Below are 144179 nucleotides of genomic sequence, written 5' to 3'. Positions count from 1 at the left end.
TGAACTTTATTGCTCGACAATCGTACATGGTACAATGTATCATTGTATGGCAGTAAAACAAATATACTATATGGTCATGATTGTACACACGCACATGTATGTACATGTAACAACATATATGTGTATGTACTAGTAAGGGTAGGGAGCAACAATTTGAGCTATGCAAGGATGGTACTGTTAATGTGATTCCATACGACTTTCCTGAGAAATCTGAAACCCTTATTAGAAATTGCTTCATGACCAAGAGATGAAACACTACCCCAGTCCCTGTCAGATATCAAAGAACATGGTCGCTTGATCTAACTTTACTTCTAGTCCATTACACCTGGTGCAGTCGGAATCAACAATCAGGAAGTGGCTTTTGAATCGTGACTTGGATAAATACCTGTACTTTGTATAAGTACCAATTACATTAATTATTCACAGACCACTATCAAAATACATGTAACTTAACACTCACTTAACATACAATGGAAGCAGACTTTCCAGTGATAAATTGAATTATCACACACCTCGGTTATACTCACTGACGGTTGTCACACCCATAACATTCAAAAATATGCAAATGAGTATCTCTAAGTCAAGTATGTTGAAAGACCAGTTCAAGCTTTAAGGCAAAACATTGCTACCACTTAACATTTGCAACATGAAGCACTTGCATTATGTAATCAGAAACTATTGTTACATAACTGCAAATATTACTCCAAATTCAAAAAAGGGCCAATGCCAGTAAAAACCTAAGCTGATTTCACCTCTTTAGAAAAATTGATCAACATTAGATTGCGGTACAGGTGTACCTCTTGCATTTAGTGTTCATATTTGCATAACCTGGTTACACCTGTTTACATGATAATCTCAGAGAGACCGATCACAGTCCAATATGTCACCCTGTCCAATATGTCATCCTGTGCTATTGTGTTCAACTGGTTCTGTTAAACCTACTCACGCTCACTTTGTTTAAGTCAACATATTTGAATCAAACATGCTGGCAGACGCTTGATGATAGCATCAAAATTTGACTGAAGAACAAAACATAGCTCAGGACTATGTTTTTAACTGTACACGTATCTCATTGAGACAAAGTACAGTGTACATTGTACCTTTAATGATTTCCAATGGTTTTATCAGATGTAAACAATGACTACATAGTCTGAAGTTCTGTAGCTCTGATACGTTGATACTGTGATGGACACACTACATTGTACGTACCAGGTGTACATTGTTTCCATTATCACATACCGGTATGTGGCCCTTAGGGAAAGGAGTTTTTACCTGCAAAGGATGATTGGTTTCTTGCCATTTTAACTCATTTCTGCCTATTATCCATCTCTATCTTTATTAGATTAGTGAAGATCTCTTGATCAGATTAGCCTCAGCTGCCTCACCACTTTGCCCAAACTGATCCGCAAATTGCTTTCGTGTTTTTTCTCCACACTTGGACAGTTTGAGGTGTACATGAATTTGGAGAAGAGCCTAGGAGTAAAACACTCAAATATTGAACTTGTTCATCCAAGTACAGTAGAGGCATTGTGTGGCGTAATGATAGAGCATTTGGCCCGGAACCCATGGGTCCTAGCCTCCTGGGTTCAATCCCACCTACATGCCCCTACGCTGAGCCCTTAGGAAAGGCACTTAACACAATGTTCTGCCAGCATGCCAGCTATTGCTGACTTCTCGACAAATGGCATTATCAGTAGAAGAAGAAGAAGAAGAGGCATCATCACCAGATAGCTGTATAAAACAACGCTTTAAGTTAGATGTGCAAAGGTGTAACAAGTCGTTTAGTGAATCGATGAAACATAAGTCAGCTGTTGTTGCGCCACATGCCTGCAAAGCGGGACTGTAACAATTACAACGAAGGGTTGTTACACTGGTTATAAAGATACTCAGACTCAGATATTTTCTAACTTATCAAGAAGCATATGGATTATGTATTGAATACGATTGACACGACAATACTTCAAGAAAGAGAAATCAGAACAGTTACATAGAGTAGACTCTAATACAACCTGTGGTTTACGGCTTATTTAACCCAGCACTGAGAGTACCGGTGTAAACATTTAGGTTTGCCCCCCTCCCACTATTGTTGGCAAACACACAGAACGTTGCTAGTGCTTAGCTAGCGTACTCACCTGCTTTCAACCGCCCGAAACCCTTCAAAACTCCGAAAACCTCCGATACAAAAAGCACCAGGTTTCCTGAAGGCATGTAGCAGAAGAAGGAACGACGCTGTCGCGGCCAAAGTTCCTCTTTTCGTAGTAAAACGCGTACAATTAGCGGAAATAGTGATGTTTCACCTGTCAAACCGCGAAATACGGCGAGGTCAAAGGTTGCAGGGCGTAACTTCTTGACGTCATCAGGCTGAAAGTGGCGGGAAATGCAAACTTCTGACGCAATCGGGCAAGGGGAGAGGTTTTGGACTTTGGAATTTGTTTCTTGAACGTAACATGTGACGTGAAAATTAATTGGACTTGTCTGATATTTTGTGATAAGTTTGAAACACATTTTCTTCCATTTCTTTCTTGTCTTCACCTTTATTATAATTTATAACGTTATTTACTGGCACATTATTGCTACATTTGTAACGAGCTGGATAGAAGTGAATGATGATTTTGCCCCGTATTAACAGTTCTTTTTCTAAGTAGGTAATAAAAAAAAAGGAATGGCAATACTATAAAGTGAAGAGTGAGAGTTTTCCGAGATTTCAGGTAGCTAAGACTAGGTTAGCCTCCTTCGCAGTCTTGTTGGGCGTCGGCGTTATTTATTCTCTGAGCGACGCAAGTAATGTGCCCCCGCGGAGGACGATTTGCTGCCGAGGGAGTTTTTGCCACGGAGAGAAGGTTTCGCGCTCAGAGAAAAAATACGCCGACGCCCAACAAGACTGCGAAGGAGGCTAAGACTAAGTAGCAACAATACAATACACTGGCTTAGTAATAGTAATACCCATGCAGCAATAGCTGATATACTGCCATTACTGGGCACCACGTTGAACAAAATATACTACACTAGTCAGACACAACCTTAACGTTACACATATAATATTTTACATGAAATCCCTGAAAGGAGTGTCCCGGGAAGGTCACAGGATTCCATCACCATCACGAGGTTTTGTTTGCACAACAGGTGACGGCCATTGTATTTTCCGGAGGCTGAAGAAGGAGGTTTTCAATATTCTGTCTGAGCTAAGATTGTTGCCATTATTGGCAAAATACATTTATCCCCATATAGAGCTGCTTTCTGAAAAATATATCCATCCGTATCTTTGCATTGAATGATTATGTAACGGGTAAAAGGTGTAATATTTTTCGAGGAAAAGGTAAGAAACGTTGTACTGTAAAACCCCTGGGTGACACGGCTTACTTCCGGGTTTAGAACCCCAGAAGAAAGAGAGTGCCAACATGGCGGACGGCCGAGTATTTGCCAGCAGATCGTACAGGTGGTGTTTGAGTACGACACGCCGAGAATCGTGCACATCAAGAACAAGAAAGTCGGACTCATCAACAGGGTCATACAGCTGGGCATCATCGGGTACATTATCGGGTGAGAAGGACTCGGTTTTTACTCCAGGAAATGGGCCATACTTTCAACTTGTGCGTTGCGGAATTCGTGGAAAAGGGGGGAGGGGCGCGAAAGAATGAGCAAACATATTTATTAAACCAAAGAATAAGTTATGCAGCAAGTTATGATATCTGCAGTGGCTTATATGTTGTCTTCGGTTGCAACATCTAGATGATACACGTAAGTTATGTGATTGAGAAATACATGCATAATCATAATATCATAATCATGCATAATACATATAACGTTACGTCTATCAATTTAGTAAAAATAGTTTTCAAGTATGCTCTCCCAAACTATAAAGCACAGACAATTGTTATATAATTGTACATGGTCAGGGACATATGAACTTGTTCTCAACCTGTAATGATACAGCTAAATGTTATAGAACAGAATGTACATGACTGCATCTTTCACTATATTTGAAATCCAAGTTGTTGAACTTTGACATATATTAACGTCACTAGTCATGGCTGTGGCATATGAAATGATACATGTCCCTTCATAAATAATTTACTAAAGAACTGCAAATGAGCAAAATATGAGCAAGAGTACACTATTCTTTATCATAAATGTGATAAAGTAAATATGTAAAATCTTATGTTTTTTCTTGTTTCAGATGGGTGTTTGTATACAAGAAAGGTTACCAGGACTTTGGGGACATCGTCAGTTCTGTGTCCACCAAACTGAAGGGTGTGGCCTACCCTAACAGGTCTGACATTGGCGACCTCAATCGCGTCTGGGACATCGCTGGACTGGTGGTCCCACCTCAGGTGAGGAAAGCTATACTTGATACATTAATTAACATACTGTATGACATTCTATAGTCTGTGAATAGAGGTAATAGTAAATGTGTACATAAAAGTCTTGGTGAGTAATGAAATGTTTACCCTATCAATCCTCTAGTGAACTGGCATGCTGTGCATGTGAACCATTAATCTGTTGACAGAGTTTGTTGACAAATAGAAATTTCTGTTAAATAAAGTTACTGTTGGAAAATAAGATACTGAGGACTTGGTGTGAATGAGCAACTAACTTTGGAATGAAATTGGATTGTAAGAAAAATGTGACTTGATGCTGAAGACCCTAATGTTCCCCCTTTTTTGTCTTTTTAGCAACGAGATGGTTTCTTCGTAATGACCAACATGATCATCACACCAGACCAGCACACAACAACATGTGCAGAGGTAAAGTTTATATTATGAGCTTGATATGTCACTTTCCAATGTTATACCTTTAATCTTCTTCCTGCTTTAGCATGAATTTTTGACTGCAGTTCTATAGGCCAGGTGATGGTCAAAATTTGTTAACTGTTGTAAAATGCTTGACAATGTGTGTTTCTATGTTAGGCACCGTGGATAGGACACAATGTGTCCTGTACAGATACAGACACAAGAAACTGCCCTGCAGGCCAAGTGGAACTCACTGGAAATGGTATGGTTTGAAGACCACACCTCTAACAAAAATACATTACCCATTTTCCGTTCTAAGGTTTATTACAATGTAAAATTTGACAAATCAGCAAAGTTAACTAGTCATACAGTAGAAAACTAGAAAAATAGTTACTCTTGATTGGGGAAGAGATGCCATCTAGCAGGATAGAGCAGAACTGCATCAATGGATGCTAATGCTTAGTTATAAAAACCAAAAACAGTACATGTCTTGATGACACTACAGAAGTAGTGATTGTCTTTTCTTTGTGTCCCTCCAGGCATGTTTACTGGGAATTGTGCAAACTTCAGCAGTACAGTACAGACCTGTGAGATCCAGGGCTGGTGTCCTGTCGAACAGCAAGACAATCCACCCAGGTGACTTCAAACTTTTACAGTGTGGTCAAGTTTGGCATTAATTTTCCACCATACATATTTAGCATTAATGCCAAGGATATCAGCCATGTATCACATTATAACAAGATGATAAAACAGTATTGTCATAACAAATAAATTGAATTTTCTAGTTAAGAAATATAAGAAAAGAGACTACTGGTATAATACATTTAAGCCAATGGAATGATAATATTGAACAGACTTAAAGCACTTTTATGTTTCCCTTTCAGTCCGGCTGTATTAGAAGATGCCAAAGAGTTCACAGTTCTGCTGAAGAACACCATATCCTTTCCACTGTTTAACTTCACCAAGTGAGTCACCTTAGTTTTCTTCTGTTCATTCTTTACATTAAAAATCTTCAACTAGAATCACAATACATGTACTTACATCTGGTCAGTAAGGAAATGACATAATTGAGAGTGTCTTGATATTCTGTCCTTGAATTGCAGGAGAAACATCTTAGATGACTATGATCCTGACTACCTGAAAAACTGTCGCTTCAACAACAATGATCCAGTGGACAAGTACTGTCCTATCATCAAACTGGACACAATGGTAAAGGAGGCCAACCAGAACTTCACCGCACTGGCTGAACAGGTACTCAAACCATTGTATGGTTGTTCTATGTAAAGTTTAGAAGGATTATAGTCCACAGGGAGTTTTATTTCAAGCAAGCTTACCAACTGATTTACAACTGGTCAATCAAAAAGTACAGTGCCTGAAGAGACCAATCAGCACCAAGGACAGGTCTATAGTAGCCAACCACAGCAAGCTGACTGCCCAATCAGCACCAAGGACAGAGTGTATAGTAGCTAACCACAAGAAGTTGACCATCCAATCCGCACCAAGAACAGGGTCTATAGTGGCCAAATTCAACAGACTGAGCATTCAGCACCAAGGACAGTGGCTGCAGTACCCTAACAGGATAATTAAAAACCTTTGCTGTGAAAACATAATCATTAAACCAAGGCCTCCCCCCCCCCTAAAGTGCCCCATCAGGGGCTATATGGGGGTGTAGCCGGGGCTCATATAACATCTTTGAGCCCCGGCAAAGATGAAGATGAAGATGAAGATTACAGTAGTCAGGTGCATAGAAGTTATACTATACTATAGCACTAAGGATTTTGTGTATTTGGTCACCATCTGTTTTCCCAGGGAGGTATTGTTGGTATCTCCATCACGTGGGACTGTAACCTGGACTACTCTGGTTCACATTGCCTCCCAAAGTATTCCTTCTCACGGTTAGACAAGGCCGACTCTAAAGTGTCGCCGGGATACAACTTCAGGTGGGCTTTGTGGAACGGCTAGCTGAGCATGGCCACTGGGTGGATTTGGTAGCAATTCTGTCTAGCCAAAGTTTCAGTGATCTTGTAGAATGTTGCATGATATTCTGGACAATGATTTAAACCAAACAGGACAGGCAAAGCATTTCAGGTAGCCTGTCTACCTATCTGAAGAATCTATAGAAAAGTGATGTTGAATTGATAAGACCACAAAAAAGTTTAAAATTTTGAACCTGTAAGATTACATTTCTTACAAGCAAGCCTTCCTCATATTTCTTGCCTAAGATTTGGTTAGAGACAAAAGCTACCATTTCCACCAGATGGCACACATTGCTTAGCAATAAGACAAAGTCCAGTTTCACTTGCATCTAGTTTTGTTGAAAATTTGCATTCATTTTGTTGAAAACATCAGAAAAATAACCACAAAACTATAGATTGTTGACTGCCCAACGTTTCATAAAGCAAAATGGAAAGATAAAACAACTTGGTGGTATAGAAGAAATGAGATGCAAGGAAACTGGATTTTGTCATACATTTGTGTCCGAGTGTAACAGTCTGCATCCTTCCACTATCGCTCTTCTATTCTCACCTATTCTGCAGGGTGGAATAATTGGGATCTTCATAGTGTGGGACTGTAACCTGGACCTGCACTCCAACCACTGTCTCCCTCACTACAGCTTCAACAGAATAGACAGAACAGACTCACACTTTTCAGTAGGATACAATTTCAGGTTGTTACAAACTATCATTCACAAAGTCTGATAGCATGAAATGCATGCATAAATCCAAGGGTGTTCCTTTTTGACAATTCTGGCTCTGCGTGAACTAGCTTTTTGTTTTGAAAACAAAATATACATGTGGTTGTTCTGTCTTGGTTGCATTGCAAACTTTCCTTCTGTTTCTGTAGTTTTCTTCAAGATTTTTTTTCTTTCCTTTGCTCAACTCTCTGACTAGATAGACATGGCAATTGTTACATTTCCTTTACATGTAGGAATAAGACATTAGATCATTTCAAACTATCATATAAAGGAGAACTTAATTCACTTTGCTGTTTGCTTTTCTTTTCGTTTTTTTTTTTGCGATTGGCAGTTATGTCCTGAAAAGTAGTTTCATTGTCTTATCTTTTAAAATTAATCTGTTAATATCTAGTTTTGCAGTGTTATTCATTCTCTGTTATTTTCCAGATATGCACGGTACTACCGGGAGAATGGCACAGACTACAGGACACTCATCAAGGCCTATGGCATCAGATTTGATGTTGTTGTTTCAGGGAGGGTATGTTGTCTTTTTCACAAGCTGTAGCTTAAGTAAGTCATCAATGGAAACGATGGACAACCGGAGAGAGAGCTCATCTTAACCCTAGGTCACCTAGTAGCACGTTTTTTCCCTTTTGGTTTATCCTAGTATAATGACTGCAAATTAGGGTTGGGAAGTCCATTAATTTGAGCATTAGGAAGAGGAGACGAATTCATTATTGTTAATTTCTTGCGGAGAACTTTCTTAACCCATGTGTGACTGGCTCATAATGGTCATTTATTGATTAAACCATTATCATTATTTCTCTATCATTGCAACTTAAGTCAATTAGTAACTAATCTATTTTTCTTCACTTAATGAGCTCTAAAAAGGAGACACAGATATCCAATTCCTTGGGACATCAGGGGTCATCTAGGTCTTTCAACCTTATACCAATGGTTACTGGATAAATAAGCAGAAAGAAGCCTAATCCTCCACTTAAGCATTCTGAGATGACTCTGAAACCAGGCCCAATCTCAGCCCATGTTTGTGTCTAGACTCTAGAGTGAACATAGACATCAGGATGACTGTTTGATACCTCATCACTGTGTCTGTCACAGGCGGGTAAGTTTAACATCATCCCCACCACCATGAACATTGGGTCAGGCCTGGCACTGCTGGGAGTGGTAAGCATGCTTCTTATGGTCTCATTCACTCTAAAAAGTATTAGCAAATACTGTAAATCACGACTTTTTCAGCACCAAGGACAGGGTCTATAGTAGCATAGCAGGATAATTCAAAACCTTTGCTGTAAAAGTATAACAGTAGTCAGGCACATAGAAGACATGTATTCTAAATCTAATGATTTTCTACATTAAGACTATACTGCATCTGTCACTTCTGTATTGCAAAAACTTATTATTAAATGAATAATTTACTGAGTTCGTTTTTGCTGCACCTGCCACCACGGTAATGATAGTCACTTGACAAATCATCTTTGGCTTTATGAGCTTAAAGATAATTTTTTCAGAATATCCTTTAAGACTTGAGCCAGAGTACATGTAGTTCTAAGACTAAGTTACGCCAAAAAGCAGTTACTCAAGCAACTAGATATGATTTTGAAAATGTCTAACCTTCATCGACCTAAGACTAAGTTATTGCCTGCTATTTCTTCCCCACAGGCCACCATCCTGTGTGACATTGTTGTTCTGTATCTGCTGAAGAAGAGGTACTTCTACCAGGAGAAAAAGTACATGATGGTGGATGATGATGATGATCTAAGGGTAAGTTCCTTTCTTCTATTTCCTCTGAAACTTAAAGTACAAGCAACAAAAAAAGGTAGTGTCGGATATAATACACTTAAATCTTTTTTTTTTATTAAGAAAGTTTGTGTCAGGCTGTGGTGTGTAATATATTAGTCGGGATATACCATTGAATACTAATTGTTATGGAATGTATGTCTCTTTACTGATGCATTGGTTATTCCATAAAGCACATAAAGATTATGATAGTAGTAGTGGGTGGTTTGTTGAGACTAGATGAGCCTTTGTGGCATTTTAGAGCGTTATATGTGCCATTTTAGCTTTTCATTTCCATCTCTTTGCCATTTAGTTTAAAAGCCCTGATAAAGCTTAATATTAGATTTTCTGTGATTTGAAGCTCCATCTGTTCTGTACAGTAACACTTATAGTATGTTTAACCAGTGAGATGCCAGTTCATAGCTCACACATTCAATTTGATTTATTTTCTGGAAATGTTGAAGTTGTCTTGTATTTTTCCTCAAGCTTCACAGCAAGACTTAAAAATCTAAACATTCATAAAAGTACTACAATTAAGATACATCTGTTCATGATATGTAAAAGCATCATAAATATACATATAGTCAAAGATAATAAGCACAGATGGCCAGACTTTAATTAATTACTACCAACCTGTTCAGATGTTATTCGATTGATATTAAGTACTGAAGAATCATCGCACAAGTGAAATGTCGAACAACAAACACTTTTTTAAAGACCTTAAAGTGGAATTACAGTGTCAAAACAGTGAAAAACTCCAGAGCAGTGTGGTAAGCCCTTCTCAGTGCAGAGATGCAAATCATATCAGGGCTCAAAATACTGGCAGCATATGAATCAATGATATCATAGTGCAGGTATGATTGGAGCTGTGTAGGTATTTCCGATGTCTACCTGCACTTAACCTGCACTGGTCTGTGTACTGAGTGTATGCAGGTTAGTGCAGGTAAAATTGGAGCTGTGTAGGTATTTCTGATGTCTACCTGCCCCTAACCTGCACTGGTCCATGTACTGAGTTTATGTATCATAGGTGTATTCTGACTCTGAGTTTTATTTGATGCATTGATTGTTACCACCTATGAAGTATAGAGAAATAATGGCGAAGGTTTTTGAATGTTTTTTAGTATGATCCATACTTCTCAAAGAGTGGTGAACGTAAAATTTGTCAGGTGCAAGTAATCTTTAGCCTGAGCGTCAGCCTTTTTAGCTTTTGTCAGCTCTCCACGGTTTCCTACCGGACACTCAGGCTAGGTAATTTTCAGATTATGCATCGCCAGTGCAGGTATGCCAAAAAAAGTATTTTGAGCCCTGTATATTGATTTTGTATGAGACGCGGCCTTTCCTCCATCCCTCATGTATCATCCATGACCTGAGTGAGGAGAACATGGGAGGAAGTTCCCCCGAGATTCACACAAAGATGCAGAGATCTGGCTCTAATGAACAGCAGCTGCCCAGGATTACTGCTCAGTCCCCGAGAGTGTTAGTCTGTGTGTTGTGGTGCTTAGCAGCATTTCATGGGGATATCTTAGCGATGGGGATTGTTGGAGAGAATCATAATGTCAGCTTGGAGAAAAGTTTGGAAGTGATCTACTGTTTTAGACAGCCCAGAGACGAGTAAAGTGGAGAACTATGATTTGTGGCCTATGCTCCAGAAGGTGCGAAGGGCCTTAGTAAAGATGAAAGAAAAGATCTACTCTTTTGGGATCCCTATTTTGGAAACATGTTTGTCCAAGATTTAATGAGAATCTCATTCAGTTTCAGTTTATTTATTTCACCAGCAGCTACGCTCAGGTACATAAAAACCTGCAGTCTGTAAAAAAAATTCAGGACTTGAACAGAGTTCAAGACTTGAACTCAGCCCAAGAAAAAATACATAAGAAACCCTGCTGGCAAAGGAAGAGAAAAAAGTTCTCAGAAAATGATGTAATCACTAAAGATTACTGTTACAGTAGAAGGTTGCTACTTAATACATTGAAGACTACATCAATGAATAACATGCTAAACCAACACCCTTACCTTCTGTACCTTTTCTATTTTCCCTGCATACCTGACCTCCCACAGGGATTTGGACTATTAGATTCCTAGCTCAGCAAAATAAGAGGTGCGTAATGCCCCCATGTGTAAGATCATTCCATGTTCAGTAGCATAGATGTTAGAGTGATGTGTCATGTGTAAAGAAAGAGTTGACAACTCTATCGCTTTAACATCAAGGAGATTTTTCTTTTGTCTGCATGTCCTTTTGGTTTGATGTGTTGAGTAGGAGAAAAATGAAGTGTAGAGAAGTTCCAGTCAGATAAGACCTATTCTTAGGAGAACACGATGGAATGCTTTGCAAAGTTCAAGGTCACGGATTGATCCACCTTCTGGTGTTGGAGATATCTGACTGCAGAAAATCTGCTTGACTTGCTCTCTGTGATCTTTTGTGGCTGTGTTCTGTATGTGTGCTCTATCATGGGTAACTTCTGGTAGTACATGTACATGTATATGGTAACAATGGAGCTGGATGTTGTATGTTGTAGAATCATCAGCTTTTTTCTTTTAATGCTATACTTGCTAACAAACAAAAATTAGCATACTGCACTGCGTTTTTTTCTTGGGGAAAATGCAACAACCAAACAACACTATCTATGAAGTCTCCATAAGTGACACTTCAATGAAGTATAAGAAGAAGTTCCCTTGATAAGTATTTAAAATGTTAATGCTGCCTTTGTTGGTCTTTCAGCTCTTTGCCAAGCCCCAAAGCCCACCTGGAAAGTTGTCTGGGAAATATGAGCAGTTGGAGGAAGATAAAACCGTCAACCTGCACAGGAATGAGCAAAACTACGGCTCGTAAAGTCAAACCTTTCAACATCTGGCTGTGTCAGAAAGTTCTCATAATTTTTTCCAAGTTGTAATCTAAGTTTTTGTTCTTTTCTACATCTTATAGATGTGTTTTTTTTAAGATCTATTGATTTGTATGGAAGATACATAAACAGAATTAGCTCTCTGAATGAGACCAAATATAAACTCTATGCAGCGCAGAATCTGTTATATTATTATGAAGAAAAGGAACACAAGTTTGTCTCAAGATGGGTGAGTGCAATGTATGTATCAGAATATAGATTTAGACATATTGCTAGGATGGACAAAGTTTGTACAAAGCTATTACTATTTGCTTGGAGAATTATTATGAAAATACTCCGTTTTCAATTTCACCAGTGGTGTATATGCATGTGAGATTGCTCTACCTTGTCTACAAAAGGTACTTATGGTTCCCAGACTCGTTTTTGCAGATTGTCATCCTAAGCTCAATTGCTTATAAGCAATTCTGGCTTCAATAATCAAAGGTAATGATGAAAACTATTTTTGTATGAAGTCCTGCAGGACTCATTATGACAAATAAAATGTGGAACGTCACAGCCTTTTGTTGTTTTGTGAGAACATTTTTCAAGTACCCATAGATTGACATCCTCTTTAAGAGCAGTTTAGATACTTTAACACATTGCTGTCTGTTTATCCAAATAGGCAATATATATAAGATAAGGATATTATTCAGTTCTTTTTTCCATGACAATGATTCCAGCTTCTATAATGAGAATTTAAGTCCAGCTCTTTTTTCGATGACAATGATTCCAACTTCTATAATGAGAATTTAAGTCCAGCTCTAAATCTACCGGAATCGACCTGAATCACTCGGCCTTCATGAGTTCATCAGCTTTCTGACCCAAGTGCTTGAGACACTTGATATTCCCCGATGGGAAAATTTCTTTGAGTGGGGGAACAGCTTAATTCTCTATCATAAGAGTTAATCTGTGTTAGTAGTTACATGAACCGCGACGGGGGCTGACATCGTCTACCAGATACCTTTGACCCAATGTTGACGTCACACTTCAAAGAAGCCACATGACAAGCTTCACTGGGTCAGTCTACTGAGGAAGACTAGAGTGACTGGTCGAAAGCTCTAGGTGGAGAATTTTTGTGTTGGATCTAAAGTTTTAACTCAACACAGCTTAATTCTCATAATTTTAATTTATCAACTCAGATGAACTTTTATGCTAGTATGATTCCAACTTGAATCGTCCTCCAGCCGTCAGAAAAGACTGACAGGCGGGGACCTTCGCTAATCAGTCCCACGGCCTCATGCATGTAATCTTCCGCTCAGTGTCCCAATATCCGCCCTTAATTGCTCACCAAATAACCCGGACACCTGTGATTACCCCTGCCCGATCTAATAGCCGCGGAAGGTGCCGTGTTCCCGTCCATTGCTGTCGGTAATCAGTCCCTCGTTAAGCTTCGGTCTGTCCGGGTCCGGCCCTCCTACTCCTCCGGCTCATCAATTCACTAGGAAGGCCGGCTGGCGCATGCGAGTCAACCTCGGATCCATCTCACTTGAATTGCGATTTCCTGTGCCGTGAATCACGTGTGGGCGTGCATACCCGACCGACCGTCTGCACGTATCACAATCGCTGCTGCCGCATCGGGGGAGGTGCATGGACAACATCACAGTCGGTACTCTCCAAGCAGACGTTTAGACTTGGCTCATTTTTACGCGTTTTTAGGCGTTTTTTTTTTATTTGTACTGGTATCTTTTTGTTTTTTGGTACTGCCCTGTCAATGATACTATCTTGCCAGTTTGATACCATTTGGTAACTGCAGCTACCAATTGCAAAAGATCTGCTTGGAGATGTACATTGCCGGCACAACTCTTCCATCTTGGCTGTGTTCTGACTGATGAGTTGTGGCGGGGTCTCCGTCGACAGTTTTATTCCGAGATTTCCGTTGACAGTTTTAGTCCGTGTTCCGCGACAGCACGGGTGATCGATGGTTCTCACATGAGCGTCTAGAGTGTCTGTGTCGTCTTCAAACTCGCAAGAGGCGGTGAAAGAAGTCCGCTAAAAGTCGGTGAGTGACCGTCTTCTTTCTCTTGTCTTCGCATATGGATCCACTTTGCGTGTTCGGAAAAACAACAACAGAAAAGCAGGGAAAGTTACATTTTGTACAAAACTCCTAGCATGGAATCCAGCAGTTCTGAAGGTTTAAATAGTAAGTAATGTTTTAAACTGTCATATTCTAACCTTGACTTTCCAGATTACTCTTGCGTGTAATCGCAATTACATGCTATGTTGAATCAGACCTAGGGTTACATATAAACCAAATACGCAATTGTACGTGACGCAGCAATGTTGTAACTTGTCTGTAAACGGAGTGTATTCAGTCACACAAAAGAATTCATGTTGAAATCACGATGCTGCAAGTGTTTCAATGTCACAAGCGAAGATCGAAACGTCCATCTTTGTGCAACTATACTTCGATCCACCCCATAATTAGGTTAGCGAGTGAACTGTGCTAAGCGAGTTTTCGACGAAAACGCCGGCGTTGATTGTCCTCTTGTTGCACCACGGCTGTCGTTGAATCCATTACCATGTTAAAGTACAGTTTCGTACACCGTATTTTGTTTGTGTAAAGTGTAGTGGATGGTTGATGAGTGACGCCGAGTGGCAGACGTCTACACTCATGAATCTGTAACATGTGGTTTGTTGAACAGACAAAACCATGCCGCAGGTTAAAAGTTAAAAAGGTACAAAACAAGCAGGATTCACACTATTATCTTATAGATTAAGACTATCCCCATCTTCCCCACAACAACTGCTTAGACTAAGAAAATACATGAACATTAGGAAGACACCCGCACATCGCAGTGGTTTTGTTACAGCTTATATAGTGTGGCCGCTTCGGTAATACTATAATTCTTCTTAGGCCTTGGTTCTGAACGTTTGATGGCATCTAGAGAATTATAGCTTTCGCTTTGATTCTTCAGATTTCTGTTGCAGGAATCCCCAGTGGCATGTTTTACGTATACTCCACAATGAAACCCGAGGTTGAAAAGCATTACGACGTTCTAAACCAATTACACGTATCCAAGCAAGGAGCTTCTATTTGAAGCTCCCTGGTGTATCTATCGGTAATTCAAAGTCATCAGGTTGTTAGGTGCTAAGCGTGCACGTGAGACACTGTTGCCAAAATAATTACCGACAAGATTATGTCGTTAATGATTTCACAGTCAACATGCCAAAGTTGGTCCCCTCCGTCGGGGCTATCAGATTCCTACATTATCACTTCCCTGCAGAAGCCGCCTTACCTGACACCCGGGCCGCCTAATTACCCCCATCAGGGCTTACGTGGATGAAGGATACTCCAGAGGCATCAGGGGTGGATGGCCTGTGTATGGGAGACATGACTAGGGTCTGCAGGCAAGATAAACATGTCGTACTGTGGACGACGTGCATTATATACGGTATCTGTGATGTTGAACCTTGCATCCGTGTGTACAGGATAGCAACAACAGATTGTAACAGACCAGGACGGCGAAGGAGATGGATGATAACACTGATGTGTCGGTGTGATATTGATGGGAAGTATGTAACCATCTGCTATGATAGAGTTTGTTTACTAGTATCAAAAGTTTTGGGGTCGCGTGGCCCAGAACCCAGACGTCCTCGGTTCGAATCCTGTCATGCCATCGATCTTGTGCCCTTGGGAAACACACTTTGCACGACTCAGGTGTAAAACTACTCTCCAAGCAGAGGTTGTGGGGAAATGATCGTTACCTTTTTATATATGGCCGGGTTTTTTTGTCTTGATCCCCACCGGTGGCCGCGGCGCTTCTCTGGCTAATGGATACTGCCTGGCCAATTTGATACTGTCTTTTTGCCACCGAGAGGGATCTGCTTGGAGATTAGTGTAAAACGGGTACCTGACTTCGGTTGGCGGTGGAAGGAGGGGGTTGGACTCCGCCCTCCAATACCGTGCCCTTGACACAGTGGATAACAATACACTGCCCCTATGGCCTTAAAAAGGCTATGGGACTATACCTTTACCTGCCTTTGACACAAAGCAACAGTTTCTCCAGCGTACACTCTCCGGTCATTATTTAATTCTGACAGAAATGTCAGCCAGGACCGTGCGGTACATAAGGGCAGGTCTATGGGGAGTAATTTATTGCCTCTGTGATCCCGCGCGATAATTTCCAATTAACTTTCCCCCCGACCGTCCCCAGGGCTCCGGCTGACTCACACGCCCTGGGAGGGATCAGGCGGGGAGATAAGATATGTTCGAAATGATGAATAAGATCATTTGTTAGAGATTGATAGTGTCATTGGGTGGCAGTAATAGAAACTGTAACATCAGACAACAGTGTTTTTATGTAGTTGTAACGATGTTCTGAGCCAGAGACATGGCATTTTCATATCCAGAAGACACCATGGATTTAGCAAAATTGACAGAATGTAAAACGCAAACTTTGAGAGTGTGGGAGCAAAATTATCGAAATTCACAGTGCGTAACGAAAGAGCTGTTACACTAACCGTTAGATAACGACGCCTTGAATAGAAATAGAGGTTCCTCGTCGTAGTGTAAACTAGAAATTTGTTTATGCAACTTTCGCGTAGCGTTGCTATGTACATGTTCTTCTTTGACTTTCGCCCTGAACTTTTAAGTCCAACCATGAATATTGGTTCTCTTACAGGCAAATAAATCATAAGCAATGGAGTATATGCTTATTTTCTGACACGTTGGGTGGAGAGCTTCATTCGCCTTTATGGACTTATTTGTTTTGACTTGTAGCTTCTCTGTGTGGATCAAAGAGACTTGTCCTGCTGAGTAGGTCGTAAGGTCGGGCTAATGTGAAAAAATGGCTCTGAAAGACATCAAGGAAGGAGCAGCGAGTTGTGCTTAATGCATCTTAATATGATGTACGGTCAGTCTTCAAAGTACGGCCTGCGTTTTCTTGGAAAATGGACGACACGGTGGTGTAATGTGTGAATCTGTAGCTCAAGGCTGATGCTCTTTCTTATAAGATGGCTTCTATTTCCAGTATGTATGGATTGTTGAGGTACTTGTATCCGATTCTTCGGAAGGCCGGATGTGCGGGATTTGGGTGTAATACGTGTTTTGCCGCAGTAGGACAACATCTGACGTGAAGCTTGCTGATCCAGTCTACGATGATATCAGGTATTTGCTTTCGTTTCATCTCAGTGGACAATGGCATTGTAAAACGACTACAATGATACGTATTACACCTGTCAATTTGCCGATTTGCAAACACCATTAGATGCCTTGTGGTTTTCCGCAGATTTCCGCATACCCAACCAACGTTAGGGGTTGCACCGTTTGCCTGACTGACTGATGATGCATTCTTTTATGAACTCCAACGTTATCAGAAAACCGGCTTAGCTAGCATGTCCGTAGATAGCTCAGTGCCTTTATTTCTTACGCACTGAATCAGTCCAAAGCTCTCTGAATGCTTCCAAGATTCCCTCTTGAACCTCCCTGACCAATATGTAAGTGCATCTGCAATGTGCAAAACGCCTGGCAATCAGCAAAAAAACAACAATGATCACTCTTAGTCTCAACTTAACTCCAACAAATCCAAAGAACTTCAATATCAAATATTCATTACTTATACAAAGAAGGCCCGTAGTATATGATGTGACATGTCAGTATGAAAGTTTGAGAGTTTATACTTGTCTAATCAACTGTAAAAAGGCTATGTGATGCACGGTTGCTTCTACCCCGTCCGTAAAAAATGAACACTTCTCATGCAATCCTGAATGTGCCGGTAGTAATGACAGGCGAGGAGACCGTACAGATGATTCATCTTTGGAGTTGTAATTATGAGAAGGGGATGGAATCACCCGGTGTACACAGTGACAAAGTTCACATCTACATACCCAACATGAAATATTAAAATTGCACACATGGTAATCAAGGACGGCCGCTTGTAAATGCATCGTTCAACATGTTTGTCATCTGTTGACACATCAAATTAGTTGGTCTGTGATTAATGATTTGATTTTATCATAACTTTGATGAGTGGGGAAACACGGCTGAGGAGGGAATCGCTTTTTGGATGGGGTCTTTTTAAGGGCACTCTGGTTGGTCTACGTGCGATGTAGAACGTCTAGGGTTGGTTGGCTGGTTGGTTGGTTGGTTGGTTGGTTGGTTGGTTGGTTGGTTGGTTGGTTGGTTGGTTGGTTGGTTGGTTGGCCGGCCGGCCGGCTGGCTGGCTGGCTGATGAGCTATGAGCCTATGTTGAATCGAGAAGTTCACCGTAACTAACTTTAACATCCAAACTATCCTGAATATACATGGAACATTGGGCTGCAATGACACATATGCTGTATGCTTTATCACGATGAAGGTTAGTTTGTTAGCATTGTAGCTGGTATCCCAAAGCTCTTTTCCCGGATTCAATTACCACCATTCTTCTTGGTCCGGACACACACAAACACACACCCACGGCAAAACCAACTCCAGACCTAATGGCCGCATATATGAGTTCCCACAGTGGAGTGTTGTTACAGCTGTTGAGTCTAATGTCAAAGCCACTCGTGGCGCTTCCAAACAGACATCTGCAAGGGGCAACACACAAGAGCCTGCATGGAAAACAGTTTAGACACAACTGCCTGCACACCGGAGCAGACAGTGAAGAGTAAACGGTGATTAGTGGTCCATGGACCGTGTGATGCGAGCTCGCTACGCTACGTCAATATTGAACCATTAAAAACGTGGCATCGACATTTGCCGTGCATGCATGGGGCGGATAAGTGAAGGGAATATTTGCAGATGAATTAAGATGGAAATGTCACTCACAGTCGGTGGTCTGGGGGAGTGGACGTCTGTAAATGGGAAAAAGAGAGTTTGGTAAGCAGATGTAATTACACGTATCTGTGTCTGTATAACCGCCCTTCAGCGTTACACACCACGTAATATCGTCTCTCTGACTTTTTCTGTACCATTTAGCGGGCCTAGGAGTTAGACAATGTTATGTCCTTTGGGAAAGGTATTCCATACCTATTGCCTCACTTGACTCATGTGAAAATGAGTACCCAGCTTCGGTTAGGGACGTAAAGTCGGAGGTCGTCACGTCTTTGATGAGATCTAGAGCCTCACATACAACACATTAAAGAACCCAACACACACTCTTAGAAAAGAGCAGAGATCCGTACGTTCCAGTGTGAGTGGTTCAAACCTGATTCAGCCTGTACATGCGCGGATGTACAAAAATGGACAGGTTTGTTCCGCCTAGAACCGGTTTAGTGGTTGTATGAAACAATTAAAGCTAAATGAATAGTAATGCCAACCATATCCTTCATAGATCCACCTACTAGTCCATTGATGCATCAAAGCAGAAACTGATTTTACGGAACAGTGATGATTATCAGTCCTTAACAAAGTAATCAAATCATCTACAGGTAATTACCTGGGAATGGCATTTCATTACAGTGTAATAGATAAAATGATCCCTTAAAACACTTTTGGGTTACACACGTTTGGTTACTGTTTGTTTACAATTATCTTTGAAGTGTTCCAATGACCCGAATACTGTTGTGTTTGCGATTCTTTCACACTCACCGACCTCTAGTACGTTAACGTTGTCCCGGTGAGTCATAAAGGAAATGGCCACAATGTTTCGATGTTGCCTTTACTCCACGTACTCACATAAATGAAAAAAGAGTGTACTGTGGGAAATACCACATCTTCTGTTACTACCACATATTCCACGGCCATAAACCTCGAAATACTCTCATTTCCTATTCGTTTCTTTAACGTAATTAAGAAAAATGTTTAAAATACATGCAGTAAATTGAGATCCTAAAGCAACGACAGCCTTTCTGTCAGCATCTTTGCCATAGCAACGGCAAAACAGTCGGTCCCAGCAACCATCGGTAATTACTCTGTAATTAAAGTGGTTGATACGTTTCTCCAACAAATAATCTACTTTCCAGGCAAATATTTGCCAAGGAACGCAATCCAGTGCTCAATTTGTCTCAACAAAAGATAACCGAAACAAAGTGGACGGGTACGGTGGTGGGTTTAGTATTATTAATGTAAACCTCCGACTCTATAAAACCAGTGAACTTCAAAGCCAGGCCTGAGAAGCGGACACATGCGTGTGGCGGGCCGTCGTTTACAACAGCCTGTGTAAGTACGACGTCCGGGCGTGTTTGCAGTGCGTAGACAGGGTCTGTAGAGCGTGTGTACGGCAGGTATGTTCATTGTACGGACCGCTTTGTGTGGAGTGTGGCAGTATTTGAGGACGGTCAAAGCGGGGAGTGTGTTTCAGTCATCTCAGTTACTCACCAGTTGTAGCAGGCACGCAGGCGGTTACGTACATGTACGTACTCTGGGTGAGTGAATCGCAGTGAGCCACGTACCAGATTCCACAGACAGAGGACACAGATCCAGTGCTCATCGTGGAAACGGTAAGAACCTGGAATGGTACACTAGATATGCTGAATGATAATGCGATCAACTCTAATACGTGTGTGCACATTTGGAGTATGGATAATTGACTAAATAGTATGAGTATCTTTTTTTAGTTTCTCTGCGATGTCGTCAAGCTACAAATTGGAGGTAGATGCAATTGGTGTATGACGACTTTTCTTATTAGAATTCTGGATCCATACTAAAAACGATTACATTATATATATATAATACTTAAGCATTCGCTTCGCTTTAATTAATTAATGATATCTTATACGTGTCTGAGTGTCTTGAAAATCTAATATCCTTCTCTTTCGTACTTATTCGGTGCCTCCAATACTGCCCTAACTCTATACCATACACGTATGTAAAAACGGCTTACCAAATTCCATAAAACATTATGGTTATACAAAGAATGGCAATGTCAACCACATCCTTCCATCATTATGTACCAATTTCTCGTTCCCAAAATGTTTCCCTATCACGCAATTGTTGTATAAATGGCCGAAGGGACCATCCACAATGCCATAGCTGGTCTGTATCTAATGGAGATGTGTTTCCTTGTTACCGTGATTTGGTGGAGAACGGCGACGGGCGACAATATGGGACGGATGATAACACTCCTCCTGCTGCCAATAATATGAGTATTCGTCAATTTTGGCGATAAAATACGACTGTGAAATATACGGGCATTAAAAGCTAGCAGTTTGGCGCAAGATATCAAAATACTTTACAGCAAATTACCTGTGACCTAAGGTTATTATGTAATGGAAACGACCGACCAAGGACATTGGACCGACAGAGATACGTTTATGGGGGGGGGTTGAAGAGTAGAACTCGAGTTGCGGATGGATCTTCACGATACTTGGTAGGGTGGTAGCTATATATAGGTGACAGCAAAACTTAAGAACAACTTCAAGGATAGGTCAACGAGTGGCTTTTATGATACTGCAGCAGAACATTTCCATTCTTAGACATTTTCCAACCATATGGATGCGTTTGACAAGTTTTCAAGCGCTGGTATCTTGCACGGAAGAGATTGTTTTTTTTTTTGCTACACGCCTCCTGAAGTCTGCCCATCATCAGTCATGGCGATTTTGTACATTCCAAAGATACGAACCCTCCAAGTCCGGTTGATAGCTACATATTCCTCACACATTGCGCACCCTGTGATGTCAAGCCCCCAGGTCATCATGTGTAGTTACCCAGAAATCACAGAACACACGTGCACAGATAAGGGAACGTTTTGTGGCAATTTCATTGATTCTTTCAGGCACTCCTGCAGGTAGTAGTGCTCTTTGAACCATCTCGAACTGAACATTAAGCTTATACTGGTATGGGCTTTGTAGGTACTGGATCTTTGAAGACCATGAAGGGCTATACATGGGGATACAATACAAAGTATCATATCAACGCCTAAATGTCTTTGGGCAGAAATATTTTTTCAACAATTTGTAGTTAACTATACCGGCGACCTAGCGAAGTCCATATGGCATATTATTCGCAAAAGACAAATCGCTTAAAGTTCCATTATGATCCCAACTTGTAGAATTTAAATGTCACCATAATACAGGCCGGCCATTTAGTATTCCAGTCATCCAAACCCAATGAATTGTAACGTAGAAATCAAATGGACGGACTCTAACAACTGAGTCAACGGTCTCGCCATCCGCAACCACTTGAACGTAACCGTTCTGCCTGTCATATTGAATTGTCATTGAAAGACGGTCGCACGTGGCTTGTGTTATATATACGACATTCATGCTATCAAGTCTGCAACTGGAACTGCACTGCAGTTCATCATTGGACAAACTGTTTATGTTATCATGCAAAACGGTGACTGGATTTGTATCTATATCTGTATAGCCGGTATAACCGCCTTTCGGCGTAACACACCAGCTTCTGTATCTGTATAGCCGGTATAACCGCCCTTCGGCGTAACACACCAGCTTGATTTGTATCACGTATCGTGGTTTCACCATCTTCATGTCTCACTTGGTAGAAGGACGTTACTGAAGTTCACATTTGCTGCAAAATGTGCTTACGGTGCCTTTCTGCACCCGGAAGAACGATAGGTAGAAATAGAGGCAACTTGCGGAATTATTGGAGTGAATGCCAAAGGGGTAAACTTACAATTCTAGCCTCTTTAACTTGCAAGGAGTGAATTGGTGTTTTTTCGTTATAAATCTTTGTCAGCTGTCTACTCCAAGGGTGAGGTCCCGCCCAGCAGCGCAGATTCTTCATGTAAGCTTGTTAGCTTTAGAGGGGGCTCTGTAAGATCAAAGATTGCGACTGTGCTAGGGCGACCTTGATACTAATAGTCCACACTTTCTGGCTCATTGGGCTTTTTATGGAGGTCGCCTTAAGAGGGTATGATGACAGACTTCGTTAGATTGTGTCAAGGCAATGCAATCGGCGAACCGCAAATTGAATAAAACCCATCGTCTTGTACCTTGGACTTGTGACTCCCTTGCCCTCGGTTTATCTGATTCTTGGTGGGTTTTTGAAATACAGATACAGGTTTACCGTACCAACAGTGCTCCAGGTTTACTATGCCAACGGGGTTGTGTGGCCTAACGGCAGATCGTTTGGCTCGGAGCCAAGAGGTCCCGGGTTCTAACCCTGCCATGTCGCCGATCTTGTGCCCTTGGAAAAGGCACTTTACACGACTTTCCTGGATAGAGTCCTGGCGAACCCCATCTCGTATTAGCCACAAAACGGCAGCAGAATCTTCAGCTAGTTGAAGTCGGCTGCCTCAAAATGAAAGAAGAAAAGAAGAAGAACGGTTGTGAGTGCTCCAGGTATGACCCTTTCACGTTTCTCTGGTCATGACGAAGTCTCGGTCAGACTGTTTCAGAGAGTCCATCTAGACGTGATCGATGACGCGACTTCTGCTGACTTATCAGTAAAGTGGGATGTCACAAGGGCTGTACAAACATTAGACGGGTTAAAAACAAGCTACTCAACGTGACTCTTGTCTGTAACCTAGATTCTGTATTTGATACACACACAATACAGAGGGGTGAAAGCTGGTGACTCGACATCCAGATATGAGAGAAGGTAACGTTTTAAACCTTCTGTTATTTTTCTCCTGGTTATTTGTTTGTTTGTTTGTTTCGCATAACCGGTAAACCGCCTTTAGACGTAACATATCAGTTTTGTACATGTAAGTACAAGCTGCGTAAGACCGGACTGTAAGGTTTGAACAACTCAACCCGGGAAGGACCCCTACTGTTTTCGATAAGTGCGGTGAGTTCTTTGTGGTGGGGTGTGGCCCTCCCAAACACGGGGAGTGTTGTTATATCTGTTACGTGTGCCTTTGAAAATAGGTGTGTCAGGATATCCCAACTCTTAACCCTAACCTCAAAACTGCTGAAAGCAACATAATAGTTCAGCGTACTTAGATTTGTATGCCTGGTATATATCTCTGCACTTTACTACTTTGTGAGCTTTTAAACTATATTTAAAGGCACGAACTTGCCTTTTACGTAGGAGGTATTTCCGTGTAACGCCTCTGCTGTGAACTTTGTGCAAGACTTAGCATCATGTAGCGCTGCCCGAGTGCCTTCTGTCAGCTTTTCTTTCTCTCAAACTTTGTTCACCAGTCAGACATCGTTACTGGTCGATAATCATGCTCACGGTCTGTGACCTTTGGTAGTCAGTCCGGTCTTCAAGGATCCCAGAAGGTCAGTTTGCATATTGTCAGATAATGATAACAAAGCACAGGTAGAGGGAGGGTTAACTGTTCATGGCCTTCGACAGATAGTGAATGTCATGCATCCGTGAATATCACAATATACTAGTAGTTTCATAGTATATTTTACGAATTATTTAATGCCTGTTTAACTACGGATTTCGTACGTCAGTGACGAAAAGTAGTGGATGCTACTTGAAACGTCTGACAGTTTTCAAATCTATCTAATTGCCAGGTTAATAGTTTTCTTCTGCAATATCGTAATGTTTGCCTTTGTCTTCAGTCTTAATTATGAGAGTGGCGGCTTTGATAGATCTTTTCTTCAGCTTATATTAGTCTGTGTCCACACAACCACAACCCACCCCCATTAAAACTGATGACTACTCCATAATTTAAAAGGCAGAAAACGCATCAGAAGTAAACCATTTCGGCTCTTCTGTAAAGTTAGAATCCACCGTATGCGCTTTTCCTGCTCTATTTCTATCTATGTTATGGATGTGCCGACTGCAGTATTTAGACATTTGCAGCAAACCTATGATAAACCGTTCCGCAGCACAAGCTAGTGACGCATCATACAGAATGTGGTTAAGACTTTCGGTGCTCTTAAACGACTAAACAGGACAAAATTCTGACATGGAACTTTTCAAAAAGTTCGCCAAATCAAACTCCGATTAAACAGGCTACTAAAACACCCGTCCGGTTGAATGTTTTTTTATAGTTTTATCCCTTATAGTTTTGAATACAATACACTGTTTCTATAACCTACATAACATGTATGCTTAGCGATAAAGAAATGGGGGCATCTATATGGAACGATCATTTGTCAGAGAAACCGTATAAAATCAACACGAAGGGACGAGGATTGGCACTTTTAGAGGAAAAGAAACAACTTTCTTAACCTCGGTATCTTTTGAAGCCAGCTGTGCTTTCTATAAATGTCCTTTGTGTAAAACAGGGCTAGACCGAATTTTTTTCATTCACAATGCATTGAATAACATACCAGTTGTCATTGGACATAAAGATATGTCTCACGTGTCTTTCATGTGCAAACCGACAACCAATGACAGCGCGGCTTACACCTGCTGGATTCCCATATGACGTCAGACACAAAAGGTCAATGACCTCTAGGACAGGTTCAGCGGGTTGTCAAAAAATGTTGTTCTTACTATCACTGCGCAAGTCCTATCATGTAACACAAATGAAATAGTTATATTTAGTTAAACTCTATAACAGGATCGTCGGCTGGTGTTTTGATATTGCTATTGTTTTACTGACTTCGTACTGATTTCAATTTTTGATAGCCTGGATGCCAGACGGCTTCAAGGCTAACATGCTCCAAGGGAAATTTTACCACACCCCCTCCCCGTAGTCTGGCATCCAGGCTATGTTCTGATGACTCCCATTTACAGTGACATCGGCCGTCAGGACGCTACATTGTACGGCATTAAGTGAAGCTTTTGCCAGCAGTGTGGCCTTATACATGTGTGTGTTTAACCTTCATCTAATATCAATTTTCTCAGATCCCGCCTCCCCCTCATACCGACCTTACTGGTCCAACCTTTAACATATGGCTTTACTGAAATGTCATTTGTATCTTACTCAAGGCTGTGCGCAGAATTCTGTCACCCGACCTGTCACTGTTTGATCTTCATGATCCATCGCAAAGCCCTGCACTTTGTAGTCCACAGACCTGAATAATTCCTTGTAATCTCCTGTAATCTCCTACTCCCGTAAGGCCACACGATAAATGTTGCTTTAGGAACCATCTTACAATGTAGAACTGGCCAAATGTCAATGCTTTGTGGCGCTTTATGTCTGGTATAGGTGACCCAATTAATGACAGGTGTTTTATAAATTTGTGAGATGTCCTGTGCGGAGGCGGTCGCCTTTCTTGGAACCTTTTGCCGATTCCCGATCTGCACCACACGCAGCTGTCCTTTCACCTTCCCTTCAATAAGCGCATTATGTACAGTGTAGGGAGGCTGTGGGCGGATCCGCCCACTTACATGACTCGTGCAGCCTCCGGACATCTAAAAGGGGGTATCCTGTGATCTAAAGAGGCCCGTGTTTTCAAGTAACGTTTCATGAACCGGCTACACAATGCAATCACAGAGGTGGGTTATCAAATATTTCTTTAGTACGACACTAGAACGTCTTAGGAACTGTGATGTTAAAATTTTTGTTACTGTCTTTAAGGATTGCTGGTACCGAACAGGTGAGTGAGCTTTTTTCCTGGATACGTACTATGTTTGCTTTTTCCGTGCTATAGCGTGAATGGTGTGAATGTCACATTCGTAGATGTTCTTAGATTCGGTAGGCACTCCCTACATATATGCGGTAGACACTCCCTACATATACATGTATGCGGTAGGCACTCCCTACATATATGCGGTAGGCAGTCCCTACATATATGCGGTAGGCACTCCCTACATATATGCGGTAGGCACTCCTTACGTACATACGTGCTAGCATCGTGTTAGTCAGTTTTCGTTTTGTCGTTTATAATGAGTTTTGGTATCGATGGAAGCGTCAAGTTCTTTGCTAAGTTCATTAGTGGGTACAAAATTATCGGCTGCACTGCATAGCCTATGACAACGGCAAACAGACAGTCCATCGACGTTGCCAATGCTCTTTGCTTGAAAACAAAATGACTAAAAGATGAATTTGAACGGAATCTAGCACCATATGCGTATACTGTTGTGAAATACTGAATCCCCGTTGATGAAACAGTGCTATCATCGGCATAGAAAAGTTCCTAGTATGCAGATGATGCTCATTTTCTGGCTGAACGAACATGCGAATTACTTGTGACTCCTCTATGAATACATGCCACTTGGCATCTTTCTTAACCACGAAATATAAACTTAGAAGACTTTCCAATGTCTAATATATATATCCTCAAGGACGACCAAAAGAAAAATTTATTTATTCGGTCGCGTGTACAACATCTTGTGCGTCAGTTAAACCACTTAAACAGGTGGGTGGCTACACTACATGTAAATTTGTTAATTTTGAAATACGTCATCAGTACATCAGACTTTGTCACAGGTACGAAGGTCAGAAACAAATTTAGAAGCCATCAGTACGCGAACGGCTAAATTTAGAATCTAATCTGCACTAAAAGAAAATCCGTGGCATGTGCTTAACCCCGTATACACTTATGTGGCCACTCTCACGCCTATAAAATAAACAAGACACTCAAAATGACCTCGGAGAAATCCTGAGGCTCATTTGCAAGTGTAAAGTTCGGTACGTGAGAGAGCTCCCAGGGACGAAGTAGCGGAACATCTAAAAGGTGTGTTGTCTGATAGCAGTAACTGTTACAGTTGTAGCCATCTACATATATGTAGCCACTGTTACGGTTGTAGGTAATGTTTGTAGCAAATCGGAGTTGGAATGTTACACTGTCGGTGTATGTGTGCAAATATTGGTAATTGGATGAAATCACGCCTTTTTGACTCTGTTTATATCATATGTTTACCAATATCTACGAACGTTCAAACTGGATGCTTATAATTGGCAGTTCAGGAGTTCAAAATATGTAAAATGGCTTTGAAACTGTGATCCCGCGAATGTTTGGTAGCGAGTTTATAGATTTACACTTACCAAATCCTAAGATTAAGCACTGTGGACTTGTTGCCAGGTGCTGTATATAACTCTTTCCTATCTGCGCGATTTGTACATGTTTGCTCACTTCTGATACAGTTGGGTAACATTATGTACACTGCCGCATATCAACGTGCAAATATGTCATAATAGCCAACGTGAACTTAGCCTGGTTACCAGTCCCCACAGGCTGAGTAAGAGGTGCTTTATCGGCCCTAGTCCTACCAAGCACAGGCCTTTCCTGACATGCTAGTGTTAGATCTTTTCAACTGGTCTTTCTAATTACTAATTATTGCCGTCCCAAAGGTGAAACCCGTTAAAAACGTCGTGCGCTAATGAATCTGGGCGGGCGGGCAGCACTCTGAGGACCGTAGAGCTAACGGCGCCCCTACGACGGTCTGGGTACGAGGCTAAAATGAGTCATGGCGGCCGTATCAATGTTGAACATTCCGAGCGTCTTGGTGCATATCTGAGCGACGCAGATATTTTGTGGTGATTGTTATTACCAAGGAGTAAAAACACGCTGACCTCATCTTTCAAACATTTATTCAGCACTGCCTTGGAGTATTTGCGTCGACAGCCATTACCATAATTTACCTGCCACGCCAAATGGCGTTTGTTTTCATAGTAGCTGCTCAACTAAGCACGGTTCATAACGTCAAGGGAACAGATAACAGCATGTTTCTAAACATCCTATGGCAATTCTCTACATACAAACATGCCATTCAGGTTGTTTGGCTTTTTCCCAATTATCTGCTCGTTGAGGGTGTAGAACCTACTTAGTTACCTTGCTTGCTAGTTTGAGTTCTGGACAGTCCTTACAGGTGCATGGACCGGAACCTGGGCTGGTGTGGAGATTAATATTTGCTCTTGGCTGGGTTGAGTTGAGTTGGGTTGGGTTGGGTCGGCCACAATAGCAAAGGTCATTCAAGTAGCGGCCCTTATGACAATCCACACAATCAAGCGCCATTCGTATAATATGTGCCATATGTAGAGTCATATAGAAGGACTATTCAAGACACCGTCTAATGAGGCTTTCGGCCTGTTGGTGTCTGTTAGCCATCTTTGGCATGTTGATCAGTCTTTAAACTTTTTATGTATTTCAAAAATACAGTACAAGGGTCACGTCTAGGTAAAGACCACATTGCCAATGTGAATACATTCTAGTAATAACATATCTTTTTACATTTACAAAATAAGCCCAAACCAAAACCTCTGCTTGGAGTTGGAGAGTACAGAACACGTTCGTATCCGAGCATATTCATCTGTAATCCATTTATAATCCTCATGTTTACCTTCAACATTCCCCTGCCCCACTTTCTCTGACGCCGACGTCATCAGGGTAAAAATAAACTCTGCGGCGTCCGGCTGCGTCACAGGCTGTCGTCAGGAAATACGTCAGAACTAACGACCCTCAATGAAAAAAGGCGCCAAACCCAGTCTCTATGTAGCGGTTATCGTTTGATACTTTATGCTGGGGTCACATTTCCTAGCCGAGACCCGGCCGGGCAGTTTGCGAAAAGTATTGTATAATAGACAACGACATTCACATTTAAAATCATAAGCATACGAGTACATATTCTTGATATGGGCAGCCCAGCTTAGAATTGTGAGTCGAGCATTAGATATCAGGATACCTGCACTCAGGTTTCGCCTAAAAACTTTGACAGTTGACACAGATGTCAGCTCTGCACACAGGGCCACTTACATCCTGGGGCCCGGGCCTCAGTCAACATCATAATTAGGAAATTATCCTTTCATCCTACAAGACATCTGCCTGCAGACCTTTACAGCGTTTTATTTCCTCCCCATTTCCCATCCCGCTCTGCCGGCGGTCGTCATGTTTATAGCAGCCATTCCGGGCGGGGGAATCGGCTCTTCTTGATCTCCTGGACCTTACGACAAACGGTGAGGATAACGGTAAATCTGCCACAGGAAATATCCACTGAATCCGGTGGATTTAAGGCCACGGGTAGATCTTTATGAAATTACACCAAGCGGAATTTGAAGGGATACGATCAATTGTACGCTCGTAAGGAGCTATGATCATGATTGGCGCATTGTATTAGACATGTCGTTTGGGGCTGTAGAAATTTGGAACACTAGATCCGTCTGCCTTAAATATTTTATTCATAATCCAACATGTAGCTTATCCTGGTCACTAAATCTATCTTTCTTCCCTCTTTCTTCATCTCCGCAAATAGTACTATATAGTAATATTAATAGTAATAGTCTCTTTAGTTTCCGCTATTTGGGGAGAAGGTGAGAGAGACTCGCTTAAGTAGGTTTGGTAACTAGGCTACGTGTAGCTTTCCCCACATTGTAACTGATCTGTCTGTATTTTCTACTGCCTACCCCTACGGCCTGAAAAAAGGCTACAGGACTATCTTTACCTACCGACCTTTACGTATGTACTGGAAGCGGGTAGAACCTTCCCAACGTCATTCGCATTTTTGCATTCTGCCAGTCACATCTACGGCTCTTCATAGAACAGTTGATGGTCTTTCGGTGCCTGTAAACCGTTTTATCACATATTGGAATGTATAATCGTGATTGGCGAGGATTACCGTCAGATATGGGCCCCGCTACTCATTGATTGCTTCATTAATTATCCGATGTTACAGTCCGAGTGACAAGCATGACCAAAGTACCAAGGCAGCGAACGTTAATGCCACTCAAAGTTTAAAAAGCAGAGCGACCTCTGTACAGGATTTAACTTGGCCACTAAAATGTGTACAATTTACGCCAGTGGTAGCTCGTGTAGACTTAGAGCTGCACCAGAGTAATGTAACAGTAAGCCTACAAGAAAAATGCAAAGGTTTGAATTTATTACATCAAAGAAACTTTGCTGACATGTGCTGGAATGAGCCAGGCTAGCTATATATAGGCAGAGCCAGGAAACGTAACTCAGGCCTGTTTAACACCCATTCTACGCGTCCGGTGGCAACGTCCATAAACTAGCAGTCACAAGAGCCAAAAGTCAATGAACTTTGAAAGACGGGGATTTGTCCTGGTACATGGTTTAAGTTCACAGTGCGTGACAGACATGCCACTCTGCACGTCTGAAATCTGCGCCAGGAAATGTCTGAGCCAGGAAACGTAATTCACGTCTGTTTAACACCTATACTCGACGCTTCTAGTGGCAACGTCCATATCCGATAAACTAGTGGCCACAAGAGCCAGAAGTCAGTAAACTCTGAAGGGTAGTGACTTTTCTAGCCTCCATAGCAGGCTTATAAAACTGGGGGTTTGGTGGTCTTCGGCTGTTTTCTAATTAGCGAAGTTTTAAAAAACGGGGGTAATTCATATGTTGTCTACATGAAATCAGAAAATAGCACATAAAAGCTCCCTCAAGACCCCCAAATCTCCCAGTTTTTGGCATGCTATGGAGGCTATGACTCTTCCTAGTACATGGTTTACGTTTCACATTGCATGACAGACATGCCATTCTGCACGTCTGGAATCCGAGCCCGGAAACGTCTGAGCCAGGACTCGGAATTCACGTCTGTTTAACACCTATACTCGATGCGTCCGGTGGCAACGTCCATATGCTAGCAGCCACAAGAGCAGAGTCAGTAAACTTTGAAGAGTAGGGACTTTTCCTGGTGTGAGTAGTTTCACGTTGCACGACAAAACATGCCATTCTACACGTAGCGGATGTCATTTATTTCCTGTTTTATTACTGATATGAGCATCGAGGCAGAACTAGGTTATTATAGATTAATAATCCTGACAAAATACAAAATTTCTCATATACTAGACATGTGCATGCGTATGATACAATCGAAATACTGTATTCAACAGGTTCAATTTCTCATCTAAACTTTGGATACCCATAAAAGTGCCTTCGTTTTTACATCAAAATGTTAATTCCATTTTCATAATCGCCAGAGGTCATCAGAAACAAACGCGTTCGGTTAAAAGATTCGCCGCTGTTCGGCTGGGAGCGACAGAGATGGTTTCGATTCAATTATATTTTCCGGAGATATCGGAGCAATTTCTCTGTCAAGGTGACATCCTCAACGTCCTCTTGCCACAAAATAAAGTTATGTCCATGTAGTCAGATCTGTATGTGTTGGTAAAATGTTCTTAGTTCGGAGTTTTCTAGTCTTTTCCAGCGATTTGTTCTTCCTATGAATATTGGCGTAAAGGCTAAGGTCTATATGTATATATTCTCCGAAGGCGAAAATCAGAACGACTGTATCAGACAATATTTCCAATGGCGATATCATCATAACATCATTCATGGTTTGTCTGGGTTGCTGAATAAGATAAGACAAATTCCTATCGCAAGAAGGAGTCATTTTGAGACCACTGTAAAGATTGGACAGACCTTCGGCGATCAGCAGAATCTCTAACAGCGCCCTCTACCATGTTTTATTGGTACTGCAACGCCCTCGGCTTGGCCCATGGGACCCCTTATTCCGCGCAAACTGCTAGTAAGTATTGCCACACTTGAAGAAACTTTCTCTTCGCCAGTCACGGCAGCCGCACTTCACTCCTCGTCCTCACAAGGGCGAATTTCTGACGGGTTTTCCAAGTTCAAAGGCAATATCGCACATTCCTCCGCCTTTTTTCGAAACTTCCCACGCTATCCTAATTAAATCTTCTCTGTGTCTGCCGAGCCTGAGTGATGTTCACTCCCTGTGTACCACAAGGGCTATTGAACACGCTGTGGAGATGAATAAACGCCCTTCACGAGCGCGATGTGGGATCATACCTACATCTATCGCTCTCTAATCTAACACAATCTAACAATCACGAGCGCGACTTTGTGCTCTATACACTAATAACCTTGTACGGAGTTACTAGGTCATGCTAACTGTAGCTTCTCCCAATGAAGTTATTCTCTTCAGGTTCCTGTGTAGCTTTGTCTCGTAAATTCTGTATGGGAAGGTGGGATGCTTTGAGAATGCAACAACTCAAAGGCCTAACGTTAGATTCAATCAGCTGGCATTGTGCGCACTTCTATGGCTAGGTTATCATGGCTTTAGCTCTTCCGTAGAAGCTTCCTGTGGTGGATGCAGTACTTGGTAAATAAAAAGCTGGTGGAGGTTATAAGGATAACAACAGACCAAAGACACAGCCTCAAGTATGATCGTATGACACATACACCCGTAATGAGAGGAACGTTTTCCTGAACTATTAACCCCACAAAGCCGTTAAAATGTTTCTACCAAAAACATTCACACGGTTATCACATGGGGACAATCCTTCAAACCCTGTAAAGCGTCATCCCGCGAGATATCATGATCAGGACTAGGAAGAGCACATTACCAGCGGGCTTCCCTAGCCTGAGCTTTAATTGGCATCAGTTGAAAAATGACGGACGGTCCCCGGAGGTTACCGATATGTCATAAAAGCTCCGGCCTCCCGGCACGCGAGAAAGCAGAGGTCCGACATGTCTCTGGACCCGGGTAAACAGAACGGCGTCATACGTGCGTACTTCCCTCGGTTAGTGTGAGCGGTAATTACACGGTTTGTCGGCTGCATGGTCGCGGGGAGTTACCTCTGCGCAAAGGGCACCCCGGGTACACATCTCACATGGACTTACCGGGCGTGACGGTCCATGATGCGGACACATTCCCGTGAGTAGTTGTGGTTTTCCCTGTCTGTAGACGTTTCAATCTAGACTACAATTGGCATGAATGTCTACTTCTGCTGTTCAAAGGTTGGTTTTCTGGTTTTGAACTGAGGTGAGTTGTTATGGGACCTTCCCCGATATACAGTGGTGCCCCGGTCCATTTACTGAATTAGCTTATAGCTCCGTGACGCTGTGGGTTGGAACAGTCTATGGAGAGGACAGCAGTTCCCGTTAAACATCATGCTCTTTATCAAAACCACAGCCACGTTACCACTGGTGTCGAGGAGAAACAAATTATACAACTGTCACAGTTATAACCATTGCTTATTCCTAGACAGTAAAATGGATTTGAAATGGTTGGTACGAATATGTGGCAATGTTTTCATACTGCCATTGGGGATCAATCTTCATTTTATCAGCCTGGGCTGCGACACGTTTACTCAATCAAGGTAATTGGCTTTCCATTGTTTTCATTTGGGAGGGTTTATGATATGATATATGTTATAGTATTGTATTAAACGCACACAAGGGTCTGTCTTGTACCTGGGCATGGTTAACGCTTTGACGTTGTTTAATTGGACGATACGTTACCAGGAAAACAAATGAAGTAGACATAGATCAATGGATTGCATCATATATTGGCATCAATGTTAATACTCCTTTCTGTGATACATGGTATTACATGTGGGACAGTAAGCTTTTGTTTCTACTGGTCTAAAGGAAGGTCAAGGTTTCTTAAGCCTTATGACGTCGTGGGTCAAAATTGAATTGCCCCGTGTACAATGTAATCTATGGGGGATCTACCAGACGCACTGGTCCATCCATCTGTGAAAATATATGTACTGTACAGTGTGAGTTATCTCACTGGGTGTATCAGTCTAGCACTCTTACAACGACTGTTACTTTTCAATTTGATGGTGTCATTCCTTTTATGCGTTTATATCATAATGTATACAAACCTCCCCACATGGGGAGGTACCATTTAAGTGGTTAATATCACCAATAGAGCGTACAGGGTTTTAGGTGGTTGTTATGTCCTTGAATGTAGTCAAGTCTTCCAATTGGCCAAGCAAACTGAGGAAAAGTACTGAAACTTTCGGCAACGATAGTGGAGTGTGTCGAGAGAAAAGGTAGTTAGGTAGACGCAAAGTTGCTTCATCTCTGTTCATTGTAGGGGCGAATAAGTCATTTACGCAGTTGTCTGATAAGATCCGCTCCTGTTATCGAACGGTAGTAGAATTGTGCATTTCGTTATAAATAATGTCTGACGCAATATTTGGTCCAAGTACACGTACATGGGTAAGTTTATTGGGGAAGCAAATTCTGATTTCATGGTTTTTATTGCAAATTAGTTTCTCGCTCTTTGCACATCTATCTAATAGATAAGAACATCCACTTTGTTTTCCTGCCCCATTGCAATGCATTGTTATCTTGTATGTGAATAATAAAATTAATGAATCGACACGGGTGCTAAAAATAGCGAATCCGCTACTGTTTTCCGTAGATATGGATTATTTCCCCTCGCCAACAGGGCTGGGGTCTGATATGGCATGCCCCATCGAACACAATTTATGGCTCTCATTCTGGAGCGGCGTATTTATTTCTAACCCCAACACATAACAATAGAGATAGCGCGAGGAGAAGTATACATAATTGATTGCACAAGGCAGGCGTTTGTCATGACAGGACATGACGGGATCAATGAAACCATCATACCCTACATCGCCTGGCATTGATCCAGCCGGGGAGTCAATGCCGGGGCTTTTCCGGTCGGCGAGGAATTTATTTCCCGGGGGTGTTTCTTTACTAGCCCCGCGGAAACACCCGCGATAACCGGCGCGGTGGAAAAAGACTGATGGTGGAAAGGGCGAGGGGGAGAGTATATCTGCTTTAAAGGGGTAGAATTTACGGGAAATAAGCCGATTTCCCTACAGGATTTCTGACACCATTTGAAATTCACTGAACAGTCTGTTAGACTCTATCTTGTTGTCACGGCGACACGTCTGTCCTTGAGTATCGGACAGAAATACATTAGTCATTTCTTACATTTCTGCATCTTAGTAGCAACAATGGCACTAAAATACACTTACCAATGCACATGCACATGTACCAATGTACATGTAATGTTTATACATGTACCATTAGTAGCAATGCATATGTAATGTTTTTGTATAGATTGGATACATGTATGAATGCACTTGTAATGTTTTGTATAAATTGGAGGCTTAAAGTACAATCACTACCTTTTCAGAGAAGGCCATTCTTCCGGGAAGCTAAAAGACCATGAACATGATGGCTCAATCTGTAATTCTGCAAACACAGATATCCACACTTCCGTAATCTATGTAGTATTATGTATACATTATATCTAAGATAGGATGATTTATGGGTAATGGGTACCTTAATTGAATGCGTGCTAAGTAGGATTTGATGCCAGGAAATTAAATGCAGGATAAGGCGATGACAAGTTCATTCATTACCGCTGAACGTAACTCGTCGCAAATTTCCCGTGAAATTATGATTGTCGTCATGTCTTGTCGGCATGGTACGTTGTCCTCCTTGGGGTCGTTTTTGTGCTTTCATAAATTAGACTAAAATAGTCTTCAATTCTATTTCAGGTCTTTCCCTCCTTAACAAGATTCATACACTTGTGTGTGGATGTCAGTCGCTGAGCTCCCCTCAGAGCATCAACGAACGCAGTATGAGTACTTAATTATCTGGCAGGTTACTTGCGGAGACATTTTATGAACTAGCTTTACGACTACTTGCTCCTTGTCGCCTGTTCTGATTCACGCTGGCTTAAGGGATGCATACATTGATCATGACAACTTGTATAAAGATGCCATGAAGTGACTTTGTTTATGTTTCCACACGACAAGTGTCGGAATAATCTTACATACCTGCAGTCGTGTTTGGTTACAGATAAGGCTAAGACGATGAAAAAGGCATCAATGTCTTAAAGAAATGTCGTTGGCTGTATTTTCTTAAACCGTAGTTTATGACATGTCCTACAGTGACTCGACTCAGGTTATTCATGCATTTTATGACAAAAAGCTTCACAAAGACTCTGGTTCACAAAGTCACAGGTTCCCAATAACTAAAGGTGAATCAGTTCAGTTTCCAAACCGTTTGTTAATGCAAAGAACGTGAGTTCTTTGCTCTAGATCTCTGTTATAAGATCATTTATGCCCATATATATTAGACCGCTTTTCTTCGTGAAAGCCTACAAGATAGCGATCTTTGACACTCATTTCTTCTCCCCTTCTGCTTGGTTTGACAGCGACTCTTTGAGCTGCCAATCAGTCATCCCCTTGGGTTATTTATAAGCGTTTCCTCCCGGACCTTTCGGCATTTACCGGTTTTTCTAACACAGAGAAGCGTCGCCAGATCCCCCCAATTATCTCTGTCTTTTTACTCCATGATAGACGATTCCATCTAAAATTCATATCTCAGGGAGTAGGAATATGGTTAGATTTTTTTATACTTTGTTCTTTTATTCATTTCATTCTTTTATTCTATTATTACCTTCGCCAAGAAGGTTATGTTTTCGTAGGCGTTCGTGTGTGTGTCTGTCTGTGTGTCTGAAAACACGATAACTTGAGAAGGCTTAAATAGATTGATTTGATATTTGGTAGGTGGGTAGGTCTTGATACGACCTAGAAATGGTTAGATTTTGACCCCCCTGGCGGCTTGTTATGGTACTGCAGCTGAACTTCCAGTTTTGATGTCTCATGACCTAGACATGCTAGACATATTTCATTCATTCATTATTTCAAATATTTCAATATTTGCAAGATCCAGTTCTTTTCTTTACATAGTTGTTTATTAATACCTGAATACAGGAAAATTTGCACCTTGCGACACGGTGATGTTTGTTCAAAGCCACTCCCATGTCAGAGGTGACATTTTGACATTTGCATGTCGGAACCTCATGTTGCTACATGTGTAGCTAGCGATCTCTAAGGTTGCTGACCAGCCTGTGCCTCACAGGTGGGTATATAATCATTGTACAAACTCTAAATCTCTGGAAGGTTTGCCAGACTACGTAGCCACACGTTATTTTTCATTAACTATCATAGGTGCTAACTGTTTGAAAAGACTGGAACGATTTTAGCGACAGAAGCCCCCCCCCCCTAGCTGAATACACTTCTAATGACTAATTTTGTTCAGAAATTGGTTTATTTTTAGCTGGGAAAATGCACATAACGTTACGTGTCAAAGTGTGGGTAATTGACTGTGCCTGAGCGAACACAATTAGCTCCGACCTTTAATGATTCGCACCCGTCAAAATCAAGACCTCCGCCACCAGAATTGTCGGTTTTTCCACTGGCCCGACGTTAGGGTGTCGTTACTGGCAATGTAGAATTCTCGTAGCAGACAAAAGAAAGGTTATGCTATATTTGTTGAAGGATACATTCACAGAGTAAGTCTAAAATCAGTCTTAAATCAGTTTATCAGTCTAAAATATGGCCCCTCCCATGTCAGATAAAGTTCAATCGTGCCTCGCCATAGAAAACAGGTTAGACAAGATTACTCTCGCCAAGAAGGTTGTGTTTTCAAAGGCGTTCATGTGTGTGCCTGTCTGTCTGTCTGTCTGCATGTGTGTCTGTAAACATGATAAATGGATTTTCTTGGTACTTGGTAAGTGGGTAGGTCTTGATAAGACCTAGAAATGATTAGATTTTGGACCCCCTAGCGGCTTGTTATGGTACTGCAGCTGAACTTCCGGTTTTGATATCTCATGATCTAGACATGCTAGGGTGATGAAATTTGGATTTATTCATTGAAAAGTCACAGTGTTCATTTTATTCTTTATTTCATTCTTTTCTATTTTATTCTTTTCTTTTATTTCAGCTGATCCTCAGTAGTCTTGAAGTTTGCATGACATACCTGAAATGGCTGCGTACTAATTATGTCTCAGCTCAAGAATCTTGAACATCTTGTCTGATACATGAGAAACGTTTTTACTTTTGACGGTCTAAAATATGGTTTGACACATTCACTGCATTCTATACCATCACAAGGTGATTGGTAGGTACATGTAGGATGTCATTACCGAAATGTCAGGTGTAAGGTAGACTTCTGTTCCAGCTTTTACAGCTCATCTCTTTCACAGTGGCAGTGACATTCCATAGCGGGTTCCGCTGTTTTGTTGCTAATGATGTCAAACGTCACCAGGAGATATCTACTGGCATGGTTTCAGTTTGTTCACTTGTGACGCGCGGATTCGATTTGCTTCGTCTTTTTGCAGTGTCTTTATGTTATCGTCAAATGACAAAGTCACACTACTGTAACTATGAGTGGAGTTGGTGTGTGGAATTGAATCCCATCATTACTTGTATGAGTTATGACACTCCAGGTGTGAATATGGGTATCGATCGCCCACAGAATGGTCATGGAGCACGGAACAGCACACTTTCCTGTGCTACAGCACGCCTATTTGACACGTCGAGTGGCCCATGTTAGAAAACACCGCTTTGATTTTGGTGAAAATCACATATTGCCCCCACAAGTCCACACTAGAAGAGAACATAGTAATAGTACCAGTAATAACGTTATTTATGTGAAAAACTAAGACTAGTTGCAATTGAACACGCAGATACGGTGTTAAGAGATATAAGAAAAGTCTAGTCTGTAGATCTGATGTCTTTAAGTACCTGTACAGTACTGAGAGGGGGCTGACTTATTTTCTTGGAGGCAGTCCAATAAGAATGTATTAAATGCCGACCAATGTTCCAGAGGTATACAGCTGTTGAGTCAGCAGACTGAATCTGCCGCCGTACGCAGATTATAGCGCTGGCGCTGATGAAGAGTTTATACACTCTGGCAGAGTTAGAGGAATGTTTCGTTCTAAAACCGAAAAGCCGCAGTCATTACAGGCCCAGATGCGGCCAAGACTTTAAAGCCTGGAAATCTCATTAAATGTACGACTCACCATCAGTATTTAATAATCACGGCGTAACGAAGGACCGCTAAAGCCGTGCACCATCTGGCCTGAACCTGAACTTCACCGTAAAAGGCAATAAGGATCTCCTTTCCGTCTGCTTTAAATGGGGTTTCTTAAAGACTGATCATATAAACTGCCTTATAATTGTAATATAACTTAACTTTACGTCTTGTAGGCGTAGAAGAAGTCTACGTGACGAGACGCATGTAGGCAGGATGATTAAGAGACTTTACTTTCTCAAAGCCTTTTTCTTAAAGACTGATCATATAACTGCCTTATAATTGTAATATAACTTAACTTTACGTCTTGTAGGCGTAGAAGAAGGCTACGTGAGGAGACGCATGTACACAGAATGATTAAGCGACTTTACTTTCTCAAAGAATTATTAGCAAAGTTGAGTCTGAACTGGATTATCTTCAGATCTATTACACCGAAAGCCCCCAACCTCGATTCAAGTGGTGGAGTCAAGTGCACTTTTTATCTTGTCCTCTTTAGCCATTGATTTTAACAAACGACTGATCTAAAGATATCTTCTATAATGGGTTTATCATGTCTGTCATATATTGATAAGAGAGACCAACTGTGACGAGACACATGTAGCAGGGCGATTAAGCGACTTTCTCAAAGCCTTATCAGCAAAGTTAAATTTGAAGTGGATAATCTCCGGATCTATCACACAGAAAGCCCCCAACCTCGATTCAAGTTGTGGACTCAAATGTACTTTTTATCTTATCTTCTTTTGTCATTGATCATTTTAAGTGTGAGGATTCCTCGATAGATTGTTCTCTTCAATAGTGGGTTTACAATGTCTTCCATGTATTGATAAACAATAGCTGATTGATACTAGATCAACTGTCCTGTGGTATAAGGTATCCAAATCCGCGGTGGCAAGTACACAACTTCACATCGGCTTTCCCCACCCCCAATTATTTCCACGGATAGCTGTAGAGCTCACGCGACAACTGTTGTGATGTCTTTATCTTTCTCTGAGAACTATTGTAGGATTTCTGAGAAAGAAATCCTGCACTAAAATCTATTTCAATTCCCTCCCCACATCCGCGCAATGCCATGTCAGCAGCGGTGATGTGTCGTAATGTAATAGAGAACGACGCTAGAGAAGATTATCGGTCAGACTGTAACAGACGAGGGATTTTAGAGATATGACTTAACTACATTATGGGCGTAGTTTATATTATTTGATAACTAATGTCCTTTCACTACGTATGAACATCATTCCTTATCTTATCACTGTATCTTTAATCCTGTTACCGGGATTTCATTTTCATTAGTAGTCCTTACATCTTTATCTTATTCATATGTTCATGAATCTTGCTTAATACTTCAAAAGCTATTTCATTTAGTTTTTCATAATTAAAACGTTGAGTAGTGAATAATGTATTGCATGCTATGTATTATTACCCTCATATGACTTTGTCTTATGTTTTTTCTTTGTATTTCATAGATTATGTTTGAGATTGTCTCCTCGTGATCTCCCAGCCATGTCGTATGCACATCAGAGTACTTTGAAGGTTTATGTTGTACATATTCATCAGTGATCAGTGTCATCAGGACTGCTGTCGCCCTAAGCTGGTCCGGGGATGTGCCCCCACGCTCCGGTCAGGCTGTGCATAATGTCCTCACATTGCCGTCTCTCTCTCTCTCCACCTTCCCTCACAGGTTCAGATGCGGGCATCAGCAGACATCGCAGTAACTTCAGCTTCACTGCACCTCACCAACGTAGACCCTGCTGCTTCCTCTGGTAATTAATCGTCTGAAGGCGTTGGACCATGGAGATTCGGCCTAACGTGATTGCCGTGAAGTTGATGAAGAGGGAGGGGGATGGGCTGGGCTTCCTGGTGAAGCAGCGCTCCTGCAACCCTCCAGTCATCGTGTCTGACGTGGTGCGGGGAGGGGCCGCGGACCAGAGCGGCCTCATCCAAGTCGGAGACCTCATCCTCTCCGTCAACGGCACGAGTCTGGAGACCCTGCCGTACAGCGACGCTCTGCAGGTCCTCAGGGCGGTGGAGGTGGGCAAACCGACGGAGATCATCCTCCGCGGGCCCGAGGGATTCGCCACGAAGCTCGAGACCACCTTTACGGGGACCGGCATCCCGAAGACGGTCCGCATCACCACGGCGGAGAGCCCGCTGCGCTCGCTCGCCCTCTCCCCGGCACGCAGACTCATCAAGAGGATAACCGGCAACTCTCACGTCAAGTCCATCGACCACATCAATGCAGAAGCCCTGAAAGAGAAAGAAACTGTTTCGAACGGACCGCTATGCACTGAAAACAACGACCGGACGATGGAGACACCGAAGTCGTGCTCTTCTGTCGCTGTTCAGACCTCTCCGAAGGAAACAACCGCCAAAGCAGAAGTGAACGGACAGTGCAACGGCAATGCCACGATGGCGGCAAAGTTAGACAAGACGAAACTGACGCTAGACACGATTTCTGCCGCCGTGAAGAGGGAGAGCGTCAACGGCGGGAACGAGCTGGGAAGGCCCACCGAGGAGGGGCCGTCGTCCCGGCGGAACTCCACCACGATGAGCCCGTCCGCAAAGCCCAGGTTCGCCCGCATGAAGAACTGGCTGAACGACAAGCAGATGACAGACACTCTCCACAACAAGGGCACACCGGTAGGTACTTCCCTTCTATCTATTCAACTTTTATCTATCTTACTCTGAAGATGGCACTACGGTAGGTCCGCCTTTTACTGCCCTTTTACTTATCTTATATTTACAATTTTTGTTTATCTTATTTTTAAGATGCACTCAATGCTACCCAACTAGCACAGGGCTAGTATTAAAGATGGACCTTCAGGCACTTTACAGCCAACAATCTTTACAACAAAGACACAGGTCCTTATCTTCTATCTACAGCTTTTATCTACTAGTAGTTTATTCTGATGATACAGCCAATGCTGCCCAGCTAGCCCAGGGCTATTGTCAAGGGTGAAACTTAGGGCACTTATTTTTGTCTACATTGTATAAACTTTGAAGACATACAACAATCTTTATTGGCACAACAAAAGTACACGGACTTTTATAAGGTCTTCTACAACTATATATACAAACAAGTGAATATATAAATGAAAAATGTATGAATAAATCAACAGATTGAGTTGAGTTTGACGTATCACTTATACTACTAGATGATCTAGATCTAAGGTCTGAACATTAAGTATTCTTTTATACATGTGTATACGACCTTTTTATTGTTTTGTAGCTGAATGAAAACATGTCGTGTGAATGTCCGGTCATTTGCCTACGTGAAGTCTTCCTCTTTTTTGCACAAAAAGTGATCAATCGATGGAAAAATGGATCAATAATTGTCCCACATTACCTTGAAAACCTGTCAAAAAACACTTATAGTCAATTATGCACCCAGGCTACTTAATAATTCATACCAACATATATTGCGCCTACAATTAGTTATTACCAAGCACTGTTTTAATCGAATGATGGTAAATTGGTTTTTATCCATCAGCTTACATTTTAAACTTAATGCACATAGTGTGGACTGTTATTGTTTTCTTTCTTTGCTTTCTGATAATGGGCATCGCAAACCACTCTGGCTATAACGAGTAAAACAACAAGATGTAACAACCAGTGTACTCACACACCAACTCCGTAGGATTCTGTAACATACCCTGAAGCTAGCCTGCCACTTTTGGCTAGATTTAAAGTGTTGGCGGCAGGCACAAGATCAATAATGGTATCAAATAAACATGTTAGCAGAGAACGCTCCTCTCTCTATCCCTTCTCACCTCCAGTTAAGTCCTTTATCCGCTTTGAAACCGACTTAATGACATTTTGGTCTCCCTAACTGAAACCAAGGAAACCTCCTTTGACAAGAAGAAGTTGAATTACCAAATGAAAACCCTTTCCTTCCTGTGGCGCAAAGGCGTTACTAGACGATAAGAATTTCTGCTCTCTACCTCCGCGCCTTATTGAGACGGTGTGTAAGTAAGTGGTGGGTTCACACGAGACAGCGCTCGCACGGAACCTAATTGCACGTCGATGCGGGGTATCAGTTTGGAGCAGCGCAATATGAAATAATGTGATTACTGTCGGCTCGCTTTTGATGGGGGTTTTCTCAGAAAGAGATACGTCGGAGAACCATATTTGAGCATCTATTGAAAATAACACTTTGAAGTATTTCAAATCAAATCAAATCAAAGCAATCAACAGCTCACGTTGTGGTCAGTTTATATGGACATCCCATGCAGATTCAATGATTTTTATATGGACTTCTGGGCTAAACGAGCAACTTTTATCATTTTATAAATGGAAAAAGAGTTTAAGAGTCAATCGTCGTCGCTTGGAAGACTTCCGAATTGATATCTCTGCCGAGTGTTTAAGATATGACCATACCTGTATGTATGTTTTTATGGTCTTCTTGGGTTCTAAATTTTGTTTCAAAGTGTTGGAAGAAAAATAAATTTTCTATGATTCCACTCCAAGGTATCGTACGACGCAGACGAATCAACTTGACTACATATGTGATTTATTTTGCCAATAATACTGACAAATATTTCCATGTGCGTGTAGCGAGGTGCTGCTTGTTAAATGTGCAAGAAAAAAATCCTTTGTAAAACTGACAGTTGCAGTCGAGCGGAAACACTTCTTTCTCCCTAACACAATCGGACGGCCCCTGGGGCTTGTACCATTATGACGTTGTTTGATCATTATCAGCATTAAAACCACACTTATCTTATTAAGGGCTTGACATTTACACGCACACGAATCATTAATGACGAAAATTCACATCCGAGCGTGCATATCTTTTTTTTTATTTATTGAAACAACAAAGTACAAGACGAGACATGGTACAAGACACAGAGGTGGAAACTCTAGCCGAAGCTAATATTAATCACACCCCTGACATAGATTACAAATTACAAGTATGAAGATGACAAAACAACAAATGAGCGTTCGTATATACAAGACTAACGGCAATATAAATCATTAGGCAACTGTAAATCGTTGGGTGTTAAGTATAAAGGTTTGAGTAAGAATAAGAATTGACAAGAAGTATGATTGTGCGTGCATATCTGCAGAAGCTACACAATGTACCAAAAAGGCAACGTTACTTAGCTTCTTGAGTTATCAGGGTACCACGTCTGTTGCATCAAAGAAACGAATTTCGATTGAAATGTCAAAAGGACGCTGACTGCAAAAGAGATGAAACGTGCCATATGATCAAAGGAATGCTAATTCACAATCTAATTACAGCGGAATCAAGCATCAGACTGCACGTCTACCGATTTGAGTATTAGCATAGCAAATCAAGTGTACTTGGATTTCTCACAGGTCTGTCATTGCTTCATAGGCACAATCTGTGGAGGCCTTTCGGGCCTCCCTGCCGTGAGGTCCGCGCACCCCCCCCCCCTCAGCGATACCCCTTACGGGGTTGTTAGAGGAACTAAGAAGAAGAAGAAGATCCCTGTGGCTCAACAAAGACATCACACGAACATAAAAGCACTTTTCATGTCAAGTGTACTTGGATTTCTTTTAGGCTTGTCATTGCTTCCCTAGTTGAGAGGAAAGTAACAAATGCAAACGCGCGCAGAAGATCCCTGTGGCTCAACAAAGACATCATACGAACATCAAAGCACCTTTTCATGTTTTCATGTTACCGAGAAATCAAATTCTAGCTCTAGAACGACGCCGTTTTTTATATCAACTTATCCTTCTTAATGCTACCAGTTCAAAACATTCAAAACCATTCAGAAGTGCCCAGGGCTAAGGTCTCTGTAGCCGAACGCTCGGCCTTGACAGCCTCGTGTCACGAAAGACTTACTCGGCAGCAGTGTGGTACATTATTACTACCGTCCGTACAAACTGATAACCTGTGTTCACACTGGGCTGGCGGAGGCAAGTGGAAATAGAAACGGAAAGCGTGGGTTTGTAATCTCCTGTGATCAACTAGTATTATCCAAACCCCAGCTTGTAATGTGTATGATTATGACCGGATAACCATGAAATAAGAGTTATTATAGACCTAAACCTTGTAGTTATCAACGTTGCCGAAAAGAAGAACCAAAGCCGTTCGTCTTATGGCAACGATACTCCCAAAGCTGCATGCAACAAAATGATTTTCAATCACCACAAAGTGGCGTGCGTTCATAGCTGCCTGGTACACCAAGGTTGCTATTGAACACATGTGAAGTGTTCCATCCCCGAGATTTCTTGTTTTATTTATTCACACAAAATATATGCAGATAAGTAAAGAAATGTATTATAGGAAAACACATTGTGCAGGAGGAGGGAGGAAACCCAAGGGGATTATGCAAAGCGTCTCTCAAACTTCACGAATATTAATCATGAAACTAATATAATGGTTAAAACATACCAATGATTAAGCAAAAGCAATATACGAAAACCAATATACTACAAAATTAATACAACTGAAATATTACACAGATGAAAAGAACATATAAGTAAAACCAAGAGATACGTGGTTACTGAAGGCACCTGTAGGCACAACTGACAGCGCCATACATCTACTTGCTTTATCCCTGTCCCCTTTGGACCCAGTTTACTCTAATGGCCCCCGTGCGCCCGGATGTGCTGGCCCGAAACGACACCGACATTTATCGCTAAACGTTCGGCGTTATCTGATGATGACACACTGCCGACATCTAACCGCCGGTGATTGCCGGGTGATCGCACCCTTGATAGAACGCAGGGGAAGTGATGATATTGTTTAGCGGATGTATTTATTCCGCAGCGCGTGATCTATACGAGAGAGCAAGGACGTCGCTAGAGGGTGAAGAATCCGATTTGGACACGGTTAGAAGAACTTTCAAGGAAAATGAGCTGTTGAATCAAACTTTAGGGACTAGTTTGTGTCTCCAAGAAATTCGATTTATTTCAATACACGTCGGCTTTGCTTATCAGAAACGACACATGGGTTCAGGAACAGGCCCCTGATGTCTGCTATGTGTTAAGACACGATGTGGCAGCAGCAGCAGTAGTAGTAGTATAGTCAGCTGCAATATTTTCTTTGTAAATTATGTATGATGGCTATGTGGAGCTCCAAAACCACTGGTCCATGAGTGGTACGTCCTATTATATATAGCCAGTGGCTCCAAAGAGAACAGCCCACGAAGAAGATTGCATTTTATACTTGATTGTGCAACGGCCTTGAGTCCAATGTAATATCCTTGAAGCTACCATTCCCCGCTCGGGATACATGCTAACATCACTCTATTCAAGTCTAACAGTAGACATACAGAGACCAGAGGTTACTAAGGTTCTGTTCACATCCGTCGTATGATGTGTCGTGCGAGTTTCATCTGTTCTGTTAGGAAAAATGCCGTCTTAGATCATTGTTGACCGTTGGTTCTGCCACAGCCTTGTTGGCAATCCCACGACATCAAAATCTTGGGGCGACCACAGTCTCAACCAGACTTACAAAACGTCTTCAAAAACGTTGAAAGTTGGCCGAATAGGTGGAATAATTGGCCGGTGAAGTTTGGTCACACCGTCGAGTGCATTTTCCCGCGCAGTTACGAGGGGGAAATAATAATAAAAAAAAATTTAAAATGGACCATGTCCTATGATCAGTCATCAGACCCTATTTTTGTCAAATTCTACTATCCTATCCTACATATGAAGGCATGGTGGAGGCTAGGATGACCTACGACAAATGTCGCCGCGTCCTATAAACCGGCCACGCCCTACAGTTCACCCCCCGCGTGTCTCCATAAGGCAGTGGCCGGCACGACTCACCATGAGAGATAGCGGAAACATGCGTTATTGATGGCCGGTTCAACACGTACGCCCTCGCACACGGGCGTGCTTCCCCGCCGCCTGCACCCATATCCTTCATCGGGAGGCACGCCGCTTCTTTAATCCCTAAATGAGCACGATTACATGCCGTCCGTCAGTAGCAATCAGGCGGTAATCCTTCCCATGATAAGGCAGCTTCTGCCAATTGATGCGTTGCCATTTCAGCGGCGACATCCGAGCCCCTTGGCACGTAGATGTACGATGTCCCCATCACGCTCCATCCCTCTAAACGGCAAACAATTGTCGCTAACGTTCCGGGGGAATACTCATAACTAGAGTGAGATATGGCGGAGCACAAGGTCGGAATCAGATTATCCGACCGGAAGACACTTATCATCAACGTGCTAGTAGCCGTGGTAGTGAACTTGCTCTGAACGCTCCGACGACCAAGTACAACGAACTCAGTCAGTCCACCGAGTAATCCGAACGTCAATCAGCGTGCTAAGTCACGGATTCGAGCACTGAATTCATTTTTGAAGACTGGATTATCTGGTCATCATAGGTTCTTGTATTTGAGCTGCTTCTCGATGTAAAATAGATGCATGTGACGGTATTTAACGAAATGGGGTGTCTAGTGGTGACAGGTGGTACTGATGAATAGCTCCAAAGTTCGACCGTGCATTGATCAGGATTGCCCAGAGGAATCAGTAACCTATTCGTTAGCGACAGTGAGTGGCAGGTTTGTTATGTGTGCGGTACAGACGGCGACACCGTCTGCAATGATCTGACATAAAGACGTCAAACTGTTGTGTGTTGAAGTAGCTTGAAGTCAATAGACGTAGTCCCGGCATGGCAGCTTGTACTCGTATAATGATAACCGCTAAAGAGAATATCGGCGCTGTCTCTATGAGATTAGAAAGTTCTCAAGGCGCAATCAAGTGTACGTATAGCTGTAAGTCTGCAGGAGTGGATAACCAACGCAAAATGTCTTGAGCGTAACTAATCTAATTCTATAGACAATCTTTATCAATCCATAAAAGATATCTTTATCGTGAATATGAATAAAGAAGAAAGGACGTGAGGTTATGCGAGATTTTCAAGGGAAAGTACGCTATGTAAAAATAGCCAGCAGACAGCGCAGTCGAAAGAACCGAAACATCGAGTCGTATCGCCCCAGTCAGCGGTAAAATCAGGGTCAATGCCGGAGTCAGAACGGTCAACCTTGACGACAAGTGAGTGAGAGGAAATAGACTGAAGCGCTCCAAAACGTGCGGGGGAGCCTACCTGTGAGCTTCTGCCGGTTTCAATCGATACGGGAAGAATAGTGCTTAATCCGTTCAAGAGACCCTCCAGAGATGGTATCCATTCCTCATTCCAGTGGAAATTCTCGACGGTATCATGGCAGAGAACTTGACCCTTATCTTAAGTCATCAGCCGGGCCTTGAATGCCACTCAGAAAGCCCAACATGAATCATTCGGGACGCCTTGATCTACTTGAAAGATCAAGACGGATCGTATAGTACCATTCTGACATTCAGACGGAGCCCCTCCCTTTGATACCATCTGTTCGTGATCCTACCCTGTGGGAAGTTGCCAACTGTCTTCCCTTGAATTCGAAATATAACAAAACCTACTGACGAAAGTTCAGAGATAAAGAAGACGAGCCTTGAACTGAAATCAATATTTGCACATCAGAACTAAAGCGGTAAGAGGCCGATAGATAATACATTCATGAGTTGAATCCAAGTCATGAGTTGAGGCCAAGTGAATCATGATTAACAGAATGCAGTAACCCATGAAATGACCCGAATACTTCCTTTCATGGCTCCAAAACAGCAACTTCTGGAAACCATAATGTTAATCACCTCCTCACTATAGTATAACGTAGCACGCAAGCATTGAAATTGTAAAGGAAAGAGATGGCCAGATACTACACATCACAGACACTAAACACATGTACCAGAGGCGGCATCGTCCAGATGCATCATACTGTTAATCATTGATGCGACATTAACGCAGAGATCTAAGTATGTCACGAACTGCATTCAAGCCCCCAGAGTCTAGTTAAAGTTTTGAAGTCTTTAGATATAAGAATTATCTTCTGTACAGGAAGTGTTAATGACCTTGACGCCTTGCCAATCGGTGAGAAAACGACGGGTAATGTCGTTGTGAGCACGGTGAAGCGCGCTTCGCTGAACCCTGTAATTACTTCATGCCCATCTCCCAGCTGCCCGGCACTGATGATTGTATAAGATGCTGCTTGATTAACCATAAACCTGCGGTTGGAGAAAAACACTTACTGTAGAATGGTCCAGCAGGTTTTCATAAAACGGTAGTTGCATAAGTCTATTTTCATATATTTTGTACCTTTCATTATTTGAATATCTTATTTTTACCATACTATCAATAGCCATTTGGTGATCAGTGATCAGTGAAGACATCAGGAATCAAGTACATAATACATTGATAGATTCTATGTACGATCTATATGATTACCTCATGATGTGCATCACAAGATTGAACAGACATTTTATAAGTTTTTGTTTCCATGTTTTACTTCCAGATGAACCCCTGCTCGGGTACAAAGTGTCTGGGGTCCCTCATGCGCCCAAACGCTGCTGTGCAGGCCAAGAGCACGAGACCAGCTGGCGAGGTCAGACCCAAGGAAGAAGTCTTAGAACACGCCAAGGAGTTCCTGGACGAGTTCTTCGCATCAATCAAACGGTAAAGAAGTCTATTCTTTTGCTCGTTGTTCCAGGAAGGTTGCCAAAATCATAATGTAAGCAAAACGTCGTCATTGGCTTTTTTTTACTTAAAAGTAATTGCGAACCACTAGAAATATATCGATTGTCATCATCAAATATAGAAAGGACGAGATTTCATACTCATACTCTTATATAATCCCATCAGACAACATTGAGTTTCCTCAAAACCCAACACAAATCTAATCAGCGGTGATAATGTCTCAGATTACACCGGACGTTCCTGAATGGAAAAGAGAGGTATCGATGAAGGTTAGACATACAGCCAGCAAGAAAACTGATACTCAAGCAACCGGATATATTTTGAAAATCGTTCTCAAAACCTGTCTAGTTGCTTGAAGAACACTTTTTTTGTTGAAAAGAGAGACATGTTTGTCTTCTTCGCCCTCCCTCCCATGCAGCGCCAACACACAGGCTCACAAGCAGAGATGGGCCGAGGCGAAGTCACAGATCGAGGAGAAGGGTTGGTACGAGTTGACTCAAATGGAGCTGACGTACGGAGCCAAGCTGGGCTGGAGGAACGCGCCCAGATGTGTGGGCAGAATACAGTGGTCCAAACTACAGGTAAACAATCAAAACAGAACAGAATATGGTAAGATAATTGTGATGCCCCCAGCGATTCGTTGTCAGATTGCTAATCATCATTCCTTTACGGTCCTGTATGGTAGTAGTAGTAGTAGAAGAAGCAGTAGCAGTAGTAGTAGTAGTAGTAGTAGTAGTAGTAGTAGTAGTAGTAGTAGTAGTAGTGGTAGTAGTAGCAGTAGCAGTAGCAGTAGTAGTGACAGCAAATTAGTAGTACTAGTAGAAGTAGTAGCCCGGGAATAAAATCATGTTTGCAGCCCATGCTACCATACTGGTTCATTAAACATATACATTGCTTTACCCCTGGTTACATTGGCTTGAGTTACAACTTCGAAACTTCACGTTGTGTGAAAATCTTGACGTCTCCATGTTGCAGGTGTTTGACGCACGATACGTGACCACGGCACGGGGCATGTATGAAGCCATCTGCAATCATATCAAGTATGCAACCAACAAGGGGAACCTCAGGTACACAACTACGTGCACGCACTTACGAATGTGTTTCTCTGCCATACTTATGTCATATATACAAAACGCTCCTGGCCTGTATGAGAATTTTTCGATGTTATTTTCTGGTTGAATTTTGGGAATATCAACCACGAAGAAACAAATCAAGGATACAGATCACTTCTTTTATTCAACTCTTTGAAACTTTTTGTTTCTTAAGACATACATATAAAAGTGATGTACTGATACATTGTTTTGTAATTGGCAGGTCGGCTATCACTATCTTCCCTGCCCGCACGGACGGGAAGCACGACTTTAAGGTGTGGAACGCGCAGTTTATCCGGTACGCCGGGTACAAGCAGCCGGACGGGTCAGTCATAGGCGACCCGGCTAGCGTGGAGTTCACTGAGGTACAGTCTTAAAAGCACTTAGCGTCTACTTTGAATGAAAGATATACTACATCATATAATACATCACCAAGCATGAACTCAGCTTATTGAGAAGTGAGAAGGTGCTAAGATGTATATTGTAATAATATTTTCATTAATTTGTGCAATTATTAAAAAGAATGCCACAGCGTAAGTTAATTTTCGCATTGTACGTGCGGTGTCGAAACCTCCGCTAAAGATATGAAGCAAGCAATCCTTCAAAATCTTACACTATTTTCATCAAATCTTCACAAGGCCTCCCAAGCCCCTGAACAGGAATTCACTTTGTTACTCAATGTTGGCCACACCACAAGGCCCGAAGGCCACTACAACTGTAGACCTCTTATTTGTAGATCTGTCAGAGCCTGGGCTGGAAAGGGAAGAACGGTCCGTTTGACGTGCTGCCCCTGGTGCTGTCTGCTAACGGTCAGGACCCGGAAATCTTCGAGCTGTCAAAGGACCTGGTGTTGGAGGTGGAGTTCAAACATCCCAAGTAAGTACAACTTGTCATACAGGCAGCTCTGAGATTGCCAAGCCTCTATTTTCTATGCTTAACATAACTGCTTCAAGATTCTTTGGGTTACAAATTGTCCCCAGTTTTTGCAGGTAGAGCTAGATCAAGCATCCCAAGTTAGCACAGCTCATCGCACACGAAGCTTAACGATAGCCGGCACTCTTCAACATAGAATAACGTAATATTTATCTGGTTTAAGATTCTTTGAGTTCTTGTCTACCAATTGTCCCAGAAAAGGTTATCAGCTACTGGATTTGTCACAAACCATGATGCGTTCTACAGCTGCTGCAGTAGAATATAGATAAATTGGATGTTGATGATGGCCACCATGATGATGATGATGATGATGGCCACCATGATGATGATGATGATGATAACGATTATGATGAGTAGAAGAAGAATACGTTTCTCTCTGATTTTACTCAAGATATGACTGGTTCAAAGAGCTGGGAATCAAGTGGTACGCCCTGCCGGCTGTAGCTAACATGTTGTTTGACGTGGGAGGAGTGGAGTTCCCGGCAGCTCCGTTCAGCGGCTGGTACATGTGCACGGAGATCGGCAGAGACCTGTGTGACGTCAACAGATACAACTTCACCGAGGTAAGTCTCTTCAGGGAGTTTTGACGTTGTACAGACCCCACTTCAGGCTGTCTCTAGGATGTCAGGCAGGTCATATTTCTTGGACCTATAATGGTCAATGCTGCCGAATCACGTCAGCCTTACCGAAATGTGGAAGAATTAGTGATAATAATCATGAAAAATGCCACACACATCACTATCGATACCGTATACCATTATCTACTTAACTGACCGGATACTACAGTACATCATTATATCACTATACCGCTTATGATTAGGCTAAGACGAGCTGCCATTGATTTGAAATAATGTCTGTCCTAAACTTTTAGGTCCATTTACTCTTTATGAAATGAGATCAACCCCCAATTCTCTTTCCTGTACTGCAGCAAATCGCCAAAAGGATGGGACTTGACACAGGCCGAGCGTCGTCACTCTGGAGAGACCTGGCTCTGATCGAGGCAAATGTCGCCATTCTTCACAGCTTTCAGGTACGGCAGGTGCTACCATAGCGTATGTCACGCTCTTATACATACATCATCAACCTTAAATTTTTGGGAAACTCCAAGGGCAAAATTCTGATGCGTAGATCAATACGACGGTTCTGACGACGTATTCATCTGACCATGTGTTATAAGTCGGTAGCGTGCTCGGCTCGGAACCAAGAGGTCCCGAGTTCGAATCCTGCCATTCCACCGATCTTGTTTCCTTGGGAAAGGCACTTTCCACCACTTTCCTGACTTTTAGACAGGTGAAATGTAGCAGTATTGTCCTCTGCTTTGAAGGTGGCATAAACATTTTTTTAAACGTGAATATGCCTGACTGTGCCATCACCAAGTCTTGTGTTAAACGTTGGAATAAAAAAATAATAATTAATCTAACCCGAGGATGTACTTCCGTTCCCAGACCGGAAACGTGACCATCACTGACCACCACACCGCCTGCGAGTCGTTCATGAAGCACCTTGAGAACGAACAGCGCCTGCGTGGAGGCTGTCCGGCGGACTGGGTGTGGATCGTCCCGCCCGTGTCCGCGTCTCTCACTCCCGTCTTCCACCAGGAGATGATCAGCTACTACCTGAGACCGTCCTACGAGTATCAGGTCAGGGATTTACGATTTTAGCTACTAGGTGTACCTGAGATAGTCGTAAAAGTATCAGGTCCAGTCTTTACGACTTGCGATGCATTACGAAACTAGCCCAAGAGCTACCTGCCATTCAAAATTCGTGACCCTAGCAAGTCCAGATCATGATGTATCAAAACCAGAAGTCAAGCTGCTATACCATAATTAGCTGCCAGGGGCCACAAAATCTAATCATTTCCGAAGGTCTCGTGAAGACCTACCCACCTACCAAATATCAAGACAATCCACAGTCTTAACCTTCTTGAGTTATCGTGTCATCGTGTTGTCAAATACACACACAAAGACACACGAACGCCAGCCAGAAAACGTAACCTTCTTGCGTTTGGCGAAGGTAATGAAACGACTAGTAATCATCGCGGTCCTCGACTTTCGAAACTAGTCTTTGAAGCTGACCGTTATTTGATGCCGCTATGTAGGAGGATGCTTGGAAGACCCACGTGTGGAAAAAGAAGGAAGACACCAAGAGGATCATGCCTGGGAAGACGAAAAGAAAGTTTGGCTTCAAGGAAGTGGCCAAGTAAGTTCTGAAACATGGTCGTGAATCTAGGATATTGGGGTTTTCTGTCACCTTGCTTACGTTTCGATGTCTATCAGACCAAGAATCAGACACCTTCCTCAGAGCTGGAGTACTGCTTCTCGCCGCTATATGTATCGGATACATCCTTTTGCGTGGAGAAACGTAAGCAAGGTGAGAACTGTTTGTGTCTAAGAAAACCCCAATATATTATGTTCTACCAACCTGGTGAAATTGAAATTATTCTCGGATAGTCGCGAATCTCTAGGGTACCAGAGAAAGGAACCTTTTAGTCTCTATAGTAATTTCCTACATAGGTTTAGTACATGATGCATCTTATTCTAAATGCATTTAAATTTCATATATTTCATTCAATTATATATTGATCGTTACAAAGACGACTACTGTTTTGAGTCTTGAATGAGGCGTACAAATTTTACAATTTAAAAAATGATACTCTCTGATCGAGAACAGGTGAATCTTGTATTTACGACGACTTCTTATTCCCTCCCGCTTCTGTCCCTCCCTCCTTATCCAACTCAAATCCACCGAGCCGCACGTCCCTCTAATGCCTACTAATTCCACTGAGAACTGAGATACATCCAATTCCCCGCGGCAAAACTCATTAAAACACGCTAATCGTTGAATTAATGAAATAACCTGACATGCATCCGCTTTTGGAGATTTTGGAGGGACAAGGGAGATCCCAAAGCGTAAGTAGACGTCGGCGGAATTGCAAATCGCTATTTGGTTTCATCGTTGGCCTGAATTAATAGCAAACAAAAAAGAGATAGGTTGTTAAATGTAATACTGAAATAGCTTATAGGTCAGGGACGCGCTGAATGAAGTAGCGGTTGAATTTGCACGGCAACTGGTGATTTCCAGAATTCAAGTCAATACATATTGTATGAGCGAGATTGCCTTATGGACTCATAACATCAACACTACGCAAGAACTAGCTATTGGGTTGTGAAATATTCCACAACTCTATCCCATCATAGTATTTACATAGACTTTGAGTAGTCTTAAGAAAAGAGAGCAAGAAACATTAAGCCTAAACGAGAGACCAAACAGTCCAATATAGGATAGGATTATTTATCAAAACAAGCTTGAAGTGAACATATATAAGATTGTCGCAAAGGCCTAAATAATTCCTCGCTGCAACAAAGGATCCCTTGATGAGGCTTTAAATAATTTCTTCCCGAAGAATCCTATGCCTCACACTACAGCCAGATGATAATACTATATCGCAGTCAGTTATATTCATGAGCTAGGATGAGTTTTTGTGTTTGAGGCCCTGGGGGAAGGGCTACGTTCAGAAAGGGGTATGTGCAATAGAAATAAGATTTGCTTCTGATGCCTAGGATTGTGTTAATTGGACTGTACTTATTCACGACCAGAGCGGTGAAGTTCTCTGCCAAACTGATGGGGAAGGCGCTGGCGAAGCGGGTGAAGGCGACCATCCTGTACGCCACGGAGACCGGCAAGTCCGAGCGGTACGCCAAGACAGTCTGCGAGATCTTCAAACACGCGTTCGACGCCAAGGTGAGAAGTTCGTAAACATTCTTCACCATAAAACATTGAAATGATCATTTTTACACTTCTGTCTACCGAACTTAAGATTTCTTGTATTCGACGATGTTACTGTATACTAACAATGCGTCCCAAACGTAAAGTGATTGTCACATTGTTAGCAGTAACACCTAGCGTCGGTGCACAGTGAACCTGCCATAATTGCTCTCATGAAGATGACAGACGGTCATCGAAACGTTGGCTCTTGTTAAACAAGTGGTTGTGTATGAATAACTTTGCTATTGAATCACTCACCAGCCTGATCACAGAAAACATTAACGATTCTTCAGAAGATTTAAGAAGCAGAAGGTCCGTATAAGCTCTGTACTATGGTTTATTGTATGTCTTGTCGCAGGTGATGTGTATGGACGACTATGACATCATGCACCTGGAGCACGAGACGCTGGTCATCGTGGTGACCAGCACGTTCGGCAACGGAGACCCTCCGGACAACGGGGAGGTACGTGGGGGTGGATGAATCAGTGAATGAGTGAATGAATGAATGAATGAATGAATGAATGAATGAATGAACACTAGTTCTAGAGTTCCATGACCCCATAGCTCTGTCAACAGTTGCTTTTCCGTAAACTATGCAGACGATGCCGTAATCCACTTGGTATGATATGTACTGGAACCATCACAATATAGATCATATAACCATATACACATCCAGAGCAAGTCGAAGTTTCAGTGTCTGTATTGAAGATCTACGTACACACATACACACACGCACGCACATGCACGCACAACAGACGCCTCCTCTAAACATCTAATGCCCATTCTACATTTGCAGTCGTTTGGCCAGGCCCTTCTGGAGATGCGACATCCGCCCATGGACAACAACGACAACAGGCCGCCGTAAGTTTTCCTGTAGAGAAAAGCAGTTTAAAGGCTTTAAAGGTTCCAGATACAAACTGATCTCTGTAGTTTTGAGTAAAAGGAATGCGTCAAGAACAAGCAAAAGTATCGTTGTTTTCTTTGTCTTGTCTCTAACGTCTGTAATATATTTCATCCGTGGTAGCTACGTTGTGAATTACCATTAGTTAATTAAGCTCGCTCTTTTTTCCTCAAAGGGTGAAAGAGTTTCTTATTTTTCTTTTCTCTTACTTTGTCGGACGATGTTCTGTTCATTTATTTCTTTTTTGTTGTTGTTTGTTCGATAAGGCGTATAAGGCGAGTTTCTGAATCGAGCAGTGACGGGTTGGTACTTCAATGTTTATTTATTCTTTTTTGTTTTGTTTTGTTTTGTTTATTTGATTATCTTTTCGTTTGTTGCTTTTTGTTTGCGTATATATGGCAGTTGTGTGATGCTGTATTGGGCTGCACACTGTTCATCTCGTAAGCTGGATGACCCAAGCTATAGCCTCTACCAGGCTTCAGAAGCGGCTGGAAAGAGTAGAAATGGACGAGTTAACACGCTAAAGGAGTACCATCAACCTTCCTTCCATCAAAATTCAAGCATGTTATCTGCCTATTTCGCCCGCACTTCTACTCTTTCCAGTCGCTTCTGAAGCTCGATAAAAACTAGGACGCAGCCATTTCATGTATACATTTTGATCAATTTTTGATCATGACATTTTCATCAATTTTTGTTCGTCCCTCCAGCGGGCACACCAAGCGGCTGAGCAGCATTTCCAGCAGCGCCACGGAGCGGCGGCGGAAGTTCTCGAGGCAGATGAAGGAGCGGGACATGGACAGTATGGACCTGGACGGCGGGCCGCTCAGCAATGTCAGGTGCGTGGTGGTGTGTTCGTCTCAGAACCAAGGGGTCCTGGCTCGAACCCTGCCATACCACAGGTCTCAGAAACACGAATTTCCTCACTCTACTCAGATGTTTGGGTTGTCCAGTTCGCTAAAGAAAATATGCATGGTTTGCAGGTTTGCATGTGGTACTGAGTAGCAGAGGTCACTTGGGGCCATATTCACCATAGTTTCTGCCCTACAAGATTTTGTTAGTTATGGGCTATGTAGACACTAATAGGATGACGAATCCTGTCAATGTGTTTTTGTGGTCTAAATATGGTCAGGTAGATGTCTTTTACAACAAAGAGTTAACGATATCCCCCATGCAGACCCCCAGTCAGAACTACTTGTCTTTTTTTTTACTTTCTAGGTTTTCGGCCTTTGGGCTTGGCTCCCGTGCGTACCCGGGATTCTGTGCGTTTGCGCACGCGGTGGACACGCTGCTGGGTGAGCTGGGCGGAGAGCGGATCTATAAGATGGGGGAGGGGGACGAGCTGTGCGGGCAGGAGGAGTCCTTCAGGAAGTGGGCCAAAGGCGTCTTCAGGGTAGGGAACAGCAACGGTACTTTTATGAACTAGTAACACCTAGCTTCAGATAGCGCCCTGATGAAGATGACAGGCGGTCATCGAAAAGTCGCCTCTTTGTTAAGTTAGGGCCAAGGGCGTCTTCAGGGTAGGGAACGGCAATGGGACCAAGTGTGTAGTCTCTTTTCTGACCCAGTAACACCTAGCGTCAGAGCACACTAAACCAGTCATAATTGAAATGCGTCTTCAGGGTAGGGAACAGCAATGGTACCAAGTGTATAGGCCTTTTCATTAACTTTTTTTAACACTGGGGTCTATTCTTAAGTTATATTCTAGTATTGTCCAGTATTATTCCAAATCTCATAACTCAGGTTAAAATGAGTATTGTCTATTGCCCTCCGCGTAAGTGGAGGCATGAAATATAAGTTGAAATGACTTGAGTGTGCCGTCACCTTGTGTTAAATGTTGGAATAGAAAAAATATATCACCAAGTTTTCACATCTCTGTAATCTCCAAGCAGATCTTTTAGGGGCTGCAAGACAGTATCAATTCGGCAAGACAGTATCAATTCGGCAAGACATTATGATTGGCAGGCGTCACAGTAAAATGTTGACATTTGGGAATGTTCGATCTGTCGTTTCCCCGTCTTGTGTAATGTTGACAAACCACAGGCGGCCTGTGACACTTTCTGCGTCGGTGATGACCTCAACATGAACGAGGCGAGCGCGACCCTGCTGAACACCGACTCCACCTGGTCAGCCGACAAGTTCCGGCTCATTCCGGCAGAGGGCGTCATGGAGTGGAACATCTGGGAAGGTAACGAGCTTCATTTCAAAGAGAATGTCGTCAAACTGATAAGCTTAAGATTTCTTTAAGCGTGATATCTTTTATTATTATTAGAACATTCTTGTACTTTTAAGAGGGATCTGAAGTCATCAATGGTTCTGTATGCGTGTGTTTTATTTCTGTACTAATGTAAATGTTGATATGTTTCAGGACTATCAAAGGTGCACAGTAGAACCGTGGTACCCTGCCGACTGATATCGAGAGAAAACCTACAAGCACCGGACTCCGGGTACGTCGCAAATTCTACACTATTTCTTGCTCTCAGGAGCTGTATAATTCCAATCAAGCGATCGTTTATGCAGATAATTTTAGTGACGCTAGTGTTGAAGAAGAGTGATGGCTACGTCTGGAAATAACCTATATCCAGTTTCATATTTTCAATCATTGCCACAACGAGCTCCCACTATGAGGCACCATTTGTCATTGGTCATTATTGTAAGGTGAAATTCTTAAAATCATGTATTTTTGTCATGCTGTAGCCGTGAGACCATCCTGGTGAGACTAGACTCGCAGGGCTCGGACGACCTGAACTACGTTCCCGGGGACCATCTGGCGGTGTTCCCGGCGAACGAGGACCACCTGGTGCAGGCCGTGCTGGACCGGCTGGACAACGCTCCCGATCCGGACAGCATCGTCAACATGGAGGTTCTACAGGAGAAGCAGACGCCGCTAGGTAAGGACGGTTCTAACCTGGAGATGTACCTGCTAAAACACTTCTTTGTAGCCGGACACCGACCATACAGAATATTTGCGTGTCTGTATGACCAGGACAACCGCCAGATTTTACCCCAGAACACGCCCCAAACACTACTGACCAACTCCCGAACACCTGTCAACCAGCAATCAACCATGGCTGAAACCTTCTATCCACACCCGAAATATTTTTAAACATTCGGCTGCCGCAGCCGAACAGTGGCCAACACAGCAACTCTTGCTTTCAACCTACTCCCATGGTTGGGGAAGTTCGTCAGTGTTCGGGAGGCCATATTCGGCTATGTCTATGACAGACTTAACACATCACCCACAGGTCTACTCACAATACATTATGTATGTATGTATGTATACACAATACAACAATAATGAAGATAGGAGGTATCTTTACTGTGTTCGCTCATCGTCCGTCTGTCCATGTCAGGAGCCATACGAACATGGATGACGAGTGAACGGCTGCCTCCCTGCTCGCTCCGGACCGCCCTGTCCCGGTACTTCGACATCACCACGCCTCCAGCGCCTCAGTTACTGCAGCATCTGGCCACTCAGGCCACGGACGAGGAGGAGAAGAAAGAACTGGAAGTGTTGGGAAAGGTGAGTTGTTTCATCTTTTTATTAATATATAGTCTTTAATTGATAGTCTGGTATATCGTTGATAAACAGTCTGTCATAGAAAGAGCAGTTATAGAGGGAAGTAATGATTGATGCACTTTGTGGGCGTCCAAAAAGATGTTCATCATCATAATAATCATCGAGGACATCACCGGATGTTCAAGCGTTTGAAGAAGGAATCATTTCTCCTCATTCGGTATATAATAGAGGGGGAATATTCATTCCTCAAGCTACCAGACATTTCGCACACGCAGTCGTCCCTCAATAAGACATCTGGAGCCGCATAGTTCCCGTTTAGAACTTGTATTCAGCCTGTCATTTCTCCTCATCCGTTAGGGCGACTCTAGGTACGAAGACTGGAAGTTCGAGCGTACGCCGAACCTGGTGGAGGTTCTGGAGGACTACCCGTCCCTGAAGGTGGCGCCGACCCTGCTGCTGAGCCAGCTGTCCTTCCTGCAGCAGCGCTACTATTCCATCAGCTCCTCACAGAGGATGTTTCCTGGGGAGATCCACGCGACGGTCGCCGTGGTCAGGTTTGCCACACAGGGTACGTGTAGAGCAATTAGAAGTACGAGACGTCATCTTAAATCTCCAAGCAGATCCTACGGTGGCAAGACAGTATCCATTGGCCAGAGGTGTGTCCCATAGGGTGGCTAATGGTCACAGTTCTGGCCAATGGATACTGTCTTGCCGGCGTGCTTGGAGATTACTTCACATAACATAAAATAGACAGACTGACTGACCAAATTTGGGGAACGATGAATCTTCCTGGACCTAATGAGTGGACGAGGCAATGCTATTTTCATTTTCACATGAATGTTTGAGTCTCTGATCATGATATCCCACTCTGTTGTAAACTTCTGATAATTTGTGATATTTTTCTGTAGGTGGCGTGGGTCCTATTCACAACGGAGTCTGCTCATCTTGGTTGAACCGAATCGTGAAGGATGATATCGTGCCATGTTTCGTGCGGGCGTAAGTTTGATAAGGCATCTGTTGTGAATTTGAATACAGAATTACTTCTTTTAATTACGTTCATTTTCATCATTTCTCTAACTCTGTGTTTGTTAGTATCAATGTTTAAAGCTGATGTAGAAAATTCATTAATAATCCCATCAGGTTGGTGAGTGATTTAAGAGACCATTTGTTTATGATTCGATGGCCGTCTGTCATCTTCATTTACAGATCTTGCCCTGATTGACAATGACAGGCAATTATCAAAACGTTGGCTCTCTTGTTAAAACACGTGATTGTGAATAGGAAGGCCCTTTGCTATTCCGATGTGCCAAATTGTCTGCTTTGAAACGATTGTCTTTCCCAGGGCCCAGAACTTCCACCTCCCCGAGGACCCCACGGTTCCGCTGATGATGGTCGGCCCCGGGACCGGCATCGCGCCGTTCCGCAGCTTCTGGCAGCAGAGGCAGATGGAGGTCGGCTCTGGTAAGGACACCACGGGTTCTCTCAAAACTAAACTTTTAGAATATTTTAAGAGGAAAAAGGTACTCTTTGTACAGAAAGTTCCACAAATATCATAGAATGATCATGTACAAGTGATTGTTTTTCTCATTTGAAAAATCTGAATCTATGTATAGCCTAAAACTCTCTTTTCAGTGAGTACATACAAGTAGCTCATCTATAAGTGCAACTCCTAAAAAGTCAACTCTATCATGGAACAAGCTTTAAGCATGCATCACGCCGTTACGACCAGTTAAGCAAAATATATTTGAACCTTTACATATCTTATGTATCTGTCAGGCGACCCACAACATCGGCCAAAGTACGGCCAGATGACGTTAGTATTCGGCTGTCGGCAGTCCAAAATGGACGACATCTACAAGCACGAGACGGCACAAGCTAAGGAAGACGGCGCCTTGACTGAGGTCTACACAGCTCTGTCCAGGGAGCCTGGTGTACCAAAGGTACAATGAACAATTATCTCTTCCAATCCGCCTCTTCGTGTGCCAAAACTACAAGCTTTAAAAGTCCCGTTTTAAACGTATTTGCTCGATACATTTTAGCGGAAGCAGTATATGGTGAACTATCACATAGGTACATGCTAGATAGAAGAGTCGATCTTGCACCACAAAACTCTCAGGGCTATTCGTCCTTCGTTTTTGACAATGACCAACGACTCCTAAAATACTGCATGTCTGGTCTGAAGGGTCTGACTAGGGCAATCCTACTACATGTATCGATATATCAGGGTAAAACATATTTTCAAATCCCTAAGTGTAAGCCTTCCCCTGTCTCTAACGCAACAAACTATTTTCGCCACAGTCGTATGTCCAGAACGTCATTCTAGACCAGATCCCGGAGAAAGTGTGCGACCTCCTGACGAAGCAGAACGGCCATTTCTACGTGTGCGGGGACGTGTCCATGGCGGCAGACGTCTGTAACACGCTGGAGAAGGTCCTGGAGAAACAGCAGGGCCTGACACCCACCAAGGCCAAGGACTTCGTAGACAAGATGAAGGTTAAAGAGCAAAGTTGTTTCGTCAAGCTAAATGATGTATAAAAGTTCTGTGAGCTTCGCTGATTGTCACTGATGCATCCTGTTGTTTTAATGTTGGGATCTTCGAATTCATATCTAAAGCGATCTGGTTACTCACAAGGCTTGTTGGTTGTAAACAGATCATCATTAGCCAATCCTGAAGAGAAAACTGACGGCAACAAGATCATAAGCCTACTGATACACCTTACTTTGACATCAACAGATTTAAATCAATGGAAGTAGACAAGACTGGAGTCAGTCAAGGAAGGGGTTTCTCCACAGGAGTGAAAATACCCTGGAATGGTGATGAGACTATCAGAGATCTAACAAATTTGCACTTTCCTGCAGGACTGCAACCGGTACCACGAGGATATCTTCGGCGTGACCCTGCGGACCCAGGAGGTGACAGACCGTGTCCGGTCAGCAGCGCGTAAGAACTGGGTCCGGGTGAAGAGACTGCGGCCCAGCACGGTGGTACCTCCCACCAGAGGTCTGTCACCGGTACGTGAGGTAGGGTCGAACACGTTAATCAATCCGGCTTTCTCTGCAGATGGCTTGCTGGCTGGCTGCTCTACTTCTTCACCGCGCCGTAGCATGTGCTGCTCACCTTGAGGCATGATCACGGTTAGGTCATGGTCATCATTCATTCATTTAAATTCGTCGTATGGTCGCTGTATGTACGATCGCAAACTGTGGGCAGTTTTGGGGATAGTCGTGCACGCGTCATGCAAAATCCAGCCCAAAATCCAGCTGCCCTGTTACGGAAAAGGCTGTCTTAGATCCTTGTTGCAGGTTGCCACAGCCTGTCTGAAATTTTCCTAGGATCAAATGCGTACATGTACGACGACCTACGACGAATGTTATGCGCTCTTTTCTTTTCACATCTTCGCATCTTATTCCACAGTCTTGAATGGCTTTTGGCGCTTGACTGGCTTTGCATCTACGGTATTATGGAAAAAATAATAGGTAACGTTACATTTTCTTTCGCAGTGAATGCTTTTTTTCAGTTTCCTTCAGCATGGACAAGGCAGTTTACCACCAATTGCTGCTTGCAAATGACACATTTCATCCACCGACCAGATTTGCAAATACATATATATATAGATATAAACATGAGTTTTAGTTAGTTATTGCATCTACTGATTATGATGTCTATGCTCGTATCTTAGCTTTAAAATCCGTTCCTTACATCTGTCGACCCAACAGAGCTCGTCCCTGTCCTCTACTCCGATGTCCACGCCCTCCGCCACCCCCGTCAACTCACCCTACTCCTCGCCGCTGCACCGCCCCGACCCGACCGTGTGCGCCAACGGCGATCTGCCGAGTCTACATATTGAGGAATGAATCTGGCGCCACACTATTACAGTGCAAGAGAACTGGTAATAAAGAAGACAGACAAGTCTTGGCTTGACGCACGCCACCACGTAAGGGCTTTACTTCATTGCATGTATTACATGGTAAGGACCACATGAAGAATAGCTGAGATGCCAAGCTATTATAAAGTGTGGATCCTAATAAAGTCAAATAAGCCAATTTGCTGCAGCCATGTAGCACGTATCCAGACTGTAATGAATAACACGTCATCTGTACGCATGTGTGCATATGTGGCCGTGTAGGCGTACATACGAATGATATCGCGTATGTACTATCCACATAGCTGTATAAAAGGGAAATCGTATACAACGCCCCGTTCTTCTGATGCAATGCATACATTCATCAGATACCGTATGCGCATTACGTTCTAGATACGTTCTATGTTAGCTACTCGTGCTTGATTCTTGTATTAAAAGTACAGCCGCTGAAAGTCTTTTACAATGTGATGTACAGCCTTGTGCAACAGACGTCGATGTTGTTTTATATGTATGTATGGCCACACAAACTTGGTTTTGTAGATGACAACCTCTTGGTATAAAATTCTGACGAGAGGGCGCGAAAGAAACTTTTTAAGCTAGTTTAGAAATTATCTTACTTTGTCTTTTTTACGAGGATTCAAGGGGACTTCTCAAAATGCAATCTGGAAATTTTCAGTTTGTATTTTAAGCCGGGTGCCGTCTAGAAATCCAAGTTTGTGGCATCTAGCGTACGTCTAGAGTCGTGGCTACAGTTAATAGAGGCTTCAGTACTTGTTACCGTGTGCAACATCTACAATTCTCACCTTTCACGTTGGCCAAGAGTTGTATGACTTCCGTATGAAAACAATACTTTTTACAGTGTTTGAAATCAAAGTAAAGAGTGATTGAGCTGGAATATCAAAATTTTGTGTTCTTCTAAGATTGCATTCTTGTCGTGGCAGATATGCACTGGCCTGTTGTGATGCCGCGATCGCTAATGATGCTACAAGAAAGTTAAAACATGACTTGATGTGGAATTTTTAACAGAAGTATATGGGCTATTGTGCATTGAGGCCCTAACCAATCAAGATAATATAATGCATTGAAAAGATGTACCACAGCATTCATTAATGAATAAGACGTATATTACATATGGATTGATAGCGTGGTGTGTGCAATTGTGCGTTGAGGCAATACTCAAGAAAATGCTATATTCGCCTACGATTTATATAATATGCAAGGACATTTTCCATTGACTTCGATTGGATTCCAACAATTCAAAATGAATCTACTTACTGAGCACGTTTTTGAATGTACCAAAGTCTGGCAATGAATACCCATGTATTTGAATGTCGCAAATTATAGTGGGTGTTTCAAAGATAGATATTACAGATGTCGTGGCCTGTTGTGCAGTATAGTATGGCCATTATGTGCATGTAACGAGGTATATCATTCCATTGGTATTGCTGCTAAAAGTGGCAATTATGCAAATTTATCAGCACAGAGCTGCAGCAGGCAATCAAGTATTTCTTCGATGATTTTTTTTTCAAAGACGACGAAAGATTAAACTTAATGAAATGAATAGACGATGTATTGAATGAGAAGAAACATGCAAGTAGTAAAGAACATTTTGAAACCTATAATGATAGACAGTCGCCAGTGGCTGTAGTAGAATTGACTGCATCTTGCTTCTTTTGATGGAGCAATGCGAGACTAGCTTTAGCGTTGTTGCTCATTTAGGAAGGAGACCACATATTTTAAATTTAAGCAGGTGCGTTTGAAGGATCGCCCGCACGAATATAACAGATTTCTATCTTGCAAAAACTTTAAGATGTATCAGATGTCATATATAAAATATACGCTGCAGAATTTTCAAATGCTAAATCATTGTTGTTCTTATGTATGCGACCAGTCGAAGTTCCTGCGGCAGTTTTTGTTGGAAGAATACGGTCTTTGGTCGCGGTTTGTGGATACAAGACAGAAAGACAATCCCGCAACTTTGTATAAGTGAGGAGTCTGTGGAATGATATCGTGTGAAGTTTGGGTTGCCATGTCAAGTGAATAATAAAGCAGATCCTTGTTCAATATTGACTTCAAGTTGTCCAATCATTTCTTGTCATCGTGCTTGTCACTGTATTCTTATTTACGGAATAGTACTAGACTCTCCTGAGTCTCTCTGTTACCTTTGTAATGATACAAATATACATGCATATTATGTTTAGTGAAAGTATAGTTTGCAAATTTTTGCAAGAAAATGTATGTTACATGTAGCTTTTTTCTTTTTTTTTCATAACTAGACTAGCGTTAACGTTCAACCATCCAATGCCTATAATGCAAATTCATGTGCATAATTGTAGTGTATCTAATGAAAAGTATAGTTTGCAAAATTGTATTAGAAAAACGTCTTGAACTATACACCGGTGGTTGCACTCAGTAAAACTGCCCGGAAGAGGTTGAGTATTGCCTAGAGACCCCTGGTGGTTAAACAAACTATCGCATGACGAATATGCTTTTTACGTCTTTCATAATATAACCAGTGACAAGCTCAAGTGTTGTACGTTGACATTGGGATAAACACTCGACAATTAATTCACACCCGCCTTTTTTTGCTGTTGACACGAGCTCTTCCGTACCCGGTTGACTTTATAGAGTCAACATATTTATAATGCGGTCGCCTTTCACAGATAATACATAATTTTGGTTTGACACGGCTCTTGGAAAGAGGAAACAACATTAACTGAGCGTAGCGGCAGTTGTAGGTTTGAACGGACGTTCCATGCCCTGCACCGAGTCTGCGAGAGCATCGTGCAAAACTGTTAATTCATCAGTTGAACATGGACTAAACGACTAAATCAAGTATCAAGTTCCATACTCTATCAACAGTTTTAACATCGAGGACAATTTTAGCACCATTTGTTCACGCCATTATAAACTGTACGTTAACAGACACTTCCTCCAGTTGCCACATAACGTATAAGGAGGCAATTACAAAAGCTACACATGCCTTTCTGGCACAACGCCATAACCTCTGTTATATGGTAAACGTCATGTTGCTCAGAGACATCAGATAATGGTTTCTAAGTTTAGAAACTATGTTAAATATACACTTGTTCAATTACCTCGAAGGTCTAGAAATAATGTTACAGGTTTGAAGATATTTATCTCATTTCGTATCATTGTTTGGATTTCATTATCTGTTCTTGACACTCGTTGTTTTACTAATTAAGTTTCCGTAAACTAATCCAGAATTTTTCTCCTGAAGATCTAGACGAGTAAGTGAGGTGTACCGTACGTCCACATACGTCATAGATCAGACAAACATACGTAAATGGAGGGAGTAGCGGTCCGGTTCCTTCCTGTAGAAAAGAGTGGAAAGTGTATTCCGTGCGCCGCACTCCATTATTTCTTAGAACCGTCTGTCCCAGAGACAACCGCAACGGAAATTGATCGGTATAACCGAGAACGGGGATCAAGACTGGGTCAGCATCTGGTGGAAGAAGATTATATACCAGGCTACGGAATTATGGTTTAATGTTGGCGACGTTTGGATAACTATGTGCATGACTAAGTCAATGTTTCATACACCGGTGACCAAGTATTCGCGTCAAGAACAAATTAAGATAGTCTAAAAATCGTTTGCATTTCTTAACTGTGTTTGACTTTGTGAACTTTGTTCTTAACCTATCTTAGTTAACATGGAGACCTTGCTACCACGCAGTAATGTAAACACACTATATTACACGAACAGTAACTACTGGTAAAAGGCCCATTTGGTGAAAATGTCTCCATCATTGGTGCAGTTTATGGCTAGTCATTAAAAGCACATTGAATGTAAAAAAATTGAAGATCTAATATTAGCATCTTAGCATATAAAACGTTTTGCGCCCAGTCTGTCAAAAGTAATACAACGTTAAAGACACATCTCCAGAACTTACCTAACGGCTGTAGACTGAACAGCTGCATTGGCTTCCTTGTGTAATAGTTTATACAGTTATACAACATGGAAATGCGTATGCGTTCAATTAACTATAAGAAAGTATATTTTCCTTGATCACTTTGTTTGAAAACGTTGTACCATGTACAAGGTTACTCTGCATACGTGCGGTCCTTTACCCGCACGACAAAAAGTCAACCAAATTCCGAACGCGACAAGTGATGTCACGGGTTAGAAAATTGATATCCAACTTACGACAGCAAAGTACACACGCGGCGAGTGTTAATATCGTGGGCGGCCCAGGCGGCACATGGTTGGCACGGGATTCCTTAGAATTCGAGCCGCGGCCACTTAAACTGTAATTATTTCAACCATGTTAGTCCACAGTCCACTGACAGAACAATCCTGGCAGAAATTATTGCCCGGCACGACGAAATTCCTCCCACACAAACTGTAGTAACTCGCTATTTCTAGCGGGAATTTCCGCGTATTTGTTGGTTTGGGGAGCGCAGAGACACCTACGACAGAGAGCTGTCATCTGTTTTTAGATCCGTGACTCGACGGCTGGACTACACGAGGAAGAAGGTCGCGATTTATTTCTCTTAGAAACCACCCGAACGGCAGCTGGTACAGTTCTCTCTGACGGGTTTTATATCGTACATTTACGGGTCAAGACCGCGTTATCAGCAACCCACAGCCTTGTATACACTGGACCTAGCAGACACCGTACTTTGGACACAGTCAACAACTGTAATCTTTTACTTCAAAGATGAAATGAACGCGTTACAACCACTGGGACTGCCAAGTGAAGGAAGCATGACTACCTTCTTGGATACAAGCACTCAGAAAACCGGCATGGTGGTGAATGAAAGTGTGGACAGTTTCACCTGCCCCAACAGCGAGACGTCCCGTATAGACTGCGACCCTGGGGGTGTGGCAATCGCAGCCGTGTTCTCCCTACTGGCCATCACCACCGTTCTGACCAACGTTGCCGTCATCGTGGTCATCGTGAAGGACAAGCGGCTGAGAGAGGCGTACCACTACCTGTACATCTTTAGCCTGGCTCTGGCAGACTTATCCGTGGGCGCCCTGGGAATCCTATCGTGTTATATGTACTACCTGATATGCACGGACCCGGCCGACTGCAAGAGCTGGAAGGCTCTGGACTTTCTAACTGGTAAATGAAAGCTTTTACTTTTTTATGAGAGAAAACTAAGTACCTGAAGAAACTAATCTTGTAAACAAACGATACTTGAGTGAATGGGATAGGGGTGTCTTTGGGACTATTGGAAATAGAAGGTTAAGGACACAGTCGACAGGTAGACACCATAGACTTAATATGGGTCAATCGGGAAATAATCTAAGGGACTACCAAACAGTGGTCAGGGGTGTGTTTGTAGACCTGGTCACTAATGACACAAGCTGGTGTGTTAAACTGTTGGTCAGTAGTACAGGTCCACCTGAGTCTACAGAGTTATGTGATAATAAATGTCTATGGCCTAGTTTTTGTACATCACCTGAACTTATCCCATGAAATCACGAGCGTAAAAAAAGACTCATGGATATCTATTGTCTCCTTCCCTCCTAGGCGGAGTGTCCATGTCTAACCTAGTCGTGATCTCCGTGGATCGTTTCCACGCTTTCGCGTCGCCGCTCCAACACAACAGCAGCAAGAAGAGCAAGAAACGTAAAGTGGCGATCTTGGTGGTTGCCTGGGTTATTCCTACCGTAGCTTGGAGTATACCAGTGGGCGTGCCAAACTCTATCTACGATACAGGAGAAGTTGTCGGCGACCTGCCGGTTCTTTCGCTGTATTCCACTCTCTTCCACTTCTTGCCGTCGACTATTATTGTGGTACTGTACGTGCGAATCTTGATCATCATACTTAAGCTCACCAAGAGCACGGCTGAGAACGCGCGCTCTCCCAGCGACGCCACCAACCTGGGAGTCGGTGGCGGAACCAGACTTGACAAGAAGGCGAAGACGTCCGACGAGCTCCAGGGCAGGTACCGAATCATGTCGGGCCCGGCCGCGGTGGGCATGTACGCGAGGAGGTCAACAACGACGACAACGATGTCGCGAAGCTCACCTGTTACACGGCCGAGAGCCGCGACCAGCCCTGCTGCCCCGACCACAGGCACAGAACCCTGGCCGTGGGCAAAACGTCCTCCTAGACGAGAATCGGCTATTTTCACCATCACTGACGGCGAAACAACGTGCCACGTCTCGAAGCCTGAGGTGAAGATGACTTCGGAACAGCCGAGCTACAAGAAGAGACGTGCCGGTTACCACGCAAACTTCATCGTGCGTTACCACGACGGGGACTCGGAGTCCGACGCGCTTTCGCGGCCAGAGGTAGTCGTAGACCGGCCGAAGCTCTACGCCCACGAGCGCGTGCTTTCAAACATTCGCAACCAGCGCAGGTACGAGGCTCTCATGGCGCGGCACAGGCGGGCCACCCGCCTTCTGGTCGAAAGAATCGCTGCCTTCATTATTTGTTGGATCCCTTACAGCATTGTATTATTAATATTGCCATTAAACACACTGGTTGGATTGCAGGAAGTCTACAAAGTTACAAAAGCGCTGTCGTATCTGAACTCTACCTTGAATCCGTTGCTTTACGCTTTCGGAAACTATGACTACAGGCGAGCTCTCTGGGAACTGTTCTGTAAAAAGAGACGCGACGTTTCCCTGGCAGTGTACAGGCCATCTCAAAACAATGTACAGTTTAGAGACATGAACAGGTTTACATAGTATTTGGAAAAATACCTGAACGTTGACTACAGATCCATTTCTGTCACTGACGAAAGGTAGCGGATGCTACCTGAAACGTCTGGCCGTTTTCAAAATGTGTCCAGTTGCTTGAGTAACTGTTACTTTGGTATTTTATCACCTGGGTGTCTAACCTTCATGAACATAAGCAGACATATAACATGGATTTCTTCATATGCCAGTTCATATGAAGCTATCATATAGAGCTCTCCAGTGTCACTGACGAAAGGTAGTGAATGCTAACTTAAAGGTCTGACCGTTTCCAAAATCATGTCCTGTTGCTTGAGTAACCTTTTTTTTGGCGTATCAAAGACAGAATATCGGGACTATCAAGTACACCTGCAAGTGCGTATGTCACAAACTTAAAATGGATCCACAAATACTTTCTGACTTTTATCTGTGACAGACTTTACCAGATTGTTACTGGTGGCATTATAAATCACGTTATGTCAGGTTCAGCACATATTTGATTGCCCCGGCAGAAATGTCACGTATTGTACATAAACACTTGTGCCTGCCCGGTCTCTGGCACCAAACCACAACCAAGTCGAGGGTTCACTTCCGAGCCACTCACGTGGCATACCTCGTGCGTGTGTTTTCTTACATATCTTACACGTCAATGTTATATAAAATCTAGTAAATGTAAACATGTCAAGTCACGAATACCAAAAGGACGAAAATATTGTTCATATGAAAGCAGACGTCCTACAACTGTATAGTTTCGTAACCATGCGAACTATTGTTGACATCTGTCTTGTGTACAATAACATTTTTTACTTCATATATGACCATCATCGTATTTTGTACATGTATAGTGTATATTGTTATGGCATTTGTACTTGGAAATTGGTCATTATCTACCACAACATGAAAAAGTTCCTAAAATTATGTAAAATATTACCACATCTTCTACTTTGATAACCTGTATGATACATCTTTACCTACCTGCATTTATCCCCACATGGGTGTCTTTTAGCCACCACAAAAAGCAATAAAAACGTCACTTGTTTTATGATTGTTTTATTGTTTAATGTTCTATTTATTAAATCATCATGATCAGACCACTGGGTATTCCCCTTTGAACAAGCAGATTTTCAAGGGGCCCATTTTACACCCACATCTATGATATTCATAGAACAAGGAAATAAATGCCTATGTTATTTATGGCCGTAAGCAATAAAGATATAATTTTTATAACCACCATATGTCACACACATGGCAGAACAAATTTGGCACAAGGAAGTCTATTCACAGCTTAAACAGGATGTACTTAAGAGGAAATATCAAAGTGTTGGCCTGGGCTTTAATATAAGTATAATGTGTAATCTTCGAGCAGGGTATAATGTGTAATCTTCGAGCAGGGGGGGGGGGGTAGGTTGCAGGCACTAGATGAAATACAAGCTGTTATAGAGCCATAAAGCAGGCCAGTTTTAAAGCACAGTGCTTGAGACCTAGAGTGATTACTTGTGCTTTTTTGATAGCTCAATGCGGCTGTGTCTCTGCTTGCTTTTTCAGCCAAGTATGCCATATTACCCATTCTCTTTTCAATAAGTGTGTTGGGCTCTTTTACACTTAGAGATGAATGCCTCTAATTTGCTCCCACTTTAAATTTCTAAGGTAAAACACAATTAAAATTCATAGTTGTTACATTCAGCATATACATGTACAGTCATACACAACATATAACTGTCAGTAATTAAAATCATTTCCTCCTTTAAATTAAGAGTGGCCATCTATATATGAATAGAATATGCAAACCCTCTCAACTTATTTCATCCATCTATCCATCTGTCTGTCTATTCATCCAATACTCACTCACTCACTCACTCATTCACTCATTTACCAAGTGACTCACTCATCAATTGAATATTTTGATATGACATACATGTATAGCTTCACAATAGACTTATTTACATTAGTTACCACATGGCATTCTTGAATTTTTTTAGCTCATCAACTCTTCTTGCCAAAGAGAGATTTTTTGCTCGACACCTTTTCACCACCAAGCTGTCAAGAGACAAAACAATAATTTGTTGTTTTAGAACATACAAATTTTTCATACATTACTTATTATATTACAATGATATAATAATCATTCTACAAACAGTAGTAAGATGCAGAATATGCTAGTGGGTCAAACACTGACAGATTACTATAAAATTAGATCTGATACATTATCCACTTTAGGATCAGATCATGAACATTGAAATTTTTGTAACAACAGCAACACATAAATTGAAGCTACATGTATGTTTCTAATGTAAAGATAAACTGTGGCTCTCCATTAATAATATGGCTCTGCTTTTAATACACATCACTGTGCAAATAAAATTAAGACAACTGACCTTTGCTCCAAGTAAGAGCCTGGCTTTGTCCTCCTCTTCCCTAAAAATGGACAGAGAGGAAAGTTGTCAAACTTTACAGCACGTTTCCTGAGTTATGAAAGCTTTAATTATGGCCTGGCGTCCCTCTCACATGTAGGTAAACATACTCCAAAGTTTCCTGGAACCCAGGGCGTGAAAGATTGTTTATTAAACAAGCAGAAGTTGTTGAATCAACATGAGGGACAGGTGTTCAATTTGCCGTACATCTGGACGCTAACCTACATGAGGACGTTGAACTTTTTTGACACTGTGATATGTACATGTATGAAGGGGTAAAGGACTGCACAAGTTAGGTAAACAAGTTCTCTGACTATCTAATATAGATGCAGTAGAAAAAGCATACATCTTGTATCAAACTCAAATGGTAAGGAGAGTACATTGAAAATTAAAAAAAAAAGAATGAGAAGAAATGAAAGCCTTACTTTGCCAGGCTGTCTGGCTCAGAGCTGTCATCTCGACCAATGGAAGCCTTCAACCTGAATTTCTCCTTGATAGCCTGTAAGAGAAGACCTTATAATATTAGTTGTCACACAGAATCATGAAGACTAGTAGACAACCATGAAGACCAACTCCCAATTAATTATAGATCCTAGAACCAACTCCCAACCATGAACTGGAGAAGGTTGGGAGGCCATGGTTGGGTGTGTTACACACGTGTCAGCTATGTGTAACATGGTTGGCACCATGTGAAAGGGGCTTAAGTCATAGCCTCCTGTGCAGGCCCCGCGGCGGTGGGGAAGAGTCTTTAACACATTATTTTAATATAGCCGGCCATCCTACATAGCCGCCGAGAGAAGGTTGCTTTCCACGTTAAAAACTCTTCCCCACCGCCGCGGGGCCTACACAGGGCTACTTAACTCACCTGTGACAGAAGAGCATTCTTGTACTCCTTCTTCAGGATCATGAGGAAGTCGAGCCAGGTGAGGGTGAGGTTGTGGTACTCTAACATCGGCACCAGCAGGGTGAAGTTGTGCACATCCTCTATGTTCTTGTCTTTCTGGCCCTAAAGAACCAAAAAAAAAAAAGAGTACTGAATCTTGAACCAGTTTTAGCTCACTGAAGAGCTACTCTTCCACTGGTCATGACAGTAAAGGTGGAGACTATGTACAGTATTTACATGTTCATTGTACAAGGGAAATTCTCCTAGCTCTTTTTGACAAGCACAATGAACCACAGCTTAATGTCCCATCCAAAGGACTGCAACCCTTTACGCACAAAGCAAGCAATATCAGAAAAGCATAACCTCACTGAAGTCATTATGAAGACAATATTACCTTGTAGCTGACACACAGGGGGACCTGTGGGATCTTGATGTACAGAAACGTGTTGTTCCTTGCTGCTCTTTCCTGTCAACAAAACATAGAAATGAAGTGTAACAGATTCTACAATTCTATATTGTCTCTTTTCACTTACAGTAAAATCAAGAGAGTTTGCTATGATAACGTAAGGATTGTAACACTTGCATGCATGTTAACTTATTTGTATAAAGTAAATGCTATCCAACCTTCATTTTCTCAATGTCATCCCGGCTTCCGATGGAGGCTTTCCTCAGCAGAGACTTCTTCTGAGGCTGTAGAATGGAAAAACAAAATCAATCTTTACCTAGATATGTAACAACTAGTACACTCATTAACACTGTCTATGCACAGTCCACGTGAGTCCAAATGCAAACTTGTACAAACACATGCTGCTACATAGGAAAATAGAATATTGTTTTCACTAAACACACATATTGGACAGAAAACCATGGGGCAGTGCAAACTTTCAGGCAACACTGTGGACTATCATTGTCACATGTCTGTAATTGGACACGTTTGAAGTACTGTACAGTAGTCTGTCACCCCTGATGGAGTCAAAATTCAGTTTCATGTTGGATATGATGTTAACTCTAATCATACTAATTATAGTTTTACATGAGCTTTCAAGCAGATTAAATCACTACTATAGTACTGTACATACAATGATAAAAGACAGACAAAACTGGAACAGTCAACTTGGTGAACAAGGAAAATGTGAGAAAACAAGTACTCATTAAGAGCCTATGGGAACATGAAGACAACACTGAACAATGAGATTGTACACATGCAATGGCAACAGGCACATGCAGATGCACACAAGCTGCTTGATACATTCCAACTCTTAGTAAGCATAAAATTCATCCACTTCCCTAAGCTTGAGCCCAACACTACATGCAATACAAAAACCAATTCAACTGGAACAACCTGCAAATAGATAACAACCTGCAAATAAACAGTAGCGTTTGCTCTACAAACTAGTTTGTTCAGCTAACAACATCCAAAACAACAGACAAGCCCTAAACAAACACATGAACAGCATGGATGTGAGCATGACAGGGACAGGACAGAAGCTGTGCATGAGGACAGGACCACACAATGAGACCATGCAGTGGTCAGTACCCTGGCTGACGGCTGGCCGGAGTCCCTCACTCCCACCGGCTGCTGTTCATCTATAGACCCAGAGCGGACATGTACACCTACAGTCTACAGGAGGGAAAAGGCAGCAGAGAAACACTACAAGTGCCTCTTGTACACTCAAATTCATGTACTGAAATCCTGCATTGGATAACGAATACAGAAAACATGTCCTATAGACAATAAAAGAGGAGGCTTACAAAGAAAAAGTGTATCAGATATTCAAGATAGTCATCAGCTACAGAAAAAAGGCCTATAGAAAATACAGGAGAAATACTACAAGAAAAAGTATATAAGATTTACATGATTGGTATAGGTAGAGCATTCATGCAATGTATTCAAAATTGCATAGTATATAAGCACTCAGAAATGTACAGAACCAATGTAACACATGCATGCTTGATCAACTGTAGATAGTTTGCAAATAGAGAGAGCTTTCAAAGATATACAGGCCAGATACTGAGTATGATATAGAGACCAGAGATATTCAAAAGAAGTCACAACTGACATGCAACTTAAGGTCTTGTATTGGAGCAACAAACATGCTATTGATAAAGTCTTACTGGAGTCCTGAAAAAGAACATGGATGTAAAGATACCATGGCTATGTACGAAATCATTGTGTCATTGATTCAATAACTCACATGCAGCATAATCATAGCTAATAACCAGCTCAATATACATTCAAGATGTGCTTAAAAATCACAATCTTAAAATTGAGCATTGTCAAGTTTTGTTTTGTTTTGTGGGCAGGAAAACAAACAGTAAATCACATTCTGTTAAAAGAAAGCATCTACAGGAGTGCATAGATAAAATAATTCGCTTACCGTTGCCTGTGGTTCTGCTTCAAACTCTCCAGCTGTGGAAAGGGATACGACATAGATGTAAACAAACATATTGGCTGGCAGGATTGGGAAGATAAAAGTTGATAAAATCATGTAGAGATGAGATTTAATGAAGCAGTTTTACAGAAATTAGCCATGAGTCTTTAAAAGTCTGAATTTCAGTACCAAGGACAGCACAATATTGGTAGGAATGTGAGAAAGTTCAGCATGTCAGTAGAGCATAATGCACCTATACATAATCTGTAATGTATTGTGCATAGTACTTCAGCAGAATGTCCTGTTTAAGTCCTATTTGCATATCTAAGGATAACATCAAGTCTGTAGTTTTTTCCATGCTGTGTCGGAAAAGATATTATTGTCTGCAATGGGCAAAATTCTGATGCAATGTTGACCAAACATCCAACAGAAACTGTTAGGAACCTGGGTTTCGTGCACGTGCAGTACATTTTGATGACGGGCTAGAAACCCCACCTTGTGAGCTAGTCTCCTCTCCTTCATCCACATTCCTCCCTGGGAAGAAGAAGTTCATCATGGTGCGGAAGAAGCGGTAGGTGAGCTGGATGGTCACTGGAACCACGTTCACCTCAAAATGCTCCTTTACCGAGATCCCTCCAACTGGGAGGAAGACAGACATATGTGTTACACAGGGCTTCAAATACTGCTGCAGGTAACATTGAAAACTACCTGCACTACAAATATGTTTCCTTCACCTCAATTTTGTGTACTAAATTGATTTCTTTCCATTTTGATGCCTGAGGCTACAGTAGCATGTATTTCAGCACTAAGGACAGCACCACAACCTGTCATACATGTATATAACATTGTTTATCATGTCTGGCCCTAATAGTTTATTTTGATGCATATAGTTGTAATAGCACAAAAGCACAGCAGTGTACCTGTTCCTTTCTCTCTGCTGAAGGCCCTCAGAGCTTTCCGGTGGGTGTGTTTGCGATCTAGACTGGACACTTGTGGCCGTAGTACATCCTGGGTGAATATACAGACAGAAAACATGGAAAATCAGGTAAGAAAAAAGTAAAAAAAGCTGTACATTTGAAAAAACTTTGCACTGACATTTCCATCCCTTCCTTCCACACAAGCACACACAAACACAACCTTTAAGTCCATCCTTACACATATCAACCTATTAATAAACATACCTTGTGTTGGAACAAAAGTTTTAACTCTTTAAAAACTAAATGTACCTTGTATGCCTCGTTTGGCAGCAGGTTGGCCACAGTGACCCAGCCCAGCTCCAGCAGGTGTTCACCTGAGTCATCACTCTTAGTCACCTTGGTGTACCTGGGTAGGTGAGAAATGAAATTGTTTTTTCAACATTCATCTCACATACAATAACAAAACATGTAAGTAATTACCATATTATAAAAAAAAATTAACATTGTCACACCAGATCCATGTGTCTTCATTAGTGTTGGAGCACTGTATCAACGATAAGCCGATAAGTGTCACTCTACAGCAAGGGAAGTCATGCCTAAATAATTTTCCAAGGGCACAACATCAGGCATGTCAGGGGATCGAACCCAGGACCTCTCAGCTCTGAGCTAATCCAACCATTATACCACACGATGCCACTACTATATACAAAGCAAAGTATCAACTGGGTGCAGCCTGGTGCTCCATAATATTCAACTACGAAGTCCACACAACGGTTCACAGCTGTCATGACTTACAGAAAGTCTGTGAGTGCCAGGTCAGCCACCCCGATCTGTCCATCCTCCTCTGTTAGTCTCCACTTGGCCGACACAAAACACACCTCAATCCTCCGCACAGGCGTCACCTGGTCATCTGGAAAATTAGAAGGAAAGAAAGTGATGGCCATCCAGTTAAGCTCACAAAAAAAGCACAATAAACAGTAAACCATGGCTTAATGTCATGTCCTGAGAACTGTATCCCTTTCCATCTTATTCCATTGAATATAAAATCATTTTAAAATTTTAATCATGGAGAAAGCTGACTTTTTAAATGACAGTGATTTCTATGCATTTGTTCACTAACCTTTTGTGACATGTCTCTTGTGAGAGATCTGCAGTTGTTGTCTCTCCTTGAAACAGCTAGAAAAGTAAACATTTAGTCATCATTCAAAAATGCTGATCTAGATGCAAGTGAACAAATCATTAAGTAATTGCAGAATGGGCTACTGCTGAAGATGAGACCTATGTGCACATGGTAATGCCTTCTCATGCAAACTTATTGTAAGGAATCAATAATCCAAAATTGATACTCCTTGAAATCAAGAGAGGCTATAGATTATACATACATGGTTTTATGGTTGTTGGCCTTTTTCCCAAAAGGACATCAATCTTATTGTCAGAGATGGTGTACTGTACAGTACATAGTAGTTGATACACACACATCTTATTGTGTTACTATACATGTAGAAACAGACTGATCACCTGATCATGGCATGTAACTCCTCACTGGTAGCTGTCAGCTGTTCCTTACACCCGTTGTACTGTTTGGCCAAGTCTTGACTCTGTTCTTGCAGACTGGAAAGACAAAGAAGTAATGGATATGCTAACATTTTCACATATAAACATGAGACTGTGAGCATTTCCTCATACTTTCAAAAGATGTTTTACCATGCATATCTACACAAAGTGAGAGTATGATACCTTTTATCTGTGACGTTGGCTTCCAGTGCCCTGTGTGTGTTGTACAGCTCTCTTTCCAACCGATGCATGTTGGACAACAGAGACCTATATGTATGAAAAACAACAAATGTTTCAACAAACCCATCAAGTGGTTTCAAAAGGCTATGTTTCTATATTTCTATAACACATTGTCTCAAAATCTGATAAAAAAGATTAAATGATTAGAAGGCAGAGCTTTTCCGCATCTGCATTAACAGCACTGTATAATTTTGTCATAAAATGATTATAAAACTGCTGAAGGCTTCCTTCACCTGACGTTGTTCTGCATCTGCAGCAGTGGTCCTCTCTGGTCCTCCACGCTGGACAGTTGCAGCTGGAACCGCATCCTCTGCAGACGCTCACTGGCCTCCTGCAGGTGTCAGTAACAACAACATTTCCATAACGTATACACTCACTGATGTGCACAATCCTTTGTTTTGCATAACTGGCAAACAGCCTTGGGGTATAACATACCAGTTTTGTACAGTAACTTGAAACACTCCCACTGGAAAGGACCCCTAGTCTTTTCAAGTGTGGTAGTTTCTTCAACATGCTTCAGGTGTGGGATTTGAAACCAGAACTTTAACAGTCATAACTCCCCTGAGCACAAGGCATCCATGTGACATTGTGGTGCTTCTGTACAATGCTTGAAGCACCAGTAACAAAAGGATAATAGGAAGACCCTGTGCTTCAGTTTGCCCCTGACTTACCTTTCTTTTGGGCTCCACGTATAGCAGCAGATTCTGACAGATATCCAGGATCATGGCATATTGCACCTGTCAAGGGGAAACAAGGAGATATCAACACTACAATCCTTCTGATAAATGGAAGAATATCTAATGCAGGAAAATTATCATCATCCTGAAAAATGGTTGAACTGAAATGATGCTCAATAGTTAATTGGAAAGCTTACAGAGTTGGTGCAGACTTGTAGCTCAGAATGGACGACTGTGAAAGAGTCGACCGCTCGTTCTCGCTTCCACATGTCTGATAACTCCTCCTTCTCCTGGACAAACACAGGAGTTAAGAAACACAGATTGATGAGTAATACATAGTAAACTGTGGTGGTCCTTGTGATAGATTTCAGAAGGTATCCTTCATGTACATTTATCTGTGTATTTGTGCCACTTTGGAAAAGCATGCCTTTAGTGATCTCTAGTGCAGCACCCCCAGATGCACACTTAAGATATGGACGTCTGGAGTGCTTTATACTGGGTTGCATTGAAGATCTCTTTAGATACATTTCTCAGGGAGGTATGACCTTTTCCCCAAGATTTTATACAAGCTTGGAGAGACGTAATATGTGGTGGCACCTCATGAACTGAATTGATGATTTTATACCATAGATACTTTATATGCAGGATCTGACCTCAGGTTTGGGAGGCACAGTGGATGGGTCGAGGTCCAGCGGGCCGTAGCTGGCGTAGTAGAACTGGCAGCTGCAGTGGGAAATGATCCTCTGCAGCTGGAGGTCGTCGTCGGCAGTCTTCGCCCCGACCGTGCTGCTCACCACGCCCCCCACGGACTGCCCGCTGCCCACCAGGTCAGGCATGGCCGAGATGGAGTTGGACGGCCGGCGCTCGTGCTGCTGGATGTCGCTCTCTGTCAGCCACGGGAACTCACGCCCGCTCTTAGGGGAATGTTTCGGCTCAACCGTGGCAAAATACTGGATGCAAAAACAAGGTTATTCAATGAATGAGGACTACATTTAGTGCACAAGTTAAGTAGTTGGAGGGGCGGCGCTCGTGTTGCTGGATGTCGCTCTCTGTTAGCCACGGGAACTCACGCCCACTCTTGGGGGAATGTTTCGGCTCAACCGTGGCAAAATACTGGACAGGAAGACAAATAATTTTCCACAGTGATGCCTATCTCTTCTATGAATGTGGACTATGCTCAGCACACAACAATAACCTCATTTTCTATGTCCTGGTAACATTTACTAATTGTTAAAAGCGTAATAGTTTGGTAACCTAATGGAAACCACAGAAACCCCATTTCAGAATATACCATGATACACAGTCTCTGTATCACTCTAATTTTAACTCAAATTCTTGAAAATCTCAAAACAATAATATCTACTAGAAAGGCCAATATTTGCTTTGGAGCAAATACAGCGATGGGTTCACCACATTTTACGACATGGCAGGGAAAGAATGAGAAACACAAGGGAAAACAATGATTTACATTGATATAACTATAATATGAAGTAACATACAACTAAAACAACAGTTGGATAGCTATTCCCTACTTTATTGGTTAGGATTTTTAATTGCATAATGCAAACTGTTGATTTTCAAAAAAAAAAACGTTCATGCCCCGCATTCCAATGCTGGAGCAGAAAAGCTTGAAATACCTACCAAAACACTTGAATAAAGACATACTGTCAGTATGGAAATGCTCTGTGCAGGTATTAATCAAGTTAAATCCCAACAGCCAATCAGCAAGAAATGCTCTGTGCAGGTGGAAATGCTCTGTGCAGGTGTTAATCAAGTTAAATCCCAACAGCCAATCAGCAAGAAGTATAGAGGAAAGCTGCATGCCTATTGGTTGATGCCCTGCATTCCATTGTGATGACTCATGCCCAGACGTGGTAAACACGGCACACTAACACAGTAATACATTTGCTATAACACAGCCAAAAAACTCAAATAAAACCATTCTAAAAGCCTGTATCACAAAAATTTAAAAAACGCCTAGGGGTATTTGCCCACTGTACCTCCATACCAAATTTCAGGACCTTAGGCCCTAAAATGAAGAAGCTGAATCCATTTAAAAAATGGCAGGAGAAGAAGAAGAAGAAGAAGGAGGAGAAGGAGGAGAAGAAACATCAGAAAAAGCAATATGGGTTCACCACCACTTTGTGGTGTGGTGAACCTATAATGAAGCTTTACCTGCATGCCCTCCAGTGACCCTGCCCATGTAGTTTTACTGGTGAGCGCCCCGTCTCTCCAGGCTGACTGGTGCTGACACTGCAGTATCCGGGCGTTGGCTGCGCTGGCGATGACACAACCCGGAGTCTCACATCCCTGCAGCATCACCTGGCAGTTGATCAGCTCAACTGGAGAGAGAATGGCAGTTGAAATGATACATACATGTACATTGTAATGTGCTGCTGTAAACATCTAATTGTAAAATCACAGAGAAGCTGCTGTGTGGTAGATCTATCCCCCATATATCTCAAGTTACATGTATCTGAGAAAGAAGACTAAGGTTTGCTGAGAATACATTCCAGATTTAAGGAAAGACTATGTGATGTTCTCTTAGGGGCACCAAACATGGCCATGCAAGAGTATATGGCACGGACAGAAGTTTGAAAAATACTATGTCTTTCTTTTCCGTTTCAAAATTTAAAAAGTTCCAAGCCATTATAATACCATACAAAACTAGAATAGGAGGAAGGAAAATGGGACATAGAACTTAAATTAGAAAGGCAGGTAAAATAAGTTGTTTACTTACTACACCAGTTCCTGTTGATGACATCATTGGTTTGACAGGCAGCTATCCCATGAAGCAACTCTCTCTCCCCGGTGTTCTGTAACAAAAGACATGAAATTTCAACACAAGTCATTAAAAGACAAAGATAGACATTTCTAAATTCACCCATTAATAATTTTATCAGGTTGGTGAATGGTTAATAGCAATTTCTTCATTCACAACCACTTGTTTAACAAGAGCTGGCGTTTTGATGTTGGTCATCTTCATCCTAGCTTCTTCAGTGCACAGTAAAACAGTCATAAAAGCCTGATTTAGATGACAGATGGTCATTGAAACATTAGATCTTGCTAAACAAGTGGTTGTGAATAAGGAACTTTGCTATTCCATTCTAAATTCACATTCAGTACAAGTTCTGGAAAAAGACCAGACAGACAAGAAAAAAGCACTTTTTTACCTCCTCTGAAAAAGCCATAAACTTGGTGTCAGTCTCTGACAGAAGTTTCTCCAGCATGGAGGCTCCATGCCCCTTCTGTAGCCGTGTCAGGGGGCTGGGTGTGGACCCAGGCTGGTTAAACGACCCACTCCGGGCCTTGGTCGTCGTAACGGACTCCATCTTGATGCCCTTCAGGGCCTCTGTGGAGAGGTTCTTCTTCAGGATCTAAAAAGAGTTGAAAAGATCAGTAAAGAAACCTCAAGATGAGATCTTTACTGGGTTGATGAAGAGACAGAGTGTGTCTTGAAAGCTCCCCAGAGTAGCTACTTTTTGTTGTGTATCCTTAAAAAATATTTGTCAAAAACAATAACAATCACTGCCAAATGTGTGTACATCTATCTGTATCTGTATCTGTATCTGTATAGCCGGCATAACTGCCTTTCGGCGTAACACACCAGCTATCTATCTCTATTCAGCAACTTGTACTTTACTTTTAGGTTTGCAAAACTTGATAGTGTGCAACAATCTGTTTTTGTGATGTTCTCTGAGGTACTACAACTTACCTGGGCTTTGCTGTAGCCTTCGTAGAGCCCAAAGACAACCCCCCGGTTGGAGGTGTTCCATGTACCCTTCAGACACTCCAACACAAGGCTGTGAGTAAACTCCTACAGGACACAAGTATCAGTCAAGAAGTCTTGTATCATATAGTATCTGAAAGCCCCTGTCTTGTTAAATTTCGTTTAATTTAATGAAGGTACAAATCTCATAATCATGCTACACACAAATACGATCATTAGGGCATATTTTTGAACAAGAAGATATAAAATACAGAAGTGGGACAAACAAATTCACTTCCAATATTAAAAATGAACAGCAAATTCTGTCAAATATATATTTTCAACGACATGTAGGTCATCGTTGTTAAGAATTTCACCCTCAAACAGAATTGGAATTGCTGTGTGAGATTTTACCATGATTTCTGTGCCTGTCTGCTGGGTTGGTCCGGCCTGTGAAGAGACAGGTTCCTCTGTCACGGGAGATGCAGGCTTAGCATCGTGTCTGGAGTACGCAAACCTGGGAGAGTGGAGAAATGTCAGATAACTGTGGCACATGTGAGGGGCCCAATGGCTTGGACACTTTATTCAAGAAGATCAAGATCAAGATGGGACAAAGCAAAGCAAAGATGAGCAAAACTCACCTTGAGAATGTGAGGAAGTGACTCTTCTTGACTGGCTCTCTCACAGACAAACTCTCCTATGACCAAAAGACAAGCAAAGTTACCCCACCTTCCTGTTTCAAACATGTTGGTTATAATGTTGTCAGTATAGTTGAATGTAAAAAAAAATGTAGCCCACCTTGCATCAGTGTGCACTTTTGTTCTTTCTTCTCTATCATGAACATTTACTTGTTCCCTTGCAATTTTTAAATCACGAATTTGCTTTTTTTTATAGAGTAAAAATAGAGTATGGGAGAAAACTAACAAACCACATGTTTCCTACCTTACTATCCTGCCCCTGGGTTCCACACAGATACACGTGGGACTCGGCTATGCTGCTGCCCAGTTTGGTGATGCTCCAGTCGGCCCGCGGTCGGCGGATCAGTCCATCTGTGTACGGTACCAGCGTCAGGCCCCACTCAGAGTTGATGCACCCCGCGCCGAAGCACATCTCGATCCCTCGCTGTTGGGCGAAGGACGCCCAGTAGTTCACCGTCAGCTCTGGGAACTTGAAGTCCAGGCTGATAGATCTGTGGTAAGGTAGAGTTTCAGGACATAATGATTTGGTGTGTACTATAATTTCACTGCCTGTGTTCTCTAATTTGTGGACTTGTCAGCATAACATACTGCATCTGCGTCAAAGCCGGATTCTTTCACAGTTTTTGTTGGATGTTTGTTCCACGTTGGCCAATGTTTGGTCTGCATTTTGCCTGTTGCAGACAATATCTTTTCCGCCACAACATTTTATAACTATAGATGGCATGTCCTCCTTAAATAAACAAATACAACCTTGAGCGAGACGTTTTGCTGAAAGTACTTTGTAAAATAAATAATGGTTTTGCACAGTTGCAGTGCATTCTGCTGACATACTTGAGAACTTAATAAGGCCACACCAATTTAATTTGTTGGTTCTCGGATTTGCCTCTTCGTTTTTTTCTGATTTGCAAAGAAAAAAAAAATTGATTCTGGTCCTGAATCAACTGAAAAATGCTTATGTTTTGCCCCCCAACAGTTGAGGAAAGTCCTTTTCTTCCTAGTTGTTACAGTTTTCCCATCTATCATTGCAGTGGTTTGATTAAAAGTTCAAAATTCAATGTTTAAATTTTAACCCAGCCTTTTGTGTTGACTTCATGGCTCATTTTGTAGCATTTAAGCCTATAATAGGATGCCTAGACCTGTTTTTATTTTTATTTTTTTCGCCCTGTCGCTTCATATTTTTTCTGAAAAAATCCGAGAACTAACAAATTAAATTGGTGTGGCCTAAGATTTGTGATTCTTACTTGTAATGTCTGCCGAGCTGGATTTTCCTGGGCTTCTTGTTGTTCCACACTTGCCCTCTTCTGATTGGTCGTGATACAGAAGCGATGATGGCCTAGATATCCAGATACAGAAAATACATTAAGATTCGGTATGATATGATACATCTTTATCACTGTAACAGTCACTTTTATACGAGTGATCTTAGCTATAATCAGCAAAGAGAGAAGCTTAAAAGCAGGAAGAGGGATAAAGGCCTGTTACTAATTAACCTACCCATAGATTCTGTAGCCATTTCAGAGTACTGCTGTACAGTAAACAAGATGGGGACTGTTTCTTCTGGTCATCAACAACCTGCAACACACATAGGAATGGGTTCAGTGGGCCCAGGGGGCCATAATCAAACATATCCTTTGCTGTCACCTACCCACATACAAAACATTGAATGTAAGGATCCATATGTTGTACACAAACAAGCAAACACACACAAAATATAACCTTCTCTGCAAAGGTAATTAATAAACAAATTCAGTAAAACTACAATACATTTCATTATTATGACACACTCTGAATACTAAAAAACCAAGATGAGAGAACCTACCCGTGGAGGTTTGATGTCGATCGTGATGGCCAGTTTCAGGTTCTGAGACCGGAAAGCTGCATAGGAGTCATGGCCCTGCAACAGAGAGACAGAAAGAAATTTTTTGCAAACCGCTAAAAAAATTCAAAATCAAACCAAAAAGGTCTATTACAGTATTGGGTGATATAACTATTGAATGCTTGGCTAGAAACAAATTTCTGTACACTTCCTTTTGGGACAAGCACCTTACAAAAAATGTATTTATGATGCTCATTAGTGCTATCAGTTTTGAGCACAAGAAGTTTCTCACCTGTTTTGATGTCTCTGGTACATTATGTGGTGCACAGGGCATGACTGAATGGTGGTCGTTTGGGTCTCCGTTACACAGCCACTCAATGTCAAACCTGGGTTTCACAGGATACAAACACAGAACAACTTTTTCTTGAACAGGACAGTTTTCTTTATATGCTTGGGCAGACACAAGAACATACTGAAAATCTTATTCAAAATCTGTGTTGTAAAAAGGACAAAAAACATATTTTGTTCTGGGTACTCACCCTAGTCTGAGGTTGGGGAAGCTGAGAAAGTGACAGTCGTCATACTTGGAGGCAGTCTTCACATACACATCCAGGTCTCCCTTCCACAGAAAGTGGGCTGAATAAAATTATAAATGTTTGTTACCATTACACTAAAAATCAGTTACTCAAGCAACTGGATATGATTTTGAAAATCATATCCAGTTGCTTGAGTAACTGCTTTTTGGCGTATCGTATTACCTGGATGTCTAACCTTCATCGACGTTTGTTACCATTGTTGCACCATATCTAATGTATCTTTTATGTTTTCATATTTCTCAATTCCTCAAAAATTTAGGGGGAATGCACTCTATAATTCACTCCATTAAACTGTATGTACTAAATATTTTCACATTGATGTTGTAGTTCATATTTTTCCCCATCAAATCCAAGACTACAAATGAGATAGCCAAGTTACCATGGTGACAGACATCTGGCTCAGGTCATTGACCTTACATGTATGTGTTTGGAGAAGAAGAAGAAGAAATAGAGCAAAATCAATATGTTTTAATTTGCTCTGTGAGGGTAAACAGGTGTTTGTGAGAGACAGGTATTTGCTAACCAGTTGTCCAGTCCATGTACAGGTCCTTCCACTCCCAGGCCATCTCCTCGGTGGAGTTGTAGGGGTCGAGAGAGGCGTGCATCAGTAGACTCATCTTCTCCACTGACATGGTCAGTCTGCCATGGTACAGCAGACGGGACTACACGGGGGACAACATTACAACTGTAAGATACATGGTAGCCTGGCTACATCACACTTCTCCACTGACATGGTCAGTCTACCATGGTACAGCAGCCGGGACTACAGAGGGGGACAAATATTACAACTGTAAAGTTTACAACTGTAAGGTAATGTTAGCCTTAAGTTACTACACCATATGCTACTAGCAGCCCTTTTACTAGCCAGACTACATCACACTATTTGCAGCCCTTCCACTGGTCAGGACCCTAGCCTGACAACATCACGCTTTTTGCAGCCCTTCCAGTGGTCAGGACACTAGCCTAATGACTGGTTTCTATTGTGACAGAGAATCTTATAAGCTCCTACTGGGCTGATTTCCATATAGTGATTGTGATAGACATTACCAACAAGTTGTACACCTCACCTTATCCCACCAAGGAAGAGGCTTGCTTGGGTCAATGGATGGTTTGGTCAGGTAATCTGGAAGGCATTGATGTTGTAGCATTACATACATGTGGTAATGTAGCATTGCCAATAAATACTATACAAAATACAAGTAGCCATTACCAATATCAACATTGTAACGTACCCAGTGCCAGGTTGACCTGTGATATTGCAGGGTCCCAGCATGGCCCCCAGGCATAACGGAATGTTTGGGCATCTGAAGAAAAGGAAAAATCGTGAATATTGAAGATTTGTTCATGAAAACAGAAACTTCTTCACTATACATAATATATCACATCAGAGTACATGATTGTGTATTAATGCCATAAACTTTTTTTTTGGTTGACACATCAATTGTTATTGTCATTATCATTACCCTCATTATCATTATCATGTACAACTATCATTATCTTTCTGATTATCTTCCTGATATGTGAAGCTGTATTGTACTTACCACAGCTGAGATCGTGGTAGAATTTCAGTGCTGGCATGCTGCGTTCCACAGTCGCATCGCCAAATGGACCTCCTATCTCCACTTTTGTGGGTCTCTTTGCTGTAGGGTCATCATAGTCATTGAATATTTCATTTCAACATGTGTTTTAGCAGTCTTTACCTAGCATTGCTACAATAAGCCTTAAATAACATAATAACATGTTGGTGTCTTTACTGTCTTTGATGGTGTTGCTGGAAAATTCTGCACAATGCTGTGAGAGAACATTAGACCCTAGAGTGTAAAACTAAAAGACTTTATCTATAATATGTCCTTATGCATGGAGATAATACGTAACAATTCAGACAGAAAACCTGCTACTGTCCATGGTTCTGAAATGCTATCAACTGTCAATAGTGCAGGAAGGAACTTTAAGAAGTGTATCGTTAGTCCGTACCTGTGTCTGCTGCCTCCTGCTCTGCCCCCAGTAGCCTGCCCCACCAGTGCAGGTCTGTTGTCTCCAGTAGTTTCACCGTGTAGTCTCTGAGCTGGAACTCCAGGTGGCGCACGTTACCCCTCACCATCCTGCACCACAGGGTACTGAACTCCAGGTCTGCTGGGTAGGGGCTGGGGGGAAGGGGAAGATAAGTTGAGTTAATTAGCATACATAGTAGCTATTCATCCTGTGGTCATCCAGGGAGAAGTCTTGATATCTTTAGTCAGTGACTGAGGATATCATTGATTAATAAACTACTGTAGTCAGTAGGGCAGAACTGTTGTATCATTAGGCAGTTAACTGATGATCATTTTTAAGAGATATTTAAAGGCTATTAAGAGATATTCTTTTACACACTACTTTATTTCCTTTGCTACTGTTCCACCCTGAAACTGTAATATTCCTATATAATGTGAGAGATGTTATTTTTACACATTTTTGTCCTACGTTGTAATTTAATACTTCCTTTCATCTCAAGAGATTTGGTGGTATAACCAGCCCTGACCTGTCCTTATCGATGTCCTGCATGTGCCCCACGATGTTGTCCCTCCCGTCCATGGAGGGGTCGGCCAGCGCGCACACCTCCAGCTGTTTCATCTCCCAGCGCAGCAGGTGTGTCCTCATGGGCGTGCTGTACAGCTTCTGTGAGCGCTGCACGTAGATACGGTCACACTGCTCACCCAGCTTCAGGTACATCTCCTCTACTTTCTTAGCTGAGTGGATCAAAGCAATCATTTATGGTATTACAAAATACTGCAGTGATACTTTCTTCTGCTATCAGTATGAAACCAATTTAAGCTAACAATTATGCTTAAGTATACCCTGTCACACTTTTCTCCTCACTTCAGGTACATCTTCTCAAGCCTTAAAGCCTTAAAAACAAAATATGGATGAAGTTAAAGTAAGACCTCAGCAACTCGAGTTACTAGAAAACAACAGGCTGCCAAATTACACTTTATGGTGGAATTAGAAAGCTTGCTTTGATAACAAATGGACCAATCAACATTCTCTCCAAGGAAACAGACTGACCAATCAGAATGCTTACAAAAGAAACATGTTGACCAATCATAATGCTTGCCACCCACCTGGCAGGAGCCCATGAGACTTCCTGAGTGCAGAGATCCTGTTCTCCAGCAGCTGTCGTCTCTTCTCCATCTCATGTTTCTCATCCCGCATCAGCTCATAGTTGTCTCCTAGTCTCACTTCAAACGGGTCGTCCAGTAACTCTACTGTGGCATGCTGGGGGACAGACAAAGATCATTCAGACATAAATCTTACTAGTTAATCTGATCATCCTCTGGAGATGACATTAATACTTTGGTCCAGTGTATTGGGGGTCAGTCACTTATTAAGGATGAAGGCGACAGTGGTCGCTGAAAATTTGATCGCTTTGTACCCTTGTGTTGAAATAAAGTTAAGCATTAAACATAGATAAACTTCCATGATAATGTGAGAATAAAATGCTCTACATGGTGCCAGCTGCAGATGAAACTATAAAGGCTCACCTGTACTTTGAGCAGGAAGTCAGCATACAGTTTGTCTGGTGTTCTGGGTTTTCCCTGTTTGTAGAGTAACTTTACCCACTTCACACAACTGATGGTCTGGAAGGAAAAATACACTTAATTCACCAAGAGAATCATTATTGTAAAATAATGCATTACAACAAAATCGTTCTTAATCTGTATTTGAAACCTTGCATTACAAAATCAAAGGAACAATTCTCAACACATCATAAAATACAAATCTGAAATCAACATAGTTATTGTGCAAGAAACGCCACATTCTTTTAGTCTTTGGCGGTAGTTTCTAGGATAAATACTTCAACATTAAAAGTTCCTACCTTGTCTACAGCAGCAGCAAAGTCATACTTGTATGGGAATGATATGTGGATTTTGTCCATGTTCACACTCCTATAAGGGGGCAAAGAGGGTAAAGAGGGTAAAGAGAACATACTGTTTTTAACCCTGCAACTGAAATAGATTTGGCACCTAGCGCAACAGGCTTTATTTTGTAAGTTTAAGTACAAAAGAAGTCAAACTTGACAGAATCATTCTGGCAACATACAGTTTAATAACATGCTAGGGAACACTTGTAGTGGACATGCAAATGATGGAAAAGACTGATGGAAAAGACTGCTGAAAACTAGTTCTAACTTACCATGCCCTGTTGGTGGGGTTGACCAGAGTTTCACAGCCAATCCGCTCTCTCTTCAGCTGTTCATGTTCCGGGAAATGTTGTATGGAAATGACCTAAAATAGGTCAAACAAGGTCAGAAAAGGTCAAACAAGGTCAAGGTTGCTACATATCTACTACAATTATTACACTGAATTCCCTCAGTTTGTAGGCTTAAGTTGTTGTAATCAGTTCTTGGGAAGATACAGCATCTAATTATAAAGGAACTTATAACTTCTGAAGTTTGTAATATATTGGTAGGTACCTCAATGTTGAAAATGTCATGATCGTCAAAAGACACTGTCAGCTGAGGTGCAGTCAGCTTAACAAGTTTTCCCTGCACTGAAACCTTCACGTCACAAGATGAGATGTCGATTCTGTAGGGAAAAAAGGCATGTTTACTCCAAGATGCCCCTTCAACTTGTAAAGAAACTAATAAAATATGACATTTGAGAACAAAATCAATGTCCATAACTCAAAGTCTTAGCTTTTGTCAGCCATTTTTAAGATTTTCCTGAGAAGAGCCCACTTACTTGCTTGTGGTTGATGTGTGTAGGCAAACCTTCACACATAAGACTGACATGTTGACACTGAAGCTAGCCTGGGGTGTGGACTGCACGTCTGATGGTCTAACCTTGCTCTTGGAGGACAGAACTACAAAAACAGCAATGTTATATGTTAGACATATAGGACAGTCCTACATTATCAGTAATGTCACATTGTATGCAGTCAAACTTCTAATAGTAACCACCCCTCACTTGTCCATTGTGACCACTTTTTGCTGGTCCCTTGGATTTTTCCATTGACCCAAGTGCTAAAAATCTTGCCTGCAGTGTCCACTTGCATCCACATGATAGGCCTGCCCACTACAACCAACCCATGCACCACTCAGACTTTACCACTGCCTTTGCAAAATTACACACTACACAAGTATTTTACCATAGTACCAAAAGCCAGCTTGGCAAAATACTAAATACTAAGACAGCATATATGCATCTCACCACTGAGTTTGCTCCTGAATGACAGAATGTCTTTAATGTGTTGGAAGATGGACATATGAGCCCTGGTGGTCCAGTCTGCCTGGATCCCACTGGGGCAGTCAACAGATAGGGCCTGGTGGGGACAAATATCAATGAATAAGAGGTCAGTTCTGCTAACATACTGTGAATACATGTACTCACACCAAAACATCTCTCAGCTATTTGAAGTATGAATGTCAGGGAAATTTTCTTGGAAACAAGTAATTAAATACACATAAACCAGCTAGTGAGTGAGAGTCAAACCTGTACCAGTAACAATGTCTATAAGGACTAACTAAACTAAAGTACATGTGGACCAACCTTGCAGACTGGAGTGTATGCCCAGGACATGTTGTCAATCTGTACCAGACCCTCAGGCAGTTCCTTAGCCTGCACACACTTGTAACTCTGCAATAGAAATGACAACAATAATTCATGGTTAAGATTCATGTGATGCGTCATTCAAAGTATAACAGCTGAAAAAGGCCATACAGTCAAGAGTCAACAAAGAGAAAAGTGTCAATATTAGTCAAAATCATTTGGAAATCCTTACCTGTCCAAGCATGGCTGTCGTGAGAAAGCGGACACCCTGTATGGACCCCTGATACTGAGGGTCACACAGACCCACTCCCACCTCATCTATGTGGAACAACAGGCACTCTTCTGTTGAAGGGAAAGAAAAGACAAATTACACACAGGCAATGTACAAAAATGTGTACAAGATCATTGAGCAAAAAATGGCATAGACAACTTTTTTCTTCAAAATCTAAAGGATGTTTGTATGACCAAAATCCCACAAAGGGTTTAACATGTTGAGTCCTGTCCTTGGTGCTGAACAAATTGTCACCAAATGCTTATTTCCATTATCATGATTTATTAATTGTCTTTTGTTCTTAGATGTGAGGCTTTCCTTCTATTTCCTTTTTCATTTCTCCATACATTGTTCATATTCGAGTCGGTCTAGTAGAGAAACTAGGTTTCTGTTGATGGCTACCTACTGATTTCCTTAGCTCCAAGCAGATGTTTCAGTGGCCACAAAAGACAGTATCAAATTGGCCAGGCAGTTTCCCTTAGCCAGACAGTATCCATTTGCCACCCAAATGCTTGACCAATTTGATAATGTCTTTTGTGGCCAACGAAACATCTGCTTGGAGATTACAGATTTCCTGCTGGTTCTCATTTGAAATTTGTAAAGTTAATATAAATAGAAATACTGATGGACCTTACCTGGCACACTGCCACAGAAGAAAGCATTCAGTCCCTGCAGTCTGAACTGCACGTTACATGACAGGGACCTGTCTGTGGGCTTGTCCCGTGGAGGGGACACCGCTTCCACTGTCGCCTCAGGGTCTTTCCTGGAATGCACAGCTTCCAGTAAGAAGGTGAGAACCTCCATGGCAGGTACAGACCACTCCAGCTGCAGGTCGTACGCACCACCTTCTACTGTGAGCTGCTGCTGGGTTATCTTCTCTTGGAAATGTGAGGTGGACTTGCCCTGGAAAATTTACACATTGAACATTGCTGAATATTGAAGGAAAGAAACACATGAAAAGGTATGACACGGGAAATCATGCAGCATTTCCTAATTCGTACGCATATGAAACCACGTATACAGCATTGATATCTGGACCCAAATGCAAGCTCAGATAGCACAAGAAACAGGGGAAAAGATACAAAACACAGGAAAACCAAGACAAATTCACATAAGAGAAGATCTTTTGGGGCAAAACCTTGTGGTTTGAGGCATTTGTACAGTATTTTCTGACAATACTGATGATCAAGATGCCCAACAGAAAGAGTGACCCCTACCTTGATTTTAAGAGACTGTACAGCCAGTACCTGTCCCCAGATGTGGACCTGAGGCTCAGTGTTGGCCTTACACACAGCATGGTCCCCAACTGCACACCACAGGTTATCTACTGTGATATCTCCACTAGAAACAAGACATATCAGTCATCATTATGATTTAGTAGTATGTCTACACCCAATCTATTAATGATATACTATTCTTGATGTCCAAAAGATGGGTATCAGTGAAAAAATCCCCCCAAAAATTGTTTAATGAGTTGAGTCCAGTCCTTGGTGCTGAATATGCCATCATCACCTATCTAAAGATTACACACAGGTAACAGACAAAGATGTTTACAAGATAGTTGATGAAAAATAACACAGCCTAGACTTAAAAGGATGTTTGTGCCATAAAAATCCCCAGTTAACATGTTGAGTCCTGTCCTTGGTGCTGAAAATATCATCATCTACTGTTGGATCCACCTGTGTCTGTATTTATACAGTACATGTAGTTACAATACCGTATAATCAAGCAAATGTATTTAAGAAAAGTCCATACCTTAACTCTGACCCTATGATTGGAAGACCTGAAGAAATACAGAAAAAAGTCACTCAATACAAGTTTTCAAAACATAATTGTATAATGACTTAGAGGAAACAGGCACAGGAACAATGTAATCATATTTATGGGTTCACCACACCACGAAGTGGTGGTGAACCCATATTGCTTTTTCTGATGTTTCTTCTCCTCCTTCTTCTTCTCCTGCCATTTTTTAAATGGATTCAGCTTCTTCATTTTAGGGCCCAAGGTCCTGAAATTTGGTATGGAGGTACAGTGGGCAAATACCCCTAGGCGTTTTTTAAATTATTGTGATACAGGCTTTTAGAATGGTTTTATTTGAGTTTTTTGGCTGTGTTATAGCAAATGTATTACTGTGTTAGTGTGCCTTGTTTACCACGTTTGGGCATGAGTCATCACAATGGAATGCAGGGCATCAACCAATAGGCATGCAGCTTTCCTCTATTCTTCTTGCTGATTGGCTGTTGGGATTTAACTTGATTAACACCTGCACAGAGCATTTCCATACTGACAGTATGTCTGTATTCAAGTGTTTTGGTAGGTATTTCAAGCTTTCCTGCTCCAGCATTGGAATGCGGGGCATGGACGTTTTTTTGTTTTTTGAAAATCAACAGTTTGCATTATGCAATTAAAAATCCTAACCAATAAAGTAGGGAATAGCTATCCAACTGTTGTTTTAGTTGTATTTTACTTCATATTATAGTTATATCAATGTAAATCATTGTTTTCCCTTGTGTTTCTCATTCTTTCCCTGCCATGTCGTAAAATGTGGTGAACCCATCGCTGTATTTGCTCCAAAGCAAATATTGGCCTTTCTAGTCATCTTTCATTCATCAATTTGATCATTCTTGTCTATCTGTCTGTCTATTTGCTTGTTTTCTTACCTGTTTCTTGATTGTTTGTTTGCTTACCTGAATCAGAAGACTTCTGTCCAGAGGCAGCTATAGAGTTGATTCCCAAGGCAAACTCTGGATGGTCAGGAATGGTGACTCGCACCGAGGCATCGGTCACCGACACTTGGGTGGACATGGGCACTTGGAACTGCAGGGATACACCGCTGAAAAACACAAGGATATTATTTCATTTAGAGAACAACGTTGTGCCAATTTCACTTTCTAACTGTCAATGAGTCGAGCTTGTCTCAAACATTGATGTTTCTGGCATAGGAAGAAGAGATGCTGTTCCAGTAACCTACACTTCCTTCGGTGCTTACAAGTGGTGTGTTGGTCTTCCCAAAATAGTTTCATCAGGTTGGTTAAGTATAGGATACGAGGGTTTTCTTCTACACAATCAAATGTTCATACGTTGCTGATGTTTCGGTGTCTTGGCCTTGCACTAAGCAAATTTGTTTTAACAAATTATAAAGGACACTTCAAATGCTGGCAACATGGACAACACTAGACATACATTGTATGAGTGTGTAGCAAACCAACAGCACTTTTTTGAATTTTAAATTTAAAATGTAGAAAGCTGGTACCTTTTCTTGCTAGGCACAGACACAGGTGCAGAGACAGGCATGAGGGCAGCTGTTCCCATAGGCTGGGCGTGACCCCTCATCTTCAACATCACCCCATGCCAGTACACCATCTCTGCATGGTCATGGTGGGCGTGGCAGGTTTCCATGGTGATGGTTGTTGTGATGCCCGTCCCCGACACCTGCCAACAAGGTGGTAGTAAAATCAGTGACACGGTGCCATCACAATAAAAAAAAAATTGTTTAACGGGTCGTGCACTGTCCTTGGTGCTGAACATATCATAAGGTACTTTGCTTGTGGCCATCCACTGGTTTCTTTTCTCAATGCTTTTTCACATTGATGTAGGAGTAAGAGATGGTTAGAAAACAAGTACAAGTAGATCACAGAGAGAGGTCTACATACAATGTGGCTAATGTACACTTAAAGGTATATGTGCCTCAGATTAGGGACTCATCATCATCATAGCTTCCCAACCAGTTCTGACAGTTATGGACTGATCTGACAAGAACAATAGATACAAAGGCTCAAAATACAGAATTCTGTTTGACCTGTACTGACCTCTGCAGATGTTTTCAGCCACTTCAGCAGGAACAGCTTACTCTCACTGAAGCTCTCAACTGTCAGCTCTGCACAGGAGAGAAAATGGTCAAGTTGGCACATAGAATCTGTAAATATGATATCTTCAACTGTTTAAAACAAAGAGTAGAGTTCTGCTGTGGATTTCAGTATCAAGTCCTGTCCTGTAATCCTTGCTAATTCATGGAAGCTGGTTGATCAATAACCTTTGAGATTCAGAGTAAAATGCTGTCAAACTTGGGGGATCACTAACTACTAGACCACTCATTGCTCATCTACGATGTCAAGCTCTTGTTAAACAAGTTCATTTACAACAACATTCACCAACCTGATGAAATCACATCAATCCTTACCTTCAAACAGCAGTTTGATCTCGTTAGCCGGGACAGCCAGGGTGTGTGTGGTGTCCTGCAGTGCAGGCTGGGTAGGGTCTTGCTCGAAGCACAGGTTCACACTGGCAATGTTCATGGCAACACCCCTGGGGAAAAGTTCAAAAATTTTACTTTCAAACCATTTTACATGTTGAAATTTGTAACATGCCTCATTCAACCAACAGACTGGAAATTTCCAGTTCATTTTAGTGATGCTGAAGAAGACTAACTGACTGATATCACAAAAAATATCCAGCAGTAGAGTTTGATTTGTCCTTAAATATTGTTTACCTGGATGTGTAGCCAACATACCTTTACATATACAGTATAAATTGAATACTGGGCAGTGTAAATGACATTGGGATTGAGAAAAATTGGTAGACCAAAGGGAAAGATGGCTAATTGAAGAAATATACCGGGGTAACACATATACAGTTACTCACTTTAAGCTGCTCTCCACAGACAGAGACAAACTGGTATCATCAACATGGATCTTCACAAGCTGAAATTCAAAAATATAAACATTTTCTTCATCCTACCTCCTACACATTGAAAATAAACTTGTATTATACCAAACAAGTATAATAATGAGTGTGACATATGTTTACATTGTGTGATATTTTACAAAAAGAATCCAAAGAACCTACTAGTAAGCCTTTTTATCCTAACATTTTCTCTGAGGATAAAATAAGTGTGATCAAAATTTATCATACTACAGTATTCCATTGTCAAATGTTTTATTTGAAGAGATCAAGTACACCTTTTACCTGTGGCAGAAATCTCATAAGTTTATTGATGAGTGCCATATTGTCCATGCTGCTGCTGCTGGTGTCTGTAATTAAAGGAGAAAACAGGAAAGGTGCAAAATAAGGTACAGAACAATTCTAATTATGAAGATTTTCCTCTTGGATAACAACAGAAAAAACAACCATGCACTCAGTTTTCATTCATCATTTCATTACAAAAAATTAAATGTTGCTATTTAACATGCACGTTTGATCCACTCATGCATTTTAGACACAATATCAATGAACATGTTTCACAAATTTCTAAACTTACCGACTCTCTGGACCTCCTGGAATTCCTTTGACAGTGACCTATCATGTAAGTGTTGAACTGCAGTCAGCAGGCCTGGAATTGAAAAATTAAAACTGTGATATACATTTCACATGTATGAAAGTAATCAAGTATTTATGGAATTAAGTATTATCTATTACCTGTCATCTAATATTCATGCACTTCTTACCTTCATGAATTTCAATCTTGGGTTTCCTGATGCTTAAATCCAAGATCTAGATAGAGGGAAAATATACCAAGTCAATCACATTTTCAAATAAATCAATACACTCACTAACTCACTCACTCACTATCCGGTTTATCGTCTGTTGTTCCCTGTCTTCTGTGGGTTAGACGTGCTTGCACTGTAATACTGCATTATATCAAAACATATACAAGAGTACACAAAACTATAACTGCCCGACTCTCACCTTGGGTGACTTGGCTAGTATATCAACGTCCAAAGACAGTGTGATCTTGCAGGATGCATTCACAAGTGTGGGGTTTCTGACCTGAAATATAGAACTCCAGAGTCAACTTAAAGGTATTTTTTAGAATAGATAATTTTCAATATCTGATTTTCTCCTGTAAATAAGTCACACAAAAATAGCTGTGTATTTTGTTCAGGGCATAACAACTACTGTTGTATGTGACTCACATTTTGATACTTCTTGTCCTTCTGAATGGACACTGAGACTTCTTCCACACTCATGTCAGCCTTAAATCTATAATAAAAGTAAAACCCTGTTAGCATAAATCAAGGAGGTTCAATGCATAAATCAAACACTCACAAGACGCATTGAAGTCAGCCAATCAGCAAATAACCAGTCCTGCAATTTCAATTTTTGGCAACCCCTCAGGGTTGGAACCAATTGTTCCTGGTGATGATCAAGTCTTACCTGTCATCCTCTGCATCTGGTTTGACGCTGAGTTTGGAGACTTTCAGCTGGGAGGTTGTGTCAATCAACTTGAAGTCCGATGTTGTCACCAACACAGACTCCAGCTCCAAGCTGACAAGCTGTAGGGGAGGGTAGAACAAACACTCTTGACACTGTTAAAGGATTGTGACTAGCACTCTTCAGGTACAGAACAGTGTATGCTAGTAGTCTCAACATTTTAAACCGTAAAGTATCAAACATACTTTACATTTCTGTGCAATGACATTTTACATACGACATGTACATGTACATATTGTTTCTATTGAATCTTGTCCACTTTTGTCTTCTGACTGAATGTAAAATGTCTTGTCCTATATATGCTGGGACCTCTCTGAGTCAGAAATCAGCTTTTACAAGCTGAAGGGGCAACCTAGCCATCTTGTAATGAAATAAATAAGTATACATTCTGTAAAGAAATACAAGTAATCCACACCCACCTGGAAAAGACTTGTCCCGATGAAGGCGATGGTAGTCATGGCCACACCTCTGGTGGACGCCCCGCCTGTGTCCTGACCTGGGGCCTCTGGCGGCTCCTGTGCTCCTGGTCCCTCCTGCTTCTGTATCTCTACCTTCACATTCCCCACACAGACTGCAAAAAAGTGTCTGAAAATATGCAAAAACAATATGTAAAACTTGGGACATTTTAAAACCATCTAACACCTTATTATCTATTGTGGTTTTATTGTTCAAGTTAGGGTTATATGATTTTCAGTGTACATGTACCGGGGTACATATTTTAGTGACAACATGTCGATTGACATGGTAAAAAGCACTTACGTGAGCTCTGGTTTGAACACCTTGCAGGACACCCATATTTGGTCAACGTCCTGTACAGGGGAAAGAAACAACAGAGGTCTTATAAGACTCTTCCAAAGGTTAAGAAGTGATGTACAAAAAATAGTGAGACAAAACCACCACTGTATTCAATATAATACAAAAATCAATGCATTTTCATCAAACATGCCAGACTATAATTAAGCTGGTGATACATACAGATACAAAATTCCAGCGATGTTGGGTAAGCACACATGCCTTACATGTATTACACAGGAACAACAGACACCCGTACCACACCTGTACCACCAATAACCATCATATTAAAATCAACATGGCCTTACAGATGTAAATGAGGAGTGATGATATTATATACTCACAAATCGCCCCTTCTTGGAATGGACAGAAATGCCCCACAGTGAGAAGAACCCGATGCCTTCAATGTTCACGTCTGCCTTCAGTTTGCTTGACAGAAGTTTGGATAGAAGGGCTGCTAGGACCCTTGGGTGAAAAAAATCAATTGCTAGCTCATTATCTGATAGCAATAACATGTATGTCTACACATATTGATTTAACTGGCAGACTTCTTTGAGTCTAGATCTTTGACGGCCATATTGCAAGTAACATTTGTCATCACAAGGGTTTACGGAAAAACCTGGGCTGTCTACCTTACCAGGCTACCTTACCAGTCTACCTAGCCTGTCTAGGACGTCAGGCTACTGAACTCCCCCCATCCACAGCCTCACGAACAGCAAGACTTCCAAGCAGCTGCGCCCCCTGGCGGAATGCATCAGAATTGCACCCACTACTTTGGCACGTGCGTGTGCACAGGCCTGTGCAGCATGCAAGGAGTTAAACATAGCCTGACTAATCGCGCTCCTGGCGGCCGTCAACCCGAAGTGGGTGGGGGTCACACAGGCTATGTTAACACAGCAAGAAAACACAAATTTAGCACAAATAAATATACGCTATGTGCTAGTGACAATCATAGTCACTCGGCGTGGTTACCCAAGTGATGTCAATGTGTCAGGAATGGGGTGTTAGTGAAGAGATGTCACACGTTGTGCGATAGCGATTCAGCCGCTTCAGCGATTCTTCATTTGAACGTTATTTTTCATAATTGTTGAAGGGTAAAATTTTTAACATCATGTCTTCTTTTTCATTTTTTTGTTTAATTCTGAAAAGATACTTTTACAGCACAGAGACCCGTCCTCTCCGTCATACAATAACATGTGGACGTCGACGTCCTTATCTCCACATGGGATAATCAATTCTATAAGCTACATATTATCGAATTACATGGATAAACACATGCTATGACCGACAGCCCTGATGCCTTGTTAAGGGACTGTACGATATTTACCGGGGGGGCTGGTGAACTGGGGGGGGAGGGCCATTGAATTTTTTTTGGCCTGGGGGAGGGCCATGGAAAAAATTTGAGCCGGGGGGAGGGCCATCGAAAAAAAAATCGGCCTGGGGGAGGGCCACCGAAAAACTTTGGTAAAATATGGCGTCGCGTAGTACCGAATTACAAGAAATACGCCGTAAATCCCCGAATATAGTACGCACTTTTTACATTTTTCAAAATCCCAGAAGTGTCTCGGGCAGTCGCCAAAGTCGCGGTGCGTACTTTATTTGAGTTTTCCGCGGACAAATCCGACACCGGCACGGGGAGCTTGGAACGACATCGATTCGTCCATAGCATGTTTAGATAAGAATATTGACGAGTGGAAATAAAGTTAAACTTCAATAAATGAACATATTTCCTGTGATTTTCGTCGATATTGACACCAAGTTGCGGTAAAAGAAGAAGTCAAGTCACCCACGGTAAGAAAATGTAGGTTTCTGGCAATGACGCCCGGCGCTTTGTCATGCCGACAGGATCGTTCCCCAGCTAGCCGGCGCCGATCTCAGTGGAACCCCGGCAAAATATAACCTCACGTAAGTACACATACAATTGTAGGGTTTATGAGTGGTAATATTTGAAATGGTCCGCAAGCCGTGAACGTTCTTGATCGTCGTAACGTAACATGTGATAACATAACAGTTGTGCCTCGCCTGATGGTCATCATTTCCACTACACTTCCGGCTTGAGTTCAACTCAGGAATCGTCAACAAAGGTTATATGCCCGTGTCGTTTCAAAGGTTCAGAAATTGTTAACCTTGTTTCACTTCGTATCACAAATATTTTAAATCTTGATAGATGCCACAGGAAATTACTTTGTAGCGGGCTACACCAGCCAGTGCGACGTGAAAATTCCAGNTTTAACTAATTTATAAACGATCATATAAACTTTTGAAGGGGACATCGATCATTCTGTACTTGTACAGCCAGTATAACCACCTCTCGGCATAACACACCAGCTTCTTTATCTGTATAGCCAGTGTAACCACCCCTCGGAATAGCACACCAACATTCAGTTTCAAGAACATGTATGTGAAACCTCAGGTGTCAAACCTCTGCACAACAAAGAACTGGAAACACTTGTTGAGAAAAGTGGAGGTGCCCGGTATGCTTAACCAAATTTTCTGGAACATCACAGGGTAATAATAATAATAATATATGCATTTTCTTCTGTCACTCAAGTATCAACAACCAATAACCAAAGATGTGGCAGGGATACCCTATAGATGAAGATAAAATGCTCTACATGGCACCAGCTACAGAAGAAACTGAAAGGCTAACCTGTACTTTGAGCAGGAAGTCAGCATACAGCTTGTCTGGTGTTCTGGGTTTTCCCTGCTTGTAGAGTAACTTTACCCACTTCACACAACTGATGGTCTGTAAGGAAAAATAGACTTCATTCAAGATAGGTAAAAAAATACTTTGATTTTTGCGGAATTGACTTACATGACAACACATTGATGTGTTGTAAATCTTGCGTCATAAAATCAAAGGAACAATTCTCAACACTTCATGAGTCATTTTAGTCTGCGGTGACATGTCTAATACTACAACATTGACAGTTCTTACCTTGTCTACAGCAGCAGCAAAGTCATACTTGTATGGGAATGATATGTGAATCTTGTCCATGTTCACACTCCTATAAGGGGACAAAGAGAACTGTTACAACACACTATTTAAGTTCATCATGTTAACTTCTGGGGGGAACCTAAGTATAGAAGCACAAACCTTTGGCTTTGATAGAATCATACTGGCACTATATATATATGTAGTAATGACATGCTAGTGAACACTTGTATTGGACCTCGAGGTGATGGAAAAGACTTGAGATACTAGTTCTAACTTACCATGCTCTGTTGGTGGGGTTGACCAGCGTTTCACAGCCGATCCTCTCTCTCTTCAGCTGTTCATGTTCAGGGAAATGTTGTATGGAAATGACCTAAAATAGGTCAAACAAGGTCAAGGTCACTCAAACTCAAACATTTCTACAATCACACTAAAATCTCTGAGTTTGTAGGATAGTTCAAAATGCGTAGTACTCAGTTATTGAGAAGATACAGCATCTAAAGAAACTTATAAGTTCTGAATTTCTTATAATACATTGGTAGTTACCTCAATGTTGAAAATGTCATGGTCATCAAAAGACACAGTCAGTTGAGGTGCAGTCAGCTTAACAAGTTTGCCCTGCACTGAAACCTTCACGTCACAAGATGAGATGTCAATTCTGTGGGGAAAAAATACAATGTTCAAGATGTCAGTATGTTTAACAGTCAAATATAAGAAGTAAATGTGAAAAAAAGTAGAAACATTCAGCAGAAACAAATAAAATCTGACATATCAAAAAGAAAATCATTGTCCATAACTCAAAGTTCTTGCCAGTCATCTTTAAGATTTTTCAGAAGAGAGCCCACTTACTTGCTTGTGGTTGATGTGTGTAGGCAAACCTTCACACACAAGACTGACATGTTGACACTGAAGCTAGCCTGGGGTGTGGACTGCACATCTGATGGTCTAACCTTGCTTTTGGATGACAGAACTACAAAAAACAGCAATGTTAACAATAAAGGACAATCCTGCATGTCGCACTGTATACTTAATACATTATCTAGACAAGGTTTAATAGCAAAAGCCAGCTTGGCAAAATCTGTACACCAAATAGTAAGACAATACAGATATACAAGTTTTCATCTCACCACTGAGTTTGCTCCTGAATGACAGAATGTCTTTGATGTGTTGAAAGATGGACATGTGAGCTCTGGTGGTCCAGTCTGCTTGGATCCCACTGGGACAGTCAACAGACAGGGCCTGGTGGGGACAAATAGCAATGAATAAGAGGTCAGTTCTGCTAACATACTGTGAATACTCACACCAAAACATCTCGCAGCCATTTCAAGTATGAATGTCAGGGAAATTTCTTGGAAACAAGTAATGAAATACACATAAACCGGTTAGTGAGTGACTGAAAGTCAAACCTGTAACAATAACAATGTCTATAAGGACTAACTAAATTAAAGTACATATGGACGAACCTTGCAGACTGGAGTGTATGCCCAGGACATGTTGTCAATCTGTACCAGACCTTCGGGTAGTTCTTTAGCCTGCACACACTTGTAACTCTGCAATAGCAATGACAACAAAAATAGATATTTAAAATGAATTAATGTGGTGCATTGCTTTATGCGTAACACCTGGAAAAGGCCACAGTCAAGAGTCAAGAAAGAAAGTGTCAATACTAGTAATTTAGAATTCTTTGAGAAACCTTACCTGTCCAAGCATGGCTGTTGTTAGGAAGCGGACACCCTGTATGGACCCTTGATACTGAGGGTCACACAGCCCCACTCCCACCTCATCTATGTGGAACAACAGGCACTCTTCTGTTGAAGGGGAAAAAAAAGAAGAAAATTACACACATGCATCTATACAGACAATAATGTGTACAAGATAAGTGAGGAAAAAATGTCACAGACTAGACTTAAAATTTGTGACACCGAATTCCCACATAGGGTTTAACATGTTGAGTCCTGTCCTTGGTGCTGAACATATCATCACCAACTGCTTATTTCCATTATCATTATTTACTCATAACCTTTTGTACTTAGCAGTAGTGCTAGTTAGATGCGAGGCTTTCCTTCTATTTTCTTGTTCATTTTTCCATACATTGCACTTTTCATGAGTTGGCCTGGTAGAGAAACTAGGTTTCTGTTGATAGGTCCCTACAGATTTCCTAATCTCCAAGCAGATGTTTCAATGGCCGCAAAAGACAGTATTAAACTAGCCAGGCAGTATCCATTTGCCAGACTGTATCCATTTTCCACCCAACTGCCTGGCCAATACTGTCTTTTGCAGCCACTGCTACAGATTTCCTGTTAAGTTAATATAAATAGAAATAGATGGACCTTACCTGGCACGCTGCCACAGAAGAAGGCATTCAGCCCCTGTAGTCTGAACTGCACGTTACACGACAGGGACCTGTCTGTGGGTTTGTCCCGGGGAGGGGACACGGCTTCAACTGTCATGTCCGGGCCCTTCCTAGAATGTACAGCTTCCAGTAAGAAGGTAAGAACCTCCATGGCAGGTACAGACCACTCCAGCTGCAGGTCATACGCACCACCTTCCACTGTGAGCTGCTGTTGGGTTGTCTTCTCTTGGATATGTGTGGTGGACTTGCCCTGGAAAATTCCAACATTTAACAGTTGAATATTGAACTGAATATTAAACTGCATCATACCTTTTTGAGTTAAACACAAAAAGGTATGATGCTGGTATTTTGTTCCAGCTAGCGAACTAGCATTTGGGTCCAGAAGTTGGTGTTTTGTAATTTGTACACGTATGAAACCGCGTATGAAACGTCAATTTCTGGACCCAAATGCTAGTTCAGCTAGCACAAGATACAAGGGGAAAACACACAAAACACAGGAAAACCAGAACAATTTTGCAAAAGAGAATAATTTTTTAGGGCAACACCTTGAGGCATTTGAACACTATTTGCTGATAATACTGAGCAAGATGACCCACAGAAAGAGTTACCCCTACCTTGATTTTTAGAGACTGTACAGCCAGTACCTGTCCCCAGATGTGGACCTGAGGCTCAGTGTTGGCTTTACATACAGCATGGTCCCCAACTGCACACCACAGGTTATCTACTGTGATGTCTCCACTACAAACAAGATGTTTCAGTCATCATTATAATCACATCTACACACAATTTATTAATGATATACTATTCTTGATGTCCAAAAGATAGACCATTATGGAAAAATGGAAACTTCTGGGTAAAAAAAAATTACACACAGGCTGCAGACAAAAGTGTGTGCAAGAAACTTGAAGAAAAATGACACAGACTAGACATAAAAGGATGTTTGTGCCATCAACATCCCAAAAAACTTGTTTAACATGTTGAGTCCTGTCCTTGGTGCTGAACATATCTACTATTGAATCTACATATGTCGGTCTTTATAGTTTATAATACCAGTACTGTTAAATCAAGTAATTGGTATTTGAAAGAAATCCATACCTTAACTCTGATCCTATGACTGGAAGACCTGGAAAATACAGAAAAATGTCATTCAAAACAAGTTTTCAAAACATAATTGCACAAGTACACAAGAACAGTATGATTATATCTATCTTTCATTCATCATTTAGCCAGTTTTTCATCAGTCAGTCTGTCTATTTGTCTGTTTGTTGTATTTTGTTATTTGGTTACCTGAATCAGAAGACTTCTGACCAGAGGCAGCTATGGAGTTGATTCCCAAGGCAAACTCTGGATGGTCAGGAATGGTCACTCGTACGGAGGCATCGGTCACCGACACTTGGGTGGACATGGGCACTTGGAACTGTAGGGATACACCACTGAAAAACACAATGTCTTTCATTTAGTGACTACTGACCAACATTACACTAAGTTGAGCATGTCTCAAGCATTGCTGTTTCTGACTTAGTGAGCAGCGATGCTATTCAAGCAACCTGCCTAGAAGTGACTAGAAGTGCTGTCTTGGCTTTGCACTGAGCAAATGTGTTGAAAAAAATTATAAAGGACATTTAGTATGCTAGCAACATGGACAGGCACTTGTACACTAGAACTCCTTTGTGCAGTGTACAACAATGTAAGTCACGAAAGTGTGTAGCAAAACAGCACTGCTTTGGAATCTAAAATTTCAAATGTACATGTAGCAAGCTGGTACCTTTTCTTGCTAGGCACAGGGGCAGGTGCTGAGGCAGGTACTGAGGCTGGCATGAGTCCAGCTGTTCCCATAGGTTGGGCATGACCCCTCATCTTCAGCATCACCCCATGCCAGTACACCATCTCCGCATGGTCATGGTGGGCGTGGCATGTTTCCATGGTGATGGTCGTTGTGATGCCTGTTCCTGAGACCTCTGCAGATGTTTTTAGCCACTTCAGCAGGAACAGCTTACTCTCACTGAAGCTCTCAACAGTCAGCTCTGCACAGGAGAGAAACAATGGTCAAGTTGGTTAAGTCTGCACAGTTTATCATAGAAAAATTATGTTTTTATCATAGGAAAATGATGTCCTTATGACACAACTTCAAATTGGAGTTCTTGAGGTTTGATTCCTGAAGAAGGTACCAAAGGCTGAGGAGTTACCAAACCCAAAATGTCAGTTAAGTAAATTTTCTTGAGGTTGTGTCATAGTCATGAATAAGTGTGTCATGGGAACAATATTTTCTTTTGTTGGGTCTGCTCTTGTTAAACAAGTGGTTGTGAATAAAGAACTTTGCTAGCCAATCATTCACCAACCTGTTGAAATTATTAAAGTACATCAAGCCTTACCTTCAAACAGAAGTTTGATCTCATTAGCTGGGACAGCCAGGGTCTGTGTGGTGTCCTGCAGTGCAGGCTGGGTAGGGTCCTGTTCGAAGCACAGGTTCACACTGGCAATGTTCATGGCAACACCCCTGGGGAAAAGGTGACAAACTTTACTTTCAAACCACTTAAATTTGCAACACGCCTCCTCATACCATTAGAACAAACCAAGTCAACAGACTCAAAATTTTCAGTTCATTTAGTGATCTGAAAAAGAGAGAGGGATGACACTCAAATTCACATCCAAAAGTAATCTCTTACTATAATTTATCCAGTAGTAGAGTTTGATATTGTTTACCAGGATGTCTACCCTTCATCAATGTATCAGGCCAACAGCCCTTTACACATAGTTTCAGAGTGTAAATTGAATACTGTCTAGTGGAAATGATAGAGACTGAGAAAAATGTTTGGACCAAGAAAAGGAAACGTGCCCTCCTGAAGGAAGATAACACTGCTACATGTACTTACTTTAAGCTGCTCTCCACAGACAGAGACAAACTGGTATCATCAACATGGATCTTCACAAGCTGAAATTCAAAAATAAAACATTTAAAATTATCCTACCTCTTACATCTGTCACACATTGAAGATAAACTTGTACTCTACCAAAAGAGTATAATAAATTCAAGTGCAAACTGCACAGACATATGCTGACATTTCTGGTATTCTATAAAATAATACAAAAGACCTAAGATTTTTAAGAAACGTTTCTGAGGATCAAAGAAGTGTGGTTTCATTTCAAGAGATCATGTACATCATTTACCTGTGGCAGAAATCTCATGAGTTTATTGATGAGTGCCATATTGTCCATGCTGCTGCTGGTGCTGGTGTCTGTCAGGGTGAAAACAGGAAAGGTGCAAAATAAGGTACAGAATAATTTCCTCCAGGACAAAAACAGAAAACAGTTAACCATGCACTCAATTTTCATTCAATATTTGAATACAAAAGATATGTGTACAATGTGCACAACATGTATTTGATACACATACATGTAACTGATCATGACATACATACATATAATAAAAATCAATATGTTCTACAAATTTCTAAACTTACCAACTCTTTGGACCTCCTGGAATTCCTTTGACAGTGACCTATCATGTAAGTGTTGAACAGCAGTCAGCAGACCTGGAATTGAAAAATTAAAACTGTGATATACATTTCACATGTTTGAAAGTAATCAAGAATTTATGGGATTAAGCATTATCTAATACCTGTCATCTAATATACATGCACTTCTTACCTTCATGAACTTCAATCTTGGGTTTCCTGATGCTTAAGTCCAAGATCTATATAGAGGGAAAATATACCAAGTCAATCACATTTGCAAATACATTAAAGCACTCACTCACTCACTCACTCACTCACTCACTCACTCACTCACTCACTCACTATCCGGTTTATCGTCTGTTGTTCCCTGTCTTCTGTGGGTTAGACGTGCTTGCACTGCAATGCTGCATTATATCAAAACATATATAAGAGTAGACAAAAGTAAAACTGTCTGACTCTCACCTTGGGTGACTTGGCTAGTATATCAACATCCAAAGACAGCGTGATCTTGCAGGATGCATTCACAAGTGTGGGGTTTCTGACCTGAAATATAGAACTCAAGAGTCAACCTCAAGGCCTTTATAGAATGAATAATTTTCATAATCTGATTTCCTGCTGGAGGTAAGTCTCATAAAAATTTAAGGGCATTTTGTAAAAAATCTACAGTTATATTTAACTCACATTTTGATACTTCTTGTCCTTCTGAATGGACACTGAGACCTCTTCCACACTCATGTCAGCCTTAAATCTGTAATACAAAGTAAAACCCTGTCAGCATAGATCAAACATTCACAAGACATATTGAAGTCAGTCAATCACCAAATACCCTGCAATTTATCTATCCAATGTCTGGTTATTGTCGTCAATTTTTGGCAACACCACAGGCTTGGAGCCAATTTCTCCTGGTGATGATCAAGTTTTACCTGTCATCCTCTGCATCTGGTTTGACGCTGAGTTTAGAAACTTTCAGCTGGGAGGTCGTGTCAATCAACTTGAAGTCTGACGTCGTCACCAACACAGACTCCAGTTCCAGGCTGACAAGCTGTAAGGGAAGGTAGAGAACAAATTCTGTTGACAGTGTTTAAGGATTGTGACCAGGACTCTAGTCTTTAGGTATAGTGTATGCTAGTACTCTCAACAATTGAAGCAGTATCAAACATATGTTTAATATCTAGTTCTGTACAATATGTTTGACCTTGTAATGCCTCATTACTTTGAGTTATGGACAAAAGTTTCGTCTCGACATACTGGATTTTATTTGTTTCTACTGAATCTTGTTCACTTTTGTCTCCTGACTAAAAATGTAACATACTTGTATCTTGTTCTGTATATACTGAGCTCCAATGGAAATCAGCATGTACCAGCTGAAGGGACAACCCAGCAATCTTGTGATAAAATAAGTAAATAAATAAATGAATATGCAACTCTGTAAAGAAATGCAAGTAATCCACACCCACCTGAAAAAGACTTGTCCCGATGAAGGCAATGGTAGTCATAGCCACACCTCTGGTGGACGTCCCGCCTGTGTCCTGACCCGTGGCCGGTGTCGGCTCCTGTGCTCCTGGTCCCTCCTGTTTCTGTATCTCTACCTTCACGTTCCCCACACAGACTGCAAAAAAGTGTCTGGAAATATCCAAAAATAATACCGGTATGTGAAATTTTAGTACGTATACATCAGATGAAATCATGTAATACTACATGTATATATTTGTTGCAGTTTTATTGTTGAAATATTTGGTCTTAACATAATGTGATGAAAATGATGGACAGGCATGTACACATAAGGCTGGAAGGAATTAGTCGCATTTCAATTTCTCAAGCCATAGTAGGTCTAGAGATATACATTTCTAGTTAATTTTTAGTAACAACTAATTAAAAAGGAACTTACGTGAGCTCTGGTTTGAACACCTTACAGGACACCCATATTTGGTCAATGTCCTGTACAATAAGAAAAAACAACAAGCTTAATTAAAACTGTTCCAAAGGCTAACAAGAGGTGTGCAAAAATAGTGAGACAACATCACCACTATATTCAATATAGTACAAAAATGCATTTTCATCAAACATGTCAGACTATAATTAAGCTGGTGTGTTATGCCAAAGGGCGGTTATATCGGCTATACAGATGCAGAATTCAAGTGATGTTGGGTACTACTAAGCACACCTCCTTTCCTAGATGTACATGTATCACACAGGAACAACACACCTGTACCAGTAAAATCCCAATAACCATCATATTCAAATCAACATGGCCTCACATTTGTAAATGAGGAGGGATAATGGTAAATACTCACAAAGCGTCCCTTCTTGGAATGGACAGAAATGCCCCACAGTGAGAAGAACCCGATGCCTTCAATGTTCACGTCTGCCTTCAGTTTGCTTGACAGAAGTTTGGATAGAAGGGCTGCTAAGACCCTTGGTCGAAAAAAGGGAAAAAAAGTTTAATTGCAAGTTTGCAAAATGATACAGTTATGTCTACACATATTAATTACTGATAGAGTCTTTGACAGCCATAGTGCAGGTAACATTTGTAATCATAAGCTATAAAAATGGTTGACAAGACAAAGGATTGCTTCAGATTATTATGATTAATGAGAAACCATACCAACACTTTGAAGGGGTTGCTTGACATTGCGATACAAAACCAAATCAAAACGACACTGTATATAGGAAAAATTGAATTTCAATTGTTCTCATTTTCCTTTCACTTCAGTCTACAAAATGCATATATAGCTGTAAAGATATTTGGATTGTCATCATGTAATTCATCTATTTTACAAGGAATTCAGACGACATAATGATACATAGCTTACAGTCCACCATCATACTTTGATTTAAAGGTACATGTAACGTTACGTCATGACGTACAATTAATTAAGTTTCAAAGGTCAGAGTCAGACAGGCAGTCATGAAACTACCAAATTTATGGCAAGGCAAGTTATGCCAAGTGGTTTATACTTATTTTTCAGCTATATTTGTATACATATATCATTTACATCATGGACTTGTCCTTACCTTTAAATTCTTACGCATAGAAATTCAAATATAACGGGGTCGTCATGACCTAAGATTTTGACCAGATATTTAGCAAAAACTGTGACACTTACCGGGACAAAATCCACAGGACAGGAACTAGGATAGCAACGTACACTAGTAAGTTAGCCATTTGTGTTTGAATGTATCAAGAATTTCGTGGAATTCTAATATTTTTGGCGACTTCACTGTTTTCCAGCTTTTTCGACAGCCATCTTGTCTCCCACCCACTTTAGCTGGTCATTGTGAACAACTTTATGCCTTTCTAATTAGTACCAAATTATGACGTAATAAATAACCATTTTAAACATCTTTACGTCATAAATAATTTCAGTATTATTGAAATATTAATATTTTTGGTATTAACATTTGATAAAATGTATTGCGGAGGATATTTTATTAAGTAGATCGTGCACTGAAAATTATTATGCCGTGGGCGTCATGGGGCCTCGCTCATGTGCGGAAGCAAAAAGACGTCCCAAAGGTTGGGGCGGGCAGTTCAAGAGACCTCTCCTCCAACTTTCATCACTTTTTCAGCAGTTCCCTGGCCAGCCCTCGCCTGTTCTTCCTCATCATGCCTCCCTCTACATACACTCGGGCTGCTAAGGTGGTGTGTGGCGTCGGCGCGGTGGCGATTGGGATTTATCTGGGCTACGAGAACCGGCACAGAACGACGCTCCGTGCTTCATGGACCACGAACTTCAAACCTAGTGTAGAATGGGACTGGAACTGGGACAGGTAGGCTATCTGGATGAAACTAAAACACACAGAGCCGTAATATTGTTAAGCATAACACCAAGACCTATCGTGACAAAGCACTTTGGCAGCTAGCCCAAAGCTAACCTTTAACTGAATGGCGGAACAGAACAAACCGGTTTGATAAGTTCACAGATTTGGTAATTGAACACTCCAATCACATGTGGGTGTAGCATAGCCTGTGGTCAAAGATGACATGCTGTAAAAGAACCTGAATGTAAATGCTATGTCTGGACAAATTAAGTTTGTCTATGTAATGTAGTACTTGGGGAGGGAATGACTAAGGCTATTGACTTGGAACATACTGTTTAAACTTTTGATCGGTTCTTCTTCCTCTTCAAGCTTCCTCTTTCTCTTCTTGTTTTTTTTTTAATCATATTTCAGAGAAATAAAAAAATACCGCAATATTAAATCCACAACTAGTTCCAGCTTCATTCCATGTTTCTCCCCCCTAGACGCGAGCCCAGCAGCCTGGTGAAGCCACCAAAGACGGAAGATGAGAAGGACTCGAATGAGTACAACGTTAAGCTGGAGGGAGTCAAGTCCAAGGCCAACAGACACCTCATCTTCATCAGACATGGCCAGTATGACATGAGCCCCAAGAGTGATGAGGGGAGGAAACTTACAGGGCTAGGTACAGATGTATGGCCAGGTGGTCCTAATATAGACATAGTCAGTTGTACAGGTTATCAATGTGCAGGTTGTCATTACATAGAGGTGGTCACTTTTTAAGTTTTACAGGTTTGACTGTAGCCAGATTTATGGTCATTATGTATAGGCGGTAGAGGTTCGACTGTACTTACACATTGATAGGATAGAAGACTTATTGGATTGGAGTGACAGATACAAACCTTCTTGAAGAGATAGCCTTTTGGCCCCACATCTGTACAGTGGACCTTAAGCCTCTTAAAACCTTGTCCTACGCATCAAAGAACAGGTATTGCATTGACTGATGAAAAACATTTAACCATTTTCACTACCTCCAGCACTGAACATTTTCCCTTTTTTTCATTCCAGGTAAAGAACAGGCGACTTTCACAGGTAAAAGACTCCAGGAGCTGAGTAAGGAACTCGGTGACTTTGACCTCATTATGCAGTCCACCATGACACGTGCAATGGAGACAGCTCAGATCATCTCAGGTTTTCTTCCCAAGGTGCCTTTGCAGAGTTGTGCACTGCTGCGGGAGGGGGCACCCATCCCTCCTGAACCCCCTATTGGCCACTGGAGGCCAGAACCTTCTGTAAGTATAATTGTCTAATTCAATCTTGAAGGAAAAAACACCAAGGCCTGGGTCTTGGCATCCCTCATTGCTATGGCAGGGTGGGTAAAGTAACACAAAATGGCAAAAGGTGTTATCTTTAAGTTCTAACAGTTCTCAGAATCAGAAGGATGATGTCATATGACTCATACTAAAAATGGAAAAGATTTACAATTACACGGGATGCAAGTCCATTCTTTCACCTTTGCAGAGTCTTATTGCTTTTGGGCTAATCATGCACAAATTACATGATTATCATTGCTAATGATTTTGGAATTCTTCCTATACTAATGAACAATAACAAAAGCCATATTTATACCTAAGCATTCAAAAGACATTGTTTTTTAGATACTAACTGTAAGGTGATAGGGTTCCGTTGCCAAGGAGATGTAGTAGGAGCGTGACTATTTTGTGTGTTGCAGCAGTTTTACGAGGACGGTGCTCGGATTGAGGCAGCCTTCAGGAAATATGTCCACAGGGCGGACGCAGAGCAAGCTGTGGACAGTTACGAAGTGTTTGTCTGTCATGCCAACGTCATACGATACTTTGTTTGTAGGTAGGTATGTGTATGAAGTGCTCTGCACTATCTGGCACCATTCCACATTGCTATAACTACGTGTACAATGTAGATACTGGGACAAGATGGTTATTCTAAAGTATTAAGACCTTAGAGTTATACACAATTTCTGACAAGTATGAAGCATAAAAGTACTACATGTAACGTTACCCTAGTTGAGGAGACTATATGCTGGTAGACATTTTCAACATCCATAATGTTTTTGATAATGACCCCAAGCCTATAAATGCTTGTTCTTGAACTTTAGACTTGTGGTGAAAAGCTGAATGTATTTTTTTTCTTCCACCACACTAGAGCACTGCAGTTCCCACCAGAAGCCTGGTTACGCATCAGTCTGAACCACGGCAGCATCACGTGGCTCACGGTCCGACCCAACGGCAGGGTCGTGCTGAAGGCCCTTGGGGACAGCGGCCATATTCCCGTGGACAAACTAACCACATCGTAACCACTAATATGATACCAACAAGCTGCTACAAGACAAGCCTGATTGATTCACATTTTAAACCACTTTTGCAGCGAGATTTTAGAAGTGTGAAGTATTGTATTTTCGTAGATGTAAACAGATAGACAGTACAGTATGACAAATGTACATGTCATTCTTTGCTTTTTGTACAACAGGAGTCCTCAGTCAGGGAGAAGCCAGGTACAATGGTAGTATAGAATAGCAATATTTAGTATGTGTACTATAAAGTGGACTAGAAGTTTATACCGATTTGTATCTATTTACAGACTGGGCCAAGTCCGAAAATTTCCACTGGTATTTTTGTTATGCACCTTGCTGTTGTTAAGTACATTTTGTATACCAAAAATGCAACATCCTCTATACTTATATCTACCCTATTTATAAATGTACCTGTGATAAATATACATGGTGTCAGTATTTTCTATGCACAATCACAGACAATAAAAGGGATAGTGAGTGTGAGTGAGTAAGATGTTGGTTAGATGTGTGTATACATGGTATCATAAGATTTAGGGCAGGCTATTACACATGTAGTAACAATGGTGAACCCATGTGGTAACTACTGGTACTTCCAGATGTTACTGTATACAGTCTTCCTTGTTTGAGTTCATCCCTTGCTGCTTCAAGGTTTGAGTATGTAATGTTAAGCAAATACAGGTCTTAGAGATACATACACAGCATGTCATTTAAAAAAGAGCGAAAGATATGCAACACTTTGGTGCTGATGTGCTGGTACTAATATTTAAGGTCAACATGAGATTTATTACTTTACACTTAGCCTGGGTGCCATCTGAATTTGTAACGGCTCCCCCGAAAAAATCGGGGGAGCCGTTACAAATTCGGATGGCACCCAGGCTACTTTACACTTCCTTCTAGTTTAAAGTTTTCTCCCAGTTTCTTCTCTTTTGTTTGCCAGTATCAACCTTAGTTCTAAATGCAGTTTTGATGTGTATCGCTAGGGGGAGAAGTTCTCCAAGCCCACTTTGAAGAAGAAAACTGCACCTAATGAAAGATTGGAGATTGTCTTCCTGATCGCATGGAATTATATATTTACTGTTGATGAAATAAAGTGATTTTACAGTGGTTATGGCCGAAGTAATGTTTCTGAATTTTGACTTTCACTTTGACTTCGAATTTTGAAATTGTAACACAAGTTTGCAAAAATGGCCCAAAGCATGAGGCTCATTAAACTAGTTAGAAATACACATCATAGGTGATTATGGCAAAGTATATTTGCATTATAAATGGTATAAGTTGCTGAATTAAAAAAAAACAAGAAGCCATAGGCGACAATTCTCCGTGAAGTATTATATATTGCAACAAAAAGAAGTAGCCATTGGCGACAATTCTCTGTGAAGTGTGATAAATCGAACAAAGAAAAATTGTTTAAACGCGCGTCGGCTCAGTCATCTTAAGACGCAACAACCAATCAGAGATGCGAGATGCCTACACGTGACGCGGGAAGGGCGCGCGATGCCCGAAATATTTTTGCGTCAATATTCAGCGCCGTGATTCAAGAGATTAATACCCGGAAACAATTTTTTTCTTGTTTTGAACGCATTAACATGCATTTACGCTAATCTAGTATGATTCAGGGTTACTTTTTTTTTAACCTGCCATGGCCAGATTATCTAAAGATGTGTGTATTGTGTGTACAATCTATAGAAAGAGAAATGTACATCAGGTCCGATCATCCGATTTTCACGTTTCGGTTTTTGGACTCGGTTCATGAACGTATTTTGGTTTGGCTCCTGGAATGTGCAAAAAAATGACTCCCGGGACTGTCTACAGGGAACACTCGCACATTCGCGGTGTATCAGGACAGCGCGACTGGTCGTCATTAGCGCAGTAACAGTTGCATAAACGGACGAAACCATTTCAAAGAAATGGGGATGTTTCGAAAATAAGCATTTACTCCAATATCAAAACAGCTACGGTAAAAATAAAAAGACGTGCATCATCCCGGACATAATGCAACACCACATGCGAAATTACACAGAAATGCGACGTACGGAAGAATGCGTTTTGGCTGCGAACATCTTCCAAAAAACTTGGCATCTCTTAACCATGGGCAAAAACATCTGGAACCACTTATAAAAACCACCCCGTATCTGCATGAACTTTTTTGAACCCCACTGCTATTCCAAACAACGCGTTTTTCTGGACCATTCCAATTCGCCTCGTAATTGTAGGGGTGCGTCTGCGATATTACATTGACCGCGAAAGCAGCAACGGCAAAAATACACATTCGTGCATCAACACGGGCATGCCCGCAGACGGCGTATAAAATTGCGTGCCGATTACACAAAGAGAACCCAGTGTTTTGACTGCGAACATGAAAAATCAGCCGATTACAACACTCCGTCCGGAGGTCCTGACCTCCTTCACGGAGTAAAAAGGTTTTTTGAAACCCCCTCATTTGAAATGGACTGGTCGGCCCTGTGGGATGATGGGTGGAAAACGTCACGGTGACGTCACGCCGACCTGCCGTTCCGTGATGTCACCATTTTGGTGATTTTCTGCACAAAGGTGGTGTTTTTAAAATGAGTTTGTCCGGACAACTCAGGCACAAATCGGCCACGCAGTAGCGAGGGATGGAAATCATAAGAACTCAGGCCAACCCGGGAGCTATTCAGGTAAGCAGTCGATAGGAGATGCTGCGAGAATGACGAGTTTCGCAGGGGCAGAATTTATGCCGACGTCTTCTTGATGGAAAATGTCGGAAACGTCGTCTGCATATGAGCTCCTGAGCTGCTGATACTTGACATAAAAATTATGCTTCTTATAACATGCTGTTTTTGATGCATTAGATATGAAATCCTGGACTGATTTGTATAGCTGGACGTGGAGATTCTATTCTATTTTGTAGAGGGGTACTTGTACAGGGGCGATCTTGGAAGGAGGGAGGGGGATTGCACCAGGGGCATTTAGCATAACGCAAAAAAAATCATAGTGAGGGGAAAGATAAAAACATTACCTCGTTATATGTCGATTTGGAGAAAGAAGGCAAACAAATTGCATGAAAACATTGCATCTTCGGGGTTCTCTGCCACAGAACAAGCCAGAAAATTATCCCTCCCAACATCTGCTTGGAGAAATGATTACATGTAGGTCTTTCCAGTCCTAAGTGTCTTCCAGTTTGAAGCATAATTTAGCTAGGTACAATTTTTTTTAAACGTTATCTATCATCCCCCACAGACTCACCCATCTGTCATGTCTGTGCGACTGAAGGGTACAGAGCTGAACTACACTTCACAGTCGTGTATCGACTAGACTTGTTCCAACAGAAGCAGCGTGTACCAGGCTAGATACAATTTCTTGAAAACTTGCGACTTGTTATGAATAACAAAGTATCTATTATCCCACACAGACCCACCCATCTGTCCGACTGAAGGGCACAGAGCTGAACTACACCCCACAGTCGTGTATCGACCAGACCTGTGCCAACAGGAGCAGCGTGCATTACCACTGTCCACTGTGTACCAAGGCTGACTCGTATGGAGACCCCGTCATACTCAAGGCACACTTCAGAGTCAAGCATGTGGACAAGAGCATTGAGTTTGCTGGTAAAAAAACATCTTTTTACTATGTTAGCAGTATATTAAAGTTACTATAACTGTCTGTGTGTTCATAGGGAAAATGTATTCATGAAGAAACAAGTAGTCAAAGTGAAAAATTTGGTTAAAGACAAAAGATTTCAAAAGAAAGTCAACAGAAAATGTGCAGTCCTGGAGTTATGGACTGTTGGCCTGAATGGCATAGCTGGAAAAAATTTCACACATACCTGGTACATCTGTATGTAATATAGTATTTTGGAAACAGATGGAATGTTGAACAAACATCTACCTACATTGTATATAAGCAAGTATAAGTATACCTACTGACTCTAGTGACAGGTTTAAATCTTGATTATTTTTCATTGTGCTTTGACATTTACAGGGTTGAAGGTCCTGCGCTGCTGTAAGTCCTGTGAGATTGTGGGAGTGATTAAGGGTGAGAAGAGGTTTAAGGGAGCCCACTGGCACTGCTACAGGTGCAGGAATGGCTTCAACAGGAGAGACGAGGCAGTCAAGCACTACAAGACACACTTCAGGCACCCACAGACTACCTTCCAGATACAGATCCCAAATGTACGTTCTGATTTTCTCTCTTTATCTTATTGCTACTCAGAGTATGGTTACAATAAACTGTATTAGCTCTATATCAAAAGTATGTGTGTGTTTGTATTTGTTTAGAGTTAAAACGTCTGTCCCAACACAAGAGAATTGTTCTCACCTAGAGCCTTCGACTCGAGTAAGACTTGCCACGTGGCTTCTCTGAAGTATGACATCAACTGGTCAAAAGCTTTAGTCTAGGTGAGAACAATTCTCTTGTGTTGGAACAAAAATTTTAACTCTAAATATGTAACTACTAATTCAATACAGATGAACTTTCAGGATTGTATTTGTACATGTATTTGTTGGCTAGTTCATTACAATAGCCTTCCAAATATTGTGCAGAAACAGTGACAATGTTACTCTTCCTTTTCTGTTTTGATGGCAGGAACTGATCGACCCTGAGCCAGGCGACAGTTTACTAGAAGCAGGCAGTGCTACCCACGCCCTCACCACCACATCCTCCCAGTTTTCTAGCATTCATCCTGTCCTCACTGAGGCTGTCATGACAACCGCACAGCTGACCAATGACAGCAAGGGAGAGACAGCTGTGCCAAATGGCGTGGCAGCCAATGAGATCGTGGCTACTTCAGATGGTCAGACATTTGTCCTCATTCCAGAAAATGCTCAGGTAATTGAATTGGATAAGTCTTAAAGTTAAAGTTATCCATCCCATCTCCGGTTCAATAGCCCTTGGGCCACACAGTAGTGCAATCACTACAACAAAGGGCTAGTCCACTGGTATTGGTGTGTGTTTAACTGCCATACTCTTTCCCAAATGCTGAGTGCTAAGGAGAGAAAGCAGTATGTACCAAGTCTTTGGTATGGCTCACCCATCTTTCTGTCATTTGACATGATGTTATGTTAAACAAAATCAAGATGATGGAAAAATTTTCAGGCTGTCTAGAACACTGTACCAAATGAAAGTTTTTGATCACAATTTCGTTGTTGTGCTAACCCTTAGGGAGACCTGGGTGCCGATCACTGTGAAGTCGTGAGTTACGAGGCTCAGTCTGACATGGTGGATGCCAACAGCCTGTCTCAGGACGACCTTGAGGGCACGCTGACGCAGGACAACATCCTGCGGCTGCTGGAACAGCGCAGGCAGCTGCAGGCGGAGGTGGAGCAGCTGCAGGCGCAGAACCAGCAGCTGCAGGTGTGTAAGATGATTGTGTAAAGGGAGGAGGAGGATGTTGATTCTCGTGCTCCCGTGGGTCTACCGCTCATGTTTGCAAGAAATGGAAGTCTGGACAATGACGGAGGTGGAAGTAAAAAAGAAAAAAAAACAAAAAAACACTGGAGTGCAAAAAAAGACATCTGCACGCCAAGACTTCAACTCAAAAAACTTTATTCTTAGAACATAATAGATCCTAACATTACCATTAAGACGTTGAATGGACACTAAAATCGCCGTTCAAACGACTGAATAGCTAACCCTTTACACCTTTCCTGCAGGTGGACAGGGACGACATGGAGAGGCAGCTGCGGGAGGAGATAGCACAGCTGAAGCAGCAGGTGAAAGGAAGGGACAGGATTCAGCCCTCCAGACTACTCCAGACATTTTAGGAGCATACAACAGCATTTTAAGACAGAAAGTGCACCAATTACTAGTAGTTTATATCAGCAGTCATACATTGACTTGGATGTTTAATATATATATGTACAAAATGTATGAGGTAACAAGCTAGCATTTGCTTGTTTATTCAGGTGCAAGACCTTTCCTCATCAAGTCCCAGTATGGCTGACAGACAGAGAACACAGCAGGAGCCACCAGAAGGTCTGTTAACTTTTTGGAAGAATATGTACACGTAAATAAACCCAATTCTGATACTAGTAGCATGGATATATCCATGACTATACCCCACTACTTGAGTAGTAACGTTGTAGTTATATAAACTTGTTAGACTCTGGAAATAAATAAGTCAGGGCATTATTCTTTTTTATATGACACTACAGACACACAGATCCAGGAGTTGATCGAGAGACTGAACAGGGAGCACAGGCAGCTGTTGGAACAGCAGGTGGCCCTCCTCCGTCAGCACGACCAGGGAAAACAACAGGTAGCCAACACTCTACATCAGCTGCTCTAATAAATGTTATACTTCGTAGTCTAGTCATGTTTCCTCTTTTATAGACTGGATGTCACTGCTATGTCTGGCAGCAAGGACCTCACTGGACATGGTATCACCAGGTTACTGCACAAACTTAAGTAGAATTTATAGACCTTGTATTTGAAGTCGTCTTAATATCTCTGCTCAAGTTTTCTTTGAAATTTAAAGTATGGTACTGGAAAGCTTAGCACTGACAAGCTATGGCTTTGCTAAATTACAGCTAGCTATATATTTATTAACTATATGTATGATGGGGCTTATGCAGTCATCAGATTTATTGAAGTTGAAATAGTTGCAAAATGTTTTCTTTTAATCAACTACTTTGATTTCTTCCTCCCCACGCCAGGCCTCTCACCCCATCCTGGTGACCATGTTGTCCCCATCAGACTCTGAAACTGCTGCATCCCAGGAGACTGTCCAGTCTGTCTCCACCGGCTCACAACTTACACAGCAGCAGGTGCAGTTTCAGACACTTTACGTCACACACAACATGCACGGCGGTTCCAACGGGTCTGACAACGATGGCAGGGAGCTTATGGCACCTGACGGGGTCCCAGAGAGTTCTAACATTATTATGGATGTGGGGGAAGATTCGCATCAACTGCTTGTGGACAGTATTGATGTGAGCTTGGACAAGAGGAAGGCAGAAGATCCTCTGTTGGAGGAACCCAACAAAAGGAGAAAAGACAGTCCATAAAATATTGTTGTGTAGAGATTGTTTAGAGATGTAACCAATATTTTGTATAAAAGATGATCGAAAGACTATTGTATTGAATTATATGTAAAGCTTGTATTGTTTAGTGTCTTGATGATTCAGGTAGTATGTATTTTTGATCTAACAATGTAAGATGAATGATAATGTTAGGTTTGCTGGTAGCTGGTAGAACATTTCGTGAAACTCGTACATCACATCTTACAAAGAAATACAGCTTGCTTCCATCACTTCATGGCTTTTATTCGTAATCATTCATGCTCCTCTGGAGAAGCAAAACGGTGCACAAAAGTGTGGTACTGAACACTCCATGCATGGTGCATTCGGATAACCTCTGAGGTGGAAATAATACAGGTATAACTTTCATAAAAAAAGCTTCCAATAACACTTCAGCTCCTATTCCTATCTGATGGTAATAACCTAAAACTTTTGGACATTTTGCACTTATTTACACTGTACTGACCTCTTTTTGCATTAGATACATTTTTTTTAACTTTACCAACTGATTTACTCACATGTCATTTCAACGGTCCCCAAAACTTCCCCCCTTTGCCAGAGACATGGAGTACATTTCTAGATCTCCCCACAAAAGCCCTTGCTGTTATTTGTCCCCATTTGATTACATGAATTTAGCAGTGCAAAATTAGATAATACACATTGTACATGATATTTCATCTTTGAAGATACATCAGACCCCATTTTCTTCAGAAACTCTACAAACTTAATGTAGTTTTGCACAGTTGGCAAGCATGTGTTTTGTTACCAGCTGCATAAGACTTCAGTATTTTGTGGATATTACAACAGTGATATTACATTACATGGTGCCTTTGTATCTGTATCTGTACAGTAGCCCTGAATGTATACAGGATTATTGCTTTGTTTGCATTATTGCCTATCTACATGCATGAGACTAGAACCTTTCATCTCAGGCCCAAGCAGGCCTGGGCCCAAGTAACTATCTCTTCATGATTTGCAATGATACCTGTGTAAACTGGACAGAAGTCTATCTAAAATGTACATGAAGCAGTTTAAAAACTTTCAATCCCAAGGATTCTGTCACTACTGTATAAATCTTATCTAAGACTCTTGCCCAGTAAAATGTTCAGTGCTGTTTAAATGGGTTGGTTAAATAAAAGACATATATCTCCCTCTATACATGATGATATAAAAACCTGACATGTTAAAAATGTTGACATTATGGTACAAATACATTGAACTTACTGCAACAATGTATCAAAATAACATACAGTAGTTGGATACAGAGTGTGCCTTGCACTATGTACAGGTGCGCTGCAGTTCCTTGTACGTCCACTAGGAGGCATACATGACATGGCAGATTCTTCTTATAAAACTTGTCACCCTTCTTCAGTAAACTCTATAACCTGTTAAATCAACTGCACAACAATCATGGTACCACAATTCTGAAGTAAAAACTTTTCTATCCATAATCGCGTCCAATCTTCAACAGTTGCATGATTCTTAAAAAAGTCGTTCAACAGCTTACATGTTTAATAGTTGGCTTGGATAGAAAAACACTTCTGTTGCACTTCTATAGTGGCCTTACACTATATTTCACATGGCGTAACTCTTACATCATCTAAAAGGCACGTGCAGTGGTATAAAATATCTTTTCGTATTGCAACACTCGGGTGCTCTCTCTCAACATTTGATATCCATAACCGTAGTGTATATTATCTATATTACATGTATATGTACTAGTATGCTGTTGGTGACCAATTGTTCAAATGCTTCCAAAGTTGTTTTCAACATAACTCTGCAGGAATAAAGTTTAGGATCACACATTCAGTTTCAATTATCACAAAAGACTGATTTCAAAATCTGTAAGAATGCAGTACTATGGCTTGAAAAAAAAGAAAGCCCCAAAAATTTTAAGATAACTGCTACTTGAGCAATAGGTCACACGTTTGCCAGCACTCATAATAACTTATGTATGTTTCTAAAAGAGATATTAAAGCGTCACTCTTTAAAACGTCTTCACTTTAACAGAAGAAGCGGCAAACATGGGCGGATCGTCCTCATCATCACTATCATCGTTGTCTACAGGTTGATGTCTCTGCCCTCCCCGAGGTACCAGTCCCTTTGCCTCGAGTCTTCTGAGGTTGTTGAAGAGTGACTGGACGTACGTGAAGACGCAGCGCCAGTCTGGTTTCTCCCCCATGTCGATCATGTCCTGTACCTCCAGAAGGGGCATGATGTCTGCTTCACTCCTACGGACGGAATCAAGTCATCTTTACTGCATGTTCATTTCCAAAACAACTGACTGCAAGTGGATAAAACCAAGTATACAGATACAATACAGATACTGTACATGTAGTTAGAAAAGGTATGACATTGAATTTCTAGTAAGCTAACTTGCATGAATTACAGACTTCTATGCATCTAACCTAGGCCTTCAAAAATTAAAAGGGGAATAGTGATCATTTGTTTACAAAAAACTGCAATGAGCTTACAAAGGGGTTAAAAAAACAATATCCTAAACCTATGACTCAAAACTAACATTCTAACATGTAACAATGATAACATTGGTCAGTCAGCATTAATGTACCTTAACAAAAGTGATCCTAAATTGTAAAAAAAATAGATAAATGTACCTGTACCATTGAAAAAAGTCTATAAGAATGCAGACAACAGTAAGAAAGACATAGCAGTAAGGGAGAAGCAAGACATACAAGACAACAGCTGGATGTAACCCTGGGAAACAGATAAAGGAAGTTTAATGCACAAATGAAGAGGAAAACAAAAACAGTGAATGAATGAAAGACAGTCTGAACCTGGAAATGACCAACAAAAAGAACAGTGAGTCAGACAGATGAAAACTGAATGGGATTGTTAACCCTGAAATGGAAGGAAACAATTGTACCAGAGTGGACCAAGTTTCTATTTATGAGTTGGTCTACTAGGGTTAAAGCATGTAGCTAAAATGTCCCTTTTTAACTTTTTAGCAAAATTTTTAGCAACTTTTGTCAGCTGTCCACCATATGTCAGCTGATGTTGACAAATGACTTAACCTTTGGAGCCATTTCAATGAAAAACAGCACCAATGTTTGTCTTTTTTTCAAGAAGTAAGACAGAAACTAGTCTGAAAATGATACATACGGTAGCCTGGATGACAAACATTTAGCTTAATCTCACTCCTACTGATTGTTAGTACATAGGAGCAGGCTGAAGCTAACAAGGCTGGCATCCAGGCTATGAAAACGAAGTCTGGAAAATGATACAACAGTACCAGGAAACATGACACAGGTGGGGGTGTGGAGTGGGTTCTTGTGCAGAATGACACAGCAACAGACTTGAAGGCTGTCTAAAGACGTTTAACAGGACAGAACAAGTGCTTGAGACATGGTGACAGGTGTATATAAGAAGGTGGCTGTGGCCTCTGGACAGTCCGTCATGTCCCCACCTTTATGTCTACTTATCAAGTTGGTGAAGCTCGCGGTAGGCACACTGTATGTAGGTGAAGACACACTTCCAGTCTGGGCACTTCATCCTCACCATGTCTTCAACATCCAGCAGCTGAGGAACGTTGGCCTTTTCTCTGTAAGTTGACGGTGGGGAGGGGGGCACCACAGGTTATAATTAGTTGTTACAGCTAAACTACAACTACTAACAAAGCTCTCTTAAAACCAAAGGGCCTCCCTGTAAGGGAAGGCATTGAGAGCTGTGGTGATACAGAATGTGTCGACGATTGGGATGAGAGAAACACTGATGTTATACAACAGACGTAATACAGCTATTGAAATTCCACTGTCAGTGTGTTAGCCTGATATCCTAAGCTCATTAACCAACAAGATGCAGACTCCAGCTCTGCTTTATTGTTTTGCATAGATATTTTTGCAACATTCAGTACATCTTTTTGATAGTTCATCTAGTGTGCAAATGTGCACTACTAAAAGACATACTAAATGCTGCAATAACATGCATCAAACACTGAAACAGAGCTGGATACTACATCTGCTTTCAGCTTGCTTCTGCTTCCTAATGGCAGAAGAAGAGCAAGCTGAACAAGGTTCAATATCAGGCTAACAGGGTGCCATTTGACAAGGAAATTGGTGCAGTGCAAACTACAAGCATTGACACCTCCTACGCTAGATGTACACGTAAATACGTACTTGAAATGGTCGTGTTCTCTTTCTTTTAACAAACGTACATCTCATGATTTACCCATGACACGAACAGATACATCATTGAGAAAGAAGGAAAAAACAAATTACAGTTGAAAGGAATCACAACCGAAGTTCTCCGAGCGGTGCAAGCTAGGACACCACAGTCTGACTTACTCTGCTGTGTCGAAGGCCAACTTGAAGTTGTGTGCCTTGTTCTTGGGGTCAAGGGACTCGTAGTCGAAGGCGTCTGGGAAGAAGTGGTGGATGAGGGCGCAGAAGGCCATCCCATCGTTCCAGCTGGTCGAGAAGTTGGAGATTTCCACATGCTGAAAAATGGACCAAAAAAATTGAACTTCACACCCATCAGAAATATATTTACTTCAAAAATCTTCATATGATTCTGTAAGATTACTTCTGTACCAGGTATACAGTAATCTGTTCTGATTTCTGGGTTACTCGGTAAAACTTGAAAAGTGAGTGACATATCTATCCACAGAGTCTGGTTATTGCAATGATGAAGGTTACTGCAATATCCCCAAGGTTTGCACATAAACAAATTGTTCCCAGTATTCTAAATAACGATAAGTCATGCCAGTGCAGTAAACCATCCAACCCATCAGGACATGTTCCATAAACTAAATGCATGAAAAAATCAGAATCACCACAAAATGAGAAGGGCAGCCTGTACTACTTACATCATATCCTGAAGTCTTGGAGCGGCACCATCTCAGCAGCATGTCCTTCACAGCGCTGGCGTTCGGCACACGGGACGCGCCTGGTCTGGCCGGGGTACTGAAGCTACGCTTCAGGTTAGTACCACTGGAGAGGTGAGAACAACAAAAACTGTCAAGTTCTGGTTTCAGACTTTATTTTGTATTCCTTGCTGGCCCAGCAATTATTAACTCTTACATTGTACTGATCTTTAACTTACCTTTTACATCTGATTTCAATTATCATGCTCCTTGTCTTAACAGTTGCAGTGTGGTCTACACTTTGAGCAGCAATACTGAAAACCTATCCACTTATGCCACCATTACATAACATTATAGAGTCATTGAACTTCTTTTACCTGACAGTTAACAGAATACTGTGGTTTAGTAGAAAATGAAGGCAAGGCTCATAAAGTAGTATTTCCGATGAATGTTTTTAACATTAGTCAGATTAAAATGTAGGAAAATCAGCCTTCATTCATCATACTGTTTCATCATCTTTTTAATATGAGGTCCGTCAAGATTTTTTGGCCTCATTGGCTCTATACATTGATCCAAATTGACACCTAAATTACGGGACACATTTTGTCTGTTGCCTGTACAAGAGATATACAAGGCAATTAGACAGTTGAATTAGCTCAGGGCCTACTGGTATGAGATTAAGTACATGTATTATGATACAGAAGTCTAAGAATGTACCTTAACACATCAATAAGCAGCCTTCGACCAGGTTTTCTGCACGTCACACGGGGATAAACATGCAACAAGACGGGGGAACAAGAAACAAGGAAGTTAGATAAATGGTTGAGTTAGATCTAGTGTCAGCGTATGACAAGCATGGAGGGTTATACGCTCTCTGTAAGTAGCACAGAATGGTAGATAATTAAAGCAGGATAAGTTTGGGGTAGAACACTGTTACTAAAGCAACATTGAAGCATATGAACATTAAAGCAAGAAGATTAATCCTTTACATGTAAATGGGCTACTCAGCTCAGTGACAGAAAAACTATCTACATAGTAGATAATTATGATACATAACGAGTACAATACTGTACGTAACATAGGTTAAACTGGACACAACTTATCAAAGTTGTAACAAGTTAGTAGGCTCAGTACCAGTCTTGCTCAGCTGTAGCCCACATTTATCTGAAGGGTTATGATTTCAGAAAGAGCTGAGCATGGCTGATACTTAGATAGGAAACAACATAATGTCAATAGAGTTGCAGTACTGGGAACAACTGACAGAGGGAGTTGCTGCACATGGGGACAAGAAGAAGAACAGAGACAAGTTATCACAGACATTTACACAACCACAGCGGAGGACAAGCTGCAAGAAAACAGGGAAAGTCAGGAAGTAAAGACAGGAGAAGCACAGATGGTTTAGAAGTTGTTTGTCAGGTTGTTTTTTCTTCCAGAATCCTCACCCTCCAGTTTTTGGAGCATCTCCCTCGAGTTTCTGGATGAATGCAGACTTGGCAGCCTTCATGCTGTGGCTGCGCCCGGCCGCCTTCAGTCTGTCCATCTCCTTCTTCTTCTCCGCCAGCTGCCGGTCGATCTGGTGCGCCGCCTTCCTCGGCCTGGGAGCCTCTTCCCTGTCGAACACGCTACGGGAGCAACATAAGGGGTTCCAGGGTTATTATGGGCTAAACATGTACATGCAGGAGGCATGGCCATCCCTCAGGTCAGCTGAAATATAGAAGAACTTATAAGTCTTGTTTGAACTCTTTGAGAAAAAGATGTTTAAGCAGTAGGAAAAACCATTATATTGAAAATGTCATTCTAGTCAAGTCTTCCTTGTAAGTTACTGTTAGACAATATTAATTATTCTTCTTAGACCGTAACACACTTATCATGAAGAGTAGGGGTCGACCCAATGTTGTTGGCTAAAAATAAAAGTTATATAGTGAATCTGTACTACTGCAGTACTAATGTACAATGAAGCGACTTGACAAAGCATCATGCTTCACCTCAGTTGAAAACGAATGCTTTACCTTACAGGCATACCGGTAGCAAAAATCAATTTTATTTCTGTGTCTTTCAAAAGGGTAATACATATGTACGTCATTCTGTGCTTTGCTGGCCTTAAGTCTAAAGCTGACTGTCACGTCCCTGTATTGTGCGTAAATCACTCTAATCTTAAGCTTTCCTTAAGTACACTAATATAACATACTAACAAGCCAGTAACTGGGGATCAAATAAAAGCTACACATTACACCAAATCCAAACCAACCGTTTATGATGATTATGTCTAACAAGCTTGAATAATTGGGATTACGTGTATCTTGCTTCTATGTTGTTAAGCTTAGATGAAGAACTTGTAATTGCTGACTCAACAAAACAAACTTCAGATGGATTGCACACCCTGACCTTGGCTAATGCTAGAATGACAGTCCCTATTCAAACTTATAGCCAAAGGGCAGTGTTTAAATGACTTTCGGGTCACCAAGCATTAACTGGCTTAGCCTGGAGTTACTCCTTATATCATAAGTGCTGGTCTACATGGGTAACTATCTTCTAGTCCGGCTGTACTTGTATCTTGTACTGGAATTAAAAAAACACTATGGTAACTGTAGTGAACAAGTTTAAGTTAGTTAAAGTCCTTCCTGCACCAGGTGGTGCATACAGTAGTGCCCACTTCTGGTTCAGAAGCCCTTGGGCCACACAGTAGTGCAAGCAACTGCAGAGGGCTGGTCCACTGGTCGTGTTGTGTCTTTAAATCCTATGTTTTTTCCCAAATGCTGAGTGTTAAGCCAAGAAAACAGTCTTTGGTATGATTCGCATCGCATTCGGATCAAACTCACAACCTACCAAATGCAAGGTGAACACTCTACCTACTTGGCCATAGCACCGGTCTCCTATACCGGTACCCTACAGTAACGTGATAATCATATACTTGACCAAGGGCAAACCGCTTTTGAAGTCTGACAGCCAAATGCCAGGGCCACCTTTCTGACCCCAGGGTCAGGTGCATACACAAAGGACAGACTTTATAAATCACAGCAGTGAAGAAGACAGGCAAACCTTAGAACTCAAATGAATCACACTTCGACGTTTTCAATCTACGGTTTGAAATCCGTCTATGTTTGAACGTTGAATGTCCTAGGACTGTCTGTGATAAGTTCCTGCACAAAGTTTTCATGTTGAAAACTTGTCTCAAGAGAACTGAATTCAATCAATTTGAATCTCTCAATTTATGGTCTGAAATCCATGTTTGAATGGTAGAAGCAGCCCTATAGGCCTGTTTGCGAAAAATTCCTGCCAAGTTTTCATGTTAAAATGTGTCTCAAAATAACTGTCAGTGAGTATGAAAATTCTTTGCACATTGGGAGTAAAATCTCTGTTCCTGTGAGCAGTTGTTCCAAGGGGTACAAACAACTTTTCATGTTCCTAAACAACAGCAGTAAAATTGCTCCCAAACCCTATAATTAGCAATGTGATGAATCATGTACCCTGGGCTACAACCGCCAATTATTCACCTTTACGACTTCCTACACAGCTAAGTCCTTCCATCTGATAATATTTATGTCACAAACAACCCTTCTTAACACCAAAAGTAATTAATCAATCCTTCTCAATTAGTTCTCCATTAAAAAAATTGTCTAGAATGATCAGTAATCCAAGAATCCTCTTGAAAACTTGACAACTTGACTTGACAAAACTGGATGATCCGGAATACCTACAGCCAAACAAACCTATTCAGCACCATTTTGTTCACAAATATACAAGATAAGATGCAAAACACAATGTTCTTCTCTCTTTCCTTATCTACCTCCCAGCCTCTTTCGCCTTAGGACATACCGGTAGAACTAAAATAGCCATTGTATTACTGCTAGAGATGCAGGAGATAAAAACATTAAATCATTAACCAAATTGAAAAGAGCATAATTCGGCTTGTCACACAAGTCAAAACAACAAAACAAGCTTTTTTTCGCAGCTGGTGGTAAGTATTCTCAGAGGATGCTTAGGTTTATCTTTAGTTTGTAAGACAGAGGAGTTAATTTGTGCTCAGACTGAGGGCTGAAAAGTGAGCACATTAGAGTTTAATCTATTGTGATGATAACAATCGTTGGACAGTTTTGTGTTCCCGGTGCCTGGGGCAGGTTGTTCCTGAAAGTCGCACAGTCTGTTCAGGCCAGTAGCTACTGATATCCGTGGGACCTACCACCATAGGGGTCCCGGTCCACGACCGAATAAAAGGAAGTGTATGTTTGCCATAGGATAACCCAAGACCTAATTTTAGGTAAGAAGGCTTCATGCCTTGAGAAAGACTGTGCAAGATTCAAGTCAAGGATGTATGCTTCACTGGAATAGGGGCACTGTACTGTGGAGGGCCCATGTGCTGTCTGTAGGTCTAAGAAACAGAAATATACTCGTCTTAAACCTTATATTTCTCAGAAATTAAGACATTCATGCATGACCACCCTGAAAGGTTTTGTATGTAATACTATACAAAATGTTTATCAATTACTGTCCAAGCAATGGTGAAGAGATAAAACATATGGCACTGAATGTGGGACAACCCTGGCTAACAATCAAGCCGTTGTTTTCCACTGAAAGATAATGAATGCATTGCGTAGAAAAGACTGACAAGTGACCACTTTACTCTATACTTTAGCCACAGGCCTAGGGACTTCCTGACAAGGGCCCATTATAATATAACTGCCTCGTCTAAAAAAAAGGACAACTTAAAAGACAATCAACCATTAAAATACTCTCTTGCTACAGTAGATGTAAGGTTGTTACAGTTTTCAGCATATTCCTTTCATTATTAAGATACTAGACTATTCTTGCCAATGACAGACAAATACATACATGTGATGTAACTCACTAACAATATGAAAACTTTCAAAGAATACATGTAGGAATCATCTGCATTCTGATTTCTAGTCAATCTTGTATAAGACTCTTATAGTATGTCTTGGGTTTATAAGCTGAATGTCTTATAAGTTGGACAGTAATAAATGTATATGATGGCCTCAGGCTTGGGTGGTCACTCGTTTTAAGACACAATCACTTGCAGAAGTCGTTATGATAAAGAACCTCATTAAAACACTCCAAATTTAGAGATGAGATGAGAAGAGGTGGAGAAAAAGGGATGTTTTGGAATAAATCCGTCTTCAATTTAGTCCACAAGTTAAATCCAAATTTGTTTAGAGATAGTACAGAGAATTTCTGGAAGAGCAGAGCATAGCACTGCAATACAAGATCCAATGCAACTGCATTGTAAATGTAGGGTTTCACTTGAAACAATCACAATGTATTATTTCCATAACAATATCTTTGCTTACAAATATCTCATGTTTGTTTACAAAATTTCATCTCTGAAAAGCAAATGTAATATACAGACGAAGAAGAGAGTCAGTCACAGAAAAGGGAACCACCTTCCCTGAATCCAGGTCAACTTACCCTTTCAGTTTACTGCCCATAATTGTAGAGAAGTCTACAGAATTATCTGGGAGTTGTGCCCACCTATGGAGGAGCTAATTACACGGTGAAATCACATTTAATGGCAGCTTAGAGGATCATCGGTGGTAAAAACAAATGAGGACCTCAAAGAAGAGGTAGTGATAAATATACTACTCACCCTTTCTGTTAGTCATCACAACATTTATACTGTCATAAAATGACTTTTTATGATCAACTTGTCTATTTCTGTATACAGTGTACATGTACATCAAACTTTTGTCAAATAGCGATTTTTTTTTCTTCCACTTCATAAAAAAAGGGAAGAAAAAACTTCTGAAGCATTGACACTCCAAAATAGACCACTAGTGTATGCATCAGATTGCATCTTCTCCTTAGCACTTAAACTTGCAGCCCTAGACTGAATGACAAAGGCCTTGCATAGATTTCCCCAGCTGACAAAAAAGCCATGTCAACCTTTAAATAAGCCAATGCCCTAACTGGGAAACTCCCAATGCAGCACCCAAGGAACTAACTAAAGTAGCTTATCTTTGGGCATAACACAGTTGAGCTCTGCCTGAACGGGACCAAAAAGTTCCTTTCCCAAGCGACTGCTAGAACCAATGGATTAATCCCTGAAACAGCAGACAAAGGAAGAGCTATGGTGGTGGGAGCGAACATGAAGCCCACACCATCTGCCCCGATGTCGGTCCTGACCTCCCCGACTGGAAACAACCCTTCTCCACCAAGACAAAGGATCAAAAGTACGGGGTAGTTTGTTCACAGGGAGAACGGCTGGGTTCCTTTGTGGGTTAGGCTCTAGCGTTACCGCAAAGCAACCAACAGGAAACGTTGTGGAAACTGTTTGAAAACACTTGGAAAAACTCATTACGTAGCCCCCTTTGGGACAGTTAATGCAACTTAACTGGATTTGGACAATCTTTCACCACTTGTTGATTCTTTTCTTGTCGAAAATTTTACATTTGGCCAGGTCTTTTGACATGCAGCTAAAGCAGCATTGTTGGGAAAACTTCACTATTTGCTTTCTTTCCATTCATGGTCTACACATCAAAGACAACTCTGATTGCAAAATGAGACTTTTAGAACAAGAAATTTACAGCAGAAAGGAACATTTCAAAACATTTACAGCGACGCCTTAACTTTTTCTCACGACCTGGAAGTGACAGATCTTGTTACTAATTTTAAACCAGAAGATCCCCCTTCACGGAAGCCTGTCCGCTCACCTGCCAACTTTCCTCGTCTCTTCAACCTTTTCTTCTGGAGACTGTCTTACTCTAACCACCTGTGATGCAGTTCTTCCTGATGAATTGTCAGTATCTGCCTTTTTCCTTGGGATCCACACAGCTTCTGATATAAACGACGGCATAGTGACACAGAGACAGTGTTTCACCAACAGGACCTTCCACCGGCACTCACCGACCCAGCAAATGAAGCCTTGCCCGGAGTGAAGTCTGTTATTAGCATGCGTTACCGCTGTGTGTGTGTGCCCGCCGGCCACATGAACCGATTTGCATGACAATGCGCGCTCTGCCTACGTCATATTGTCTGTGGTGATCCCTATTCATGAGAGAAGATGTCTGTTACTTGTTGTGGCTACAAATACAACATTATCAATTCTCTCCTCCCCTTTTTGCACAGACAAGTACGGTAGTTTCCAAGACTTTTCAGTCCGTAAGCCTCTGTCGAGTGTTACGGTGAAAGGCAAGCTGTTAAAGATTTAAGGTGTTATTCCTTTGATCTGATGATTCACCCTGTGTAAGCACCTGGCATTACGATACTATCTCTCATTTTAAAAGCAGTAAATCAGTCACGAAGGGAAGGACGCAGAGATAACATTTCTGACAAAACATCAAAGAAAGCTACTTCCAAAATCTATATGGAAAGAAAGACCACTTACAGTTTCCAACATCTTTTGGACAGACATACATTTGTACTACTCTTCATTTGTTTATTTCTAGAAACAACCTGTTAATCTAGTACATGTACATCATGAATACATTTGTATATTTTGCAAGTACAAAATAACAAAGGGCTTTTATTTGCATACATAACTTCACAACTATGATCTATTTCAAAAGCTATGCATAGTATGCATCAGACTGACTATAGGTTGGAAGTTTAAGATTTAGGATGTAGATTTAACATCTAGTCTTTTTCCATCATATTGGACATTCCCATAATCTCCATGTGACAATTGTGCAATCGCTTGAAAATAATACTCCAAAGGGGGTATTGGAAAGTACCCATGTCTACGTCACTGGGCAGAGCTCGGGGCTTATTGTGCCGACCGTGCAACAAAGGTGTGTACTGACCCTGGGATAATGCAGGTGTGGGAAGGGCACTCATCAGGATGATAGTGGTTAGTGATGGCCGTTCACACCTGAGCTTATAGCAGGTGTGAACATGACGGTTCTAACAAGAGCAAGGATACACAATTATACTGAAATAGCACCTAATATATGAAAATGAATCAACAAAATTGAATATACCAGTTACTGTAAAAGGATCCTGTAAGCTACTTTTTAAACAGTTTTTATTTAGGTGAAGTTTTACAGGTAATCATGGTACATTTGTGCATTTGAAAAGCAAATGGGAGGAATTTGTACCACTTTACTTGTTTGCATTCAATGCTTCAAAAAATTCTTATTCTAACAAATGTGAGTGTTTGAATTAGGCTTGAAGTACCTCAGGCACATCAAGTATTTTTTTCTCTACTACTACTAGTTGAAATGAAATGATATCGTATGAGCAAAAGACACAGGGGTGGATATTGTATTACTAATGTGGACAGCCAATTGTGTGTTGGTATAATAAGTACTTCCTGTGCCACATTGTGTAAGTGAACCACATGTCGTGTGGACCGCTGTGTGCAGAGGCAGATGACTGGGGAAAAGCATCTCATTCAACCACACAACCCTTTCATGCAGGTTGTTTTGATAGGAATTACATTTATGACCACTTTTCTGAACAACTACAAGCTCTCAACTACAAGCTCTCAAAAAAGATTGAAAAAAAGAAGAAATGGACCGATTGTAACACATTTCCTTTGAAAATGTAACAGTTCGGTGTGGTTACATAAAGTTTAACCTAAACGTGAGTGCTTAAGATATAACCTTCTTTACAAAAGCTTTGTCCACAAGGCACCAGGACTACAGTACTTAAGTTTACAGGGAAGTTGTGTTTGTAAACATGTCATACAAACTCAGCCACCCTTGTCTCCAATCCACATGGACAGGACCTGTATGACAAGCCAGCAAAAACAAACACAGCCATCCACAACAAAAGCACTAGAGACACAGGACTTGCCGTCTTGCTATCTTTAGTGGGGAGTTAGGCTACACTGTGTATACAGACCAAACAAGGACTAAGAGAACGACATTGCTCAAAGGATGTCTGAATTGTTGAGATGTTCTAAAAAGGAGAAAAGGCTAAAGCCAGTAGACATATGCAAAGAAAAAGGTAGACAACTTTATCTCGATTACAATATATTGTTCAATACCAGGGGTGGTTCTTTCTCACGAAATTAAAAAGCTATACAGCACAGCAAATCATGAAAGTTATGGCCAGAATTGTTGCCATTCCAGGCATATGTATCTCTTTTACCAATGTTGTAGTATTTCTGTCTGAATAATATTGCGTGATATTTCTCTCAGGTATTGTAATAAACAGTAGCAAACTGCACAAGAACTATCTATGTCCCAAGGGACGTTTCCATACAGACTTAAGAAGTCAATCCCGAAGCTTTTCATATGCAAAATATGTCCAGTACCTGGGGACTGGTAATTTGTCAGGAGGCATCTGATGAATACAGGCACCCTCAGCAGGTCACTGGACATTTGGGGTCAAACCAGGAACAATGTTGTGGCAGGGGAAAATGTTGACACTTTTTTTTTTCAAGCCAAAGGCTTATGCGATTCCATTATTCTGTCATCATGCCATTTGCATGGTAACTCTTTTTTTTTTAGAAAAATAACCTTTCCCTTGTCTTCCTTTGGAATTGGAGGGATTTTTATCGTCACAGCCCCTCTCCTTTCTATCCTTCTTGGTTCATCCCTGAGTTTTCTATCTGAAAGGAAAGGACAATGGCTGACCCAAAACAGACACAACCCATTTACATGTACGTCTATTTTTCAAGAGGGAATCAAGACCACAGTGTTGGAGAAGCAATATCATTTGAATCCATTGATGGTAATTGGCATAGTACTGCAGAGAAAATCAAAGATATCACCCAGCAACCACCTGTTCCAACAGGGCATCCACTGAAGCCCCAAATTACTCTGATTCTAAGGGGCACAACTCATTCAAGTTACAACATTCAACCTTCATCCTATTGAACCTCCTTGTCTATTCCAAGTTCCAGCTCAGAAACTGAAAGGGACTGAAGTCACATCAGACTAATCTCCAAGCAGATCATACGGTAGCAAGACAGTATCCATTGGCCAGGGGAGTGTCCACAAGCCACCTAGTGGACATACCGCCTTGGCACTGTATGATCTGCTTGGAGATTACACCAGACAACTGTATAGACACTCATGACCAGGACAAAAGCAAAGTTTTCACAGACAAGATTGTGAATTACTTCGGTACCTTGTCTACGATCAATCAATGCCCCAGCAGCTATCCCGATGGTCTCCCGTCTCCTTTCATCAGCAGATACAAAGTGTGGAGGCGGGTCGGACACAGGGGTAAGCCTTTCTGGGGCAACAATGGGAGGGGGATCAGCCCTGCTGACTCACAACACCACAGAGTGACAGATCCCTGCAGATGTGAATCCAGCTGACTGAATCCCTCATGATGTCCTGGTACAATACGGGGGGTTGCCTGGGGTTTTCCAGCACCTTAGTAGAGACTAGATGCACATCTTTTGTACATCCTTGCAACTTTCTGTCCAAAGACATTGTATATTTATTTCTTAAAATCATGCATACATTGTACAAGACTGGTTTATTGAGGAAACATGGTCATACTAGTATTATGACAGTATCAATGATTCCTCATATGGCTAGTGGTTGTTTCTTTCTAACTGTTATAGAAATTTCTTTTACTTCTGCTACAAGACAATATGCCTAGTACCTACATTTCCCACGTCCACTTTGATAATTATTCCAACAGAAACTGACTTCCATCAATAATTTCATTAGGTTGGTGAATGACTGATATTTAAGAACTTTGATATTGTGGTTGTGATCTTCAAAGTTCTTATAATATTAAACTTTGATATTCAAGAAAGTGACTTCCATTCAGTACAAGTTTGAAAGCCCAGCTGGTCACCCTGTTGTATGTGTGTGTGTAAATCACAAGGCTACCCTCTGCTGATCCTGTGCTAGGCTTGACTGACAACACAGACAGTTCCTGGCTCCCCTGCCTTTGTCATGTCCTGTTGTGTACACACTGCAGTACAAGCACCCACAGTAGGACATGGCTACGCATATTTCCCCCTTTTCATCTCCACTCTTCCACATGGGAGGGCAGCAGATCATCGCAAAGTTGGAAGACCACCAAAGTACAGGCTATGTCCAATTCCACAAGACATTACTCTTTTCCTTTGGAAAAACAGGATGTTTTATTTCTACATACAGATAACCAAAAATGCACCAAGGGCAACAGTTACAACTACGGTATTTGACATTTTAAGATTTAGAAATTTGGGGTCTGGAACTGTGAGCTCTTAATAACGATGTATGTTTAACTTCCTTGAAAGCTGAAACTATCAGATAATTTTGTCTTCATTTCAGACAGATTTGACATGACAATAATGCAAATAATACAAATATCATATTATAGAGTCAGTCTTTTTGCCAAGTTAAATGTACTGTATTGTACAACACTAAACTGTGAAAGACTTCAAAGTTGGGAGTCTGTACTCTCTCCAAGCAGATTGGTGGGGAAGATTGTGACCTTTCTAATTACATGTATAATAATAATATGCCCCTTTTTTCTGCTGCTACCCCCACAAACAGGGGGTATATTATAAAGGTCACAATCTTCCCCACCAACCTCTGCTTGGAGAATAGGACTCTGGGATGGTCAGCTGTATTTGCTTACTCAAGCCCACCACAGATGGGATAAGTGTGGGGAGTACTGCTGTGCCTTGTGTGCCTTGTGTTTGCAGATTGCCCCGCTCCACAGGCGGAACTAAGAGCTTGATACAAACGGGAAGGAATTACACAAACGTATGCATGTTCCTGTTGTTCTGCCCCATCAAGTTTCAAAGCCATGCTTCCTCATATGCTAATGAGACAAGAATCTTATCATACTAGTTATGCTAGGAACTCCATCCACAGAAAAAAAGCTTTACATTTACAAAACAAATGTTAGAAACAAGGAGGTTTAGTCAACGATACCTCCTTGATTAGAAATTGCACTTTCTATATCACACAATTACAACAGCCTCTCTCTCTTATTCTGGCATTTTTCAAAACAATCCCAAGAAGTTTAAAATCAAACTCAACATTTTTTCAAGTCCCTGACCGTGCCCTTGGGGAATACTGACCTTGTTGGCACAATTATCATCTTAACGAGCGGTGATAATCACCTTTGTCACCATTATCAATTAGCAAGTGGGAGATAATCTCTGATAAATGACCTGATAAGGACATGATAAATACCCAGACCCTCCCCTACAAACTCTCTTTTGCATACCAAAACAAACAACAGCCTTGAAAAACACCTGGTGATGTTCTGTGCTTTAAACTTTAAAGGTCCCAATGACTTAATCTGTACCCCCACATAACACAGCCTCTAACAAGAAAAGCCACACAATGTTTCACAAATGTGAACAAAGATAATTAGTACCACGAATGTACTGTAAGCTTTGATAATTAGTTCCACTAATCTGTACATGAAGTAAATGTCCTGTCTTTGTAGACCCTGAAAGTTGATACCTAAGGCCACACCAATTTAATTTGTTGGTTCTCTGATTCGCCTCTTCGTTTTTTTCTAATTTGCAAAAAAAAAAAATTGATTCTGGTCCTGAATCAACTGAAAAATGCTCATGTTTTGCCCCCAACAGTTGAGGAAAGTCCTTTTCTTCCTAGTTGTTACAGTTTTCCCATCTATCATTGCAGTGGTTTGATTAAAAGTTCAAAATTCAATGTTAAAATTTTAACCCAGCCTTTTGTGTTGACTTCATGGCTCATTCCATAGCATTTAAGCCTATAATAGGATGCCTAGACCTGTTTTTATTTTTATTTTTTTTCGCCCTGTCGCTTCATATTTTTTCTGAAAAAATCCGAGAACCAACAAATTAAATTGGTGTGGCCTAAACATACAAAACACCTAATGGCTGCACAAACACCTGCGTTCACAAAGAGGACATACCACTTACAAGGCATGACTAGCGATACAGAAATTGTCTATTCTGTACCAATATGCTGTTGGGTCTTCTTTCCAATATCTAAAATGGATTAGGAAACACTTAGTCTAGCATTAGGGCTGCTCATATTGAAGAAAAATTACATTCACTCTCACAGGTTCAGAAGTGATTGGTCACTTTGTATCCTGATGAGGGCGACAGTGGTCATTGAAAATTTGATCCTTATATACCCTTGTGTTGGAACAAAGTTTAGCATAGTACTAAAAATTACGTTCTTTTAGACAGATGTGTCGGACTCTTCGCACAAGGTGAAGGTAGTTGTTGTTTATGCATGTTCTTGACTCTGGCATGTAGAGAATTATCCTTGCTCTAAGGCATCATAAAAACAACAATCCGGCTTTAGAATCAGGCTTTAGAGATCAAGGGCGTACCAGGTGATACCTCGGAGTTAAGTAAACATGACAGTAGAACCTCTCACCTGCCAATCTTGGAACCACCTGGTGCAGCCGCTCCTCCCGACCCGCCCCAGCTCTTGGTCTGACTGGTGACGACAGTCTTGGACCGCACGCTGCCACCTGTACAGAAAAATTCAATACTAACTTATGGCAACTTAAAAACCAACAATAACTGTATTTTATATAGTTACACATTTAAAAATGTGTAACTATATAATGGGGACAATAGTAAGTGCTTCTTGGAACTCTAAGACAGTAACATTGAAAGAAGATGTTGACTTTGACTTAATTCAAATTGCAAAAATGGCATTATTCTGTATCTGTATCTGTATCTGTATAGCCGGTATAACCGCCTTTCGGCGTAACACACCAGCTTCGCAGGCACGCGGCGCGGCGGCAGCTGGCTATATTACACCGATCGACTTGTTACACCTAACCTTTGAACTTCTAGCTCTAGACATTGTTTAAAGCTATCTATTGACAGTGCCCCTACTGTACTTGGTGACAGTGAGTTCCACTCTGCGATAGTTCTAGGAAAGAATGAATTCTTGAACACCTCAATCCTTGGTTGATAACTCTGGTACTTGAATGCGTGGCTATTTCTTGTTCTCTTCTGAGCTGGTATTAGGTACTTAGTAGTTGGGACATCCACCAGTTTATTAGTCATTTTGTACATCATGCATAGTCTAGACATCTTTCTTCTGTCTTCAAGTGAGGTCCACTGTAGGTTTCTTTTCATTTCCGTGACACTAGCACCTCTTACATAGTTGTTCATACAGAATCTTGCAGCTTGATTCTGTACCCTTTCCAATTTGTCTTTGTCTTTCTTTGTATATGGATCCCATACTGTCGCAGCGTATTCTAGGTTCGGTCTTACAAGTGACGTGTATGCAAGTGATTTTACTCTCGTTGGACATGCCCACAGATTACGTTTAATCACTCCCAATGTCTGTTTCGCCTTAGTTGTGATATTATTAACATGTGCACCCCACTTCAGTCCGCTTGTCAGCGTGATTATTCAACCCTTCTCAAGAATGTCTTGAACATCTGGATATCCAAAGTGTACATACCATAGTGGTAATTAACGATGCTGCATTAATAAATCTGTCAAAATTTAAAAGTAGTCTTAGAGTGCCTGGCTGAGTTATGAGAATTGATGTTACTCAGATACCATGTAGAGCTGGAAAGGCAAAAATTTCAGAAGAAAATCTATTAAGGGAAGAACAGTCCCTACCACCATCAGAAACAGTCTCTGTTGTGGTGCGTGTGGTTGTCCCACCAGAAGAACGTTCTACTGTTTTTTTAACAGAAGTCGTCGCCATCTTGTCCTTCTCTTCCTTCTTCTGCGGTTTCTCCTCCTTCTTGTCCTCCCTTGCCTTGAGCCTGGAGTTCAGCTGATCCTGTTCCTTCTTTCTGTCTGCCTGTCTCGCAGAACTCAGTCTTTCTGAAGGTTTCTCTGAGAATCTTTTGGTCAGAGCCTCAGTCTTGAGACCCTTCCGCTCCTTGTCTCCCTTGGTGATGTGGTTGTTGTTAACCTTACTCTGATTGTCCTGTAGGTTGGACAGCACTTTGGACACTGTGTGGTTCAGCAGGCCTTCTGTAATGTACAAGAAAAGGATACATCTATAAGAAACATCAAATTGAATGTTTTTCCTAGCACCTGTAAGAAGTGGTAAGCCTGCGATGTTAAGACTGAAGACAACCACCATTCCTGCAAATTAAGAAATTGGTGGGCCTCAAAATATAGTCAAAACAGTTTTCATCAGATACAAGTTTAAGTCAAAGGAAATATGACTCTTCACCTGAAATAAGCTTTAGACAAAAGAGGAACAAGTTCCTAAATACATGCACATGTATGCAAAGCTTAGAGCAGAAGATGTAAGCGTTACTTTGTGTATGTGTGTTTTCCTCTCATGCAAACAAAAGTGAAACTCATTTGTTGTAGAACTTATGAATCTTTCTTTGTTGACATTTGATACTACACTTAATTCCTTTCTTGAACATTGGCTGAGTTGAAAAGGTCACACTATACTACAGTCTTGAGTGTGCTGACAAGAGGCTTTTTCAGAGGCTTTATGCTTAAGCTTGGTGAGGCCTTTTGTCTTCCACTTGTAAGGATCAGTCTCTTATCAAAATCGAAATCCACTTATAAAGGTACACGATAACAAACAGGCTTTCTGAGATCAATAAGTGTAACAGACCAGAATATCTTACTTGTAACCCTAGTCAGAATTCAGAATGTACTATCACTCGAGTATTACAGGCCAGAATATACACGTGTGTATTCTATCTGTGTGTGTATGCAATACCATGTATTCCTCAAGAAGTACACATTGTACCAGTAGACTATTTCCAGGAATTACAAGCATCAATACTGGACTATATTTTTCTAATCTTGCTAATTTGAAGCATATTATGTAATTTTGTATGTACAAAACATGACATTAACACTATAAGAATGTTTTGTTTTGAAAACTTGCACTCCCCTAAAGCCCTACTTGCACATCACCTTTTAAGGCTCCATTCTTTTCTATCTTAAGGTTCTTGGATGCACTCCTAGAAACATTCACCAGTGATACTGTTTAAAATTGTTGAGGTCTTTGTTTGGCTTTACCACGTAACATGGCACGACAGGTTGAATTTATGATCCTAATTTTGTACATGATAAATTGGTTTCTTAGGGTCATGAGCCCTATCAAAAATTCATGAAACTCATTATTTATTCAAAATGACTGCCATGAAGCAACAAGGTAACAATTTGTTGAATACGAAATGGCTAATGACAGTCTACAATGATGAAGTTGTGGTCATTTCAGAAATGACAGTCTAAATGTGAAGTTTTGTACAATACAACATGTAATGTTACATATTCATTTGTTAGAAAATCATAACATACAAAAACATTGACCCAGACTAAATCACCAAATGGGTTTTTAACAATGCGTAAGAACAAATTTAAAAGTTATCATTATGATAACATTAGAAAGAAAAAAAACAATCATGCTACAATGTAGCCTTCAATTCCCTTGGTTGTCATCATACGTTCTCAATATTGTTAACAAATTAAAACTATCCCAAAAGCAGAAGACAATTGTTCTCTCCAATATAACTCCTGTTAGTTACTGAATAGATACAAAATGTACAGTAAAGTACCTTCGATTCTGCATGCAAGGAAACATAACCCAATGCTCGAAAACCTTCCGTATTCTTGGACGTCCATAAAATCTAACTTTCTAAACAGTACACAGAGACGAAATGAAAGCAGGCTTGTAACATTCCAATGAATGAGACATACAGAAACCCTACCTTACCTGCCTTAAGGTGCTCACAATGCCTCCGTACAACACCCTCAAATTGTCATGCATGCATGCTTTCTGAGGCTTTGTTCCCCGGCTACGTAAAGTGGATTTCTGGGACAGTGGCCAGGGAAATCATTACAGATCGACCAACAACAGGTGAAAACCTGTGATAAAATCGATTTATGGGTGCAGATACCTGATGGGGAACTAAATTAAAACAACAACACCCACTTCATTAGTAGTCATGGAAAGCCGCGAGGGCGTTGCTGCTGCCTTGTGGGGCTTCGTCCTTATTTAACGGTCAGGTAGCTTCTTAAGACCGTTCCATTACAGACAAATTTGTGGGATCACTCAAACTCTTCATTCCATGAGGAATTTGTGGGATAACACCTCATAAACAAAAGGAGGTGGACCAAATGTCTTCTTTATTTCAAATAATTACATATTTCATGGGTATAGACCTTCTCCTTAGTTTTTCTTTAAGTGAAAGAACACTACACATTTGTGGTTGCTACAGTGGATCAACTTAATCCATCGTAACTGTCTCTTTTGTTGTCTTTTCCTTCTAGTAGGTTGCAATGCTGGTACATGTAGTACCTGTGAAGTGACGGGACTTTCCAAACTATGTTTTCCCTGGATAAATAAGAGAACCTTCTGTTTTTGTAGCCTCTAGTAGAAAATTGCTTTTGTTCAAAACCATCAGGTCAGATCATAACTGAGTCAACTTTGAAAATACATGCAGGTATCTTGTCAATATACATGTACTTGTAGGTGTTAACATCTATCAGACATTAAGCCTAGGGTTTTAAGTCAAGTGATTGGCTGCGATCCCATTGCGCAATGTGGTATACCAACAGCTAGATATATCCACTGGCTGTGAAATAAGACTCAAATACCCCAAAGTCAGCAATCAAGAATTACAATAAGCAGGCCACAGGATAAGGGTCTTAGCTTTTTGTACAGTGATTGGTATAATGCAAATTAAAAATTCCTTCACTCGAAAACAGTGTTATGTACTGCGAAAGTACGAGTGCGTAAAATCATTTCTTATTATGGTTTACTATAATTTGTGACAGCTAGAAAACCTGAGCAAAATGAGTTAAAAGTATCCTAGACAAAACACTCATGTATGTATGTAACACACATATTTTATCATTTGGACAAACAGTACAATTCTAACACTTGTGCCCTGCAGTAGTTCACTTGTCTAGTGCACCATAAACTAATGACATCATTCCAACACACCAAACACTTCCCTAGTCATGTGCACATGTATGTCAACTATTTTATTGTGTCTACATGTTAATATCAACAAAAACAAACATAGAGACGGTCTGTCGACACAACAGCATTTTTTTTGCAAGAGTAAAGATGACACGTACCTCTTTTCTTCTTCCGTAGTACACGTAAGGCTGCCCGGATCCTCTTCCGGTCGTCGTATTCTGTTGTCTGATCAAGCTGGAGAAAAGTTGGAAAATCATGAATTGCAAGACAGAAAATGCTTGCAACAATTTCAAATCACAAGATTTGCCTTAGCAAATTTCCACAATTTTGGATCTAACTTGTCAATTTGTGGCAATGTTCAAGTCTGTATCATGCTAGACAAGCTTTCACGGTTGTTCACGGACATATACATGAAATATATGGTCGCACCAAATGCGAACCATGCAAGCTGTTATGGCCTAAATGCATGTACCAATATATTTATAGCAATAAACGTGATGAGTCCACAACTGGCATGCCATTTAGATATTACATGTGTAAGTGTGGTTCATTGCACAACAAAATGTGGTCCATGATAATATTTGTATACCAGTGGTGTGTTCCACAGTAATATTTGTATACGATTACGAGCACAATATGATGTTATCCTTGCAACATACCTGAAACACAT

The 144179-nt window shown here is 41.4% G+C and overlaps 8 protein-coding genes and 1 long non-coding RNA gene across 10 annotated transcripts in view; 5 read left to right on the top strand and 4 right to left on the bottom strand.

Annotated features, from left to right (window-relative positions):
- LOC109464353 (ADP-ribose pyrophosphatase, mitochondrial-like) overlaps positions 1-2299 on the bottom strand; it is a 6424-nt gene extending 4125 nt beyond the window's left edge. Inside the window, exon 1 of one of the 2 annotated variants that reach the window (XM_019761310.1) lies at positions 2133-2299. The gene's annotated coding sequence lies outside the window, so the exon portion shown is untranslated. The remainder of the gene's footprint in view (positions 1-2132) is intronic. The other variant, XM_019761303.1, reaches the window with a different exon arrangement.
- Positions 2300-3367: 1068 nt separating this feature from the next.
- On the top strand, positions 3368-12592 carry LOC109464342 (P2X purinoceptor 4-like). Its single transcript, XM_019761292.1, has 12 exons — positions 3368-3540; positions 4178-4331; positions 4674-4745; positions 4908-4992; positions 5270-5366; positions 5615-5695; positions 5834-5981; positions 6540-6670; positions 7852-7942; positions 8524-8589; positions 9085-9186; positions 11921-12592. Exons 3-12 carry the CDS (start codon positions 4695-4697, stop codon positions 12029-12031), a joined length of 963 nt encoding a protein of 320 aa, XP_019616851.1. The 5' UTR covers positions 3368-3540; positions 4178-4331; positions 4674-4694; the 3' UTR covers positions 12032-12592.
- Positions 12593-40955: 28363 nt separating this feature from the next.
- On the top strand, positions 40956-63816 carry LOC109475091 (nitric oxide synthase, brain-like). The gene is made up of 26 exons (XM_019775996.1): positions 40956-41909; positions 49573-49733; positions 50173-50335; positions 50730-50821; positions 51069-51210; positions 51582-51721; positions 52170-52341; positions 52707-52808; positions 53224-53418; positions 53877-53977; positions 55375-55519; positions 55902-56006; positions 56340-56404; positions 57152-57280; positions 57660-57834; positions 58485-58629; positions 58810-58888; positions 59139-59332; positions 59795-59964; positions 60319-60529; positions 60870-60957; positions 61304-61422; positions 61738-61901; positions 62260-62454; positions 62821-63033; positions 63679-63816. The coding sequence occupies exons 1-26, from the start codon at positions 41061-41063 to the stop codon at positions 63814-63816; spliced, it is 4452 nt and encodes a 1483-aa protein (XP_019631555.1). The 5' UTR covers positions 40956-41060.
- Positions 63817-68592: 4776 nt separating this feature from the next.
- LOC109474226 (muscarinic acetylcholine receptor DM1-like) lies at positions 68593-70491 on the top strand. Its single transcript, XM_019774851.1, has 2 exons — positions 68593-68914; positions 69326-70491. The coding sequence occupies exons 1-2, from the start codon at positions 68593-68595 to the stop codon at positions 70489-70491; spliced, it is 1488 nt and encodes a 495-aa protein (XP_019630410.1).
- A 790-nt stretch (positions 70492-71281) lies between these two features.
- On the bottom strand, positions 71282-104535 carry LOC109473423 (protein KIAA0100-like). Its single transcript, XM_019773676.1, has 47 exons — positions 104421-104535; positions 103784-103893; positions 103549-103635; positions 103213-103324; positions 102935-103055; positions 90803-90914; positions 90523-90614; positions 90206-90275; positions 89871-89966; positions 89451-89604; positions 88871-89078; positions 88327-88496; positions 87894-87992; positions 87585-87656; positions 87420-87475; positions 86876-87014; positions 86296-86392; positions 86049-86142; positions 85760-85834; positions 85435-85512; positions 85182-85273; positions 84185-84431; positions 83884-83939; positions 83657-83759; positions 83249-83350; positions 82707-82910; positions 82274-82349; positions 81709-81875; positions 80187-80483; positions 79731-79817; positions 79528-79593; positions 79090-79187; positions 78800-78883; positions 78581-78673; positions 78183-78238; positions 77858-77972; positions 77372-77468; positions 77066-77153; positions 76641-76784; positions 76152-76183; positions 75311-75394; positions 74398-74463; positions 74168-74239; positions 73756-73896; positions 73316-73389; positions 72855-72894; positions 71282-72516 (listed from the first exon to the last, which is right to left on the bottom strand). Exons 1-47 carry the CDS (start codon positions 104533-104535, stop codon positions 72463-72465), a joined length of 4992 nt encoding a protein of 1663 aa, XP_019629235.1. The 3' UTR covers positions 71282-72462.
- A 5246-nt stretch (positions 104536-109781) lies between these two features.
- LOC109467367 lies at positions 109782-111154 on the bottom strand. Its single transcript, XR_002140076.1, has 3 exons — positions 111001-111154; positions 110188-110308; positions 109782-109831 (listed from the first exon to the last, which is right to left on the bottom strand). It is a non-coding gene; the product is annotated as an uncharacterized LOC109467367 (long non-coding RNA).
- A 193-nt stretch (positions 111155-111347) lies between these two features.
- LOC109465836 (serine/threonine-protein phosphatase PGAM5, mitochondrial-like) lies at positions 111348-114470 on the top strand. The gene is made up of 5 exons (XM_019763294.1): positions 111348-111664; positions 112138-112316; positions 112700-112923; positions 113364-113497; positions 113813-114470. Exons 1-5 carry the CDS (start codon positions 111354-111356, stop codon positions 113961-113963), a joined length of 999 nt encoding a protein of 332 aa, XP_019618853.1. The 5' UTR covers positions 111348-111353; the 3' UTR covers positions 113964-114470.
- Positions 114471-116575: 2105 nt separating this feature from the next.
- LOC109472448 lies at positions 116576-121095 on the top strand. The gene is made up of 9 exons (XM_019772603.1): positions 116576-116617; positions 117352-117547; positions 117921-118111; positions 118524-118766; positions 119100-119291; positions 119591-119650; positions 119843-119912; positions 120092-120195; positions 120593-121095. The coding sequence occupies exons 1-9, from the start codon at positions 116576-116578 to the stop codon at positions 120941-120943; spliced, it is 1449 nt and encodes a 482-aa protein (XP_019628162.1). The 3' UTR covers positions 120944-121095.
- An 85-nt stretch (positions 121096-121180) lies between these two features.
- Positions 121181-144179, bottom strand: part of LOC109471694 (cytospin-A-like) — a 61577-nt gene continuing 38578 nt past the window's right edge. The window contains exons 12-19 of the mRNA XM_019771446.1: positions 143668-143743; positions 140221-140583; positions 139010-139106; positions 127217-127396; positions 126492-126527; positions 125778-125901; positions 125257-125408; positions 121181-123186 (exon numbers count right to left, since the gene is read on the bottom strand). Coding sequence (XP_019627005.1) covers positions 122943-123186; positions 125257-125408; positions 125778-125901; positions 126492-126527; positions 127217-127396; positions 139010-139106; positions 140221-140583; positions 143668-143743 — 1272 coding nt within the window. The 3' untranslated portion in view covers positions 121181-122942. The remainder of the gene's footprint in view (positions 123187-125256; positions 125409-125777; positions 125902-126491; positions 126528-127216; positions 127397-139009; positions 139107-140220; positions 140584-143667; positions 143744-144179) is intronic.

This window comes from Branchiostoma belcheri, unplaced genomic scaffold, assembly GCF_001625305.1.
Source record: "Branchiostoma belcheri isolate BF01 breed outbred unplaced genomic scaffold, Haploidv18h27 scaffold1, whole genome shotgun sequence".
In the NCBI taxonomy this organism is placed as follows: Eukaryota; Metazoa; Chordata; class Leptocardii; order Amphioxiformes; family Branchiostomatidae; genus Branchiostoma; species Branchiostoma belcheri.
This window is presented reverse-complemented; position numbering and strand designations above follow the sequence as displayed.

Coding starts and splice junctions, on each gene's coding strand:
- LOC109473423 (XM_019773676.1), bottom strand. CDS start 104,535: ATGACAGTTGAAGCCGTGTCCCCTCCCCGGGACAAACCCACAGACAGG. Junction 90,915..102,934: donor CACACATCAACCACAAGCAA/GTAAGTGGGCTC, acceptor TTTTCCCTACAG/AATCGACATCTCATCTTGTG. Junction 83,760..83,883: donor CACTTCCTCACATTCTCAAG/GTGAGTTTTGCT, acceptor CCACTCTCCCAG/GTTTGCGTACTCCAGACACG.
- LOC109474226 (XM_019774851.1), top strand. CDS start 68,593: ATGGTGGTGAATGAAAGTGTGGACAGTTTCACCTGCCCCAACAGCGAG. Junction 68,915..69,325: donor GGCTCTGGACTTTCTAACTG/GTAAATGAAAGC, acceptor CTTCCCTCCTAG/GCGGAGTGTCCATGTCTAAC.
- LOC109472448 (XM_019772603.1), top strand. CDS start 116,576: ATGGAAATCATAAGAACTCAGGCCAACCCGGGAGCTATTCAG. Junction 117,548..117,920: donor CAAGAGCATTGAGTTTGCTG/GTAAAAAAACAT, acceptor TGACATTTACAG/GGTTGAAGGTCCTGCGCTGC. Junction 119,913..120,091: donor ACAGCAGGAGCCACCAGAAG/GTCTGTTAACTT, acceptor ATGACACTACAG/ACACACAGATCCAGGAGTTG.
- LOC109475091 (XM_019775996.1), top strand. CDS start 41,061: ATGGAGATTCGGCCTAACGTGATTGCCGTGAAGTTGATGAAGAGGGAG. Junction 58,889..59,138: donor CTACAAGCACCGGACTCCGG/GTACGTCGCAAA, acceptor GTCATGCTGTAG/CCGTGAGACCATCCTGGTGA. Junction 61,902..62,259: donor GGGAGCCTGGTGTACCAAAG/GTACAATGAACA, acceptor TTTTCGCCACAG/TCGTATGTCCAGAACGTCAT.
- LOC109464342 (XM_019761292.1), top strand. CDS start 4,695: ATGACCAACATGATCATCACACCAGACCAGCACACAACAACATGTGCA. Junction 4,746..4,907: donor ACACAACAACATGTGCAGAG/GTAAAGTTTATA, acceptor TTTCTATGTTAG/GCACCGTGGATAGGACACAA. Junction 9,187..11,920: donor ATGATGATGATGATCTAAGG/GTAAGTTCCTTT, acceptor TTGGTCTTTCAG/CTCTTTGCCAAGCCCCAAAG.
- LOC109465836 (XM_019763294.1), top strand. CDS start 111,354: ATGCCGTGGGCGTCATGGGGCCTCGCTCATGTGCGGAAGCAAAAAGAC. Junction 111,665..112,137: donor TGGGACTGGAACTGGGACAG/GTAGGCTATCTG, acceptor TCTCCCCCCTAG/ACGCGAGCCCAGCAGCCTGG. Junction 112,317..112,699: donor GAGGAAACTTACAGGGCTAG/GTACAGATGTAT, acceptor TTTTCATTCCAG/GTAAAGAACAGGCGACTTTC.